This window comes from Accipiter gentilis, chromosome 16, assembly GCF_929443795.1.
Source record: "Accipiter gentilis chromosome 16, bAccGen1.1, whole genome shotgun sequence".
NCBI classification, from domain to species: Eukaryota; Metazoa; Chordata; class Aves; order Accipitriformes; family Accipitridae; genus Astur; species Astur gentilis.
Window position 1 is genome coordinate 20,130,567 of NC_064895.1, and position 144,179 is coordinate 20,274,745.

At 41.5% G+C, this 144,179-nt stretch overlaps 5 protein-coding genes across 9 annotated transcripts; all 5 read right to left on the reverse strand.

Moving 5' to 3' along the window:
• Nucleotides 1-4,574: 4,574 nt before the first annotated feature.
• On the reverse strand, nucleotides 4,575-7,223 carry TTC32 (tetratricopeptide repeat domain 32). Its single transcript, XM_049819091.1, has 3 exons — nucleotides 7,006-7,223; nucleotides 6,758-6,918; nucleotides 4,575-5,773 (listed from the first exon to the last, which is right to left on the reverse strand). The coding sequence occupies exons 1-3, from the start codon at nucleotides 7,146-7,148 to the stop codon at nucleotides 5,646-5,648; spliced, it is 432 nt and encodes a 143-aa protein (XP_049675048.1). The 5' UTR covers nucleotides 7,149-7,223; the 3' UTR covers nucleotides 4,575-5,645.
• A 615-nt stretch (nucleotides 7,224-7,838) lies between these two features.
• Nucleotides 7,839-53,884, reverse strand: WDR35 (WD repeat domain 35). Of its 3 annotated transcripts, XM_049819010.1 has the most exons (28): nucleotides 53,752-53,884; nucleotides 52,898-53,015; nucleotides 52,091-52,162; nucleotides 49,837-49,929; nucleotides 48,225-48,353; nucleotides 47,872-48,005; nucleotides 46,298-46,463; nucleotides 46,057-46,202; nucleotides 43,828-43,953; nucleotides 40,430-40,615; nucleotides 39,827-39,859; nucleotides 37,608-37,668; nucleotides 27,996-28,140; nucleotides 26,713-26,782; nucleotides 25,934-25,987; nucleotides 23,956-24,065; nucleotides 22,170-22,380; nucleotides 21,509-21,589; nucleotides 21,241-21,377; nucleotides 18,335-18,538; nucleotides 16,367-16,513; nucleotides 15,041-15,173; nucleotides 13,959-14,069; nucleotides 12,661-12,825; nucleotides 11,478-11,618; nucleotides 10,545-10,701; nucleotides 9,647-9,887; nucleotides 7,839-8,580 (listed from the first exon to the last, which is right to left on the reverse strand). In XM_049819010.1, the coding sequence occupies exons 1-28, from the start codon at nucleotides 53,773-53,775 to the stop codon at nucleotides 8,433-8,435; spliced, it is 3,543 nt and encodes a 1,180-aa protein (XP_049674967.1). In that variant the 5' UTR covers nucleotides 53,776-53,884; the 3' UTR covers nucleotides 7,839-8,432. The 3 variants fall into 3 exon arrangements, with proteins under 3 accessions (XP_049674967.1, XP_049674968.1, XP_049674969.1); XM_049819011.1 differs by lacking the exon at nucleotides 39,827-39,859; XM_049819012.1 differs by lacking the exons at nucleotides 48,225-48,353; nucleotides 49,837-49,929; nucleotides 52,091-52,162; nucleotides 52,898-53,015; nucleotides 53,752-53,884 and having other exon boundaries at nucleotides 47,847-47,934.
• A 1,138-nt stretch (nucleotides 53,885-55,022) lies between these two features.
• Nucleotides 55,023-74,417, reverse strand: MATN3 (matrilin 3). The gene is given in 10 exon segments (XM_049819272.1): nucleotides 55,023-57,384; nucleotides 59,121-59,228; nucleotides 63,113-63,235; nucleotides 64,064-64,186; nucleotides 66,051-66,173; nucleotides 67,525-67,647; nucleotides 68,139-68,230; nucleotides 68,232-68,247; nucleotides 71,820-72,389; nucleotides 74,227-74,417. Coding segments are annotated over 10 exon segments (1,470 nt in total). The 5' UTR covers nucleotides 74,363-74,417; the 3' UTR covers nucleotides 55,023-57,328.
• A 2,218-nt stretch (nucleotides 74,418-76,635) lies between these two features.
• Nucleotides 76,636-90,609, reverse strand: LAPTM4A (lysosomal protein transmembrane 4 alpha). The gene is made up of 7 exons (XM_049818785.1): nucleotides 90,424-90,609; nucleotides 83,288-83,408; nucleotides 80,993-81,069; nucleotides 80,779-80,901; nucleotides 79,454-79,549; nucleotides 77,960-78,058; nucleotides 76,636-77,423 (listed from the first exon to the last, which is right to left on the reverse strand). The coding sequence occupies exons 1-7, from the start codon at nucleotides 90,520-90,522 to the stop codon at nucleotides 77,349-77,351; spliced, it is 690 nt and encodes a 229-aa protein (XP_049674742.1). The 5' UTR covers nucleotides 90,523-90,609; the 3' UTR covers nucleotides 76,636-77,348.
• A 7,732-nt stretch (nucleotides 90,610-98,341) lies between these two features.
• On the reverse strand, nucleotides 98,342-127,149 carry LOC126046523 (protein LYRIC-like). 3 transcript variants are annotated; one of them, XM_049819029.1, is made up of 11 exons: nucleotides 126,761-127,146; nucleotides 116,767-116,826; nucleotides 115,694-115,784; nucleotides 114,163-114,231; nucleotides 112,106-112,321; nucleotides 110,557-110,631; nucleotides 108,939-109,037; nucleotides 103,279-103,385; nucleotides 102,446-102,565; nucleotides 101,050-101,179; nucleotides 98,342-100,663 (listed from the first exon to the last, which is right to left on the reverse strand). In XM_049819029.1, the coding sequence occupies exons 1-11, from the start codon at nucleotides 127,094-127,096 to the stop codon at nucleotides 100,545-100,547; spliced, it is 1,422 nt and encodes a 473-aa protein (XP_049674986.1). In that variant the 5' UTR covers nucleotides 127,097-127,146; the 3' UTR covers nucleotides 98,342-100,544. The 3 variants fall into 3 exon arrangements, with proteins under 3 accessions (XP_049674986.1, XP_049674987.1, XP_049674988.1); XM_049819030.1 differs by having other exon boundaries at nucleotides 98,342-100,586; nucleotides 126,761-127,140; XM_049819031.1 differs by lacking the exon at nucleotides 98,342-100,663 and having other exon boundaries at nucleotides 101,079-101,202; nucleotides 126,761-127,149.
• Nucleotides 127,150-144,179: the final 17,030 nt, after the last annotated feature.

Genomic DNA, 144,179 nt, shown 5'->3' on the forward strand with positions numbered 1-144,179 from the left:
CAGCAACCATCTGGTCTACCAACATGGGCTTCAAAGAGCCAAGCAATCTGCTACTTGGGGCCTCTTCCACATACAACACAAAGGCATACTTTTTTTTCCCATTAATGCCGATTTTTGTCTAGAACATTGCATTGACCTGAGCATCTCGGAAGCCTGTTAGTTCCTCACTTTCCTCTCACCTGCCCCTGTATGGAAAAGGCTAACTCTACAAAATAGGAAAAGATGGATTCTCGAACATGAGTAAAAAGGACAACTTACCTGGTATTTTTTCTTTCTGTGCCTACAGAGAACATTTTTTTTTTTAATTATTTCCAAGAGATGAAGGACAAACCAGACACACGACCACCTGCGATCTCTCTCAGGATGTGCCTGCACTGCAACTGGAGATGTGCCTGCAGCACACGCAGGTTTTCGACACCAGTGAAGAGGGGGCAACGGCACTGGTGCCGATGCAGGCTAACAGTGCACACGTCTGCCGTCTCCAGTGGGTCTGCACAGCTCGTACAGCCTCTATCTTCACAGGCTGGCTGGTTACGCACACTGATCAGTGCATACACATGGCACGCTTCCCAAAAGCTGCAGTCATGCCTGGGATGAGTGCTGAATAAATGTAGCCTTAAAGCTGTATCTGCTGAAGGACTAAGTTTTGTAACAAGGAATCGGAGGGTACTGGGATCCTAAGACCCCCTTCAGCACCAGCCTGGGAGATGCCTTCCCTCTCTGCTGTATGAGCAGTGCACTCTACTGTCCGGAGCTAACACTGCAGAGTCAAGCAAGCCTACTGCTCCCACACGTTTTCCGAGAGCACACTCCCCATTTTTAATGTTAACAAAACCTCATCAGTTTAGGTTAACTTTCTGTTAATCTAAAAAGCAGTCTTTTTTAAATTTGTGGACTAGGGTGAAGGTTAAATAATGATGACTAAATGCTAGCTCTTCTCTTCCCAGAGCTCACGGGATACTGTCTAGTTCCACGCAGATGACCATCAGGTCTGGTGGTGTGTCACTAAGGCTCGCTTGTCCTGCAGTCTTGCAGAGTAGATTCAGGTAAACTTGTCTGCAGCAAGTGGGATATCCCAGATCTTTCCCTTTTGCCCTAGAAAGCCAGGAAGGGGTCCAGCAGTGTTCCCTACTCATCCACCCACCAGTCAGCAGATGGGAAGACCTTTCTCTTCTGGATACATTGGGAAGGAAAGGGAGAAGGTGAGACAGAACCTGCATTCCCATTTCAACAGGCATTTCAGGTTCCCACATTCTCACAGACAAGCCAGAGAAATTCCACATCCTTGGTTTCTTCCTCCTACCTTGGTTGCTGTTCATGGCAGCTGATATTTTTCACGCTAAATCGTGCAAGTGTGTTAGGATTAGGCATTCATTGTTTAGATCGTGACTTCCCCAGCTATGATTTCAGCCACGCTATTGCATACTGTATTGCTCTGCATCTAGATTCTCCTGGGATTATTCCCTCCTCTCAGGTATTGCAGCCTCAACTTCAGCACCTAACTCATGTCCTAGCTTGCAGTTTTCAGGCTATGGGCTTAAACTCTTTCTTGGATTAGGCTTTCAGGAACCACTCTGGTCACACCACCATGGTTGAACAAGCCTTCACTATTCAGCCAACGTGGAGAAAAGGAATTAGGAAGGTGCGAGAGATACGTTAAATGCACAGATACAGGCACAGAGGAGTCCCCATACAAGCCTGGAAAGCCTTGAACTTTGGATCAGGCTTTTTCCATAGTAATAGGAGTTAGGTTGAAACCTATAGTTGTGATGTCTGTGACAGGGTTGGACTAGCTGTTCCTTGCTGGGAGATCAAGATATCCTTCATGTCCGTTTCACATGCTTACTGTGCAACACAAAGACATGAACGGTGAAAAACCTGATCATCATGGGCTGTAGGAGGCAATGCTGTGGACTGCATCCAATCCCTCCCTACTCATGGACTAAAGGGATCCTACAGGGAAAATCTTGGAAGCAGTTAATATTCAGAAACAGAGTTCAACTGAAATGATCACAACATGCTGCTAGGTAGGCCTCCACCTTGACAAGATCTCACAGCAAGCTTGTTTCATAAAAAGCAACCAGCCATTCCATCATGTGTGAAAGCCACAGGCTGAGGTTGAATCTTTCTACTGATCCAGCTTCCGCCTCTATTAAAAGGATTAGGCAGACTGACAATAACCCACTAACACAAAAGAATATAGGACATTATCCTTCTACTAGCAATCTTCAGTTTTGAACACTGGTTTTGCTTCTTTTTGAACTCTTCCCTTTCTGATAGGGGAGAGCATGACCTGCATAGCTGAGCTTGACTGATACAAAGGCATTCATTCCCCACAAAATTTGAATAGTGCACTTTTCACTACTAATTTACTTTATACCAAGGTTACCTACTAAATGGGACAGTGCATAGTGCAGTCCTCAGTTGTAACAGCCAAAGATTTTCAGGTTTCTAATGCTGAATTACCTCTGTTGTCCACTCAGAGGGAAAGTATGTGGAAGAGGAACATATTCTGGCCACTTGAAGACAACAAGCTGCCAGCCTTCCCTTCAGAATGGCTCTCCTTGTTCCCCACGGTGCATCTCACACCAAATGTATATGAAACACTTCTCCTACTGCTGTGTGCCCTGCTGACCTGGGATTTTGTCATCTTTTCCTACCTTTCTACAAAAGCAAGGGAAAGGCCTTGCAGCACTGCAAGTACCGTGACAACTCCTCCTGTGTTTCAATAGAAGGACAAACAGGGTAGTAGGGAAAAGCACAGGGCGATGATGATACTCTTTGCCTTTTTCTCTGAGCAAGTAAGAACTTGAAGACTGTTGTTCCAGATATTAAAGAAAAAAACCAAAAACATTCTGTAAGGTATTGAGGAAATCATGTATTTTTTTTCTAAGTTTAGAGGTAAATCACCAGGTAGAGAACACTTACTTGTTGCCAAATTAATCCCAGCTATGGGGAACAAACTAAACGGAGGGGCTGCCACTGAAGGCTGTGTGAGGGGAAGAGTCAAGGGCTTTTGGAGAGTAGGTTTATAGGTAGGAAACCTTGGGAAAGCAGCTGTGAATTATTCACGTCTGAAACACTTCTGGCCAGGGTAAAGACACAGTCAACGTACATTAGCAGCAACCGCCTGTTGGACTTACTGGTACAGCGCCATGACTCTGACTAGCAAACCTTTCGCAAGGGCGATGGCGGGGGCAGACAGGGTTGACCCAGACGCTCTACAGAGGTTTATAATTTCCAAGCAAAGACAACCCCTAAAGCCCGGCGAAGGTGTAAAGCCACAGTACCTCTGCATTGCAAAGCATCCAAAGCACACAACCCCTGCTCCTTTTAAAAAGCCGAGAGGTTGTCTGAATTTCATGTGGAAACACTACATAAAAAGGATTTTACTACTCTCCATTAGACTTTTAATTCTTAAAGGATTATGAACAGGAAACCTTGCAGGACAAGGGGAGTTACTAAACATATCTTCAGGTTTTTGTATCAATAACGGGGCTTTATACCCCTTTGAACAGCCCTGAATGAAAGACCACCACACAATGCTATTTCATAATTTCAGACTGAAAACCCCAATTAGTCTTGTGATGTAAAGCCAGAGAACTAAGTGACTCATGGTTGCACGTGAAAGGGGAAAATGTGTGCGAGAACGTTACTGGCCAAAATTACCTTGAAAGAATTCCAAATTATGCTGAAATGCACCACGACAGTTCATGCTTTTGCAGGAGAGACACGGAAATAACTGTGGAGAATCTGTGATAAAATTGCTCCCAGTCCAGTGGAATATTTCTGTGCCAGCAATGAATGCATTGTAAGTAATTGAGTAACGTTCACAAAACAACACAAGCTGGGAAGTATGAGGAATATGATTACTAGCATCTTTGTTCTCTAAAATACTTAGGTGCTGTTAATCTTTTATCTGTATCTTCTCATTTAAAGTGTTCTGTGCAGAACCACATCTGTGATCTCTCAAAGTAAAACTTTGTAAGTCATGTTCAACTGCTCATACTGTCTTTTTAAATTTTCTTGGCATGCTAAGTCAGGAACAGGTTTAGTTCTAGCTCACCTTCTCACCATCAACCAAGAGTTGGTATGATTTCTCAATTTTTGAGACTGAGGTGGCATGAAATGTGACAAATCCTCAAATTATCGATGTTGTTTTGGAGACAGAGCACCAAGATATAAATATGGAAGCAAAGCACGTGCTTAATATATCCAGAAAAGTAAAAAATGAAACCTTTGGGAAAAAATGGTCATTGTTATTCCAAACTGTAAATGGTTACATTCTGCTATCATGCATTGTATTTATTTAACTTCAACATTGCTACTGTCAGGAGCAGGAGAGGTAAATGCAGCATCTTCTCAGCCCTGCACTCCAAATCTGCTCACTGCGGCTGTTGCAGAGTTTCATCCCAAAGCTGAAAGAGAACTCAGCAAGGCTGCTGGGGAAGATGTTCAGAGGCTGAAGTCTGTTCTCGTGACTTACCCCAGAAGGTTCCACCATCTTCCGTGAGCCCTGCCCTTGTGCAGGCTCCAGGATCATCCACGGAGAAACTCACCGTAAGAAGCAGAGCTGTCATTAGCATAATTTATTTTAAAAAAAATAATCCTAATGCGCATGTGGGCAATCAAGAGTATTTCTTTTGTTAGAACTTGTATTGCTATGAACACACAAGGGTGTTTCTTATCGATGATTTATAGACTTCATCAATGGTCCCTCCTACCATGTGAGAAATGAAGCTGCCTAGCTATTCACAGCCAGTTCAATCAGATTTCATGTTGTATTCTTCAATCAATTGACCTTTTACAGTAACAAGGAGAAAGCCACAATTCCTACTGTGAATAGCCCAACTACATTCTCTACAATAAGCTCTTTACAGACAATCACAAGGTTAAAAGTATGTGTCCATTTTTATTCATTCAATTATTAATCTGCCCAATACTTTTGCAATAGGGTTACAAAAAATAGGTATGCCTTGTTCCCACCTGTTTAGGTAATGTAAAACAACCTCTAGGAGCGAACAAATGTACGTAGGACTGAATTCTTATACCACGTTCCTCATGCAAGGTACAGATGATATTTCCTAAAAAGATCTCATTGTTTCTGTTAAATTTGTTTCTTAATACAGAAACACTCTGAAGTGAAAAGAAAATCAGTTACCATAGCATCTCAAGGCCAGCACCTTATAATTAACAACTGCACTTTTAGCTTAGATCAAGTTTACATTTAAATGTGCACAAACACTATCATTATTAAATCACTGTACTTCTCACAAGCTTCAGTCTTAAGTATTTAAATGTTTTATATAGTTTTTCTTCCCCATGAAAGACTGTTTAAAACAATCCCTGAAAGAGTACAGAAACACAGCTTTAATAAGAGAACTACAGACTTCATTTGCTGTTACTGAGCTTCCAACATCTTTATAAAGCACTTCTGTACAAGTAACTGACGTAGATCTAACATTATGCTTTTCCTCAACACTAACAATATCCAAAAATAGTTTATTTTGCAATCAAAATCATAACTTATTTGCCCAAGAACGTTTCTTCAGTAGATCATAACAGATGTAAACGACCTTGTGTTTCATCCATCAATGACAAAAATCACGTGTTTTGCAAACCATTTCACACCACTAGCTGCGTTTTCAATAACCCCGCTTTTGTTTTTCTTCTTTATCAAGAATAGCCTGTTTTAGACTCAATGCAGCATCTTCAAACTGGGGGTTTAACTCTAATACTTTCCTGAAATCTTTCATGGCCTCATCAAAGCATCCTGTCAAAAAAAAAAAAAGAAGGAAAGAAAGAATGAATTATCTCTCTGTAACTGCTCAAACTCACAATTTGCAACCGAAGAATGACTCCCGATACCTTCACTAACAAAAAGCAGCAGCTGTACTTACTAGACCCACTACATTTGGATTCCCCAGAAGCCCAAGCGGGAGTCAAAAGGTCTTCAGAGCAAGAACCCAAGTGCCTATTTCTGAACCTAAAATGGGCTTAAGGCTCAGTTCAGCCAGCTTATTCAAAGAGAAGGAGCCAAAAGGCCCACACTTGGGCAACTAACTAATAGCCAGGCTGCCTTAAACCAGCAACACAGGCACGCTGCTTCCCAGCTGAGGCCCGTGGTCAGCCTCCATTCCCCTTAGTGCCCTCTCTAGTCCCTCAGCCTCTGGGTCTTGACTTTGCAATGGCCAAGCTCCAGCAAAAAGGTCCAGGGGTGCCACTTCCGTGTGGTGTATTCCAAACCGGGGCAGCAAATTCTGCAGAGACGGCTGAGCTCGCTACGGCTGCTCCCGCTTAAGAGATGCTTTACCTCAGGTTAATGGCAACATTTGGAATTGGCTAGTTTTACCCCCTCGTGCAAGTTCTTCCTAAACTGAAACTGCATCCTTCCCCCCGTTTTTCCCCCGAACAGTTATCGTTTCAGATGACACAGCAGCCCATCTAGAGCAGCAGGGCTCTCTGGCTGCACGCACAGGGCAGACCGGCAGCTGAAACATCCGTCCGCACCAAGTATTTCTGGAGTGACGTCCCTCCCCGGCCGGGGCCGGGGCCGGGCAGGACTCTCCGTCCCTACAACGGAGGGAAGCACCCTCCAGCTGCGGGTGAATCTCGGGACAAAGCGGGGCTCCCGGCAGCCCGGGCGGGAGGGGACCCGGGCAGGCGGGAAGCCCCGAGCGGGCCGGGCCGGGGCAGGACCGCCGCTCGGCTCGCCGGCCCGGCGCCGCTGGCGTGACCGACTGCGCCTGGCCCGTACCCAGCCGGTAGAGCACCAGGCCCCGGTTGTAGTAGGGCACCTCGAAGCCGGGCTGGCGCTCGATGGCGGCCGTGTAGTCCTCCACGGCGGCGGCGAACTCCACCCGCAAGTACTTGATCTGGCCGCGGTTGTTGAGGGCCGTGGCCAGGTCGCGGCCGGCGCTGCGCGGGGACAGAGGGAGAGCGGCCGTTACGGCGGGACCCGCGCCCACCGCCCCCCTCCGCCCCCCCCCCGGCCCGGGCACGTACCCTGGGGGGGCGGTGCCGCCGGCGGGCCCCCCGCAGCGGGCGATGAAGCGGCTGTACAGCTCCTCCGCCGCCGACAGCCGCCGCGCCGCCAACTGCGCCTGCGCCGCCGACAGCAGCGCCTCCTCCTCCGCCTCCCGCTCCATGGCGGCGCCTCCGCCGGGCCGCGGGGCGGGAGCGAAGTTACCTCACGGCTACGGCAGCGGCCGGGGCGGCGTCAGAGCGCCTGCGGGAGCCGACGAGAGGGGGGGCGGGGGAGGCGGCGCTCTGCCGGCTACCCGGCCCCCCCTCCCCCCCCCCCGCGCCGCACTGCCGCGGGCGGAGCGCGAACGGCGGTAACCGGCGCAGCCCTCCGACCGACATGGACAGAGAAGCGCCAAAGCAGGCCAGAAAAAGAAAACAAACAAACAAACAAACAAAAAAACCCCAATCCGAACCAGTAATACTTAACGTTTTCCAGACCAAACGGGCTTCGTCCCTACCTGGGCTCCCCTGAGGCGCGGGGCGCCGCCTGCCCCTGAGGACAGCCGTGAGGGGGCTCGCGCTGCCCCCTGCGGGGGCGCGGGGCCGTGTGCAGCGCTGAGAGAGCCCGCCGGGCAACGCAGCGGCGCGGAGCGGGCCTGGGTGAAGCCGCCTCCCTCAGAGCTCCCCGAGTGTCGGGGAGGGCGTTCGGCTCTTGAAAGGTGTTCGACAGACGTCAGCTGCTCTCCTCAAGGTACTTAAAAAAAACAACCTCATGACCAGACTCCGGTGTGAAGGTTCACAGAGGTTTCCTGGACTGGTTGAAGGCACCACAAAGGCCGGCAGGCCAGAGGCAGACTGACGGCACCGATGGCTCCCGTTTGCAAGCCCTTTATTGCTGCGGTGGGTTTAAACACACTTGGCAAAAGAAAGCGGCACAAACGTAGGCCTAAACTGGCACCATCGCTGTAGTAAAACAGCGGTAGTAAAACATACATAGTAATAGTATCACAACTACCGTGGCATTATTTCAGCTCAGGTATTACTTCCTTCAAAAAACCCATGCATTTTGAGAAAACCCAGTAATTTCCTATGGAATTACAAAAACGAAAACCGGAGCTTGCTCAGATTGAAACATATTAAGATGAACCTACATTCAGTTTGCATGGTTTTGAAACCAGGCTAAATTTACCATTAGAAAAGAATGCTTTTTACCTTAAGCCTTTCTAAAAAGAAGTTACAAAAATGCAGCCTAACACAGTTGTTTCTTCACATAAATGGAACCAGTAAAGCTTTCTCTTGTGGGTTTTCTGCATTTTTCTTAAAAAACTTTTCTCTAACAGTGGCGCTATCTGTTGTTACAATAGAGTACCTGAGTTGTATTTTAAAATGTAGTACATTGGTAACATTTTATAGAGTAATTTTAGGAGAATAACAGATAACCAGGATAAACAGTCCTTTATCGTCTGCTATGCTGTACTGTGGCACAGAGGACAGAAGTTGTAATTGCTTGCTTCTTTGGCTTTCATACAGTGCTTACATACACTGCACATCCAGAATCGATACTCCAGGATAGGGTCTCCTGTTGCAACACATATAGGAAGTTTCTCATCTCCACTATTTTAAAAAAAAAAAAAAAAGTTGAAAGAATAAAACCATGGTTTTAAAATAGCAACACTCATTTTGTAGAAATTTGCAAAACAGCATAAATACCTAATTGTGTGCCTACAGCTAGCTACAAAACTTGCAATGCTCATCTGTAAAATACTGCTTCTCTATTCAGCTGTGTGCCACTTTTTGATTAGAAGTTATTAAATCACATTAACACTTCACTGTTAACATAGCCAAGTATGTAAATCTTCACACAAGAGAATGCAAACCCCCAGAACCATACAGTCAACAAATCGGGACCAGCTGATCCAAAAGATTAAGTGAAAAGAAGCAGCAAAGGCCATATAAATGTAAGGTCCAATTAGACACCTGCACTACAATTACATTTATTCCTCTGAAGAGTCAACATGAAAGCCACTAGTGAGATTCTGTACATCTGCACAGTAAAACAAGACAGATTAAAATCCTATTTATTAAGAAGAAAATTGATTCACAGTGAATTCCCATACAAATTCCATGCTGTTAGCAGGAAACATACGTAAAAGACACCATTGTGGGTACAGCCACTCCAAGGACTTACCCCTTAAAGGTGCCCTTCATATTCTAATTCTTTCACTTGATATATTCACCTTCTCACACCATGTAGATTTAGGTAATTCACAAAACACTGGAGACTTATTAGTTAATAATGGTTAAACATTCACTCGTTGACATTTGCATCACACCACAATGGTGATGCAAACAGAAACATTATTACTTTAATGGCACATGACGCCTTTCCAAAGGTCCTAAAACTCCTGTGCTCTGTCCACATGTATTTCAAATTAAGATGAAGGTATATCTTTATGCTGAGTTCCTCGAATGCAGTCAGTGTCTACTCTCCCAAATAAAATAGTGTTGTATTACCCTTTCTGCAAACTGGCTAACACCTGCATCATTCTTGCCCAATATTTGCTTTAAGTAGCAAAACACCTAATTAACTTGGTCACACAAAACCTGCTAAAACCCAAATACAGACAATAGCAGAAAAGAATGCTAGTATTATTACGGTATCATATAAATATAAACCTACCTCTCAAGAACGTAATCCAGATCAGATTTTTTGTTATACTTTGGACAATGTCTCGTGAATATCTCTAGAGCAAGGTCTTCATACTGTTGCCTCTGCTCTGGCCTAAGAGTTTCCAAGGATTCTAGTTTAACAAAGGCTTTAGAACAAATATCAAATGCTCTGTTTGCACATGCGCAGAGTGCCAAAAGGGAATAGATTTCAACTGCAGGTATAATGTCTTCATAATCTCGCAAATGAAGAGCTAAGAAATGGGGAGGGGGGAGAAGGAAATTATTACATGTCTTCTGTGAAGTGCAAGCATCTGTATGAAGCATTTGCTACTATTAGACAGTATTAGTCTTACTAATTGGACACAGTGAACCAAACTCTTTTCATTGACATGACTATGAAGCATGCGTGGTTCAACGCTTTTTAAAAATAAATAAAAATAAGGGGATCTGACTGGGAAATTAAAGTGCCTTTTTGACACACTTTTTTTAAAAAAAAAAAACAACATGTTAGAAGTATTTGAAATGGACCTTCATTACTTGGACAAAGTATAGGGCACTATCTGCTTCTCTGACTCCCACAAGTTTTTTCTGAAGCTCTACAGGGAGGAGCGATGTGAATTCAGGCATGCCTTGTAATTTAAAGAAAGAAATGAAACAGTCAACAGAACATCTACAGATGTCCAGTTTAACCAGGTAATATTTGCTAAGTTAAAATTTGCATTGTCTCCCAAGAAAATAATTTCCAGTTACCTTGACTGCAGCCACATTCAATTCATTATATGGTTGTGTTCTAAATTCCATGCTTCTAGCAAGAATAGAAAAATGTGCCAACTACAAATGAATTTATGTGCTGTGCAGGTCTGCAAAATTCAAACAGTTTCTTTACAGGGTTAAAAATGAAGTCCTACCTGTTTTAAGTGCTGCATCTACAGAACCTTTATAAAGCTGTCTTTGTGCAAGTATGAAAAAATGGTAAGCCTCAGCTCCTCGCCAAGCATTGTCTGCAAAGCGATTAGTTGAAGAAAGAACATCTTCTTCTAGCAAACCAGCCAAAGCTGAAGCAGTCTGAAAACAAAGCAGTATCACAAGTAGTTTTTATACGAAACAGATACAGCAGGAAATGGGGATATATGAAAAGAACTTTTCTGTACTTGGTGATTACACCATCTGTGTTAACTAGGGAAAATATAAATACACGGACCTAAAGTGAACATTGTTAGGCATTTTATACAGTGCATAGGCAGAACATATGGTGCAGATTTTCAAAGATAAATATCATATACATGTGTACAAATATATTCTGTGCACATCTGCAGACTGGTTCATAGTTTGGATTAATACTGCATTTCAACACCAGATCTCTTAAAACTTTGTCTAAACTATTTCATTTGTGCACATGAAGATGAAAGTGTGAGCAAAAAAAAAAATGCTTCCATTTGCTTCTGCCATATCTGGAGCCATCTTCCTGCTAAATGATAGCCAACACAGTTTAATCTAATCACAGATCTCTCTTTGGGATTGATACTTACTCCTAAATGACAGTAACATGAGAGTCTTGCAGAAAAAAAATCTGGAGTTTTTAGTATGATTTTCATTGTTACAGTGAAAACATTAAGACAAACACGTTGAACTTAGGAAGAAAAATATCTATTAATACATATTATTTAAATGTTTTAAAATAATACTTTAAACAATATGTTTTCATGGAAGACTTAACTTTAAGGAAAGCTTTGTTCATAGCAGCGTTATTAAAACTATAATAGCCTCACATGAAGATAGCTTTATTTATTCTGACTAGGTAGGACATACCAGAATTCAGAAAGAAAGAAAAAAGACACTACCTCTGAACTTTTTCCTTTAACTTTCCCCCTTTGTGCATTTTGCATTTGTTCATGGCACTGTTCTATGAGTAAGGCCGATAATACATAAAGCTTTTTAACTCGCAAAGGCTTTGTCCTTTTCTTTGACTCTTCATCTGCAATCTTAAAAAACAAAACCAAGGAATTTAATGTAGATATAAAAAACCAATAACTATGTATATTATATATATATATATTAGAAGAGGCGCTTCATTCTCTTGGACAATTGCATGCTTGTACAAACCTAGGAAATCACGCCAAAGAACGATTCTGCATTTGAATGTAATAATTTGGACTGCAAACAGAACTATAAATTAAAATGTCAAAGTGAAGAATGCACATTATTCTATATTTATTTAGCTAACAAGTATATAAAGCCAGATTCTCGGGAAGGATAAATCAGTGTAACCATGTATAAGTCTATTGACTTAATATAAAAATAAACTAAAAAATAGCGAGTTTTAAACACTGAAGTGTGAGAAATACATAGCTTTCAATAAGGTCTGGTGGTTTTCCCAGAAAAGAAGAATGGCTTTTGAAAGTAACATATATACATATATATTACTATAAATATTTGCTGTAAAAATTATGTATCAGTCTTACAGACTTTATAAGCTATGTACAGAAATCTCTGCAGCCAAACCAAATCTAAGCAACATCTTTATCTTAAAAGCACACCACAGCAGTTTCTAACTGAAGGTACCAATTGAAGAAATACCAGAATTTAACTTCCAGTTAATGACATTACTATTTTTAAAAGTAAAGGAGATAAAACTAATCCAAACAACATATAAAATAACGTGGACATTGCACCCAGGCCGTCTACTATACTCCTTTACAAGGCAATGCAGGGCAACAGGACCTTTATTGAGGTGCAGTTCATCTCATTCTGAAGTGAAAGTCTCAAAATACATCAGATGGCTTGTTTCCTGAAAGCATCCTCTCCACTGGCTACAGAGGACATCCAGGGTAACTAGTGCAGATAGAGGTTAGACCTGAACTTAGGAGCTGGATTAATCTTTGCAGTATCCTGTATAATGACATCTGCTTATTGCCTGGACATTGTTAACACTAAAATAATCCCAAGAAAACAAAAGTAGCATGGAAATAATAAGAGCTAGTCCAAAGCCCCAGTTATTTGACATAAAAATAAAACCTGCAATACCTTGAACATGAGCTTAGCAGCTTCAAAGAAATAATTGGCTTTACGATAGAGTTCTATAGCATCAAGGATTTTATTCTTTTCCAGTAAATGACTTGCATATCTGGCTAACAAGGATCCAATCTCTTTCATATTGTGGTTTTTAGCCAGTTCCACAGCTTTGTTCCACTAGAAATGAAAGCAGACAATTATCAACCTCATTTTTTCAAATACATTCTCAGAACAAGCTGGTTATCCATGAATAGTCTGCAACATTTGTGTGCAATATTTCATCACCATTTAGAGCCAGGCTACTATAAAATTAAAGTAAAAAGCAAGAGAATACAAATGCTAACATCATTGTCAATCGTGTGATACAGCAGGCCTGTGAAACAAATGCTGGACTTCTGTCCAAAACCACATACAAAGCAGTTGCTTCTGCTTTGGTAAAAGCTTTGCAAAATCACTTCATTGCTGCTCTTAGCTGGACATGTGGTTTTCAACACTTCTGATATTATTAAAACGCAGACTGTCAAAAGCATGTCTAAAAGAGGACTTTAGCCCATAAGCTTAAGGCACAAACAGTACCACTTTACTTATCCTTCTATACACCTCATTTTGTCCGTGAATTTTCCTGATCTTCAGCAGTTTGGCTACTGTGTTTGCCCCAGATCAAAAGTTTGGCAGGACTGAGAAACTTAGAGGAATCTCATACCTAATAGCCCTTCAGATCCATAAACTAGGAAATTGTTCACATAAAGCCAGCACTAGCCAGTCCTGCCATTCCCATACATCAAGTTCCTTGTAGCCATTCTCAGTTTCTATCTTATTTGTGTTGACACAAACATTTGCACTGGTAAGTCATGCTGGGGAACAGCTCTAGCTGTAAACATACACATCATTTTTCAGATCAGTTCTTTTCCAGCTACATCCTAAACACAGACACAAATACATTTGCATCTGTGCAAGGAAGGAGGGGTATGTGGAAAAAGAGCAGCCAGAAGCTCTCCAGTCTTCCTCCCATTCCATCAGGAGGCAGCACAGCCTGGCTCTACAAAGGCCACAAATGTCTATATGCTGAGCATATTTACCACACACAGGCACACACACACACAGAAGTAGCACTGCTGCATATAGCTTTGTTCCTCCAATGGTCTAATCCTAATTTCAGATAACTGGCTTAAGCACTGAAGTATGAATTTTCCAGAAATCATGACGAATCATCAGACACTTAACAAGGACTTGTATTTAACTCGGCATTAGGACAGAAATCTCACTGTTAAATTGGTATCAGTAAAGCAGATTATCTACTGCTGTTTTACCTGGTTGAGATGTACACAGGTATCTACTGCATCCTTTGGTCGATTACATTTCAGAAAGGCTGACACCGCTTGTTCACACATCCCCACTCTTACAAACATATAAGCTATATCCTGCAAAAAACATTAGCACTGTGTTAAATTAACTTCCAGATTTTTAGTATGTTGCATACCAACAACAGTACTATTATAATCTTGTTTAATTTAATTTCATTTCAAGAAGGTGGGGAAAAGGGATTGTTTGCTTCACAGATTCTGTGAAGAAAACATGCACCATTGTAAATCTTTAGAACAGCATGATACCTTCATACGCTGTTTCTAAATTTTAAAAAATGCTATTTAAAAATTTTTCTTTCCAATCAAATCGTACCAGAAGGACTGTGTTCTTACTATTTGGAGTATTTCATGAAACTTCACTATTAGAAAGAGGTTGAAAAGAAAGTGCCATGTCTTGCTTTGTTCAAACAACTGAAAATGGCATTAAATGAGTGTGGTTTGCATTTTTCAAGCATTTTGGATTAATCAATCATATCATAGTTTTAAATTAGCTATTACTTACTAGGTCATTTCAGGCTATACCACCTACTTTCCCCCCCCCTTTCAGCAGCATATCTTCAATTTTCATTGTACATTAGCATTCCCACCAGAGCTACTATGTAGGAAGTTAAATGAGGGATAGCAACCAGGAAGAATTTGGGGGAAAAAACCCCCGGTACAGACTAGACGACATAATGAAAGCTAAAGTAAGTGTCCAGCCATGAGGAGTGATTTCTTAGTGAAGCATAGCCATTTTAGAGAGAAATGACACAATTTGGGGAGGGAATCAGTGACCTCACCATGTGGCCATAAAGCATGATGAATAATCTTTCTGGGGAACCTTGACAATAAGGGAAAGGAAGAATGATGGAGTATGAAAACTTATTATTATTATTGGAGATCAATACCAAAGTAACCCCATTATGCTTAAGTGAGTTGGTCATATACTGCATTCTTTCACTCTTTCTTTCTTAACCCTCCCAAGATGGGAAATCTTAAATAAGTAGTTGAGCATAAGACAGTGAAAAATAAAAATGCTTTTTGCTTACAGGGAGCAGCTTATTATTCTCTGGAAGCGAGTTAGCTAGATTCTCCAGTCCTTGGTAGTCCTCTAGCATGTAGTAACATTCAGCTAAACGTTCCTGGTTTCGTCCTTGTACATAATACTGGACAGCATTTAACCTAATAAAAAAAAAATGTGGTGGCTTCTGATATATAAACACAAGTGAAGCTTCTCATTGCATAAGCCCTTTTGAATTAGTAAATTTAAAATGACAATTTTAAATACGTAACTTTACTTGAGAGCACTTTTGTGGCTAGTATTTCACTGTTTTTCTAAAACGCACTAAAAATTCTAATTTTCAGAGATCATTACATTGAAGTAGTAGCAAGATTGATTCTCTGACTAGCATAAGGTTAGGAAGTCAAGGAATCTTAAAACTGCATTCCCACATCTGCACAGATCATGGCTGATAATGGACAACTTACAACTAAACTTTCAGAAAAAGGCTTTACTGTTGTGCCTCCATATTTTAAAACACAAGCACTAAAATCTCCAAGACCATTCTCCAAAGTTACCTAAAGCATCTAAAAATCAACTTTAAAAATCCAATCACAAGTTTTCAACTGCTTTGGGACCCAGGCTCTTTGTGATAATATAGTCTGGGTAATTGCAATACATAGTGGAGCTATGGAACTCTGAGACAGTGTTTTGGACACTAGAAGTTTACATGGGCTTAGAAGGCAACAAGAAAAGTTAATGAAAGAAAATTTCTCTGCAAGTTATTAACTACAAAGAAGTCACTTCTAGCTCAGTAAGTACCTGACTGCAGAATGTGTTCTGGAGAAATACCATTACATGCGTGCACTGTTCTTAAAATCTTCCTTGGGTGCCCAGTTGGGGCAATAGCTGGAGACAGATCCAGGTTAGAGAGAACTCTGGACCTTTTCAAATATTTGTGGCTTTAAGCATTCTAGAAAGCTTGTGATTAGTTTTGAAATTCACTGATGTTTAATAATTCTCTCCTACTTTTAACTTTTTTTTTTTTTTCTTCAATACTTTCTATATCCAGCCTAATACAACTGTATAGGTATTTTTCTTCCCCTCCCCTCCTTTGAAGCAGACACACTTCTGGCAAAACTGAGATCTTTATCACCTTCATTCTTTAGATTGTTGATCAACAGCTCTCTGTTGAAAGGTACATGCAGCAATGGAACCATAAAGATCTGGGCTAAATCTCATCATTCCAAAAATTATCCCGTATCTTGCATCCTGACTTTCCTGACATCTGTGCCTCCTCATAAATTAAGTCTTGTCATCAGTTTTACAATTTCCTTTGCAATTTCCTTCTTACTAGCTCCTCTACAGAACATACCATTTCTGACGGTCTGCAAAATAATCTCCAATAGCATTGTGTGCTTGTTCAAGAAGGGCATCATCTGAATCACCTGAGCCAGTTTTCAGTAGCTGCAACACTCTAAACCAATCTCCCAGTTTTATCCGTAGTCCAATGGCAAGATCTCTAGTATAAACAGAAGATAGCAGGAAAAAGTCAGAGACAATAAAATAGCTAACAAAAATCTTGAGAAAAGTATCCAAAAGTATTTTCATGTTCATAACCTACATCGCAGGTATCAGTGATGCCAGATATCTTGTTTACAATTTAAACAGTATTTCATAAAAGCAAATACTCAGAGAGCTCACAGGTTTTATATGCGATTCCGTATTAGCCATACTCCTGTGTGAGGACTTAAGTGAGCAGCTGGCAAGACAGTTGGGCTGATGCTACTTCAGGTTTCCTCTTATTCTGCAGGTGCATAGAAAAATCAATGGGAGAGATCTATACACGTCTTTTAAAAATGCCCTAAACTTACAAGTAAGTTAAGGATGGCAACAGCAAGTCAGTGCAGTCAGCTAAATAAGAGCATCTGTCTAAAAAATTAAAATTGTATTTGAAAAGTAGATTGATTTCTGCCTGATTTATGGTAGGTCCTTATCAAGATTTTTCTAGGGGTGAGGAGACACATAAGGTCAATACAGAATTCCCACATTCTTGTAGCTGGAAAATAAGATGCTCTACCATTGAAGAAACCAGTTAAAAGAAGTAAGTCTGACTTCTGCAATCCTATAATGGCGAAATTTCTCTTCAGCCACGTGGAAAGGAATATGCCATATCTAAAAATCGGTGCTGCAGTGCAACTGAAGTGCTTATGAGGCAGTCCACCTCTCTGAACCAGCATAATTCCATTGCCTAATCAATTATGTGCAAGAAAGTTTTCCATTACCAGGCTCTAACATCATCTCTCCCCAGCTCCTGCCTCCTGCCCCACTCCTTACTGGAGAAGAGGAAGGTTTCTCATTCTTACAGCATGAAAGAAGAAATAATTTTTTTTCTCCATCATTCCCTACTTTTTTTCATGGCTATGTTAATCAAAGCTTAAAAATTTCACATGTGCATAAGTGATTCATGCTTCTCCATGTTTGACTACCACCTACAGGCTACATTATACAACTGCTGCTTATTATTTCTCATTATCCTTTTTCAGGAAAGGCAGTGCTGTAGCTAATTACTTAGCGTTAATTTATATTTCCCAGTAATACTGTAATTTTGCATTGTTTGTTTTCGTTCCTGAGCAAAAATTCCATTGATTGGTCAATTTCATCCAGAGTCCTTTCTGCCTTTCCAGAGATTACAGTTCATTAAAAACTCTGTTGTTTGTATATGTAATTGGAAAGAATGTACTTGGCTACTAGCTAAGAGCAATAGTACATAAATTAAACATTAGTTAAGACTGTTTGTATTTCTGGAATCCCTGTTGAAATACCGACAAAATACTCGCGAAAAAAACATCTATGAAACACAATGCTACCTAGAGCAGCTGAGGTTTTGCAAACAGTTTGGAACGTGCTGATTTACATACAAAATTGGTTATCTATGGATACAACAAAATTCTCTCCATCTGATCCTTTTCTGTCTTTCCAGAAACTGGTAAAGAGTCTTCAGCGCTAAAACAGCCATTCCTTATTAAGGCAAGCATTTAAACTGAAAGAGAGTAGATTCAGAGTAGATGTAAGTTCGTTCTTCCCTGTGAGGGTGGTGAGGCACTGGAACAGGTTGCCCAGGGAGGTTGTGGATGCCCCATCCCTGGAAGTGTTCAAGGCCAGGTCAGATGGGGCTTTGAGCAACCTGGTGTAGCAGAAGGTGTCCCTACCTATGGCAGGGGGGGTGGAACTAGATGATCTTTAAGGTCCCTTCCAACCCAAACTATTCTATGATTGTACGATAATTTTTTTTTCAATTTTTTTTTTTTTATTTGCTGCTGAGATGACTACATGCAATTACCTTCTGTCCATATCCAGATACATTCTTTCAGCTTCTTCAAATCTGCTAAAATAGGCTGCCACTTCTGCTTGCTTCATTGCCTCACTCTGCAGGTTGCCTAGACGCTTCACAAATTTAATACCTTGATAATCTTTGCAACGTACAAAAGCTTGTTCAGCAGTCTGCAGATCCAGCTTCTGAAGAGCAGCTTCAGCTAGGAGACGCCTGTGTGAAAAACAAACACAATAGGTGGAAAAGCAGCTATAAAGTAAATTAAATGAGGATCCATTTAACTAGTCATTATTTAAAGAAGACATTCAAGTTACTGCAATTGTATTGTTTACTAATCTTAATTCAGTTGTGTGTTTGTCCCCAGTCCGTTCTGTGATCTATCCAGTACTTGCTTAGGGAAAGATGTTCAAATAATTGCTAATATTTTTTTGTCCAACTGTTCAAATGGACACTGGCTTGGGAGGAATGGGCAGGGTTTGAGTATTACAGTTGTCCTGTGTGAAATGTGCATAGGTAGAAATATCTAAATGGAACTGCATTGAGACCAGCAACACATATGATAACTTTAAGCCTTGATGGCAGCCTCCAACTAAATTGGCCATGAAGAATATATTATCCTTCTAATTGATCTGGATGTTCCTTGTCCAGTTAGGACAGCAGTGTGGGAGAACAGGGCAGTTTGGGAAACCTCATACTGGTACTGCCCCATTGGTTAGTTCTGCAAATAGGGAATTTCTACCTTCAGGCCAGCCTACATCCATCAGGTGCTTGAATGAGCTCTAGAATTTTCTGCAAAAATAAGGCTAGGTAAATTTAGACTGGCTAATTGACATTGTGAAACAAAGTGCAGTAGGGCACTGACAAAACCAATAATATTATTGCTGTATTCAGTGACCTAAGCCATGCTTAAGCAGTATCAGCTCAGTATTTTTGAATCAATTTGAGAAGGTTAGTATCACTTCAACTCAAGTGCTCATCATTGACATCAATGAAACCAAGAGAAAAACAGTATGGCAAACTTAATCTGTGACACACATCACCCTGTTTTTAGAATATATTTGCTTTATATCCAGCACTTCTAATCCATCTCTTCTGTATAAATATGTGATGTATCATATGTTTCCTTGCATAATGAAAATTAAATTCATGGCAATTTTGGAGCAAGGTGAACAGCATTTGACATATATTTTGTGATTTTTACAATATAACTCTTTTACTGAGACACAGACTTTATAGTCTAATAATCACTATAGATGACTAATAGTCATTTTATATTAAATAAATAGATGGTACTAGCAAAAAGCATCAATGACTTCAAAACTCCAAAAATCTTCAGCTAGTTCCAAGACATTAGTAAAAATGAAGACTCGCAAAACTAACATTTTACCCTACATACTCAAACTAATAAAATTACAGTACTATTACAGAAACTTTCAACATGCAGCTATCAAATTCTGTTTTTCAGAACATTCTGGAGATGAAAGCACAACTGGACAGGAAGGAACACTTTTGGCGACAAACTTTTAAAGCAAGCTGTCTTGGCCAGTCTTTCCACAATTCTAAATTCCCCTCTGAACTGTTAGAATTAACAAAGAACTCTCAACCCCCTTTGATGCAGCCCAAACATCCAATACTGCAAGAAATCAGTTACCTTCAAAACACAGCCAAAATTACTAAAGAGAGGAACAGACAGAGAAACAATCTCCATAGAGTTAAAGAGAATTGGCATCATTCAACATGTAACTTGTCAATGAAGTTTTAGTTTCTGCTACTGACTTTTCATTAAATTATCTATTGAGGCATTTACTCTTCCAGGCCTTATGACACAGGATATTAAATAGATTTCCAGAACTTCTGTTTTCACAGGTCTACTCTTCCATGTTTGCTGTGCAGGCTTTTCAAGTTTAGCTAAGTCCATGTTTAGTTTAAACATGCCAACATCTCCTTTTCTGCATCATAACATGATTAACATACCTAGCTCTTCTCATTTCTGTCCGTCATGGCTTGTCCAAAACGCTACAAGGTTAGTCAACTGCTCTTATCTTGTTATCATTCTAATGTCTTCCCTTTACTGGGTTTTAAGCTCTTTGTCATCAAGGCTCAATATAATATATATAAATAAATAAATACCCTCTCAATTTATGACCAGTTTGAATTTTAATTTAACCAATTTAAAGTTAGCTCTCTGCCAGCTTTTTCATTTCTTTTAGATTTGCCCCTAAAAGCAGGGAGCACTGGGCTTGGGGGCTCATACAGCATAGAGCAAAAAGGTGTCCTGAGCCTGTACCCTATACCCACTACCATGACACACACAGCATGCCTTCCATTCTAGGTACTACAACATCCATATGGTCATAGAGTTCCAATTTAACAACAGCCCAATTTTGGGGTTTCAAGAACTAGGAGCCTGGGGAAGCACTGGCCCCAAGTTCTTTTTTAAGATGGCTGCTGAGGAGTCTTGAACACTTGTTCAGCATCTCCTGAAACGTGCACTCTCAAATGCTCAGGAACAAAAACATCACTTTCTTCCATTCTGGGAAACCATAAAGCCACACAGCTTGAAACTGCCCAAACACACCAGTTGCAAAAGAGGTGGGAAGCCAGGCTAGCAGGTGACTGCAAGGCTCTCTTTGGACCTTCCCTCAACGCTGTAATACTCCTTTGGAGTTGATTCAGCCCAATGAAGAGATGTTCTCAGTTAGAATAGCAGCCCTTCAGGTTGCAGCTGAGCACTGTTACCTTTTGTTTTGTTTTGGTTTTTTTCTTCTTTTTCTTAAATGATTCTGTTTAAAGTGTATACTGCTTTGGCTGGCGTTGATTTAAGGTTTTGTACTTTAATACTAGATCTGTCTGAACAGGAAAAGAATACAAAAGAACACAAATTTAAACAAAGTTGGCTGATAAAGAGATTTTACCAAAGTCTGGGATGTGGATTGTCTTCTATGAATTGGGAAGATTCCTCAATGCCAACTTTTTCAATCAATGCTCGACTGTCTCGTAATGACCGAATCTCAAAATTGATGATGTAATCTTTGTTAGGATGTTCAGGATTCTAACATAATGGATAAAGAAACATAATTTTATTGCACATCACGTTTATTTTCACCCAACATACTTATCTACTGCTCAAATCATTAGAACAGACACCAACTTTTCCTACAAAATAAAATTAATTATACTTACCTTTAATATTTCATCCAGAAGAACAGATTTGATTTCTAAATCTTCAAAGTTGCAAATATATCCAGAAGTTTGTATAGGTTCCTTAAAGTTAAACAAAGGAATGAACTTGTATTCTGACTGATTAAATCCTAGCCAAATCTGTTAGGTATGCATAAAGAGATTTTCTTCTTCAAACTAGGATTTAATTGCATTTCCAACAGGAAACAAATCCTGAAATCACTAACATTATTGACAATTCCATATACACAGACATAATGAAAAATCCTCATGTTTTCTGTAACTAAATTATGAGAAAGAGCTAAAGGAACACCTGCCAATATTTAGATTCAACTGAACTGTGTTATGCAAATATCTTTACTAAAATTGTGTTTATATTTTCCAAACCATACAAAAAATATGCTCCTGAAAATATCTCATACATTTAAGAAAAATATGACAGCATTTTTATCTTTCCAGGACTGATAGTTCATTTTATTTATTTGTTCCTAAACAACACTCCCACATTAGAGTTGACAAGATTTTGAGATTTCCAGAAGCAAGTTTATATAAATAAACACTTGCCTAATTGAACAGTAAGCACAAGAATACTACTATTCAATATAGAGCCATTAACTTATGAGCAAATTTGTAAAATGAGTAGTTTGCATATGTTAATATTTACCTCTGGATCCAAGTTTCTGAAAACATACATTCTTGTTTTCTCCATCATTGCAAACAAATCTGGGTTATCTTTGGCCCATTTCATATCCCAGACATCTTTGCGTTCCAGTTTCAGTTGCTCACCTATCACTTGCTGTCCTGTACTGTCTACTGCCCGTGTATCCAAGTCAAAGAAAGTCAAAACACCTGAAAGGTCTATGATAGCAACACGACTACAGAGAAACAAAGGAAGAAAAAATAGGACAGCTAAATAATATTATTCAAGGTTCTAAATCTGAAATAGTTCCCTAAACTGGCACACTCAGGCCAAATTTCCCCTCTAATCTAATACCACTATAATTCCATGGATTCAGTGCGATGCATGTGATTTTCATCTACCTGCACAGCAGAGAGAGACCAGAGACATGAAAAGAAGTTTTTCATCTGCTCATAGAGGATCTGACCCTGCAAAGGTTCTGAAATATGCCCATTTTTATTCAGCACTTTGAAGATCCTTAGTACTTCAGATATCAAGTTGAGTAAATAGCAGATTCTGCCCCTCACAAAACTTTTCTTGACAAAGCCTAAAATTAACAACCAGAGTTGTTTTTCTTTATTTACTAGGAGGCAGATTCTTAAATTAAAAAGACAGTGCAATGATGCAGACTATTAATCTCTAAAACAGGATTTCTTGTATTTCTACAAAGGGTATTCTTTAGTTTTTTTCCAGACAATATGACGTATAATCCAATTAATCTTTGAAGTAATTTAAAATATGGGAAAAATACAATTTCTAAAGGGTTACATTTGAAAATTTCCAGTTACATAGGTCTTCAGTGAATCATACTAGCCTATATTTACTACAATGCCATTTTAAAAGCATTTCTAAATATTGAAAGGTATTTAGATACTCTTAATCCCTATTAAAATTTCAAAACCAATTTAGAAAATTAACTTCAAAATGCTTATGGATCTCAGCTTTTGTGCTTTTTCACTAGCACAAAGTCATTTAGGAAGGAAACAGCTTGGGTTCAAAACAAAATTAATGTGGCTCTGACTAGATCACATTGCCTTTTAAGTGAAGCAATCTATTTTTGGTCTATACCTAAAATGGTAAGCGATCTACACACACATTATGAATTTTGTTTGAAATTATAAAGTTATTTTGAAGTGATTAAAATTGTCTTACAAGTCCTCTTTAGTCAGTATATTTTTGCCTTTTCTGCTAAGATTCTCATGCTCTCTCTTGCAAAGAACAGCTGTTAAGTAGAAAGCAACTTCAGTATTGGCACAGCTGAAGCTTAGGAAAACCAGTCCTAGAAGCATTGCCAACAGCTACAGCTTGTAACAATGGAAAATTAATGTGGGATGAACAAAGTTTCCAGGCATTAGAAGGACACAGAAATAGAAAGAAGCCTTAGAGATATAAAATTTCAGGTTATGAATAATTTCATCAATTCATGTCATGATCACAGGGAGCTTATGTTTGGTTCATCTAATAAAGATATTTTCATGTGTATGTTTCCTTAAACTTCCCACACAAACCCTGAAGAGTTTAAAACATAAGAGAGCTTTACTAACACTGTCTCTCAGAGAAATCTGATGACTGGCCAGAGGTAATTAATTAGTAATAAATAAATGGTTAAGCAACCATTAATAACAACTAAAAATTAATAAATAGTTTATAATAAAGTAGAATTAGCATATAATTATTACAGAGTCAGAATTAATAGAATTAGTGTTTTCAGAAATTGTAGTCATTTATTTTAAAATCTGATACCGGTGTTAGAAGCAGATCCATAACTTACCTGGAGTTGCAGTTCAAAGACAGCTGATATGCACGGCAGTTCAGGGTATACTTCTGTACTATACCAACACTAGGAAGACTGTATCTCTGAATAGTGCCAGATTCTCTTCCCTAGAGAAAAGCAGTGCTTGCTTATTGAGAGAATTTTTCCATCAATAAACTCTTTAAAAAGGTTTTATTTATATGCTGTCCTAGACAAAAGAGTTTTTGGATAAGTGACAGAGCAGAAGTGGAAAGAGGGAATGTCTTCACCCTAAAAGTTCCGAATTCTGCTATTTAAACAAGATACTTTAAGATGCTAAAATTTACAGATCTGCTTAAATCGGGTATATTAAAACTAACAGCCATAGTCCACATGCAGCCCACAGAACAGTTTCAGGAGCCCAGCAATTCCTCATGAACCTTCAGACATGGTCTACATAACACAAAAGGAGAACCATGAAAAGATCCCTGTCCCACGCTGGTAAGTCCACTCAAACAGTGCCATATGACAGTACCAGCTCGGGTCTCAAAGCAGTACAGCTGTGTTCATGTAGCACTGTCTGCATGCTAACAAGTCTCACCAATTACTTCAAGACCTGAGCTAGCTTTAAAAGCAAATGCTGTAAAATATACTGGTTATTCAAAGGCTTGAGTAACAGTAAACATAGCTAAGTACCAATGTGGTTTATCTTTATTTTGCTGAATGACACAGCCATGTCCTGTGTCAAGACACTATCAGGCCAACAGTCTAAAATGAGTTTGACATCCCTGGACTGAAATGATCACTGCCACTATTTTCTCATGGTGTTTCTGTAGACTGAACAACATATCCAGCTTATTTTACCTACTGTTTAACCCTTACGCTGGAAATGAGTCAGTATTAAACTTTAAGGTAGTCCAAAGTTTCTTCCTTTCACCCTCACCCCCAAAGCCACCCCTAAGATCCTCAGCATAAAATCTCCTTTCATCTTTGATGTTTTTTACATCTATCTATATGCCCTATAAACTGAAAAGCAGATTTGGGCAGAAGTGTTAGAAAATCCAACCACTGTAATATGCTTTCAGCTTCAGCACGTTTATCCAGATCTGGTCTCAAAGGCATTTCCTTTCATTCTCTTTCCTTCCTTTTAACCAAAGTTACTGATTAATTATTCTCTTAATTTCATTTTCTCACTCTTACTCTTCAAGCACAAACAAAATCCCATAGTCACCTACTAACTGTCACACTTTTTTCATTCATGTTTTTTCCCATGACCCACTGATTTTGTAAAATCCAAAGGATATAACACCAAAAAATAAAATTTAAAAAAAAAAAAAAAAAAAAAAAAAATCACTGGAGTAGGGGCATGGGAAACCATCAAGATCTTTCTTGAGAAGGTGGATAAAATGAAGAAACAGCAATGTTCTTCTATCTTTGTTCTGCTCAGTTTGTTTTAAAGCCCACCCCTATGCCTGTTTATCTAATGAGGTCACTTTTCAGATTGGAAAAAAAATGCACCAGCTGTTTGGCATGATACAATAACTCATAAATAATACATATGTATAATCCATAAATGTATTAATATCTATACAGCATACTACCTACATGTAATATTATGTAACACCACACATTATACCATTAACATGTAAATAGACAAATTTTTTAAATCTTTGTGCATTTACATGCAGCCTAAAAGAGACTTCCCAGAACTCAGATTACAGCATTAAATCCTGACCTGGACTTTCTCAAACCCTGTGTATAAGTACTAACTCAAACAACTAGTCTGTACTTAAACTGTAAGCACTTAGTGAATTAGCCCTCCTAAAGAAAGAGGACAGCTTAATGGAAGAATCCGTTAAAGTTATCTTTGAGGACATCTAGAAAGATATTTCATCTGTATTAAGTTCTAAATTCAGAAATGCTTTGAAACTATGACTGCTTATGAATAAACTGCAGAAGAATCTCCTGCCTACAAGCACAAGAGGTAATTAGGAGTTATTTTGGTCATGTAACTTACCACAAGTAGTATCTTATCAGATGCTGTTATTGCACAAATTGGATCTCTTGTTCCCTGAAAGTATACAAGTGACATCAATACCAGTTTTAATGCAACAGTAAAAATGCACTGCTAAAGAAAGAAGTTTTATTTAAATAGACAACAATCTTGGTAAGTATACACATGAAAAGGGGCTACCAAACCTTGTCAGTATATAGTATATAGATGGTTTATGATATTAGTATGGGAATCATGACAATAATAATATTAACAGCTTCCTTTCTTCTCCTGCTCCTCCTCCAGAAAAATAAGAAACCCAAAAATGTAACAGGTGTTTGACAGAAAACACAAGAAAGCAACTATCCCTGACTTGTGAGGCCTGCAATTCATAAGTACAAAAGTAAGCATGCATGCGCACGCACACACAGTGAAAAAGGCTGAAAATACTAGAAAATATTACAAGGGTTATTAAGTTTCAACAAGCTTATACTTTAAGTAAGGGGAGCTGCTTCTCACCAAGAGGACATCAGGTATCTACATAGTGGACCTCAGAATATACCTTTTCTATGTTCCCTACAGTGTGGTATATATTTCCAGTAATGCATAATGACACAGTTAATGATGCACTAACCAGAGGGAAGAAAAATAACACTTATGTACAAAAGGTAGAAGTAAAAGAAAATTTTAAGCATAACCACTTCTACTAATGAAAATCTATGAAAATAAATAAAGCAACGCTAACTACTTCTCTTTCAAGCTACCAGTGACACCACAATAAACTAGTTAAAAACATCACTCACTTCAATAGCTCTGCTGTAATCAAGGTGTCCATCTGCAGATCCTGAAGGGGTGTCATCAATATGATAAATTCTGTAGAACAGGAAAGTTAGGAGAAAAAGTGAGTCCAAAGAAAGGATCATTTCTGATAGCATATAGATATCATCAATCCTTGGAGAATAAACCATTGCAATTGGAAAAGAGAATAAAAGCTATGCCTGTTCTTATGTTCCAGTAGTATCCCCTTTGAAAACCCTGCTTTGTATTGATAAAATGATATGGTACTTGCTTTCACTTTCACAGCCCCTGATGGTCTGTCTATTCCCATATGATCTATAAACTTTCATTCCACAACAAGAAGTTCCTGCAAACCATCAACCACCCCAACTGTCTCTTCAAATGTTCACTTCCATATTTCCTCAGGTTATTGTCCATACTTATGGAGAGCTTCACCTTCACAGCCACAAAACTTACATATTACTGTATTCAACACTTCATCATAACTTCTCTTTTGCCTTAAAAAGTAGCATCAGGAAAGAATTTAGAATGCTAAAATCATAGTTCATGCTGAATTACAGCTATTTACTTTTTCAATATTTCTGTCAAATTTACAATCTTGCCCAAGGCCAGGACATTCAGGTACTAGAACAATGTAAGTTGTTACAACAGGTACAAATAAATATTGTGACAGGGGATGATAGATTTATAGAAAGATGCTATAGCGTCTCTATGGAAGAAAACATAAAATAACACAAAAGAAAATTGTAAACAACTGTGGAAGTGACAGAAAAGTTAATGCCACTAATGAGCACCTGGGAAGGAAATATCTTGGAGGCAAAATGATGTTGACTTTGGCTTGTTTAGTTTGGGAGGATAAGAGTCCATACAGGATTAGACATCAAAGATATAATCAGACACAAGAACTAGCTGGATATACTACGTCCTTACAGCTACTGACATGCAAGAAGCAGTTAAAGTTATCAGAGGGAAAATAACTGATTACAGCCTAGAAACTAACAGTATGGAAGAGAAAAAGCGGAGGGAGAAAAAAAAAAGCATCAAGACACACAGCTCTGTAAGGGAAGCACGCAGCAAGCAGAGACACTGAACAGGACTAACCCAAAAAAGTCTAAGAGATTTGGATATGAAAACCTATTCTTTAGTATTTAATCTTACAGGCCTGCAAGTCAACAAATCTGAGTAGAAAAATGAGAAGACAACAGTTCACATTTTAGGCATGGGAGAATCCACCTTTATGAATGATACCAGTACAAAGGAAGAAAAATAACAAAGCCTGAAGACAAACCTTTCCCTGCCTTCTTTTCTGGTCCGTGCTACCTGATTAATTTCCATTGCTGTGAGCTTCTTGGCCACACGATACTGCCAGATGTAAAATGCTTCTTTTGAAGCTGCTATCACATGTGTTTTGGTCATTGTGACAAACAATGGTCCTGTTATGAAACCCAAATGGTTGTAAAATTAGAACAGCAAGTATTGGACTAGATGCTAATTTGTAAACTGCTTCCCAGATGGATGAAACCATATCTCCATAGACTAAAAGCAAAAAAACAAAAACAACAACAAAACACAGACAAAAACCACGCCACACACAACCTAGCAGCAGTTTTCATTAATTGCTAAGAAATTTCACTGGGACCTTGTGGCCTTGTTCAGAACAACAGAGAAATTCTTTACAAGTTCGATGTACAAATTAACACTTTTCTCCCTATTATTTCAACAAATTTCCATGTGCTAATGCAGAAGACATTAAATACACAGACAACTTTCCAGGTTAATGACCAGTTCAGGAATATCTCAAATCTCTAACAAGATCTACAAAATACGTCATATCTGACATATTTGTAAATATTCAAATATAAATAAAAGGAAGACTGCTCAAAAGTTGACAATCTAGAAGAGATTCTTTGATTAGCAGACTTAAAAACAGTTAACAAATTTTGAGTTAGACAAGACTTAGAAATGCTGTTAGTATCTTAGTTAATAGCTGGACCAAATAACAATTCTTTATCTGCACGGCAGCATATTAAATATTTAGCAAAGTGTGTGCTTAGTCTTACTTTATTGCATCCAAAGATCACAGTGTAGGAAGAAAGGGCATTTCCTTCACTTTAGCCCTAAGCCCATTTAGAATATGTGGATAAATTGAGTATCTCATTCCTGCCGTCAATGTTCAGTGACTAAAGAGAAAATATATATATATATATATATATATATATGCACTCAAACCATTATTCTTTATAATACACTGTCTTCACTGTATTGCGGCTCTTTTTTTCCCCCCCTTTTACAATCCTTTGTTTCATCTCTCTGAAAACCAGTGAATGCACATAAAAAGACATAGAAAAATGTAGAAACTATTAAGTAAATCCCCCAATGCCTTGAAATTCTACAAGTAAATCTGTATGCTACCAGACAAAACAGGCAAAGTCAAAAGAGTTGTGTAGCCCACCCTGTTAGTGAAACACCGAGTCATACGGATAACATGCTGTGAGCACAAAATCTGATTCTTTTACAGTGAATCTCAACTTTTTTCTGTATTCTAGCACAAATAGAACTCTGGAGGGAGCTATAAGCCTGCCATAAAGAACAGCAGTGCTACGAGAGACAGATGGGGGAAGACTGGTTGAACAGATTTTATTTCTTTAAAACCAAGAGGACTATATAAGCTACCTGATGGCTGCAGAATACTTTTTAGTATAAATGTAAATACTGGATAAGAAGGCTTAGTGATGATGCTTAACATGTGAGCAGTGCAGTTGTTTACATTATATGCAACTCAGTGCATTTCATATACTTAGAACACATTCATTTCAATAGTCACATACAACTGAAGGATACAGTCTCCTCTCTTTCATTAACGGCATTAATAAATTCTATGTATTATTTGCTCTTTCTTTATTACCTTGCAGTTGCACATGCCATAACAACCAATGCTTTTATCCTTTAAAGATGAAACATGAGAATCTCCTGACCTGTGAGGGAATCAGGTTTCCTCTTGCTCAAATCACAAAATTTTAGTACTAAGCCTCATATTTGGACTCAGCTTAGTCTACATTCAAACACTCTACTCCAAGACAATGCTAAACCAAGCAACATCTGAAAACCATGGGCAATACCTCAGACTCACCAGGTGACTCCCCATTTGACCCACAGCTTCCATGGAGCCTAAACTCACTCATTCTTACACACCTCAAAATGCCCCAATCTGGGAAAAAAGGATGTTCGCATAAGGTCTGTTGTGATCCAGAAACAAAATGGCAACACATCTATGCTTTATCCAGAGGAATACAATCAATTAGGCATTTTATGAACATGCCAAAGACTTAAACTGATTGTTGGCGTCAAAAAAAACCCCCACACACCAACCCCTGACACATTTCCCTGCCACTTCTTTGATATCAGCTCTAGCAGCAGCTTGACCACAGAGTAAGTTGGAACAGTTCATTCATATAACTGACCTCAAAATTAAATAAATAAAAGATTAGTTTAAACTGGATTAAAGAGTAAATCACAAATGCTGGAGAGGGCAGGAATGAGCAGCCAGCATGGAGGGCAGGGCCTTCCCTTCTTTGCAACAGCAGGCTAAACAATGATTGGATTTAAGCCCAATGTGAAACCGCAGGGAGAGGGATACACAGCACACAGACACAATCATCAGGATCAGATCCATTCAAAAACACATCTGGAAGAGCAGTATCTATATGTGGGAACCAATGCTTTTACAAAATTGCCTATATAGCTTAAATAATTGCATAAAAGTAGGATATATGTGATTTTTTCTAGAATTGTTTTAGCATTTTATAGTGGACAGTCATTAAAGAAGCGAAAAGAAAAAAAAATACAAACAGAAAAATCTGTGGAAAAAGAAACTAAAATCCGAGTCTAGACTGGATATTAGGAAACACTTCTTTACTGAGAGGGTGGACAAACACTGGAACAGGCTTCCTAGAGAGGTGGCCGATGCCCCAAGCCTGTCAATGTTTAAAAGGCACTTGGACAATGCCCTTAATAAAGTGCTTTAACTTTTGGTCAGCCCTGGAGTGGTCAGGCAGCGGGACTAGATGTCGTTGTAGGCCCCTTCCAACTGAAAGTATTCTATTCTATTTTATTCCCCCTCTCACCTCAGAGCCTTAATCACTGGTCTACATTCTGCTCCTAAAATGTTTTCCTTCTTGGCTGCGTAACAGCATAGATTCAACACAAGGAAAAGGATGCCCCAGCCACTCCAAGTTTGGGCTGTTGGTGGGGCAGAGAAGAAAGGAATGGGATTTGTCCTTTCCTGGGAAAGATGCTTATGCTGAGGAAGATCTAGAATCCCTTTCTAGGCAGCTGGTTTAACTACTTAGTTTCCTTTAGCATAGGGACATATTATCATCTTCTACAGTGGCCTTGATTTTAGCAGCAAGTGCTGCTCACTTGGGCATCAGTGCCCTTCAAAGAATTTGTGCTCTGACTATTAAGCAGACAGAAAAGCCAGCACCTTAAGCCAGAAGCAGGCAAGAGATTTGGACACTCCTCTGCTCAGCATTTCCACTGCGTAGCAGCTTTCCATGCTAAACGTGGACTTCTTAGATTGTCTAGCTCTTCCCACTGATTTTGCAGATAGCTAACTTCAGTATTAATGTCTTAATACTTAGTTTTCAGACCTTGAAAATACGTATGGAAAACATTTAAACAGGTCCCTTACTTTTTAGTGATGAAATACTGCAAAGGGTTAAACACACCATCCCATCAAAACACCAACATGTGAAAAAGCTGCCCTTTAAGTTTTCTCTGGCCCTTCTCTCTCTTCTCACCTCATTTCTCTTCACTGTTCCTTCATAAAACCTCCTCCCTGAAGGAGAGAAACTTTATTTCTTAGACATCCGGGAATCTTAAATAACCTTCTGCAATGTCTGTATTTCATCCACACTCACTCCATCTCACTTCAGAACAGTTAGAAAACACCTGCTTTCATGTCTAATCTTCTTTAAAAAATAGTAGATGGAAACCAAACTTAATGCACGACTATTATTTTGCTGCATGAGAAAGCGGAGACACTTTCTAGTATATGAAATAGGATATAAAAACACAAGAGAGACAAGTAATCCCACCTAAATCTGATGGAAAGGAAGCAATTTGACAGATGCAAGACTAAACTGTTGTTTTCATACAAGCCTGTTACAGGCTGTTCCTGAGAAACTGGGACAAACTTAGTCTGATCAATAACATCTACCTAATTTTAGAGCTTGATTCAAATGTCTCTAGAAGTGTTAGCTCATAAACAGAAGAAAATGTCGGACAGCAGCAGAGCAGGGACAACCAAACTGCACATGGGACAACTCATGAAAGACCACAGTTTACAGAACACAAGGAAATATTAAAAATCAATTATACTTCACTTTAAAATTATCAACTTTAAGTAACAGCAATTCAACTGCTGTTTCACATGTAGTTCAGTCATCCTTGTTAAGGCACGTAGGAGGGAGGCAAGACACCTAGGCATGACACCAGCACTCTGCCTTTAATCCACCTGTACGTCGATCAGGCTGTTGTATTCATTTGACTGGTCAGTAACACACATGTGAAAGATAACGCAACACTTCACTGTATCAGTGCTCCTAAGCACATGTAAGAAGATGATACAATCCAGCCTGAGCGACATTTTCTTAGCAGATACCATCTGTTGTGTTTCCATTAAAGAGATATTACATAACAAGATATTTAACCTTCTGTAGTTTATATTTAGTTATTCACGAAAGGACTTTGACAGAAAGCCTGTGAGCCTGTGAAACAAGCACAGAAGAAACTGTGTTGGGTTAATTTTTGTACCTTAGTAGGATGAAACATAATAATGCTAGACAATGGAGAAAAGACTAATTTATGGGCTAGCAAACACTAGCTATTGTGAAAGACCCTAAAAACAGAGCACAGGAAGCACAGGAAGAAAGATGCCCTTGGACAAAATAAAGGGCAACATGAGGAAGAGCTTTAAGGTATAACCATCCATCAATGTCTAAAGAAAGTTGAAGTGATGGCCTTTCACCAGATAATGACTGATTAATCCTTTTTTGCCATCGTTAGCAGAGGCAAGCATTAGAAAGCTAATGCCATAATTAAAAATTCAACAGAATAAAGGCAATAAGCACTTTTTCTTTTTGAGCCCTTCTTGAACTATTGGTTTAGAGCCCAACAATTTAGATCTCCTGGGGGTGAATCAAACCTTGTGTACTGTCACAATTACTTTGTCATTAGGAGATTAATAGCACTTTGTTGAAACAACTTTATAAAATGTTATAAATTGACAATTTGTACAAATTGTGCCTTAACACACATTCTCAGATGCATTATTCAAATGCTCCATCAGCTACTTTGCATCCCTAGATTGCAATCTTTTTTCTCCACTATAAATTTCCTAGCAGGACAAAGCCCAAGAGACCTGCAGGGCAACCGAAGTCTCAAGGAGGAGCAAGATCTTTATGCTCAGTAGAGCGCCAGGTGACTGCTATTCCAAAGAGGGGCCGTCCAGTAAAAAACACAGATATTGTGTGTTCAATTTGCAGTAATTATAGCCAGCCAAAAAATATAGTTTAGACTCATGGCAGTCAAGAGTGCTCACTTAAGAATAGGCAGGAGCACACAGATAGCGAGTGGTCTGTTGAGGAACATCCTACTACACGAGAAGGCATTTTTTGTAAGCAGTTATGAAAATCAAATAAAACAACCACCTGAGTGTTTATAAACCAGTCTGAAAGATGGCACTTAGAAGCCTCAAACAAGAACAACAGTTCAAAATAAAAATTACCTAGGCAAATTATTTTCTGGACAGAACTCAATGCAACAATTTAGCACTTTACTAAAAGACAATAGCTTGAAAAACTGTTTTGGTAGAAAGAATAGAAAGAAAAAGAATTTCACAGACAGATAATATATTTTTTGTTAAGTCAGTAACACCTCTCCAATTATCTTGAGTAAGAGAGATGTTAATTTTACTTTTATACTGCTTATATCTTAAACTATTAATGACTACTCTCACCTGATAATTGATTTAAAGCTGATTTTTTTTCATTTATAAACAAGACAAAAGGATCATGATTTTGTTAGAAATAATGCGTCAACTGGAATCTTAAAAGAACTTACAGAAAGGTGTTCTGCCTTTAAGGTTTTACAAGGTCTCTGTCTGTTGACCTCAGAAAGGCGAGCCAGCTGCTTAAGTTCAGCACCCTGTCAAACTGGAACAATTATACTTTCTACTGCCAAGAAGTTCCAACTGTGATAAACAGCACGATATTCTGTATATTAAGACCTTGATTGTGTACAAGTGTCTACACCTCACACAGACTGACCTTATGTTATAAATATTTCAACTTGTTCTATAAAGTTGTATCTTCAAAGGTTACAAAAAAGGAAAGCAACTATCATAAAAACAGTGCAATGTGTTCCAGAAGTGTTGCATTTATAGGCGTTTGCTTTTCACTTTCACCTTCAATCCCTTTTATAAGTTTGGTGGGCTAACTTTAAAGGAGTCTTACAGGACACATATTTTTAAAAAAAAAAAAAGGCTAAATCTTTGGCTGTGTTTACTATACAGCAATGAAAGACTTGCTTGTTATGTTTGAACTAACAAGACTAGAGAAGTTTTTCAGGACTCAAAAATGCAAATATTCCCAACCTCAAGTATTTGCCCGTCTATGATTCTGAAGGCTGGAACGCCTAGCATTTTCACAAATGAACTCACACTAGGAAAGAGCATTGTAAATCTATGCACTAAACTGATCCTCTGACACTGGAGGGAACAGAAGCAGACTGCAGAAAGCTTGGTTAAGCAAAGGAAGAGAAGCTTTTTCCAGAATGTTTAATCTCTTCAGTACAATTCAAATACAGTTGTAATGAGAGCAGCAGCATTTTTCAATTAAATAGCATTTCTCTTTAACTGTTTTCAGTCTCTGGAGAAGATTCTTTTCTTGTGTACAGACAGCCGTAGAAGACAGGTCGTAATGGGGGAATCAAAGAAACTGATACCTTTGTTTGTAATGTAAATAAATAAAATTATCACAGATAGATTTAGAAAGCTCACATAAATAGAACACTAGAAAAATGCAAATAAAAGACTCTAAATGCAGAGTTGAGAGGTGTACATGAAAAGCTAATTTTGACCATTTGAGTGGGATTCGACTGACTTATTTTTAGGTATCTCTGGCAGAGATGAGCTGGTTGCCCTGGGCTTCTTTGTACCCAATGGAGAGCAAAAGGACCCCTTTCAGGAATGATTCACTGCACTTATTTTAGATGTCAACTGTAGAAATGAGATAGCTACTCCCTATAAGTCCCCGAATCATACTCCCACCGCCCCAATCCCACCTGTCAAGTAAGTCCAGGAGACTAGTAGGCAAATACAGTGTAGACATCTGATCAGGAGGGGGGATGAGACAGGGGGGACACAACAGAGATGCCACCCACATCACTACCACCCAACATGTCATGTTACTTCAGTGCTCAGGTTTTGAGTTTTTGGGTTGGGTTTTTTTCCACCTCCTTCTATTGTAAAGTTCTTGGTATTGAATTTCCTGGACACTTTATTCCTTAAGATTCTGATGTGCCACCTCTATTGTAAAAGGTGGCAAGAGGGCATCATATTGACATAAACAGAAATTGTAAGACTAAAAAGTACCACAATATTTCATACACATTCCATAGGACAAAGAAGTCAAACTCATTCATCAGAGCAGAATACTCTTCATTTTAATTATGATCTAAAATATGGGGGATGAATTTCAGAATATATATTTGACTCACAGCTGATTTCCTCCTGCTGTCACTGAAAAACTGAACAATGTTAGAAAATTACACTTACAAACTTAGTTAATATATAACAAAAAACTGTTCAGTAGCACTGACTGAGGAAAATAATCACCTTTATGATCTCAACTATTTCTATTCTTTGGTTGAGTTTTTTTCCTACTTATATTCTTCTGTGAATTGTTAAGTTCCTTGTCTTACAGTTCTTCACCTTACTTTCCTCATCTTTTCTATCTTACTAAAATTTTGCTAGACGCTTTTCCCATCTATTTTATCAGACAGAACAGCTCTTTATCATTTAATACTAACACCAAGTATTAGCACTATGGCTTGGAACTAACTTCTCTAATGAGATTAATTTAGACAGAAGAGTTACTTTTTGCAGAAAGGATGAAACAATGGTCCTAGGAGGCAATTTACATCAAAAAAAGTTTATGAGGTTTCTTGTCATAATAGCTACATCTCTTTTCGGCACAGGTAGGGAAAAGATTTTGGTTTGGTTTGTTTAAAAAATAAACCTAATTTCTGCAGAATCAGAGCATGTAAGTTCCACAGCTATAGACACATATTAAGTGGACACCTTCACATTAATAAAATAAGAGGGGAAGAATTCTTCCAGGTTTACCATAAGTAACCTGTTTTTATTCATAACCTGGTCCAATATGGCTATATGTTCCTCTGCTGTATCAACCATGCACAGTTGGGTTTTTTTCTCCCCAAAGTATTTTAGTGTGGTCAGAAAGTGCTATACCACTGAGCACAGCAGTGGTATAGTGATATCCCACTTTTCTAACACAGTAGAATCACGTTGGACGTCTACTGCCAAATACACCTTCTACTTAGTATCATTTTAGCTAAGAGGTTCTAAAAATAAGTATGTACTTTTCATTTAAATAACTATACACTCCTCTCATTCAAAAGCAAATAAATATTTTTGCTAAAACTTCATTACAAATGATTTAGCCTTTCAACAAAACAAAAACGGTAATCAAAGAACAAAGCTTCAAAAAGAAAACTGCAAATTGGTTTCACAGTGTCTATTCTGAATCCAAATTCAGATCTATTTGGATAACAAACCAAAAATAAAGGAAAAAAGAGAGCAAACAAAAGTGGATTAATAATCAAAAAGCTGATTAATTTGTCAGTTTGTCCACGCTTCCCTCATCTCTTTGAAGGGAAAAAAAAAAAATCAATGATCTTTACTCTCTAGCAAAACTCCCAGAAATCTATGTTTTGCAATTACTTGGTGATGTTCTGTACCACACCTGCAGCAAACAAGCAGTAGGAAAACCTGGAATTCAGATCTGTTAAGGATTTGGGGGTATTTTTGTATTTTTGTTATAATCCACTAATTTTTTTATTTATTTGATTTTTAATTTATAATTTGAAATTATTTAGATAAAACAACTGTGAGGCAGATGATAAGGAAAAGTTATTATCAACACTGAAATATGAGAAATTGATCTTTAAGATATTTGGAAAGCAGCAACAAGTTAGAGGCAGATGTGAGGAAAAGTTATTATCAACACTGAAATATGAGAAATTGATCTTTAAGATATTTGGAAAGCAGCAACAAGTTACTTCTAAATGAAAGCCCAGATCAAACTATTTCAATTGCTCTGAGAAACAGGACCCTCTTCAAAAAAGTACATTTTCTTAAAAAGGAGTTGAATTACCACTGTTGTGAAGGAAAATAAGAACCACCAAGAACAGGCATTTAAAAAAAAAGGAAAAGTAATTTCTTTTAAATTCTATTGTAAATAGTTTGTATTAACTGGAAGAATCAATTTAAATTTAGCTAATTTTTACAAGGAATAGGACTGGGTTTATAAGCCACTATTTTTATTAACAGAGTAATTAATAGGTGATTTCCAATACAAATTACAGTTCACAACATGGGAACCCCTGGTTACATGTTTATTACATTTAGGCAGAGTCGAAATAGAAGTGAGAGGCCAATATAAAATCACAGTCACAACCACATATAGAACGGAAGGTCACCTTTGGATGCAAGGGGTGTTACCACACAGTGATTGCTTCACTGTAACAATAGACTTGCACAAGAAATTCATTACAAAGACTAGAAGTCAACAGAATAAGACAATTGCAAGTTGCTTACCAATATCAATATATTTTGGGTCCAAAGGAGTGCCAATAGAATTGCAGAGAACCAGCACATACTGTATGGAAATAAAAGCAAGTGTCATTACTACCACATTTTTTGTAAATTAGTAAGCTGTACAAGGTTTTCTGTGAAGGTGTATCTCACAACCCGCATTTCACACAATCTAATGCTGATCAGCAACAGAAAACAGAGGGACCACAACTGCAGTAAATATAAAGCAGCACAAGGATGGCAGTAATGAGATTATTTGCCAATTAGCACTATAAACAAAGCTAAGCACAAAACAGGAAAATGACCAGCTGTTTTAAGCAAAGGAGCAAATCTACCAGACAAAATAAAATACGTAGGATGTACCACCAGCAGGGTCCACGGAAAACATGTGAGCAAGACAGCCAGTGTCTCACGCCTTGCTCTGTGGGGCACACACTGTACTGCAATTATTTACTAGCATGATACACCAGCAATTTCTCAGTGACTCAACTTTCACCTAGCTGTTCATGCAAAAGATAATCTAATAAACTGCATCAGACCCCCTCGCTAGCTCCCAGAAGTTAGGACCCTTGTTCTATCCTTTGCAGACCTCAATCTCCTTGAACCTCCAAGAGTGCTACAACGTAGGGAGAATTGCGAATACAGCTATCCCTCCACCCTGCAGTATTTCAGATACTACAAAACTGATGAGTTTTTTTAGTTTTGCCCTTCTTGAAATCCTGCTCGGGAAGACTTTGACAGCACAGATACCTCAGATTGGTCTGTTAAACTCAGGATGATGCAAATAAATAAAAATTGACCTAGACACCAATGCTCATTGTTGTTGCTGATGTATTTATTTTTCTAGACCTAAATCAAGGATTAAATAGCTTTATGATGATTGGATAGGAAAATAAGAATTTCTTGAATGGGAAGTGTGGAAATTAAGTAGCAACTTTTACTGTAAAATCTTTAGATTAAAAAAAAAAACAAACAAAAACAACAAACCAAAAAACAGGGCTGCCAAAACTTGAATCACCTAAGCGCTGTTATCCTGACTCTCCAGGAAACGGAAGATAATTAGTTCTTCATAGCTCTTTCACCTCCTGAACAATTCATGTAATTGTGGTAGCAGACTACAGCAACGACACAGCTTACCCCTTTTTAAACTAGCAGATGGATAGCTTATTAATCACATAAGAATGGCAGAATTCAGGTTTTCAGCTATTGTATGAACTTCATTCTTTCAAAGAAAAAGATCTGAACAAAGCTTTCTTTTCATTAAATAATTTATTTTTCTGGTTCTGCCACCAATAAACACCTCTCAAAAATGGTATTTTTACTTCTTTGTTCTTGAGTTAAGCTTTCCACCAGCATTCTCAAATTTATCTTTTCCAAAAATACATTGAGCCTCCACTTCTGAAGGAAACCACACCTGGCTTTTTAAACTACTTATTGTTTGTTTCTGTTATTATTATATTAATTCTTCTCTGGTAAATTATCCCAACATTCACTCTATAACCAATTTCTCTTTTATGCCCTTTTTACTTATCTCTGAGACTCTAGGTCAGTAGGTCAGAGACTGCCAAGGGGTGACGGAGTAACAGTACCCAAGACAGGCTGAATGAGCTACACAGGGTGGCACAAGGAGCAGGGAGTTTTGCACTGTCTGATTTGATCAAAGCAGAAAGCTCAAGCCTTGCTATGGGTTATCAACATTAAGTTCTTCATAACCTACTGACATTCACATCCACTTGCAATACCTTTAAACAGTTCCTGCTGAAATTAGTCTTTTTTTGCCCCATCAGCTATTGTTGTACATTTTGCTGTCTTGAAATCACAATTCTAATGACTGAAGTCTATTGCAAAACAAATCTGTTTTTCAGAAAGCAACTCTAATGAACTGCTACCCAAAGGATAAGCTTGTTCACTTCATTTTCTAAAAGCTGACCCCCCACAGAGTTAATAATTACAGTAGAGCCATTTCGAAAGAATTGAAAGATGCTTGTTATCTGTAAATTTCTGATGCTAAAATGAAATCTCTTCATGTAACTTTCTTGAGCATAAATAAGTCTCTCCACTGTTTGTTTCCGATTTTAAAAATACAAGCCAGAAAAATCTCATTTTATTGCACTCAGTTTCACCAAATGGTTTTAGCCACGTATACCGTATTTTCAATCCATATGACAGTACACCATTTATTGCACAATCAAGCAAAGAAGCATGAAAGCTTTTTTTTTTACCGTCGCACCAATTGACTCCGTCTCGTGCTCCTCCTTTGTAAGCAACATACAAGTGATATAGAAAATAATTCAGAAGTGAATGCAGTAAGAAAAACAGTGTAACAGTTAGCGTCATGCTAACATACATTAATCAAAGGACACATATATCATTTGTCACTACATTTAAAAAACAAACGGAGCAGTTCATAGTAACATGTGATTTGTATCACCTAAAAAATTCCCCTTTTTTTTCCACTTCTGACTGATTAAATATTTGTTACCATTCTGATGCTCTCCTGCTTTTAGCTTGTCTTTGGAGAACTGTTGTAAATAGTTCTAAAGAAACATTATTCTAGAAGGTTGCAGTTTTCATTAAGTTACTAATGGCTACAAGGAGTTAAAATATAGAGGCAGTTAATCAGTTCTGCACATTTTTGCTATTGTTGTTTGTTGGAGTTCTTTGGTTTTAAACACTGAGCCCATTTAAGTGCCATTCTGTCAAATGACAACTGAATGACACAATCTGAGACAGATTCAGAATCTTACCTTTCATCTTATTCTGGCTGTAAAGCACTGACATGTGGAACAGAGCGTTTCAAGTGAAATTTGAAAGAAAGACTTTACCTGAGGTTGATTTTCGTCTGCTTTAGTTGCTAAAACACAGAAGTCTCCATAAGTTGTTATGGAAATCAAGCTCTTGACGTATTTCACATACTTCTCATTGTTTTTTGTGTCCCAAAAGACTACACAGTATTCTGGACGATCAGGTCGGGTATATGCATAAACAACCGTATTGGAGCAGTAACCCCACTGCCAAGAGAGACAATTTTGATAAAACCTGTCAGAAATTATAAGAATTCAGTAATACATTGTGCACAGCTATGAAACAAAGTGTTTATTTCATACACAATCAGTATTCAATATTCTTTACCTCTCAAGCGACGACCTGATTGATTAAAAGTATGTGAACCCAGCTCCGGTAGTAAGTCATTTGCATAATATTAAACTGGCAAAAGAAGCCTTTCCATCACACAGAATAACTTATCACAATCAGAATTGGAGGATCAACCTCAAAATGTGACAAGATCTCACTTCCCTTATTTGTTTCCTGTTCAGCAGGTACACAGAAATACCCACTGTGATGATGATTTTTGCCATGAAAAAGCTTGCTCTATGACTATTGATTTAGAAACCCAAAGTTCATTTCCCAAGGGAAATATAATAAACACCTCAAACAGTGCAATTCCTGAAGCAAACAAAAATAAGCAATTATATTGGAGCACTATAATAAGTCACATCCCCTCTACCATATTAGTAACATGAGAAAAACCCTCCCTTCCCCCCAGAAGAATGTAATTATTCATGTAACAAGTAGGAGAAAGGGCAAAAAGGCAAAAGAAGAAATGGAATATCCAAACACTGTAAAAACCATGAAGATGTATTTTATTGCATTCAACTGATTTAATTTACAGAAATTAATAATGAAAACCCTTTCTAACAAAGCAGAATCAGAAAATACCTCAAAAAGCAGGTGAAGCTGACAGATAAATGAGATATAAAGCAAACCACTTAAGGATGATGATGCAATTGTAGAAAAATCTAATAGAATTCTCTGCAACAGCATTTACTAGAGAGAGAGGAGAAAGCTTGCTACAGAGCTGGCCAGAAGGGTTCCCACGCTACAGGGAATGAAACTGAGATGATAAACTAAAGAATCAACAAAAGAAATTTTGGAATACTTCTATAAACTGAATGGTAATAAATTGTCACAACCCAAGGTTTTCACTCAAGTAGAGTTCTACAGGAATTCAAACACAATGCTGTGGAGTATAGCCAGAGGAACAAGAGTGGGCAGATGTAAAAAGCATTATGATTCTGGGAATCACAAATCAGTAAATCCAGCTTTCACACAAGGTAGAGATGTAAAAAAAAAAAAGAAAAAAGAAAGGTAATATAATAAATAATGGAATTAGATGGATGTGGATAAATACAACGCACTGGACAGTCATCATGTTTTTAGCCCTGGAAGTTGTACCTCATTCATTTATTATTATCTTTTATTATTATTATTATCTTTCAGAGACACAACATGAATGAAGATAACCCAACTGATACGACCTAGTTGGATTTTCAAGAAAATCAAGCTCATTTTGGATACAGGAAATAAAAGGATTGGAATACAGGTAGTTTTTGACAACTGAGAGGACTACCCACAGGATCCTTCCCAGAGATGCAAACTGGAACTTACACTATTCTGAAAATTCAAAATTTATATGGAAGGAGTAAGTTATGATGTAACAAGTCAGTAAACTATAACTCATGTTTGTCAAATCTAAAACTGATTTCAAGAACTGGCAAAGGACCCCAGAATGCTGGATGATGAGGACATAAAGTGAAATCCAATGTCGATTTGAACAAGGTAATATACACCAGAAGAAATGTAACTAGAGCTATAGACTCTAAATTAGTATTACAACTCCAAAAAGATACCATGTAAACTATGACTAGTTTAAAAAAGATCAGCTCAATTCATAGTTTTACTGTAATACTAATTTAGAACCCCCTTTCTCTTATTATGGTAATACTTAAAAAAATGCAGGAATCTGGATTATTCAGGAGGTTGGTCATGTGATACTAACACTTCATTTCCAGGTCATTAATTCCAATCCAGCCTAAACTAATGACAGCTTTGAATCACTACCATGTAGTGACTGTCACCTTTTAGACTATCTAGTTCCTAAAAGGGAGGTACTGATACAATCAGAAAGAACATAGCAGTAGTAATGTGTATTATTTATTGAAGGACAACACATATTCACCATAAAAATATTTAACATTGAAACTGAGTATACAACCAACAGGTTAAGAGTTTAAATTTAAGCACATCTTTTTTCCACTTTAAATATAGAAAAGGGGGGGGGGGGGGGGGAAGAGAGAGCTTGCACATGCAGTTTCTAAAACTAAGGTTTCAAAATATTATTCATCTGCAAACTGTCCCAGATTTTGAAATACACGTGGTCTCTATAGATACTGATGAGTTTAAGAAAAAGCAAAAGGCCAGTGTTCCAGCTGTTACAGATTTCCCAGAATAAACATTAGGTAGCATTTCCTGCAAGACTAATTTCCAGCTCAAATTTCCAAAGTCTTTTCCAGCAGATTTACAACAAACCATCTGAGATTGCTTCCTAGTAGATTTGTGTTTATAACTCCCTGACCAATGATTTTTCACAACTGAGTGGAACAATACATTTCAATACAGCTGCAGAACACTGCATTACACTCTCTTTAATCACAGTGGCTACACACTGATGATTAAAGAATATATCCTGTGCTGGGAAAAAAAAAGTATACAATACTGTATACTGGACAGTAATTGCTATTTTTTGTTAAACTGTAAATTTAAATGAAATAGTCCTAACTCTTAAAAAACCCAAAACAAACAAACAAAAAACCCCACATGGTAGACAAGATAAAACATTAGCTGAAGACACTCTTGTAAAAAGTATATTGGGAATTGAAACATAAGTAGCAAGTACACCTATCAGGTTGTATTCATTTCTACTGTTCAGTGACTGATTACACAGCTCTCCTGGTTTAAACTTGTAATTCACCACCAAAAAAATGACAGTAGAAGTAAGGCTCAAACAATTCCCATTGTATCACTTAGCCCACTCATTTTAACCAAACAGCAATGAAAACACTTTAGCCTTACCTACATTTCAGCCTTAATTACTACTAAATTTAGAATCATGCCCTATTGTGTTAATACTAACGAAGCATACAGTTCCTTATTATGAAAATAAAATCATAAATCTATTATAAAAGCAATGGTTAAGTCATTCCATCACCAAGACAGACACTCACATTCCACCAAAACTTGAAGTCAGTAGTGTTGATCAAGCAGTAATCATAAGTTAAGCATTGATTTATATATTAGAGAAGACTACTTTTTCAACCCATTCAGAAAGTGAATAAATAACAGGAAACTTATTAACACAGTTAAGTGCCACATTGCTACATACCTTGTAATCTGGACGAATGTTTGCAAAATATATGTAAGAATCGACAGCTAGTGCAATTTTCAGTCCACTTCCCTCCCAGGACAAGGCAGATATCTGTTTGCCAGGAACTTTCAGTGTGCGCAAATGCTTGTTTAAAACAAGGAAAGAAGAAGATTCTAAATTTATCATAGGAAAACCACTCTAAAATACTTAAACAACAGTTTTGATAGTTGATGAAAACCAAACATAGATCTTCTTTACAGTACGCCATAATGATTCTCAAATTACAGTACACATGCAAACAAAGAGGGAGATATTTAACATGCATTACCATAAAGTGTTCTTTTGCCTCAATTATTTTTTTTGTCAGAGAGAAAAACAGGACTCAGTGATAGTTCAAACTTACAAAAATAAACAGATGGAGAATAACAGTATAAACATTTTTTCCTTTGGTTGGTAATTTGAATCATCTTTAAAATTTCAGTTGCTACTAAAATAATAGTACCGATACCTGACATGGTTCAGAAGTTTCATTTATGCTGGAAGTGTATTAATCAGTTGATGTAAAACAACCTTAACTACAGCTGATAGTTTAAACAAATAAAAACATAGAGCTAATCTATGTCAAGAGCATACAATGAATTAGCTGCAGATGTACACAAATTTCAGTGAGGCAATGGACGTTTTCCTCTTCCCTATTCCCTTTTAAAAAAAGTCTAAAGAAAGGCAGTTAGATGTCCATTTACAATTTAAGAGCTAGCAAAGAAATACACTTTCCTTTTTTTTTTTTTTATATCTTTATTTTGCTGTTGAATTTGTATGAAGGAAACAACTGAAAAAAATAATGTTTTCAAAAACCATAACCTTAGTCCCAGAGAGCACTTGTTTGTGGGAAGCTTTTTGTTTGCAAATAATATAGATGTATGTAATAAATAATACATTAATCTACTATTTACTGTAAGATTTTGAATAATCTTAGGCTTTAAAAAAAATACAACGTTTTACTGAGCAGAACACTGATACTTATGCTTAGATCTACCTTTCCTTTTGAGGGCATAACTTTGTGCCTAAATAAACTGTTATCAATGAATTTACACAGTTTAGTACAGATTTCATGCCTTTGATCAGATGCAAATACAAAGTCCAAATACTGGTCACACATTATTCACAGAATATACCATCTTCCAAAAAGTTAAGTCCATACCTGAATATCAGAACTAGTACAAAACAATTCTAAAATCTAAATAATTTATTTCTAAACACTAGATACAGAATCTGGAACACCTGTTTCACTTAAGCTGAAGGACATTAGCAACCAGAGACATAACGGTATTTCCAAAACCTTTGGTTCCATTTAATACTTTCAACTAGGGAACACCCTACAAATGATGTTGGATCTTAACTCCTTTCACAGAACAGCTCACAGCAACATACTCACCACAGTTACCCTCAGGCCTGACAAGTACTTCTTCTATATAAGAGACAAACTTCCTCACACTCTCATACGTAACACTAACTTACTGATTTCCAGATATTTTACTAGGAGGGAAAGTGAAATTACCTTGCAAGGCAAGAGTAGCACCATGAACAAAAATATATAGGAAAGTTGTCTCTCAACTGTTGGATGTTTAACATCTTGCAAAAAAGACAGGAAGTACAAAAAACATTTACAAAACAATATCCCCAACAGGCAAATGAAGATTAGAAACAGCTTACCTTTTCTGAGGTTTCTAAGCCATTGTTTTTACTGATACCAGATGCCGTTTTCTCAGTTTTACTGATTCCATAAAAACAGAGGGGAGCATTCACTCCTGTGTTTTAAACTCCTAATCTAGAGATGCCTAGGTCTCTTACACAAGCCAGTGGAGAAAGAGAAGTACTTCCAGATTCGATACAGAGATGTTAAGTTAGCATCTTAACTGCTGCCTAAGCATTCCAAATTGCTTATTGACTATAGCCTGAATTCAGGTATCCGAGTTAGGTGTTCAAAGTTAGACACTGTACATATCCCATCATTTAGTGTTTTACGAGATGCACTCAGATTTTCACGCTGGCCACTAACTTGCTGTTATAAAAAGGTACCAGTCCTGTGTCATCTTTCCAGATCCAGGTGGATATCCTAGATAACTTAGAGCACGTAAAACTCTAAACACCTACATTTTGGCATCCAAATTCCACCAGTAATGACCACATAGACAAAACATATTAAGATAAAATACCATTTAAGTTATATATTAAATATATTTTTACCTCACCAAATGGAGTATAGAACTGCACAATGTTTACATCTTTATCTTGAGAAGTTGCTTTTAGGGAGCCTGCCACCGCCAATACACTTCCACAGTGGTTCCACTGAATACATACTACGTTCATACTAGTGTCAATCAAAACAGGATCTAGTTTTTAAGAAATAAACATTAAGAATATAAACACAAGTAGACATTTTGGGTCAAGAGTAGCTCAGTAATTAGCACCCCACATTTGTACCTACTGTGATCATTCTCATCTCTCATTATCTGGCATCTTCCATTGTCATAACAGACAGCAAGACAAGGACAATCTGGTTCAATGTAGCCTTCTGTACCATGATACCAATGTATTCCAGCAATACTGAACGCTCCAGTTAAGTTCACCAAACAACTCAGTTTCATTTTCACCTAGACAAGAATGGTTAATTATTTAAAGTCATATACAACATCCTATTTAGAAGAACAATTTATATCTTTACTGATACCTCACAAAAGACCAGACGTCTATGCAAAATTTTTCCTGTCCAAAGAAAAACTTTCACATTCTCACAATTTTAAGTGTTTGAAAAACTTCCTTATTCAAAGCCAGATCAGCTATATGAAAACATATATTTTAACTACAGAGAAGTACTTTAATGTTGGCATTTTCATTTTTTGAAAAGTAACTTAAAATCAAAGAAAATAAACAAACAAAAAAACCCCACCACACACGCATAAACACAAGGAACCTCACTGGAACTTCACAAAAAATAAAAATAATTTCAAACCATTCCCGGCCACAAGATTGTTGTGGCCAGGTTAAGAAACCTTTTGTCAGCTTTTTCTTGATAAAAGTCTCTTGATTAATATATAAAAATAATCGGAAAAAATAAGTGTCCAGATCAGAACACCAATTAAGTTTACTTTTGTAATAACTAACCCTGTACATCAGGTAACACAAGTAAGGGCTTTTTCTAAAACATAAGAGTGCACCTGGATCACTTTGAGAAGGGCTACCAGGTAAGTTATGGGAGGGAGAGAGAGCACACAACCATACATATTGTTGCTAAGCGGGGTGGGGGGGGCAGGGGAAGCCACAACAACTTATTTAAAGAATTTCAGGAATTTACAGCACATGCTAGAAACACCATTGATCACACAGGAAGAAATAAAGATACAGTGCAGGGTTTAAAGAAAAGAATATGGGAAGAGTAACAGATACTTTCTTAGGGAAGGGAAGGAAAGAAAAGGAGGAAAAAATTCACCATAATAAGCATCTGAAAGTCAAGAACATGGTTCCAAATACATTACTCCCTTCTGTTTTACTTCTGTTTAGCATTTTGTCATAGTCATATTCCAATACTCCAAATAAGTAGATAAAAATAAATAAGTAAACCACAGTTGTAGGAATGCAGCAATATTATAGTTACTTCCTTTCATTTTTCCACTTATTACCAGGTTTTCTCTGAAGCAGGTAACATTCCTTATGTAATAAAGAATGACAGGAGCAATAGAAAAAACTACTGCCTTATTCTAGTACTTTCAACATGAGTGTCATTTAATTTAATTAGTATCACCATACATATTTTTACATTTTCAATAACTATTGCAAGGCAAAAAGGCGTTAGTTGATGTGATATTCATTTAGCTACCAAGAAATAAATATTTATGTTAAAAAGCTACAGCTGCATGAATCTTGCATAAAAACTTTGTACACAAGACCTTGTCTCAGTACTAAAGTCCACCAACTAAACAAACGAACATGAACTAAATTAAGAGGAAGTAAGTTTTTAAGCCTGTTGAAGTTAATACCTTTATTATACCACCATGAACTTACAATAAAATTTCCCTGATTGTCATAAATGTGAATCTCTCCATTTGCCATTCCAAAGAGTAAAACTTTACTATCAGAGGACCAGGCCACATGGCACAGGTGGGTACCTTTCAAGTCTTTTCCCCAAATGCGATTGCCTGTAACAGAACATTGAATGTACTTAATAAACACACCACAAAATTAAAAATAGGATACAAGTTACCAATATAAAAGCTAAAGCAGCTAAAGAAAGTCAAAGCAGCAATTAGAAAGGAACTATTAATTGCATTTATCTAGAGAAACAGAGCCACTATGTACATAATACTGAAAACAAAAGCTATGTAATACCACAACAATTAGTAGAGCTTAAATTTTACCATCCACTGATCCAACAATCACAGCTCCATCTTCATACACAATACAAATCTTTTGTCCATCAGCATTCCAGCTCATACTTCGAACAACAGATTTATTTCTATTGTTAATCATCTCTTCATACCAAGCACCTATTAGTAGTGAATGAAAAACTGAGTTACACTTCTATTTGATAATGCTTTAGTGGATTCAAGGTACAAGCTAATCACTGAATTCAAAGAGTAAAATTACTCTCAATTAAAAAGATATGAAATAGGATGGTAATGACATTTCTTAGCAATAGGAATTCCTGAAGTTGTTAAAAAAAACCCACAAATATAATACAGACACACAAGAAGTTTATAAAAGTTACCACGCAACTTTTTTTTTTCAGGTGTTCAATGAAATGGAGAAACCTAAGAATGGTCTGCTTATAAGTAAACATGAGATAGTAGGTTACATATGACTCTGCAATGTAATATACACCAAAAAACGACACAAGCAATCAGTTTTGGAAAGGAATTAAAACCAAAGTTGTTCTGCCCTTTCAGTAAAACTCTAGCAAGACTACACTATAGTGTCCCCCAGACTCCACAGACATAATTATTGTGAAGCCCAGTGTGGAGACGTGACCTACTTATTTCCAAAAAGAACCTGACAAACAAGAAATCGGAGAGGGGAGCCAAAGTCCGAGAGGGGCCCTGTAGAAAGACGTTTGTGCTTACATAATTTCAGAACTGACAAGAATACACTAGGAAACATAAATGAAAGGAACAGCCTCCTTTGATAGGAATATGTATTAAGTAATTTACTGGTTCTTTTCCAAAACTAAGAGATGATTTATGTGACAGTAGCCACGTCATATCAGGCAGAATGAGAAGCTGAGATTTGTTTCTATTTCCATTAAACAAAAATCCCCAAGAGAAAAAGAAAAGCCTTTCTTTTCTTTTTCTTTTTCTTTCCCACATGTGTTGGAAAGTTGTTAATTTGACCGAGAGGTCTGCTGGCTTTCAAATTAATTTAAATGTACCAAAGAAGCACATGTATGTGTGAAAAGATCAAGAACAATAAAAGCCAATTAAAGCAGTACATTGGTTAGTCATATTAGTTCATCGCCTTAATTAAACATTTCTAAAGATTGTTTTTAGGAAAGTATTTAAGTGATGTTCCAAGCAGGTTTGCTAAGTTCTTGTAGTTCTACCAATATGTCTGTGCTTGATGCACTTTGCAACACTATTTAAATATTACAATGATACCCAGAACAGAACCTACACAAAGAAGCACTGCTTCTTTTTTTTATTCAATATAGTATTTTCCTCTAAGGGAATAAAGAAACAGAGATAAGAAAATAAGAAATTTAGAGCAGTTTACCAAGCATATGGCTAAAAACTGATATCTTCTCCTAAGGTAGCTCTGCAGGACAAATGCCATTTTATATGTGACTACACTACGAAAAATGCAGACAAGTATTACAATAAAAACTTGGAAATTGTTTAAATCTATTTTGAGCTTTACAGTCTGCAAAATAAAAAGTCTGAAAAAGAATTGTAAAAATTGCTGAACAAAAAAAAAAAAAGAAAAAAGATTTCTCACAACATAGACTATTATCCCATCTAAATCTATCCTGTAGAATACCTTTATACAGCATCCACACAATGATGAGTCCATTTTGATCACTGGTAGTTAGTTTCTGATACTGTTCATTCCATGTCACCACTTGCACAGAACCTAGTAAACAATACGAATTTTTTATTTACACCATTTAAATAAGTTAATAAAACCCACCATATTCAACTTAATCAACCTGGAGCTTTCAAAAACTTTGTACTGCTGACTTTGGTTTAGTTTCAGGCATTCTTCCTTTATCACTCATTTCCTCTTTCAAAGTTCTGCTAAATGGCTCCTTTTGCTTCTGTATTCACCCACCTGAGTAACACCCTCTCCACACTCTGCTCAGAATATTGCTTCAATACACAAAACCCAAATCATAGTTTTGTGGTTTCTGACTGCCTCTAATGTGCTAGTATAGGAAGCTGACAAAACTTTACTGTCCTAGGAAGTTTTGCTTTTTTCTTCCTCTTCATAGTTTTGATCCTCAGTAGTGCTGCACTTTTGAAACAAACTCTCCCTCACAACTACCAAAAAGAGCACTCACTCTACACACAATTCCTTCAGACCCTCAAGTCTCATATGGGATTGTACTCATAAATATTTGACTTGACTTGAAACATCTTCAAACTGCTTCTAAGTGGTATCTTATTTCATCAGGTCAACACTGGATATGAACTTGGCCACTTCAAGCATCACACGCTTTCATGCCCTCTTATCCATTTCTTCTGTATCCTTTCAATTTTTCAGCATTTCAGTCATGGACTTTACCAACAGATGCAATCAAAGATATCCTGAATGTCGGGGATTTTTGAAGTAACAGTAATCTATTTCAGAATTGAAGACATCCATTCAAAATATCCACTAAATCAATTCCTCACAATTCATTTTTTTGATCATATTTAACCAGGCCCCTAAAATAACATGACTGTTGGCAGGTTTCAACTGCAAATCCTCATAAAAAGACCATTTCTTCAAATAATGTAAGGATTTTAGCATTCTCTTCATATCCCATTGTCCACAGATGATGACCATGTAACATTTCTCACAGGAGAATTTAATTCCTCCCTGTCTAATTTCCCTGTATTCACACATTATCCTTCTCCAGCCTGTTCTCTAACCTCACTAAACTTTGTCTGTATACTATACTGCAGTCTACATATATACACATTCTGTAATCTGTCAATAAAGGGAAAATGAAGTTATATTTAAGACAGAGATCAGGTTCACCGAACTAACTTCGATTTCTTCAGAATAAAATTTAAAGCTACTATAACATGTAAGCAAATCTCATGGACACTATTGAAAAAAAAAAAAAAAAACCCAAACACAAAACAAAAAAAACCAACAGGCTTATCCACACACGTTGCTAGAAAAACTGCTTAAGAAGGCTTTTAGTCTCATGTCTGATTTTAGCCTATTGTACAGAGTTTAAAACTTTAATATACAGTGAAAGAGCAAATTGTTCTCTTTTTTTTTTTTTAAACGACAGTAGGACATCATTGTTTCTCTAACTGAGAAATTCCAGCATCAACTGCCCATCAGTTTAGCTTTTCTCTTCTGCTATAAAGCATTCTTTATCTGTCATCTACCAAGGCAGTAAGTGAACTAATCTATGGAAGCAAATGTATCATGATCTTTTATGTAAACACCTAAAAATATATTCCAGTCCCATAAAAATGAGTAGCACTTCCAGATTAACCACACTGAAGTCAGAGATTACAAATACTTTACCAGCAGCGCTGCATGACTAAAAAGAAGTCCCTCTGTAATGGAACACACACAATAGAATCATCCACTTAAACAGAAATCAGTATTTCCTTCTCAGGATAATGAACGGGGACCAAATAATTTGGAAAAAGCAAGGCCTGAGGTAATACAAAACACAAGTTAGGCCATAATGTCAAAGTTCACAGATGTAACCTTGCAAAATCCGTAAGCAAAACTTTAAATCATAACAGGCAGAGCAGAGCTTGTTTTGTGCAGCATATGTCCTGTATCACTCATACAGTATCAGCCAGGAGAACCGAGGTAAGGCTAGATCAGTTTGATTCTCAACCCAGTAATTCACTCGCAGATCATGAACAACTGACTGTAAGTTGTTCATCAGATAACTTGCTAAAAATAGATAGCCAAGCTGTTACATACCTGAGTTGAATACTGATAGTCTTTATTTCAGGCTTATAATAAAAAGTTATAGCAAAATTACTCTATCAACTTCACAAAATCTCGTATTTTTTTATTCTAATCAGTAGTATATTAAATGCCCAAAGAAACTTACCACTATGACCTTCAAGAGTTTGATTCACAGAAAGATTGCTAGGAGCTGCAAGTCCCTTTATTTTTGCTTCATCTAAAAATAACAAAAATAGCTATAAAATAAACCTAATAAAGCATACATATTACCATATCTCTATCAATACTGCAGCTCAATCACTATTTAAACAGATAAAATTATTCACCAAAAAGTATATATATTGTAACTGCAGGATGAATTTTCCACCCCTCAGTTCAATGTGTTTGCTATTCCCATCTGTCATCCAAACTCACATAGTCTTTATGGTCTAGCAGTTTTTCAGGAAAACAACAAAAAAAAACACCGTAACAACTATTGCTATCACATTTTGTTACATTCAGAAAAAGGTTCAAAAGAATTTGAAAATATATTAGATTTTACTCTTCTTGGAACATATTTATTTAAAAAAAAAGACAGACAGCTTTGTCCCCAAAATAACGAAGATGGTAGAGAACATTCAAACAAAATCGAGAAATAATGAAGTAAATTCCAAAATAAACTGGAAGCCTATACAAAAAGAACAAGAATTAAACACATGCCCTGAAAAAGAATCAGCACTGAAGACAACTTCAGCAGATATAAGAGGTAGACAAATTACATGTGCCATGTAAGACAAGCTGGAGGAAAAGTGTTCAAAAGGAAGTGACAGCATGTTCGATATTTATGCAAATACGTAACTATCTATGTATAGATTTAAAATGTATGCAATATTGTCAAGTAACTTGTAGAAGGAGTCATGCTTTGTGAAGTATGGTAGATTTTGTTCTTAAAAAAAACCCAACAAACATTTACCTGTCTGTGTTTCTAATTTTAAAACTTTCAGTAACCCATCCTCTCCACCACAGGCTATAAAACCTTGATCCTTATTCCAGGAAATACATCTTAATCGAACGTTACCAGGAATCGCAATCTGAAAAAGAAATATTTTGTATCTCCACGCAGTTGTAAGAATCATGTTTTATTTTAAAATACTCTTTTTGAGCACCTCAAAGACACTTACGACAGCACACAAGATAAACTTATTTCTATCAACAGATCAGTACACGCAAAAAGAGACAGGCGACAACTGTAATTACAAGCACTAGTTAAACTGTGCAACACAACACTTGATAAAAAGGAAGTCTAACATATGCTGTAAATAATAATAACAGGACGTCTTCAAAGGTGCGCAGAGCAGGCACCATGAGGAACAAAACAGGCGAGAGGGACCACGCAGCACACTGGGCCTTGCCACGAGCTGGTCTCCAGCTGAAGAGCGATGTCGAAAAGTCTCCTGGGGCAGCAGTTGCTTAGGAGACACCCGAAGGCCAAAGAAACCCCAAGCCCCAAACCCAGGCCGGGAGGGAGCCGGCGGGACAGAGCAGGGCAGCACTCCGGGCAGGAACCGGGGCAAAGCCCACGGCCGCAACCACCGGCGCCAAAAGAGCAGCAGCGGCCGCAGGTGGCGGGAGGGAGCCCCGGGAGGGTCCCCTCAGCCCCCCGGGGGGGTCCCCTCAGCGCCCCGAGGCCTCCGCGGTCCCAACCCCCGAGGACTCCGTGGTGGGGAGCGGAGAACTCCGCCTGCCCCCAGGGCTGCCTGCCTGCCTGCCCCTGCCCCCCCCCCCCGCCCCCCGCCGCCTCGGCTTTCCTCCGTGCCCCAGGAGCACCTTCTTGCACAGGTAGATGAACATCCTGGCGGGGCGGGCGAGGGGCGCCGACCCACCCCGCTCCTCACGGCAGCCCCGCAGGGCGTGGCATGGCGGGCCCAGCGCGGCCTCCCTGGTAACCGCGTCACCTTGGCAACCGCCGCCGGAAGTTCCCGCCCCCCCGGGCCCGCGCTCCTCTACTTCCGGGCACGGGAGGAAAGAGGCGTCGTTATGGTGCTGCTGCCGCCTCAGCCTCTCTGAGGCGCCGTCCTGCCCGCCCTTCCTCCCTGACAAACAGCCTGACAGCCGGCAGGGACGGCGGAGGATGGGCCCCTGAGCGGGGAGGTGGGCTGGGGTTTTTGCCCGCCCCGGCACAGCGGTTAACGGTCGTGCTCAGCTTGGATAGGAAGCACGGGTAGTTGATTAATAAAAAGGTCGCTCTGCTTTTACATGGAGGAAGATCCGAAAGCTTGCGAATCTCGCAGTGTTTGCACGCAGTGTTTTTAGTGTAACTGACCTCAGTACGCTCTCCGAGTGGCCCGAGGCGTCGCTGCGAACTGAGGTAACCGGTGGCTGTGGCTGAGGCCGCAGGCGCTGGACGCCATCCTGCTGCTCCCTCAGAAGGTGCTGCCTGCGCCCGCAGCCAGGTCTGGTCAGTCAGTCGCTCACATACACAGATGAATAAATAGTGCCTTGATTCAGGGGGTCGGAGAGGATAGGCAAGCGCCACGGCTGCTGCGACAAAGCTCTCGGACACTGAGCAGTCCAGAGGGAAGGATCAAGCCCGGATTTGTGCCCACAGGAGGTGTGCAAGGGGCTTCAGGAACAGCCTGGCTCTGCAGCACTGACTCCAGGTTAGGTTGGACCCAGCTGCAAAATAAGTATTTTCCATACCAGAGCTGTTTTGCAGCTGATCGACAGAAAAGAGGAAGGTGGGAGATGTACAGAAGACAGTCTGTCCTGTGTCTTCTGCGTTCTGCTCTAAAAACTGGCGTGCTGGTTACGGGAAGAATGGAAGTGCCATGTCTCCCAGGGCATTCACCTTGCTTTCATAGCAGCTAAGCGTTCCACAGTGCATTTATCCACAACACAAACCCCGAAATGTAAGCAATTTGTTCAGTGTCAAAGGAGAATCATGACAAAGCCAAGTTCTCAAAATTGCATCTCCTCAAGTTCAGCATATTCCCCTCTTCTCAGAGAGGCTATCTGGAAATGTGGAGAGATAGAACCGGACACAGGTTATCATCAGATCATTTTATTCAAGTTACATGAACATGCAACAGTGAGGAGCACTGAATCCAACTTTTTGACTGATGCCAACTTGGAAGCACATACGTAAGACAGAACTATAAAGCAAAGCTGGCTGAACCCCAGTAAGCGTTTTAGGTAAGAGAGCTAAAGGTCATTTAGAAAATGCCTGTGGTCAGGCAGTTGGACTACGTCGCTGTAGGTCCCTTCCAACTGAAATATTATTCTATTCCACTCTATTCTATTCAGAATAAAAATAATTTTAAAATAGCATCCAAAAAATCAATTTTAGTTCTTTCCATAACAGTTCTCTGCATTCAAGTTCTACTGCCCCAATAATTATAACAGTGTAACTACTCATTCCATATCAACAAGTACATCTACCTTTAAAATAAAAATGTTCAGTCAGTAGGACATGCTGGTATGTCCTATTTTAAAGAAATCGCTTATATCACCTTGGAATTTTACCTGGTGCTCACAAAGTGAGACAAGATAACTGCTCAGAGAAATTGAACGTAAACACTATCACTTTTAATGTAAAATGGAGTTATGAATACTAACGCGTTAAAGAAAACCTGCCCAGCTGACAACTTGCAAGTCACATCTGGCCTCCAGGATGATTTTCCGCTATCATATAAAATTATACATCTCATCTGACCGCTGGCCTTAGTGTAAATGGTACTGATGTCATCTACTCCCAATTGCCAAGAAGTTGGAAAGTCTTGCATTAGATTTACAACTTGTTTACTCTTACCAATTACGGAGGCCAAGGCATACTTCTGGCCCTGTAAATCCTTGCTTAATTCCCAAGTCTAAACAGAGGACATGAAAGTAAGCAAAGTGCTGGATACAGAACTCCATGACTTACAGAAAAATTATGCACACACAGCACTTTGAGGAAGCAAGTGTAGCATAGCTAGGTTGTCCCATGCTAACTTTAACTGAACTACAGAAAATTAATATTGTGGGGACACATCACAAAATATCAACAACAGACCAATCCAGCAGTCTTGGAGAGTTTATGGTCTCATATTTAGCCCTTGCTGAAACTGTGTCCCATGTTCACCCATGGTATTTAGTATTATATTCTAACTTAACATTACTGGATAGACATACCTGAAGTCTCACTGGCATGTGCAGTGAACATGATAACTGAACTTCTGCCCACCAATTTTCCTTACAATTGTTTGTATCTATTATGTGCAGGGCATGAAGCAAGCACAGATGTTGTTACAATATGCCCTTGACATACCAGCTACTGATACAATATTTTGTGTAATTATATTGCAAAGCTCTACAAAACAGGTTGGATTTTTCAATTCTAGAAAGAAAATAAATAATAATAATAGTTTTGACTTCATCTTCAATTTTTTTTTTAATTTAAATTTTATTTAAATTTAATTTTTTAGTCTCTAAAGCATTTGGATGATTATAAATGCCAAGTGTGCAAAACAAGTGGATTCCTTTAATAATTAATTTTTTAAATTGTTAGCTTTTGTGTTTCATCCTGCAAGCCCAACTGGTATATGTAGTCTCAGTAAAGTCCATGGTATGACCACAGGAATGACTGACTAATAACATAAGTAAATCTTGCAGGATAAAAACCTTAAACTGGAGGACATCTTTCATCCTTCTGAGTGTTAAACAACATTATTAATACCTGAAATTACTGTTAAACCTTTCATCTATATTAACAAGGACTTGCAGGTTTTAAAATTAAATGGTTCTTTTTCGAACTAAGTGACGTGGGGATAGCATCCTGTTTAATTCTGTGCATTTCTTCCATTTGTGCCTCCTTCATCTTTGGGGTTTTGCTACCTTGTTTTTGTTAAACCCTTTATTTCATAACACACATCCTTTAAGTTGTATACAAAAATCTTCCAACATCAGTGTGCTTATCATACTTTATTTTATTAAAATAAGTTACAAGACCCCAACTAACTTTCCCATTTAATGGACAGAAGACATAGGCACATTTTTTACTCGCCTTGCCATTTCACAGTTTTATATAATGTGATATACTGTATCCATTCATTTTTTCTGTATTTACTTTTAAATAAGAGAATAAAAATGCAGTTACTGCAGAAAAGCAGTACCTGCTGTACTACTTGTAGTACAAACTGAAGCACAGCAGGTATAGGTAGCTTTATGGTTATAAAGTGACTGTACATGAAGATCCTCAGGGTCACTGTATTTTCAAGACAGTTGTCTTCCTGAAGTCTTGTTGACATTTGTCAATAATAACAAACCAACTGTTGATTTGTAAGCTGTGCAACAAAATAAAGCTTGCTGAACACAATAAAAAGGACTGCTTCTGAAAGGTTATTTTAAAATTAAGTAGAATGATAGCTCAGACAACCTGCTGTCTGCCTTGATACACCTGCAGCTTCTCAGATACTTCATCTAGTGGACAATTGTTAAGGACAATATAATAGGTGGCTATAAGGTTTGGTTTATTTATAGTCTTTCTCATTGCTGTATTTTCAACAGACAGTCTGCTTTCTAAATGAGGACAATACGTGCTTGAACCAGAGATTTCAAAACATTTTAGAGATCTTGAAAGGACACTAGGGATAGAAATTGCCCACCAAAGAATAACTTTGAAAGAAAGCCTCAGTTCTTAGTAATAAAGAATATTCCTAACTTGAAACCACAGCATTTTCTTGCTTAACATTAGCTCTTTGGGGCAGAAAGATTGTTTTCTGAAGGGTTAGCTACTATTGAGATGACATTATAGGTTTAATTATCTTGGTGTTCAGTTTTAATGACTTAGATTCCCTGGAATTATATATTATAATCCAAGGAAAATCAGTCTTCCCTTCACCTTCCCCAGGCAGATAAACTGAACTCCAAGCACACTGCAAGAAGAGGGATTTGCAGTTAGATCTTATAAAAAAAACTGAATTTATTCAAGAAGTGTGAAAATCTTGTGTCTATGGCAGAAGTTTTCATTTGGCTTTCAGCAACTTTGGCAAACTGAAAAAAATAATTTATCTGTATAAATGATGAGTTCACATATAAAACTTCTAGTTTGCTCTCCTCCTTTGATTAATCCTACATACCCCACTCTTCCTTGATTTTGAAGCCCCAGGGATCAGGATGACAACCACAGACATAGTGCTCCTGTAAATCAATTCGTATTTGAACAAGAGCACCTTTTACAGAAAAAAGCATGCAGTCTCAAAAATTTCCAGTAATGAAAATCTACCACAATCCTTGGTAAATTGTAACAGTCATCAACCACTCTAACTTCTAAAAATTGTGCCTTATGTTGAATCACAGCTTGCCCAAATTTAACTTCCAGTTATTAGTTCCTGCTATGCCATCTGAGGGCATGTATTCCAGCATTCAGGTTTGCTGTGGTACCACAGAGTTGACCGCTTTCTCTTTTTTTTGTTGTTTTTTTTCTCTCCCACATGTTTGTGAAACGTCTCATCGGGGGGCTGACCACATTTCTCTTCACTGCCACAAGCGCTGCACTGCAGCAGATGAAGCTGGCAAATTCCAGCGCAGGACTGCCGGCACCCACCAGCCTGCACCTCAGATGTCCCATGGACCCAAGGCTTGCCTAGTGCCTCCAGCCTTGGCACCCTGCCTCGCAGCTCGCCCATTCTGATATATCCCAGCAGCTGGATATTAATAAGCTAGCACATTTTCACGGAAAAGAAGAAGGTGCATGAAAATTGCTTGGGACAGTGCCAGCCTGCAGGGGTGGGCTGCCTGCAGGGGTGGGATGCAGAGGAATACCCCAGCTAATGGGACTGTTGTCACACTGCCTGTGACGTTGTCTTGAAAATTTTGGGCATAATAGGAGGGCTCAAAACTGAGCATTTGCTGTAACTGTAAATGTCATCTGGAAGAATTATGAATAGAGCAGTGCTTGATGTTCAACACAGCATATATAATCTAGGGGATGTGGGCATATACTTTTTATCTGCATCTTGATACTAAAGCCCTTCAATGAAATGTGAAAACATAGTGGTATTTGCAACAACCTGAGATTTTGCTCCATAACATTTCTAAAATCACCACGAAAATACTTTCTGGTTTTGTATATCCTTCCCTGGCTTATATCAAAACAGCTACCTCTAAAATAGCAGTAAAGAGCTGCATGCAGAAGATCATGGTAAGAAAAAGGATATATTTTGTGGACAGAGCTTCAAGGCGTGAGGTGACTGAGTCCTGCAGGGCAGCTATGGCTTCACACTTACATGACTCTTCAGTTGTAACGAGGCTGCTCGTTATGGCTCCTGAGAGAGAAAACAGCATTTAGAATATTATGACAATTATTGAACATTTAAATCCCAGGAAAACTCTAGATTCTGCAACAGGAGTTGAACTCATGCTGTGAGACTACAGCAAGTACTGCAACCCAGGGCAGCTGGGAAGGAGGGATGGCAGTGAACAGGGGCTGGTGTGTACCCAGAGACATGAGTGTCACAGTCCAGAAATAGGACAGGCAAGAGAGAGCTTGACTCTAACCGAGGAGAAGGCAGAGCAGGGAGTTCCTCGCCTGCCTACCTGGATCCTCTGCACTCTTTAAATTAGAACATTATTGAGCAAAATATAGAAAGAGGCCTGGGTGCAGGGACCAACCAGCCTCCCCCATCAACTGTAATTGCTAGACTAGAGTGAATCGTCCCTTCGCCTGTTATCTTGCCCTCTCATCCAGAATATCCCCCATCCCAAAAGGTAGGGCAACCTGGGAAGTAGAATGAGTGTGTTCAGGTGATGCAGACTGAGAAGAACCTGCAGTCCAGGTCTCCATCTTCTAATTAGTACTTTGACCATCAGACTATCCACACGGGAAGGCCACTGGCATCACTGCAAACAGAACCTATTCAATTAGCTGTATTTAAGGCCATGACTAATTTGTTGGGCTTCTCTTCAGAAGAATGATACAATCATAACATGGTTTGGGTTGGAAGGGACCTTTAAAGGTCATCTAGTCCATCCCCCTGCCATGGGCAGGGACACCTTCCACTGGACCAGGTTGCTCAAAGCCCCATCCAACCTGGCCCTGGACACTGCCAGGGATGGGGCACCCACAACTTTTTTGGGCAACCTGTTCCACTGTCTCACCACCCTCATAGTAAAGGATTTCTTCCTCATATCTAAATGTATATAAACAGAATCTAAATCTATCTATCTATACAAAATCAAGGCTGCTGCCCTGTGAAAGCTGGATTGTAATGGCATTTGGGGTTCAGCTGGGATAGAGTTAATTTTTACAGGAACCTGGGAGGTGGGGGCATAGCGGGGGCAGCTGACCTGAACTAGCCAAGGAGCTATTCCATACCATGTGACATCATGCCCAGTATATAACTGGGGAGCTGGCTGGGGGGAGCACTCTCAACTTTTGGTGGGGGAATCGGGCTCTGGGTGGTGAGCAGTTGCACTGTGCATCACTCCTTTTGTATATTCTTTTATTATTAGCATTGTTGTTGTAACTTCTCCTTTTTTGTGTGTTGTCCCAGTAAACTGCCCTTATCTCAACCCTCGAGGTTCTGTTGGGGGTTTTTTTCCCTTTTCTCTCCTCCGTCTCCCCCCCATCCCACTGGAGGGGGACCGGAGGAGTGAGCGAGCGGCTGCGTGGTCCTTTGTTACTGGCTGGGCTGAAACCATGACAGGCACCCATCCCTCCCAAACACAGCACTTCTGAGAATCTGTTAGTCCAAAGTTAAGCCTCCAGGAGTTTTGCAAGCCAAGTAGGAAGGCACATGATTTTAGACAGATACAGTCAGTCGATGTTAGAAATTGGTCAGTTTGCATCAACTTCTAAGATGTGGGTAGAATTTAGATACCTAAGTCTCAGACTGGGAAAGAATTAGGAGAATTTAATTTACCACTTGGTAAATAATCCAAAATGAAAGCAGGAACACGTGTTAATTTTAAATACTAAGCCATAAAGGTTCAGCTAAGTCATCAATGTGTATCACCCTACAAGTTTGTAATATTGGCAATATGCATGCATAGGGAGTATCATTTTTGATTCAAGAAGTGTGAACACAAGTCCATTCCAATGTCACATGAATATGGATGGAGGGAACAACAACATTCAAATACGCCCAAATGAATTTAAAATCTAGTAGAAAGGCACAGCAATATTAATGGAGGAGCCAGTTAGTATGACAGAGAAGTCATCAGTCTCTTAAGAAAGAGAAAGCAAGCATTGCCATACTCTACAGTGGTTCCATTAAGTCTGTTCCTAGGTCTTGCCCTCAGTCTTCCAGACTTAGAGGGGACCAGTCTCAGCTGTCCTCAAGAATTCCTTTTTCTCCATAATCCACCACAAAACCAGGGATGATCACAAAGGGCTCAGAGAGATGATAATGTCAGTGTTGTATAATAATGTCAGGCATCAGCTGATGGCTCTGAGTTCTTAGCTACATGAAAGACAATTTAACCTCACCTGCTCCATAAAGAAAATAGGAATTAAGGCAAGCTGCACCACTTGTGACAGAATAAGAACAAATATATCAACAGCTACTGAAGCACAGGTACTGTAGTGAGATTACCATCTACATCTGAGACCAGAATAGTAAGTTTCCAAAGGCAGAGCCTTCTTAAAAGAACACCTACAATTACGAAATACCCTTTCAACAAGTTATCAAGAGGTATTACTTGTATGTAATACCTGTCTCTTTATACATGGGGTTTTTTACATTGCTTGCAAAGGCAATGATAGCAGATGATTGAATGATTTTTTCTGTCGATATATAAATGCATAGCTGATGAATGGCAAACAAATCATGTGAGCATTATAACAGTAAAACAACAGAAATATTATACCTGGATACAATTTCTCTTTTTTTTCTGAATTGTTTTGGTTTCTTTTTTTGTTTATCAATCATGCCATTGATATTTCCATTTTGCAGGGAAACTGCAAAATCTATGAACAGATTCATTTCTAGCAGTGTAGAAATTCATTTGCCTTAGAGCCAATATAGAAACTGGTGTCCCCTTGATTCCACTGAACCTGTATTTGTTCAGCTCCCTTCTTTGGAACGTTCCACTGGCTTTATGGTCAATGTACAAAGAAGAGCTGTTCAAGAGTCAGCTGGAGGAAGGCCAGTTCAAAATATCACACCAACATCATTGGTTTCCAACCAACTGCCAGTTAATTTTTTTATGTTTGCATTTAAATTCTCCAATGACAGATACAGATCCTCCTTGGATTATGTCTGTTTTAACAAAATTACTTTTCCAACCAACTTTGGCAACTGCCCAAGGGTACCCTGAAATCTTCTACAGTCCTTCTGTGAAATTTAGAGTCTTCCAGTATTTGATATTCAAAATTCTGGACACTCCCATTGCCACTGAGATGCCCAGCAAGTCATACAAAACATGCTACAGCTGTGTTTTTACATGGCATTTATGTTTAAGTCCAGATCTACAAAAAAATTACTATTTTTGCAGATGGTGTTTGGCTATATCCACCTATTTTATAACTTTGCTCTTACATAGGGTCCTTAGCCACTTGATGTAATGGCAAGTTATTCCTGCTCTGAACCAGAGATCGGACTAGGTACCTCCTGAGGTCCCTTCCAACCCAACTTTACTTATGATCCCATATCAAATGGTGCAGAGGTTCTGCCAACAGCTGATGCCATCATTGCCCATCTGAAGGTAAGACAGTTGGGGAGTTCATGCCTGCCCCTCTTAGCTTGGAGGAATGGACAAGAACATACGGTTTAGCATTGCAGTAGTTCTTCTGACCCTAGTTCTGTTCCCCTCTGGCCTCTACCATCCTCTGAATGCTGGTACACAATTGAGTCCCATGCCCCTGAGACAGATGCCCCAGAACCCTGCCTTGCCAATCCCCCCAGTTATTCCCATTTCATGAGGAAATGCAGATTATAAAAAATTTTTAAAAAATATGGTGAAGTCCTTAAATGTGTGGTGATAGGTAAGAGTCAACTGTCATTTTAAATACAGTTACTGCTATAACTAAACAAGAAGGATGAAACTAGCTCAAAACATTAGTGGAAACAGGCAGAAAAGAATGAAAAGGGATTATACTTTCAGGGAGTTTATGAGTTGTTAGAATGTTTGTCAAACAGATTAAAAGGATTTAACACATTCAAGAGAGGTACTTCAAGAAATATATTTAGAAAAAAACCACATTAATTACTTGAGCATGTCTTCTCATCTGGATTTAAGGTAAAGCCTTCATAGCAGTCACAGGTATACGATCCACCATTAGTCACACAGACCTGCTCACAGTCATGGGTTCCTGGTGCACATACCTCAGGTCCTACAGAATGCATTTTGGAGAAACAGTTATCCAAAAACAAGATAACATTTTTTTAATGCTTCCCAATGGCAATGCTTTTGCATGCTGGGAGCCTATCCTACGTGAATCTTACCAGCAACTACTGAGATGTGTAACGGATCTTGCCTTGGAGCAGTGACATGAACTAACTGCTTTGCTGGGGTCTCCCTCAGTCCTTACTTTGTACACTCTGTGCTCACCCTGACCACAGCTGCCTAACCCCACCAGATGTGAAGTGCCAGATCACCTCCAAAGGCACGCAAGGAAAAGTTTCCAGTATACAGTAACTTCACAATAAGGAGACCGGGAAGGAAAGAAGCACTTCTAATATCATTACATTTTTACTATAACACAAAGTCACTGAGAAGCTAAAGAAACAAACGGCAAAATGAAATTCAGCCTGGAGGGGAGGACATCACCTCAAGCTGTCTCCTGTAGTTTCCACAGTACTGCAAAGTGTGTGACTGTGACTAACCCCAGCTCTTCTCTCTTCAATTATTTCTCAGTTCTGGGTTTGCCGAATGTTGCATAATATTTTAAAATACGGTGAAAGCCTTAGTTATAAGATGATAAAGAAAGACCAAATGGTAAGCAGTTACTAGCATTGTTGCATATAAAGTGCTTTGTATCTCTAAATATTGCTCAAAGTGGAAAAGGCAGAGAGACGTAGAACTGTCTTAAAACACCTGAATGGACATGTAAGTTTCTCAAACAGATCCAAATACATTAACCTCCTAATGAGACCTATTTCAATACATGTACCTAGCTGGGGAAGGTATGGGGGGTTAGGGAACAGCAATCTGCTCTTACTTGAGCAAGTCTTCTTGTCTGGATTCAGGGTGTAGCCTTGGTAGCAGTCGCAGGTATAGAACAGATCATCTCTCACACAGACCTGCTCACAGTCATGCCTTCCAGGTGCACACACGTCGACAGCTGAGGAAGGCATTTGAGAAGAGAATAATATTAGCCAACAGCCAAACTTAAGTTTAGTTGATGGTAGTAATTCCCATTTGCAAACAAATCTTCATTTGCATTCGAAACAGGACGGTTTTATTGCATGTCAGCACGCTATTAGCCATGGTAAGGTACACAGAGCGTGTTTTTATCTGGCTACCAACATCACAAAATTAATATGATTTTTGGAACACTGGCAACACTTTTTTGCAGTTGTAACAGATTGCAAAAGGAACCGAACTAGCAGTGACCCAGTTACAAAATAATTATCCAAAGGAATTTCAGAGAACAAATATCTGGATTTAAAGAGTATTTGGCATTATTTCAGCTGTAATTGAGTGGGATAAGACACTGGTTTATGGAGTGAAAAGACCATAAACAAAGAGTATACATGGCTGCGGAAAAAAAGAGACGTGGCACCCACTGCCAGTTACAAAGTGGGCACTTGACGTGTGAGGCTGATGTTTTCTGCCAAATTTAACACGTCAACTCTGAAAGGCCAAGCTGAGAAGGAGTTTCTATATTTGGATATCTTTGCAGTAAGATGGTTCAGTAAGGCACAAGCAAAGAAAGAAAGAAAAGAAAGAAAAAAGAAAAGACCCCCTCCTGGACCTAGAGTGTTTTTATTATATCACAAAGACCTGGATGGTTGAGAAATCATTAGCAGCCTATTGCAAAATGAGATTCAAAAGAGAAAAAAAGCAAGCATATTAGGGAAATAATCTGAAATTTGACTATGCTGGGGGAGAATCAGTTCTGTGAAAGGAGGTTCAGGGTTCAACTTCCAAAGGGGATTCCCAACTTAATTCACATTCCCTCACAGATGTTTATCGTGTCTATATAATGCCAGGTGAGAGTTAATCTTAAGAACTATATTTACAAAATCAGCTCCTAAACTAGGCAGGAAGAAATATTAAGGCCCCCTGGCTTCACCTCTTTGAGATGCGAGATATATATGATTTAACTGGAGAGATTTGCCTAGGAACCTCCTGGAATTTGAAGCTGAGGCAGCACTTTGTCACACAAAATCTCGTAAGGAAAGGGATTATGATGGAAGTGAAAAAAAAAGGATTTTGCATAAATAAATCATCAGTGAGACATCCAAAGAAATGAAGAGTGAAGATCAAATCCTAATCAAGTGAAAATAATATAGAATACATATTCATTTGTAAGTACTATATACTTATATGTACATCCTTAAGTACCAGCTACATCTATGCTCCTATTGTCCACAAGAGACCAGCACTGGGAAAGAACGTTTCCCTCCATCCTCTAGAGCTCTAAGGCTGTAGTATTTTTTAAAGTTCAAACACATCTACCGAAAAGAGTGATCACACTTGTGATGGTACAGACTGTAATCTCTCTCCCAGCACAGTCCTTGCTCTTCTTTATCTCATTCCCTTGTGCTGCTTTGTTGAAGAGGTTTCTGGCACAGGTAGTGCACATCACATATTCCGCCCAATATATTATCCTTCCCCTCTCTCAGGTGGATATGGCAATTCGTGCCGTGGGTGTGAAAATATTGTGAAGTCCTCAGCGGAATGCCAAATGGCATTTTAATAACAGCAGTTACAAGCTTCACAACTGTAAAAGTGCCACATTTAAAGAAAACGCATTTAAAGAAAAATGCAATTTTACTGTTACTGGAACCAAGGAGAAAGTGTACAGGTGAATTCTCATCTCAAATTATTACTGGACACATGAAGAAATAAAGTTGCATTGTGTTTTCAGGAGCTGCACAGAAACTCTTGGATAATTTATCAGAAAAATAATGTAAATTAACCTGATTTTTAAAAGCCACTTGCTTTTAGCTAAATACAGTATTTCCTTGATCAGGTCTTACCTGAGCAAGTCTTCTTATCTGGATTCAGAGTGTATCCTTCATAGCAGTCACAGCTGTAGGATCCGTCATTACTCAGACAGACTTGTGCACAATCGTGCCTTCCAGGTGCGCACATGTTCATGGCTGTGGTGAACCATGTTTTAGAAAAGAAACCTATTAAACCCTCCCAGACACTCAAGAGTCTTAATGCTTCAACATTTATAAATACAATTTAATTAGGATTCAAATTAGGATTCAATCAGTGCCCTACTATATTATTATATTATGCTGCAGACAACCGAATCCAGTTACTAATTATTTAATGGAGGAGGCAGATACTGGGACAGCAAGACATTACTATACCACATCTTATGCAGTTCTGATTTTCATCAGCAATTCTAACAGCCCTGAATATCCCCAGTAAGGATGAAGCTAAAACACCATACTGAGATGAGCAATAACCTGTCACATGTCAAGGCAGAAGCTGTTTCTTGCAATATTAGCAGTAACTATGGTGAATCCAAATTTAACTTCATACTTTCATCCATGAGCTGAAGGCAGGCACAAAAAACCAGGCATGACATGTAGAAATGCTATTAAATGGCAAAGAGATATAAAAGCTAGTGAGAAGCAAACAAACACAAAAGCAGGAGCACTAGAAGATTATGTTGTCTCTTCAGAAATATGAAGAGTGAAAACTTCAGTGAGAAGAATGCTTATGTGCTCTCAAAGGGAGAGATGCACTTACCAGTTACGAAATAGCTACCCTAAGGCTGGTGCTGCTCAAAATTTCTGAATTTATATTAAAAAAAAAAACCACCAGAGAAGTGTTTGGGGGAAAAAAGTTCTTATATTATGCTAACTTTTCAGGGTGACAATTCAAGAAGCTGCTGCAAGTGTAAGACTGGGGTTGCAGATATTGCAGATATTGCAGATCCCTGCACAGCTTGGAAGCAGAACCAGCAAGCTGTAAAAAAAGAATAAGTTTCGACAAGAGAGATGGAGACGACAGGGGAAAATCATCAGGTTTTAATTTCCCTGTGGACTAGTGGCTCTCACTCTCCAATGGAGACACGGTGCTGGTGGGCACCTCTGGAATATAGGTTCATCCTCTCCCAGGGACTAAGTGATGTTTATGAAGTATTGTGAAGACCATAAAATGGTACTTGAGTGCCAAATTGCATTTCTGTAATAGATTCATAGAACCATTTAGGTTGGAAAAGACCATTAAGACCATTGAGTCCAACCATTAAACTAACACTGCCAAGTCCACCACTAAACCATGTCCCTAAGTGCCACATTTAAAGAAAACGCATTTAAAGAAAAATGCAATTTTACTGTTACTGGAACCAAGGGGAAAGTGTACAGGTGAATTCTCATTTTAAGAGTTGATGTCTGTAAGCAATTTTTCAATCAGAAACAATGCAGGTAACTCACAGAAAACACATCCATGTCTCCATGAGTTTCACATATTAAAGAAGCCTTTAATTCTTACCTGAGCAAGTTTTCTTGTCTGGATTCAGGGTGTAGCCTTCATAGCAGTCACAGACATAGGATCCATTGTTACTCACACAGATCTGATCACACTCATGCCTGCCAGGTGCACACATGTCCACAGCTGCAAGATGCATGTTAGAGAAACAATTCATTGTTAATAAAAAGTAGTTTGGGATGGAGTGCATATTCACATTTTCAAACATATTTCTATTTGGAATCAGCTCAGAAATGGCAATACTAATTGAAGGAATTAGAGTAAGTGGTCAGAGAAAACATCTATACAGTGTCTACATCTGAAGACTTTGTTTTGGCATCTGGCCCTAATGAATGGATCTGTAGGCATAATAAAAGGATGGCGATGGAATGAAACTAATTCTCACCATTACTTGCAGCAGATTTCTATTTATTATTTATTATTAGATTTATGAAACTACTTCTCATCATTACTTGCAGCAGAGTTTTATTTATTATTTATTACTAGATTTATTATTATTGAAGGAGAGACAGATGTTCACTGTTTCAACAGATGTACACAGGTAGCTTCTCAAATCCAATTATGGTGTTAAAAAGTGCATTTTTTCTAGTTGAACACATTTACCGAAGGAGTAATACCTGAGCAGGTTCTCTTATCTGGATTCAGAGTATAGCCTTCATAGCAATCACAAAGGTAGGATCTGTCGTTACTCACACAGACCTGCTCGCAGTGCACACACATTCGCAGCTACAAAAGGCGTTTACAGAAAAGGCATTTCAGTCATGCCAAAGGAAAGAAACAGTCATTAATAATTTGTGCTTACAAAAGTACATCTTGCACTGTTTGCTGGATTAGTAGTAGTAAATGCCAGCACTGTGTCACTGCCACAGAAAGTTACAGGCATCTTTTGCATCATTCTGTAGCCAGAAGAAAGAGGTCATAAATGACACTGGCACAACTGCACTGAAATAACTCACCACCTGAGGTGGCAGAAAGACAAGATGAATTGAAAAGGGTGCAAAAGGGAGAGATTTTAAGCATTTAGTAGCATTACACTGGAAATGAGAACTCGGCAATGAAAAGACCTTCTGGCTTTTTGTATCCGGTCCCTTTCTATTAAAGACAACCAGCTGAAATAATCCCAAAATGTATCAGTCACCGTCTGGCAGTTTACTAACTTCTGCTCACTGGCATACAACCCGATTTATGAATTCCTGCTGCACTGTAAAAAACTCCCATGTAAACTAAAAAGGAACAGAAAGTAAAATAAAATAAAATAAAATAAAATAAACTGCAACAGAAAGAGCATCAAGACCAGGAGGAAGAGAAAAATTACTCAGAGGCACTAGGATAACACACCATCTTCTCAGGGATGAAAAGAGTGTCTGCGTAATGATGGTCCAGATATACCAGCCAGCAAAGAAACCCACCAGTGCAAGACGGGTATGTGAGGGCTGCAGCTGCCTTGATCAATCAGATTTAAAAAGTCAAGACCAAAAGGGGATGTGGAGGAAAGTTTCTACAGTAAGGCATGTGAACCTCTTAATTGAAAGACAGTACAGCAATCATGTCAAAACCTCAGAAGAGACGTTTCAGAGAAGCTGAAACTGCAGATTACAAAATGAGATTGAGTTTTCAGGGACCAGCTAATTCCCCAGCAAACAGTAAGGCTATCTCATCAGACTGAGAAAACAGAAAGCAGTGATACGAAAAGCAGCGTGATGGATGGCAGCTGATAGAAGTGTGCTGCGGTGACAGGGCACACAAAATGACTGTTGTAACGCTGGGCTGTCTCTGCAATGCACTGTGTGTGCTGACAGTCTTTTCCTTCACAGACGGTCTAACTACGCAACTAATTAACTTCTGACTAACTCTTCTTTCTTTTGGATGTGCTATTTCTTTGGTCACCTCAGGATGCCCCTGTTTCTTTCCACAGACTGTAAAGGAAACCTCAATACTCACTTGAACTTACAGGATTTTTAGACGAGGGGGAAAAGGGAAGGGGAGAGAGAAGGGAGGAGAAAAAAAAAGGTTGAGAAAAAAGGGGGAAAGGAAGGAAAGAAAGAAGGAGGAAACAGAAAAGGAGAAAAATGGGAAGACAAGTTCGTTACCACCTGAAATTTGACTTAGATAAGTAGATACAATATGGGTATGGACTACTGGTAAAAATCAAGCTCCAAAGCAATAGTGCTGAGAAAAGAAATGAGAAGCAAGAGTGCTTGAATCTTCTTGTGTACTTCTGAATGCAAGGCAACATTTCCCATTTTCTAAAACATGGAAGATTTAGATGTCCCATAATAAGACCAAGAGAAAGTGTGTCTTGTCTTTCCATTGGTAAAAACAAATCTCAAACCAAGACAGCATCTTTTCATTCTGCTACCCCCTTGGGAAAAAGAGAATTCATCTCCATGACTTATAAACAAAATCTGTGGGTGATATTTTCAAGCATAACTGAGAAGCTCAGACTCAAATGGTCAGATTTTTGTGGCAGGAAAGTCAAGCCTCCACTGACTTGGACACCATTTCAAGGCTAAGATTTTCCATCTCCAGGATGGTCGCATGTTGAATGATGCTCTCAATGCATCAAGAACTTGATCTTAGCCAACTATTTTGCCCCTGAACTTTAGTTTTCCTGTTTTCAGTTCACCCTACAAACAAATTTCCTTGCCTTGGCCAAAGCAAAGAAAATCCTAATTGTCACTGGCAAGTCAGGATTTCTGACCAAAAAGCAGTCTGGAGCTGGCAAAGACCCAGTTTACCCACACTGCCTTACAAGACCCTCTTAGATTCATTCGGTTTGTAGGAACGTTTTTTTAAAACTATTCCCTTTACTTTGTTCTTGTTCATGAATCCCACAGATTCTGGCTAATGGCACGCAGGCAACTCAGAGTTACACTGGAAGTGTGTATGTGTGAGCTCTCTTTGGTTTATCCTCCAGCTTAGTAGGGGCATAATTTCCATGCTTTGGCACAATAAACAGAAAGTTTACTCTTAAGAACAAGAGATTTTTCTTTGGTGCTATGAAAGGACTTGCTTTGGCGAGAACATAGGTGGAAAATCAATGCCATGTCCACAGCACACATACCTGTCCAGCTAGGTGGGCCCTTGTACCCACTTCCAGCTACCAGAGGGAGGATCTGGTCACATCAGCAACACAGCATGATGTCAAGCCAAACCTCAAGGCATCTCCTATGTTAATTACTGGGCAAAGTGTCCTGTCTGCAGATGGTCCTACACGTTTATTTAACACCTAGAAAAAGAGGTCTATTCACTCTAAACGTATTCAAAAAGTATGGTGGTAATTTCTAGTAAGGCTTGGAAATAATGAAGTAACACATTGCCAACCAAGTTCCCAAGGCAATGGCTGTTATTTTAATTCTCTTACAATGTTCTTTATGCCTGATTTTACCCGTTACTTGCCGGAGACTTATTTTACAAGTGATTTCCTTAAAAATTTACTAGAAAAATCTACAAGTTTTTTAATTGTCAAAAAGTTGTCGTTTGATTTGTGAGTAGGGCTGTGTCATAGCTCTCTATAGGCAGTTCTAAATACTCCAGATACATGACCTTTTTTTTCTGTAAATGACAATCGCAACCCACACTGGCCTAGCATTGTTAGTGGAGTTCTAGCCCAAACCAAATATACATCCAACATTTTTCCAAGAAAAGCCCTGAAAGAGCGAGGCTAATTCAACGCAACCCACAGTTCCCTGACTAAATCAAGTTGCAGAGAAACAGAGAAAGGTGTGAGTCCAGCATGCTGAAAAAGCCTAGCAATGCCTGCAGAGTGAAAGCCCATCCTGAGATGACCTGCCGTGGTGTGTGGGCACTTCATCCTGCATCAAATTTCTCAAGCTACGGTGGCAGTTCACCTGCACGCTGATTTTCCTACTCTGAATCTATAAGGAGCCCTTCGGTACTATACTTCCACCCTCCTTGCTCCCCAGCGAGATGGGAAAAGAAATGAGCAGGCTGCACAGCTCTGGTGTGCGCTGTTGGCAAGTCAGTAAATGTACGTAGCCGAATCCCGGCCAGATTGACGTGCTTTCTCTTGCACTAAATCGGACCAACTGCACAAGAAGGTCCACTGAAATCAGGTCTGTTACTTGCATGCTAAAGTCACTATTCAAAATGAAAGGTCATTACTTGGCCTCCACTGAATAAAAGCGTTGGCTTGTTTGCTCAGTGGATGGCAAAGGAAATACTGAAATGTGATACATAACACTTCTCAAAAAGAAAAACTTCTTTCTTAGGGAGCGGAACCACAGCAGGAGCCAAAAGGAGCCAATCACACTACCCTCTTGGACTGACCACCTTACCACAGAAAGTCTCTCGGAATTTGGATGTCAGCTTTTCGATCACACCATAGGTCTCCACATAAAAGACATGTTCATCCAGTGGTTCGCTGGCCATTATCCTCAGGGACTGCATGTCTGCCCGGTCTACCCCAACTGCATAGATCTCAATGCCAGCTGTCCGGGCGCTTGCTGCCACATCTTGAACCTGGTCCTGTGGTCGTCCATCTGTCACGACAATGACCACCTTGGGGATATTGAAGGTTGCCGGCCGGGTGCCCATTTCCTCAGTGAAGACTTCGTCCACGGCAGTTTGGATGGCAAGGCCGGTCATTGTGCCAGCAGACAAGGGCTCAATGTGAGATATAGCCTCCTTCATAGATGCTTTATCAAAGTAGGTCCGGAGGGGAAACTCTACCTTGACAGTGCTAGCATAATTCATGACTGCCACACGGGTTGTTCTTTCACCAACATCCAGAGTATCAATCATTTTTGACAAAAAGATTTTCACTTTCTCAAACTCTTCAGGTCGGACACTACGGGAACTGTCTATGATGAAGACGAGGTCTAGGGGCCGGTTCTTGCAGGCAGAGTCTGTCAAGAAGGAAGGAAAACACAACACTTCAGTCATCTCCTACACAGGACCGGAGCTCTCACCCTAGGGCAGTGGGAGCTGTCATGGCAAACTACTCCTACTAGATAAATGTTGGCACTCTTGATTCTTTAGGAAGAGGCTTAAAATTATAGTGAGCAACATGTTAGAAATTCTTAAATATTAATTTTGACAAGTAATAAATGATTGAACACTTCTAAGCATTAAAAGATAGGTCCACATTTGAGCGCACAAAATGTCTAACTATCCTTGAAACATTGTAGTTCACATGTAACAGCCATCACAGAAGTGTAGCAATGATACATAAACATACTCACTTTTTATTTTTAAAGATAAAGCCTGAATTCCATTTTTGTAAGCTACAGAAATAAAATGGTAGAACAACTGGCTATGTTACATAGTGAACAGATCCTAAGAATATTTTTAGGATAGTAACAATATAGAATGCTGAGTAGGAATCATTTCTTGTTTGTAATTCACAATCCAAAGTACACAAGAAGAAATAAAGGCCAACAGGAAAAAGATGCAGATGATGCTGTGATAAAGGCTTCTTTAGAAGTTGTTACCATTTTAAGGCTTCTAGAGCAGAGAAAAAAAGTAATTTTACATGTAAAAATGAACATTTACACACATATTTCTAGCTTCCAGAGTTCCTCACTGACATATAAATCTAGACAGAAACAGAAAAGCCATAGCTCACATCAGAGACAAGCATCACTTCTAGGAAGACAAAAAATAATCAAGACAGTGACAGCAGGCGACCCAAGCTTACACTCTGTCCCGATATCCTGACCTGACACTAACAATACCATGTACTTAGTTCCATACCTCAAGGTATGGATTTGTGCAGCTGGTTGATGAAAAACAGACAACCCAAAAACAGAGTACTTCTATAAAAGAGACATTCTGGCTCAACACTGCATTAAATAGCAGTTTTAATATGCTCCCTGAGAGCTGTTTTGGGAACCTGACACACCTCTCTCAGTTACTATTGAGTTCGCTATTGTTATTCCATTCCGGCTGAAATAAAAAAAAATCTTCACAGGTCTCTTAAAAGTAGAGGTGAAAACAGCACTTTTTTTCAGTGCATTAGAAACCTTTTTTCTCTTGTGCAAGAGAAAAGGGAGGGAAAAGAAATCAAATTGCACAGATAGATCTTACTTCTACCAGGAAACACGGGAGCAGAGTTGATTTTGCCTTTGGACAGAGCAATGGAATCTAGGATCCCGCCCGGGTATATTTTATGTAATTCTACAAGCATCCCGTAACTGAGTTTTTGCACAAGGACTTAGAAGAGTGGTTTTGTGCCCTTTGGAGAGCTGAGAAAACCTGAAGAAATGTTGCGCGTGCATGGGTAGCTTAAGACGTGAAAGAGATACAGCGTTTGCCCTAAAAAAAAAAAAAAAAAAAAAAAAAAAGGCCAAATCCAAGGTTTGTAGGCAGAAGAATTCTCTCTTCTAGGTAAAAAACCCCTCAACAAGCCACTTCTCCGCAGCCTGATCCTGGCGTGAGGCTGCAGTGGGGCCGCTTCGAGGAACGAACACCGGCAGGTCGGAGTTATTTGGAGAACAGCAAGGCCGGCTCCGCGTACGAAAAGGAGAGCGGCTGGTGCTTGTGCCCACCCGCGGGCCGTCCTCGGACCGCACGACGCCCCTGGGTGGGCCACAACCTCGCCGCGACCCCCGCTCAAACTACGCCCGAGCAAAGCGTGAAGCGACCGAGCAGCGGGGGAGGGAGGGGGGTGGGGGGTGGGGGGTGGGTGGGAAGCGTCGCCTCAGCGAAGGGCCGGGGGTCGCAGCCCCCGCCGGAGTACGGTACCTGCCGCGGCCTGGCTCCCGCGGAGGCCGCCGCCGGGCCGCGGCTGGCGGTGAGGGGAGCCCCGCGCCGCGGGCGGCAGCAGGAGGAGGAGGAGGAGGAGGAGGCAGCAGCCGAGGATGCCGAGCGCCCGCCTCATGGTGCCGCCGCCTGCCCCGCCGCCCGCCGCCCCGCGTTTAAAGCTGCCGGGCGATGGGGGGCGGGCAACCGATGTGACACCGGCTCGCCCCCCCTCATTCCTCCGGCCCAGAGCGGCGGGGGGAAGGCGCGGGAGGGCAGCCCTGGCTGTGGGAGGGAGGGAAGGGCTGCGGGCACTCGCGTGAAGCGTGGGCAGGGTTCACACCTGGGGGTCGGGGGGGCTGGAATACAAGCTCACCCGTTCTCCCGCCCCTGGAATTACTCGATGCAGGTCTGCTAGCTTTGCGCTCCCCAGTCTCAAGGCTTTAGCTCCAGAGACTGGAAAGAACGGGAGAAGAAGCTCACAGCGGGATCACCCAGGCGAAAGAAACTGCCTTCCCTGTTGCCAAACCTAACCTAGGCCATTTTTTCTGGTCCCTAGCACTGCGAATCCTCCCAGCCCCTGTGGGAAGCTGCAGCAAGCTTTAACGGAAAGCACGGTTTAGAGCACAAATCCACTACGACCTCCAGCACGGTCTTTTAGAAGACACCTTTGCCAAACCCCCGGTCAACACGTTGGACTGCAGGACCATCTTTTCTCCCTTCGCCTCGGTAAGGGGAACAGGAACCACCACACCCTCACAACCCACCAACCAGCAGTACAGTCTCAGGCAGGTACTGACTGGCTCCAGCAGGTACTAGCCTGACTGCACAGTGGAAGAGGCCACCATCACGTTCACAAAACCTGCAAACAAAATCGGGAACACCACCCTTTGTGCTGAGGGAAGCCACAGGACAGGGGTCCAGTGGAGAACAACGGCCTTCATCTCCTAGAGGAGGCTGCAGCTCTGAGCAAGCAACAGCACATGCCCGCACACCACCCAAATTTCAAGCAGTGCCTGCTGCTGCCAAATACTGCTCGCCCATATGATTGCCCACCCGCAGTTGGGGAAGTCTCAGCACCCAGCCCTTGGCTGAAGCTCTCTGCCCATATCCTGCCAAATACTGCTCGCCCATATGATTGCCCACCCGCAGTTTGGGAAGTCTCAGCACCCAGCCCTTGGCTGAAGTTCTCTGCCCATATCCAACGCTTCCAAGTTCCTTTGGTGCCCGCTCACGGTCAGACAGCTAACGAAGGAGCAGGTTTTTGGCTTCCTTCTGTAACACACACTGAATCTCCCTCAGTGCAGATGGATGCAGGCCAGAGCATATGCTCTGGGATCAGTACTTGAGTATCACACAACCCCCCAGTAGTTTCTGCTGTGTGTTTCTCAGACCACTCGAATCTCATGTAGTCTTTCAGCCCCACTCCCCACCCCCAGAAATCACATTTAAGCAGTCTCTGCCAGCATCTAAAGATTCCCTGGCTTTGGAGTCTCTTTGTGAGTCCGATCCAATGCAGTTCCTCAGAACTTGGAAATTGAGTGCAGCTGCCGACAGCCCTGGGTGCACAGGGTAACTGGAAGGGCAAGGCACTGCCAGAACAGTGGCACAAGACGTTCTTGCACCGCTGCAGCTTAGGGTACTCTCACAGATGGCACCTTAGGTAAAGGGAAAAACGAATTAAACTATTACTGATAGCACAGTAATGACAGAGGGCATTTTTAAATGTCAGGGGGCCAGGAAGGAGGTACATACTTGAACAGACTAGAATAACCAAGAACCTGTATGCCTTTTTTCCAGAGTTTAATCCCAGGTCCCTTTTATCTTCCAAAATAGAAAGCCATTTTTTCTTCAGATGTATTGGCAGATCATTAAACTATCTTTTACCTCTTACTACAGAGGAGGAACAGTTAAAAAGTTGTTGTTTGTAGTTGGGGGTTTTTTGTTTTGGTTGGTTTTTATTTTTTCTTTAGAAGAACATTTCTGAAGTTATGGCATATGTCCAACAACTTTGGACATTTTCCAATGTAAATAACATTGTAGTCCTACTGGGTGTCTGTCCTGCTCTTAACACCTGAGTTCATCAGATATCAAATTTGCCTTAAAGGCTAGAAGCCTCCAGTACCATTCCCTTTTCCCAGCTTATGTGTAAGTAACAATCAGACAAGTAGAAGACAACCAAGTACTTGAACTGCAAAGGCTGCAATACAAGCTTTTGCATTAAAGGAAATCCACGTTCTCCACTCACAGGAGGACTTTTGCTGAAGAACACAGATCAACCACTAAACAACCTGTAGGAAGCCAGCATTCACTAAGCTGCATATACATGGGACAGTATATGAATATACATGCTGCAGTACACTGAAGCACTTAAAAAACCAAACCGACAAACAGATCAACCAAGGCTACTCGTAAACATTTCGTAAAAGATTTATTTAAGTATCATTTATCACAAAGAGGAAAATACATATAAGATTAGAAGCATGCAACCATCTTCCACATTTCTATTTATTTTTCTTGCGTTCACAGCACATTGTAATAGAACTCCTGTGCCACCCTCGCTTCTTCCTGAAAAATACTGTGTTCCAAGACATAGGATAACCAAAAAAAAAAACCACAATAAAGGTAAGATAACATATGAGAAAAGTGCAAAGTAAAAAAAGTCACATATATACCACATTCAAACCCCCTCCCCGTCCAAAAAAAGGATAAAGGCAAACTGTCATTTTGCTGCACGATCAGATTGTCTTTATGAACTACTTTACAAAAAAATTAATATAAATTAAGGGCACAATCCTGCTGACACTTATAATTGTAGCTAACTTCAATCATAGATTGGCTCAGTTGGTATTATTAAAAGCCATAAGTTAGTCACATGCATAAGTTCTTGCAGTATAAGGCCCTAAGGCAATAAAATGTTTAAGAGCATTAAGGAGAACAAAAATTAAAGCAAACAAAATCACTCCCAGATGTGTTTTGCTTAGTAAGTTTATATCAAACATATTTTAAACAGAACAGTTTGCTCCTAAAGCCCTGAATATTTCTATTACTTAAGCAGTTTTGCAAGATTAAAAGACAAAACCCCCAGGAAGCTGGTACAGATGTTAATTAACATAAAAACTGCTTCAGGCAGGTATGTAGGGAGGTGGAGGCTCCTTCTCAGGCATCTTCACTGCCATTTCATAGGTTGGCAGAACATACTAAAGAGAAGACATTTTGAAGAGATTAATGCAGAAGGTTTAGAGAAAAAAAAACAAACAAAAAACAAACAGAACAAAAACATACATGCCCCATCAGCAACTTAATTCTCTGTTGCAGGCAAATGTTTGGTGTTTTTGTTTTAGTAAGAACTTACTGCTGTTCCTAGTAAGCTAGTGGGGAAGTGAAAGAAGGTACAACAGTAGTTTACTGTGCTGCTGAATCTAACCTGAGGTAATTCATTCCACCCCACTATCTCTTGGTTTTGCAAAGCAGCAAGGAAGGTTGACTGGTACGATCAGAAAGCTTCACTCTACTACATGAAAAACATTCAAAGACTTTTCTCTATAAAGTCTCCAACTTTATGCACTGTAAGAATGAAACTAAGAAACAACCCACCATAACGTTAGCTGAACTTTTTGATCTTTCCAGTCTTTGTTTAGAAAGCTGGACAAGGCTTATAAATGTATATGGATATGGTGGTTTTCTACTTAAAAGGAACCAGCATCGTTTAATTTTGATCTTGAAAATGTTTTACCTGTGGAGGAGCTTCAAAAGCAGGGTACACAGCTATCTCTGGCAAGTTTCTGTTGCTGATGTATTTATAGCAGTTCCATACACAGTTAATTAGATATGCCTGAAAGAAGAGAGATTTCTCTTTAAAGAGGCCTCATATGCATTAGCTGATTCAGAAATTAGATGCTGGATTACATTCATATGACAAAAAGGAGCATAAATCAACGTAGTTGATACATATCTGAGGAATGGTTGCTATTTCACAGATTTAGCCACATACCAATGCTGTTCCCCATTTAGCTTTGCTATCATAGCAACTCAGAGAGGCTAAGCCACACAGGTGGCAAAAGAATTCACAGATCCGTTCAACTAATCTCTCTATCTGCCTCAGCAGAGCTAATCAAATTAATCCCCAACCAGCTTATGCTTCTATGGATCTCAGTCCAAACTTGCCAGGAGGAAGAGGAGAACACCAGGCCAACAGCACAATCCCACTCGTCCCTGAGTTAGCATTACTATTTCTCCAACTACCGGAACGAAGGAGAGGGCACAAACACCCAACCGGGGTGGCAAGGAGAAGATGGTAGCGCAAAGTAGCCTGGACTTTAAGTCAATATTAACTGCTGTAGAAAGACATATTATCATGCTCTGATGAGGATTAGATTTTTTTTAATTATTAATCTGCATGACATTAATCTCTGAATTTTTCATTGGCAAGTTAGCACATGGTTATATACAAGGTACTGAATTTCCCAATCAATACAAAAATATCATCTACTGTATTAGGCTTCCACTCCCCCCAGTTAGACATTCCTCTTGGAGAAAGTATACGAAGTGAGTAAAATTCTTTCATTATTTCATTTTTTTCTTCAATTCAATCTGGATGCAATAAAGGAATATTGTCACAGCCAATGTGTATTGTCAACTCATTTCTCTAATATGCTTTGTCTGCACAAAAGTTTTTGTAATTCAAATGAATGCCTCTGTATTTAGATCTTCAGAAAGAAAATAATTCTTAATATCACCCTTCAGTAGGAAGAAAGATGCAGCTCTGAACTAACCTATGCATTTCCTTCTTCCATCATCTTCCTTCCAAACCATGCACCCTGGTTTGTTAGGCACAGTGAGAGATTTTAGAAGTTTTGTTTAGAAAACTTGTAGGCAGTAACTCAATATTGTTTCACTACAAGCTTAATTACAAATATTATATTTATCTCCACTTATGCAAAAAGATGGTATTTGACATCTTTGTGCATTCCTACTTCCTACTCATGAAGGTCAGAGCTGCATAAACATGCCCCACTGCACACAAATTAGTTGAAGACACCACTACACAAAATGTAAGACTTAAGCCATACCATAACTGAACATCCTAACAATTCTGCTCAAAAAAAGTTCTGAACACAGCATTAAGAAGTCAGCTGAGTTCTTAATTCAGCATTGAGAATTAACTCAGATTGATAGCATCTTAATATAGTAACTCATGAAACAGGCACATGCTTAAGTTTTAACTTACCTTTAAAATGATAAATAAAGCAAAGAACACCAGAACAATAAACAAGAGACAGCTGGAGTCCAAGGCAAGGAGATCATCTTTGTAAGGAAAATCCGGCTAATTAAAAAAAAATAGGGAAGGGAGAGAAAGGGCAGAGATAAGCATTAACACTGCACAGTCACAAATATGACAGGACATCCAAACTTCACACCAAATGAAACAAACTCTTGTGTAAACTACTCCCCCAGAAACAACAAAAAGTTCTGTTTCTCACTAGCTTCTTCTTTATCCTCCCAGAAAGCACAGTATTTATCCTGCCTCTATCCTGCAAGAACAGGTCACTACAGAAATGGGCTACCTATACAGAAGCCTTGTACTATCTATGACCCTAGTCACCACCTCAATCTTTAATAGCATGTATTAGAGACTAATATCATGCAAGACAGATATCCATGAAAATTCGTTTTTAACAGCGGCAGCACAGCATTTATACTTATGGTCCTCTACTTGCTAACTCTTTAATGACTTTGTATTAATTACCTCCTGTCAGTCCAACCAGTAACATACATGTGTGCAGAATAGAAAGTCAGAAGAGACAAAACAAAGAGCTTCTGCAAATTTCAGACTCTTCTCTTTCCCTGATCACAGTAACAAAGCCTCTCTCCAACACCAAACCAGTTTTTTTATCTGTTTTAAAAAGGATTTTTTTTTTTTTTTTAAACATCTAAAACACCAGCCAGGAAGAGCCTGCGATCCCCATTAACTAACAGTGCATTCTATCCATTGAGTCTTTTTGCTGTTAAAACACAGGCAGTCTTAATGAAAACTCCATTAGAGTTTCCTTAGAAGGCATTGCTGCAAAACAAGAAGTTATACAGAATGTAAAAAGGAACCCTCCGAATCTCAGATTCCATCCCATAATGCTGTAAGACCCTATATCATATCAATCCTTACCTATACTCTTCTTCCCCTTCCCCACCAAGTAAGGGTCAAGACATTTTTAATCTGCACTAGCAAGCCTGCCAGAACCACATTGCTTGAAGGGTTACAAACATCTTTGTTTCGAGTGCAAACGTAGCAAATGCAGTTTAAACCAACAACTCCTGTCACATTTCTTCTTTACTCTCCCTGGCTTTCCTTTTAGGGAGCAATGACACCTTTGGCCCTTCCACCTCTGATAAGTTCTCATTCTCATAACCACCCTAACAGTCATCCCCTACAGCTGCTGCAGTCTGAATTCCTTTTTCTTATGCACAGGAAGATAACTATAGCTCAGTCACTTACCCAATTAAACCAAAGTTTAATTTCAAATGTAAAATATCAACTTGAGCTGAAGAAACACTTACCAACTGATCCAGGTAATCCTTGATTCTGGGCAAGTAGGTTAGAGAACTGATGGCAACCAGACAACTGAGCACAAAGTCAAAGAGTTGGTAACAGAAAAATGGGATCAGCCAGCCTACACGATGCTAAGAAAAAGAAAAAAAGCAGCAGCCTGTAAGGTGTTTAGTTAAAAATTGAAGTAGCAAGTTTAAAACCATGGACTATAAATATACTTACAGCAATTGCACCATACACCATCATTGCACTGATTGTGAACATGAGGAGGGAGATAGCAAATAGAACGCAGGCATTTTCTGCATTAAAAGAAAAACAGTATGCATCAGTCATTTCCTGAAGTTGTCAGACTGCAGCTGACATGTACCCAAGCTCTATCCATTACCATGATCTGTTTTCAACTGTTTCATCTGTCAAACTACCAGCAGCAGAATTGAGTAACTCAAATCTCTCCTAATGGAAAAAGACCTGGTTCAACAAAACCAGCAGGCATTTGGAAAAATCCCTCTTCTTTAATCAAAAGCCTGAATGAAGCTCAGACATACCAATTAGAAGCCTGAAAGAGTTTGATAGTAATGCAACATAATGGTGCTGATTTGCAATATATGTCAGTGCTAAAAGAATGTGGGTGATTAACTTTACAACTGGAAAGAATTTTAAGTGAAGCTAGCACAGTATCAACCTTTTACACTTTAAAATTATTTGATTATGTAATTCGGTCATTGGCAGTGGGAGCAGCACTGCTCCTTCAGTAACACTAAGGAAAACAGGAAATCACTGTGTGGAAGGTATCCCATTATTTAGAAGAAAAAGCAGCGGAACAGAAGCCAAACAGTAGCAGAATCCAGGACACTCATGGAAACTGAATGATAAAGATTCTCCTTGTGCATCACAGTTACTGGTGACAGAACCACAGCTGCTTTCCACCAGTTAGATTATACTCATTCTCCTGCAGCAAGCACAGTTTACATTTTTAAACACAGAGAAAGAAACCAGCTTGAGAGTCTATAGATGTGGTAAATTAATGTTTTTAGCAATACTGAGCCAAACTTTTGTAGCTCCCACGCTTGAAAGAGATGATCTGAGAATCATAACTTTCTAGTCTGCAACTGATTGGAAAAGATACACTGTAGAAGCACTTATGTACCCAATTCAGTGCAAGATAATATCTACATACACAGATGGCATCAAGGAGTCGGCCCTCCCATGTCTGAAATGCACTACATTGATCAGAGGGCTTTAAGTACTCAGCAATAACCAACAAGCGTGGTTTTCTTCTGAGGATTCGTTACTCACAATATCCACAGGCACAATCAAAATTGTAATATCCCTTCATGCACACAAAACCCTCTAGCCCATGTCCCAACATAGGAAAAAAGAATCCTTAAGTCAAAAGCATGTGATAGCCATTTTACACTAAAGAGCAGAGAAAGCACCTTCAGCTTCAGAAGCATCTCTCAGTCACATAAGCTTAAGGCTACCAAGTACACCAACATTCATTGCAGAACATACAACATTTTACAGATATCTGCTGTAGTTTTATTTAATATCTTGGCTTTATGAAGTAATTGGTCCTTGTCCCACTCATTTCATTACTAACAAACATGGGTTACAGTCACAGGTCAGAACTGACAGATCCTCAGGTCATGAACAATTAACATGAAGACTGTAAACCAGAACTCTCAAAACACAGATTTGTGCTGTACTATTTATCTTCACTCCAGACTGGATCTGACCCTCCCTGAATTTTAGTGTAATACAGACTGAGACAAGACACATTAGAAGTGCCACACTAAACATATTTCTGCACATATAAAACCAAGAAAAAACAAAGCATGCATCCAAGGTTATATGTCATACTACAGTTAAAAAGCTTGGTCATTACAGACAAAAGTTTGACACCAATTGCACTTGTACGCATCATAGACTTAATCTATAACAATAGTGTGGAAAGGAGGCTTAATTCTGCCCATGATGCTTTCCTTCTATTTCTTCTGCATGTCAAACTTTTTAGATAAATACTGCGGTTTCACTCCAATACTTGGCATCCCAATTCTTCCACTCTTCTTAGAAACATGGCATGGTTTTCCTCTTAGTAAACTCATATACAATAGCTGTTAACTTTTTCCTTAAATCTATAAGGATCGCCAGAAATTCCCCAAAAAGTCTTTAAAAATACTTTTCTACTTTTTGTTTTACTGACACAGCAAAGACAGTAAATGTTCATGGAGAAAGTGAATTAGAGATGTTCCACACGTACTTCGACAGTCCAAGCATTAGAGATTAGAAATCGTATCATTTAAGATGCTTAGGAATAATATGAAGTAAAATAAACATTGTGGGGTTTTTTTTGTTCTTGTAGAACAACTCAATTCCAGAATAATTGAAAGAGAAATTCAGAAAACAAGGCAACCATATTTAAAAGCTGTATGCATATATTACACACTAGTGTAAGGCAAATACACCATGATACTGCATGCTTTATTTTCTAATCAGACAGCAGAGTTAAACACCTACCAGCCATTCTTTCAGAAGCATAGTAATTTCCGATGACTTCATACTGGATATCAACAGTTGGCACTATATTTGGATGAGTCACTTCTACTGTCAACAAGATGCCCATCAGCAAGTTCACCACCTGAGAAAGATTACAGTTACCTAAAGGTTATTTACACTGCAACAGCTATGATCTTTTTAAGGACACACTAATAAATCTTTTATTTCAGTTGGAAATAAACTCTTTGCTTTGCCTATATGCAGAAGAAAAAGAAAAAAACAAACCCCAAAAAACCAACTCAACCTACAATTACATTTCAAGCTGATTTAGTTAAACCGCTACAAAAACAACCAGAAGAGCACTGGACACTTGCAGGTTTTAATGAATCACAACTAAATAACTTCACAAACTAAGAGGATGGATAGGGTTTGTAGGGATTCAAATGACGTAATTAAACTATTGCTGCACGATGCACAGGTCCATAAACCAGAAAACTGGAAACAGTTAAAAGAGGCCAGGAACGAAAAGCTACAATAACAGACACAATGGGAACATTTGGAAAGAGTTTCTGCTTTCTACAACAAATTGAAAGGCAGAATTAATTTAATGCACAAAGAAGGTACTGCACCCTACTTTCAAACAGTGCTGGAGGGGCAAGCAGTATAAGGGTATGTGTAGGCATCACACAGTAAATACCGAGTGTATGAGGGAAAACTTCCACTATAGCTCTAATCCTCAAACATAGCTTTCTTCTTAATTTCTCCCATATTAGTTTTAATACAAGCAGTGGAGAACTGTCATTCTCTCTCCCTTTCCTAGATCATTCATTAAAACCTCATCAGTCCTTATCAAAAAGGCTACACAAACACAGGTGAAGTTAAAAAAAAAAAATCACACAAAGATTGAACCTCAAAATTTGTAAGCATTCAGCACTGGCTACATGCTTACTGGTCCTTCTCTTCATTTACACTGCCATTGAAGACTACTTCTGTTTCCCCATATTGGTACATACCAGAAATGCCTGCAGTAACAGTAAGAGCTCAAAGAGTCAGAAGCAGCTTAAGCATCTGCAAAATTGCCTTCACAGCATTTATAACCTATTCAAGATTTACAGGGGCATAGTTTCTGTTACTAATATCTGGAGAGACATGCCAAAGAAAAAGGTTGCATAACAACAACAACAAAAAGTCATGATGGTATTTTCAAGCTGCAGTCCTTTTCCAATCAGTAGTCAGTACAGTCACCACCAGCAGCAGGATCTTTTACAATTAGCCTCAAACGAAAAAAACAATTTGGTTCACAGTTTGTCACAACTTAAGAATATTTGCCAAGCATTTCTTCTTTTACTGGCCTGGTTTCAGGAGTCAGTGATAGCAATAGTGGCAAGTCTACGCACAATTATTGAAGTTTTCAACAAGGAAAAAAAAGCTTTCGAACATTTAAAAGGAATTTTAGCTTTTAAGGCACACAGTTCCTACAAGTTGGTTTTTGGTTGGGTTTTTTTGTTGTTTTTTTTTTTTTTTTTAAGGGTTTTGTTGGGTTTTTTCTTCTTTTTTTCCTAGGTTTTAGAGATATTGTGATAAGCTTGCTTATACTTTCTGCTAAAAAGAACCCTTTAGTGAAATCAAAGCTCATTATTTTGTAGAAATGCTATCATATCACTATGTACTATACAAACTTACCGGAAATTCCAGCTACTTTCAGCCACTTGTATACTCCATTTTAAGCCTTAGAGTGTAAAATATAAAAACTAGTACAGTTGGCAGTAAAAAAGCAAGTTTAGCCACCAGTATCTTTAGCCTTGAAATGAGCATATTTTCCCCCTCAAAAGACACCTCCTACAGGGCAAACTGTCAAGTTGCTCATCTGCCACTTGTCTAAATCTTTTATTTTGCTTCACCATTGTTCAAATGGATAGAATACTATATTCTCTCACTCTACTGTTTCACCCTTCTCTATTCATGATGTATTTTCAAGCCTTCTATTTCTGCCTCGCTGTGAGTCAGTGGTATCAACCTATACTTTGGAAAATAACTTCCTGCTCTATACTTGTTTTAAAATGCTTATGTCAAGGTTCAGATCTCTAGCAGTTAAACATTAATTTCTACTTCATAAAACACAGAGTGACGGGTTCAATTAAAACTAAATAATTTTTTGTTTATACACAGTCATCATTTTAACTTAATTAGTGATAAACTTCAGGACAAAGACAATACTACTTCAATACTGAGTTTAACCGCCATGATGGCTATCTGCCTCAAGACAAAGAGCAAGCAGCACTTGAATTAATATAAAGTACTGAAGAACTTGAATGCCTTGGAATTGTGAGACTGTGATCCTACATCTGCCACTTTATTTTCATCCTATCCATGGTCCCAATTTAGGATACAGAAGTTCTTCGTAATTCCACTAGTCACTGAGCGCAGTTCAAAGTATTAAAGCTTTATTTTCTCAACCTAAAATGGTGTGCAAGGAAAATAGGAAATTAAAGAGTCATTCAAAACCCAGTCTGCTAGGATCAGTGAGACAGAATAAAAATACTAACTTAAAAAAAAAAAAACAACAAAAAAAACCAACCAAACAACAAACCCAAACCTCTGCCAATTAACACCCCAGGGTTTCCAGTACTCCATTACTGCTATTTGTCAATGATATCACAGCACTGAGCAATTCATCACATTCAACATATGGATTTCAATTAAGAGTTACCAACAACTCCAAATTAGGAGTCCTTCTAAGCACAAAGCCAGAGCCTGTATTTTAACTACTACCATTCTTCTTTCACAGAAGCTTGCTAACAGCAAGACCACAAGGCTTGTTTCAACTTGATAGTCAATGTGACTGGCAGTAAGAGTATGGTTTGGACTGGAAGGCATCATCAGAGCTTAAAAGAATACACTCACTGCGAATAAAATGTATGTTCACAAATGGTCTACGTGGAGAAGTCATCAGAAAAAACATAGCACAGGTAAGCCTCAGTGTAACCTGAAGATTAAAACCACCGCCACCCCAAAAAACCCTGCCAGCCCTGACAAGCCAGCACTCAGTGGATAGTTCACCATTCTGAGGTAACACCTCAGAAACCCCAGCAGTCCCCATCCTCGTCTTTTTTGTTAGGAAGTCAAAAAATAATCATAAAAAAATAAACTACAACATGCATGTTCAAATTCTAATTCAAAAGATTGTTCCATTAAGATGAAAAAAACCTTAATTTAGTTTGTAGTAGTTTAAGAAGTGTATTTTACTCATGCAAGTGGGATAACTGAGCTTAACTGAAGTTTGGTGTAGCTTGTATCAAAATTTAAAAAATCCAATAGCTGGTATTAAAGTAGAAACCCAGCAGTTACTACAAACTGGAACTAGAAGTATTAGCTCCCTATATGATCAGAACTCAAAAGACTGCAGGGCTATAACAAGCATTAGCTTTTTAATTAGGGAGTTTTATCTCCATAGTATACATTTCATGTCTAATCATGCAAGTGCCTCATCTCTCTGGAGGCCTGAACATTAAGTCTAGGTTTCCCCAAGCACTCCGAGTGACTAAAAGTCTTGGACATCAACAAGAATTCCTACTTAGCATTTGCTTATTTCCTTTTATGAGTGGGAAAGAAGAGGGAAATTGCCTTGCACTACTACACTTTCTCATCGTCCTCTCACTTCTCCAGTATTTTTCCTTAAACATGTTCCTGAAGAAACAAACCAAGATGGTTTTGTTTTGTTGTGGTGGGTTTTTTTCTTTATTTAAAATTACTCTTTTTCAGTATAATAAGAGTACTTCAGAGCTTCTAGCACTGTCGAGATTAGGTTGAGACCAGTTACTTTCCTTCATTTCTGGAAATCTCGTTCAGCAAACAAATGACTCCAGAGATCACCCTCATCCTCCTGCTAACCAGTAGCAATTACATCATTTTGACTCTATTGCTGAAGTTTGCTGCCAGAATGAAACAGCCACTCCCTCCAAAACAATGCTATTACTTTTAGAGTGTTTATTGAACTCTGATCTGATTTTTGCCAGTGCAGTGTTTGTGCTTCCGGCTTCTGGAAAGCGCTGTGCCTAGTAAGAAAGTTTACAGGAAGAAACAAACTTCAAAGCCACACATTTGCAATTATGGAGCTAGGAATAGGAGGTTTCTTTTTCCTTCCTACACAGAACAGTAGTGGGTGTTGCAGAGTTAACCAAACTATATTAGTCCTGGAACTTAAGCATGAGTCCACTAGAAATGTTCTGATCTCATCTTTTTGCAAATAGACTTTTACTTATTTAACAGTAACAGTAGCAGCATACAGTCTGAAGCATGCTTAAAAGATGCAGTTTGATCACACAGCCATCAACAGCAGACATTTTAGAAGATACCTTGTTCTCTCTAGACTCAAGAAGTACACAACAAGGACAGCAATGTAACTGTTTTTGTGAGGAGATAAGTTAGATGCAAGACTTAAAAGTATACAAGCAAGGAACAGGAAAATGCCTACTAAAGAATTTGTTACATGAGTAACACACACATATGAAATAGCCCAAACTCTTATCTTACTAAAACATCTGGAGTAGATTGCTACGACACTCCATTTTATGTTCTGTATCAAATTCCTTCAGGACTGCACAGCATGAGAACACAGACTATCCAGTGAAAAATACAGGCCGACCAAGATTTTCAGTAACACAAAGCTATTGTTGAACTAAGCATTCTCCCCCACCAAAAAGCTACCTCCCTCACAAAAAAACCCAAACCAATAAAATAAAAAAAACCACCCCCCGCAGAAACTTATTATTATTTGTCCCACTGTAACTTAAAAGCAGATTATTGAATTTATTTAGAAATACTTATCATAAGCTAGTGTCTGAAACACTAGTTAGTGATATACTTAAACGGTGCATTAATTAACATATCTAAACAATCTGACATACCCTAGGCCATTTAATTTTAAATTTTTTTCCGTTTGTCAGCAGAAAGCTAAGTTTAATTTTCACTGTCCAAATTGTACTTCACCTTCAAGAGGTATGAAAGTTGAATCCTAAGTTAAAGCATTAGGCAAGACCACCTAAGGCTTCATGGTAAGACTTTATTTCAGCTCAAACAGCTTAACAGTTGTCACACTTAAAAGTTATCTCCTTTTCCCAGCTGTAAGCTGGGAAGAACTGGATAAAAATTTTCAATGCATAGTTTAACAAAGTGTCTGACAGTCTATAGAAAAACGTGGCTATTAAGTACTTCACATGTACACTGTTACCCTGAACTCAACTATTCTCCCTCTAGCAGCCTGAATCCATTGCAGTTACACGAGATCAAAGGAACGCTTTGCCTCGCACACCACTACACCTCTGCAGCCATCAGCCTCATCAATGACTGGCATACTTTTCACCGTCCATAAGCACTACAGATATTTGCACAGATTCAGAAAGGAGGAAGAGGTGCTGCATCCAGGCAACGAGGTGAAACAGAAGCACAGCAAGAGAGGTAGAAGCTGGAAGTACTACTGGGTCTGTGGCCAGGGAAAGCACATCCCTGCCCACCACCCCCACCAAGTTCCTGGGTTTCTAGATACTCCTGCGAACAGGAAACCAAAGCGGGGAAGGCAGTAAGGTGCATTTGTTTCGCAACAGGGATGAGTGTCTCCTTACTGTTAACAATTTATGCTTTTACTTCAGGTACCAGAAGCATATTCTTGATCTCTTTCCATCAACACAGGGTAAAACTTCTGGAGGTTTTGCAGGTTTCCAAAACAAGTCCCATGTTCAATACTGCAATGGACCTTACTTTTCTGTTTTACATGAACTAATAGTAGAACTTAATTAACACCAAGACATTTTTTCCAAATTCTTTTGGAAAAAGAAAAAAAACATCTTTCCTAGAGTTTTGGTACACTTCCTACCCCCCTACCTTGCCTCTTCTTCCACTCCTCTCTCCCACCATTTTATTATTTGCCAGTGCATTTTTTTGTCAATGGAAGGACTGAGATAAAAATAAAAAAAAGGCTCTCCCTATACTTGCTGAAGATAAGCAGTAAACTCTCCAAACTTAAATCCCCATGCCTGTAAAAGCAGTTTCTGTGCATGGCTCCTTCACATCAAGGCATAAAAATTCAGCTTTCTCCATTTTTACAATCTGGGGAAGGGTAAAGGAGAATACAGGCTTTGGTTACAGCTTCAGGAGAACAGAAAAGCTATAATGCAATGTTTTTAAAGCTACTCTCACATCTTTACTGCCCATGAGGGGAAGGGGAAGGAAAGATGAGGAAATGGCTTCAATAAAAGGGAACTAAGGGAAGCGAAGGCTCCAGGCGTTAATTTGCTGGTACTGTTTTCACATTGCTGTTTCACTCTAGATCAAAACTACTTCTAGTATTTCAGCTTCACCACCACATCCTTCCCTCAGAGAAAAAGCACCCACCAGTCAGAAACCAAGAGGTGTGAGGTGTTTTGGAAACCAAATACTGTTTGTATTGCTCCTCAGCCACTGTGTTGAGTGAGGATACAGTACCAAGCAAACGGGAACTTCCCTTTCCACAAAGCTCTTCAACAAGCAGAAGCCATGTTCATTTTGAAGACCCTCACCTTCCTCTGAGGTTACACGCTACTCGGGGGAACCACACCTTATCATCGTATTCTCAACATACCCCAAATTCCAGTCTCCCCAAACGTTAGCATCTCCTCTCTTACCAGGGACAGGCACGTTCAGTACTGTCTGAAACTGTTTACAAGTCCCTACTTCTCCAACCCAAGAAAGGGAATAAAAACAGAACCCCTGAGAGACCCAGACTAAAGCGCCCTCAACTTCTGCTTCTTTTTCTAACCACAACAGGGGAGGCCGCCAAGGGACGACTGGGTTTGGCGAGCCCGAAACAAACCCCGGGAGGTTAGAGGGGCCCGAACCACGCCGCCCGACTCCAGCAAACTGGCGCAGCTTCCCCCGCACGCAGCGGCACAGGGGACGATCGCGACGCCGAAGGAGAACAACTCCCCGGGAGAGGAGAGAGGGACCCCGCCGCCATGGCCCCCCTCTGGGGCTGCCCGCCCCGGGCTCACCGTCGGCGCATGCGCGCTGCCCACTCCGCGGCCGGGCTGGGCCCCGGCCGAGCTCCCACGCATGCGCGCTGCGCACAACCCAAATCGCCGCCCCCTCAGCGGCGCCGGCTGCCCCCCGCGCCAGCCTCTCACCATGTACCAGGTGCCCAGGATAATGGTGCCGGTCCGCACATGGCAGCAGCCGCAACAGCGGGTACTGTAGAAGCGGTCCCGGCTCCGCTTGAACGTCATGGCGGCAGCGGCAACGCCGACCTCCCGCCCGCAGGCCCGCCGCTCGCCCTCTCCAGCCGCTTCCCCTCCAGCTGAGGGCCGTAAAACCCCCGCGCGCGCGTCACCGCCGCTCGGGCCAATCGGCCGCCGACAGCGGGGGCGCGGGGGTGTGCCCGCGGGAGGGCGTGCGCGTTGCCGCGGCAACAGGCGATCGGCGGCGCCGCGGGCCAATCACAGCCCCCCTGGGCGCAACGCCCTGTCGTTCACCTGCGGCGGCGGGGCGGGGCTCACCTGAGGCGAGGCGAGCGGGGCGTCGCTCTCTCTGTCCGCCATGTTGGCGTGGAGCCGCTTCCTCCCGCCGCAGCCCCCTCAGCATGGCGGGTTCCGCCGGGGCGGGCTGGCCTGGCGTCGGGGGCACAGCTGGCGGTGCTTCCCCGCGCAGTACCGGTGGGGTTGGCTAGGGCGGGGAGCCGGTGCTTGGCGCCCGAGCAGGCAGCCAAAAGCCGGCGGGGAAGACTCTGTTGTCCAGCGATAACCCTGTTTTCCAAGAAAAACTGGAGTAGTCGTCTCCTCAGGAGAGCCCGAAGCGGCCAGCTTTGAGACACTACCAGCGTCCCGTGGCATTGGCTGAAATTCAGCCAGTACCGTAGAGGGTTTAACTCGCTTAAACCCTCCCGCTATGCTTTTGCGTTAATTCCTTGGATTGAATTATTAATATTGCATGTTACATGTTCAGAGGATACCTGCTAAAAGAGTGAACAGAAGAGCTGAGTTTTCGCCCACAGAGGTGCTTTACTCTTCTGCGAGTCAAAGCCCCCGTTTGTGAGTGGGTCATAGTACTACTTCATTAGTCCCGCTGAAAATTGCAGGTGCTGCCAGATACATGTGTTAAGTAGAAATAATGTGTATAAATGCAAGTGCTGCCATCATAACGTGTATGGGGTAAGAGGTTGCTCTACCACTTGGACGCGAGGTCTGTCCTATAGAGCAGGGCCTATAAACTTCCTCTGACCCAAGGGCAGCCTGTGGGTTTTGCAGACCTGAGCTGTTGATACAGATAGGCACACAGTTTATTTTAACCCTGGTGCAGCTGGAAGTATTTCCTTCTTGGCCACGTACAACCAATCTGAGACACTCATACAACCGTAAATATTTGCTGTGCATATATACACCAAGATGTGTATCACATGTCAGTATTAATACTGGGGTTTTTCACTCTGAACAATGAGAAGGTAATGAGGGGTGACTGTACTTGTCCTTTTGATATATTCCAGATCCTACAATTAACACATTTTATTGTTTTAGCTACTTAGATTATTTTTAAACATGAACTGTTGCTGAGTTGTTTGAAATGATTTACTTAAAGGCTTTAAAACTGACCTTTTTATTTTAAATCCCCTGTGTTCCCTAATGGGTGTTTTTCTTCCTTAGGGCATATTTCATTTTTGAATAAACATGTTGTAAGTGCTGCTAAGACTGCTCTAATGATCCTATTATAAACTATTGTTTGTTTCTTTAGTGCTCCTAATGTTCTCAGCCCTGTGCACAGATGCTTAATTATCAACACTCTGATTTAATGTAGCAAAACTGGACTAATTTTAATCAATATACATGCATGCGTGTAAATAAATGGAAAAGGATTGTGCATTTCGTTGTAATCAGTCATTTAAAAAATCAGTTTTCTCACAGATGGCACGTTGGGAAGCCTAAGCCAACTGTTTCTGTAGCATACACGCCTGAATTGATTACATTGTTCCTGCGGAGTTGAGAGAGGCTCTCCTCCTGTTAGTCTGTCCCTGTGTGAAAGAGGAATTCACAGGACTAGAGTGAGTCAGAAGAGAAAGCAGGAGCCTCTTGCTTGAGTTACAGCATCCACTTGGAAACACCTAGATTCCATTCTCAGTTCAAATGGTTTGTGAGGGCAAGTGTTCCAACTAAGATCTTGCAGTTGGACACTTTGCCTTCACTAGTATCACTGGCAGCTCTCATGTCAGGCTCAGATCTTCAGGGCCAGTTTCATGAGATGAAAGAAATCTTAATTAAGTGTTCATATCTTTGTCAGCCAGGCTCAGAATAAAAATTGATGCAATTCCCTTGAGCTTCACTGCTTATTATACCCTGCAGACAACAAAGATACTGGGAAGAATAATGTGACTGTCATTTAACATCACAAAGCAGCTCTCCACAGCAGGATAGACTGATGTGGAACTATTGAGCGGGCATAAAAAACTTCTCCACTTTCTCCTCCTCGGAAAAAAAAAAAAAAAAAAAAAAGGAAAGAAAGATAAAAAGAGTATTTTGAGAATGATTGCATTGTTTCCTGTACTTGGGGCAAGAGACAATAGGTTAATGATTCTAGTCTGACCCTCTATGAAAGATTCTTCCATGCCGCAAGCAGCCCAGATGACCTCAGGCAAGACACTTCCTTTTCTCTGAGCCTTAATTCTCTCCTTTTTGCTAGTTCAGAGAGGATTTGCGAGGCTAAATGTATTAAAAATTCTGAACGGCTCAGCTTACAGTCATGGCAGCCAGACAAAATCTCAGAGACAGAGAGTACTGGTGATAAACTTTTCTTCCCAGATAGCAAAAAGACCTTGACATTGTGGGAGCAAATCGTCCACTTCCACAACAGTAAGAGCATAAAGCCCTACACATATCTGCAAGTCAGAAGCAGCTGCAAAAGAACGATTCAGATTCCTTTACCAGCACGACGCTTAACTCCTTCCCTCTCAGCAGGTAGGGAGCGAAGGAGTTTTGATATCACAGTGTTCCTCATTAGCCAAACTAGTTAGGTTTTTCAAAATCCATGTCTAGACATGAGATTTGAACTTGTCTTGAGAGGGCCTGGCAATGTTTTACCAAACACAAATTATTTTTGAATAATCATATTTGAAAATAATACATGTGACAGCAGAACAGCTAGGATCAGGTAAATAAGAGGCCAGGCTGCATTCTCCTTCAGCTTCTTCAAAAAACTAAGTTCAACACCTGCAAGATGTCAAAACAATACAGCACTAAGGTTGTTTTATGCTGATTTTTTTAATTCCAGTCTCTCCCTTTTGTGCCATTCTTCAGTCTATCCTTGTGTAAAGGGAACTAGGCCTTAAGCCTCATTGTTTCTAAGACTATTCGTATCAGACATATAACTAATGATTAGAGGTTGCTTTAGATGTGATTAATAGAATGCAGGTGCTTATAAAACAATATGCATGAGCTGCCTATTTGTCCCATGGGTAGCCCTCACCATGGCTGGCTTAAAACCCAGTCAAGCTGAATCAATAGAAGAAGTATCATACATCTTAGACCTAAGACATAGGAGTGAGTGACTAACTTTAGACCAAGATAAATTAATAGAATAGCCTGAGTGATTTTCAGAAATTCAAAGGTGATCTTTGATGTGTAAGAAGATAAGTGATTGTGGTGGCCGGAGACCTTCTGCCTATGACCACTAACTTCAGAAGAACCAGGACACAAGATTTGATGAGATAAGATGATGAATGATAACGACATGGGAACCGAGATCAATTGGAAAATTACAAAGACTTTGGAGTGGGATAATAGGTGGTAAAAAGGTATATTAAGACTGAGAAATTTTTGGAAGGTTGCCATTCACTGTGGTGGTGGCCCAACTCTGAGTTGTTAATAAAGCAAACCTAGAGAAACCCATGACTAAAATTCTTTGACACCTTGGCTAAAAGATGTTGGTTTAGACTTACACTGTAATCATTACTTCTCCTCTGCATGCACTGAACTATTGCCAGGTTGCTTATGAAAGATGAAAGCAAGCTGTTCTGCTTCAGCGTTTGCTCTGTGTGTATGTGAGGGGAAGCCTACAGACCATGAGTGATAATTGTATGTAACCTCCATGGGCACAGTTCATATCACTTTATAATGAAAATATTGTCCAGTTTGGGGTTGAGGAAACTGAAGCACAGTGAGATGAACTGATTTTACCAACAGCACAAAGGCTAGTGAAAGCGATAGGAACATCAAGCAAGTCTCCCACCCACTGCCTTCTTTGCCAGGGAATAAAAAGGTGCAGTAACAAGCTGCTACTATAATTTTTTTCCTATAACTTTACTCTATGCATGTCTCTGCTACTCTACATTATAAAATTTAAAAAAAAGAGGAAAGGTGACTTTGCGTCTGAGACTCGGTTATTTTCCATGCTGAACTACCATTTTTAAGTTAAAAAAAGGTTTTTCAACATCACAGCGAAACTTATGTCTTTACATAGATACTGCTGTATGTAACACTGGATCCCTTCAATAGAATTTAGAAAAATCAATAGAATTGGTGCAGAAGATGTGAAAAATACCTGGGCTGAGAGCACAGATTGGCTTTTTGCTTCCTTAAAAATGATAAGAATGTATTGGAGTAAAAGCAAAGCATTAACATATCAATGAGGGGAAAAAAAAACCCTAAAATAAATTAGTCAGGAGGGGAACTTTCCTGTTGGTGACTCACACAGTGAAATCCTAGATATCCTGAAGTCAGCATTAACAAATTTTACCAGCCTTTTCCTCCAAGATGGATTCTGCTCAAGAAAACATGCTAATTCAGAGAATCAGTGGTTTCTTGTAAACGAGATAAGAAAGCAGTAAGAATGTATGGCAATGAGTTCTGTGGTTATTGGATTTTACTTTTGTTTATTGAATTAATCAACATCACTTTGGGTTTCCTAATGTAATGTTCCAAGCTTCTGTACTTTTTGTTCTAGTTGATTGCTGTTAACAGTATGAATTATCTTTTACCAGCAAGAGTCAATTTAACTCAGTTCCAAACAGTTTAACTCACAACAGATGGATCAGAAAGTCAGGGTTAGAAAAGCAGCTAAAATATCACAGCATGACGTAAAACTTTTATTAGCACAAGACTGTGTTTCTGGGTTACTCGCTGTACGCTCAGGTTTTCTGAATATCAAACACTGAATAAAAATTCTTGTATTCATTTAGAGTATCAAAATCTGCTAAACTAAAAGAGCTGTGGTTCATTTATATCAGCCTTCATACAGCTGAGGAGCTATCAAAATGTCTAAAAATAACATAATCTAAAATGGTACTTGCAATTTTGATATCTCAGTACTTTCACATGACCAAAAGTGAGTGCTGGAAATGGGAAATGTCCTGTATTTAGTGGCAGTCTCCCCCTTCCAGCCCTCAGCCCGGACTGGCCTCTCCATGAATCCTGGCAGGGTGAACGGGAGGAACCTGAGGGAGGACCTGAACACTACCCGCTCAGCGCAGTAGAAAGAGTTACCTTCGTTATTTCTTTTCACATCGGCTCTTCGAATGGGTTTGCAGATTGGGACGTTGGCAAAGATTTCCAGGAGGAACACAGTGGCAGGCAGCTGATGCTGCCAGAAGTGCGCGATAAAGTAAGTTACCACATCTCTGTAACTTGCACTACACAGAACCACTACCAAAGGAAAATAGGGCATGCAAAGAGAAGTCAAAGTTTGACAAGAAGTTTACCAAGTTTCTAATATTCTCTTGATGGGACAATACAAGGGTCAATTCCTTTTACGGTGACTTTTTCCCAAGAAGAAACAGGGAGTTTGTTTCTGAGACCAATGCATTACAGTGTCCTTTCAGTTTGGGAGGACGCACCCTTTGCAGATGAGAACATCTGCGGAGCTGAATGTCAGGGATGGCACATACTGGAAAGTTCAACTGCCTTGAAAAGACCCCCGAGTCTGGTTCAGTACGATCACAGAAGGACAAGATTTCCTGTATCTGATCTTTGTAGCCCATGACTTAAAAATCCTCTCTTCCTGCAAGGAGCCAGCTACCCTTAATGGAGCAGGCCTGTGTTGTTAGCATAGTAAATAAATTCTTTTCTGCCAAGCAATTAGCATTTCTACCTGATACTGGGCTCTTGCAGATATGTTAGCTGTGCCACTGAACTGCAGATTGGGTGGAACCTTGATAATTATAGATAATTACAATGATCAATTACAGATAATTATGGAACAGCAGGCCAAATTCTTCTCCACAGTTGCCCCACTTAACCCTGACAGCTTTACACCATAGTTTGAGTGTGAAGCAAAGCTTCAGCCTCTGCATCTGCATACTGCAGTCTATGAGTAAACACAGCTTTGTAGGTCAGGAGTTCATCAATTACGGCATTAACCACATCTTAATGCCTCAGATACTGTCTCAGGGACCCATCGCTTACGGATACAGCCCTATTATTAGGGATATAGCCATTCTTCCACCTTCAAAAGGCTTCCCACAAGAAAGAGCATCATTACAAAAATAGAGCAGACTGAGTTTAAGAGAAAGTTGAAACTTAAAGCAGTGTATTTCATCATTTGCAGCTGCTGCTGTAACAACTAATTGCTTGCCCCTAACCAGATCATAGATGTTCTCCCAGCCACACTTCATCCTGCCTCCCACGCCGAAGCTGCACCAGAGGCTTGATTTCCAGCGGCTGGGCTGTCTGCAGGCACAGGGAGATCTTTTGGCTGTTCCCGAGGCATGTGCCACTCAAGCAACTAATAAATTGCTTAGGGAAAAGGCAGGGGAGCCAGCTGGATCTGGCCCATGAACTGGCAATTAGACTGAAACTGGGTTGATGAATGAGTAAAGAGAGGCTACTCTAGATTTACCCTTCTAAGGGATAAGTTATGTGGAGGATAAAACCATTCAGCCATAGCAGGAGCAATGCTACAACTTGTTGGAGGGATGTTGAATCTCCTGTCTGAGGACTTATGCTAGTCTCCCGCCAGTAAAGATCAGAGACTAGCAGAATTAGCATATCAAGTGCATTTGTTTAACACTCCCGGTGCCACAAGCAGCATAGCAGGCTGATGATCTGCACAGAATGGTTAATTCTCACAGAAGAGAAGGGGGTACATGTCTTAAAAGCATAGAAACCAGGGAGTAGCCTGAACAAGCAGCGATGAAAGGAAAGGGGAATTTCATAAGGGGCTCAAAGGTCCACTTTTCAAAGGCACTGGCCATCTGCAAAGACCATTTGTTAAGCTGAGTGATGTTTTTTCAGCCCCTGAGGACTAGGAAGTGAAAGAATGGAAGTCAGCAGCAGTTGCCGAGTGCTTTGTGTTTTGGTTTGGTTAGTTTTTTAAACTCGGCCCCTTCGCTGAGGAACCAGGCCCTGAGCACGCTTTCCCATCCCTGGGAGCCGGCGTAGCAGCAGTGCTGGGGGATGCGGCGCAGAAAGGCTCCCGGCACTACCCCGGCCACATCAACCCAACGGTACCGACGTACCCCTCCCAACTACCCGCACCAATGGTACCGGTACAGCAGGTGAATCACACAAACAGCACACAGCCACCGAATCTGCCCAGAAGAGAGCTTTGCAATTATTCAGGAAAGCCTACAATCAACAGTATTTAGTTGTGGGAGTGTATTTTCTTTGCCTACATTAGAACGTGGTATTAAATAATGTGCTGCTATAAAGCATTGAGCCCATCTGTATTACAGTGATGGCTTCCCATCTGTGAAACAGTGGAGGCAGAAGAAAAATACAGCTCTTATCCTGATACCGCTGATGGTAAGAGTCCATCAGTAAGAGCGGACTGATGAATTTGACAGAAAACCTGGGTGATATAATTTGTAGCTGCTTGTCATCAGCACCACAGTCAACTTCTCAGTGTTACAGGTTTGGATTGTTCTTTTATCCCAACAACAGAAGAGCGTCATAATGATTTCCTAAACATAAAGGGGTTCAGATGAAGGAAATCTCTTAAAAAACATTTACAGTACCTCCTTAGAAGCTTGAAAATTAAATATTTTTAGCCAAAACCACGTGCTCTTACTCACATACATACAAACTCATTAAATAAAACTGCTCATGAGGGCTGGGCTTTGGGCAAAAAGTTTTGATTTTTTAATTATAAAAACAATGAACATTTGAAATACTGTAACATGTTGAAAAAAACCATAATTACACAGACATCAAAAAGTTACCAAGCAGATATAGAGAAAAAAGCAGAAACAATCTGGAGTCTACCAATATTGTGAGCTTCTCCATCATCTCTTTCATTCTTCTTTTCTTTTTTTTTTTTTTTTTTTTTTTTGGATGACAGAGGTTATCTTCAATGCTAAACAAAGACCTTAGGCAACATCCTGGCCCCAATGAGGTCAATGAATGTTTTCCATTGGCTTCAGAGATAGCAGAACTTTACTCATTACCCACATACCCATTAACACATCGTCTAAATCCTTGGACTTGCTGTACTCGTTTCGCCAGTGAGGCCATGTATTTTCTTGTTATGCATCTGCTCCAAACCAGTTACTTTCCAGATAAAATCTGGTTGGTCTATTGAGTCCATTCATAAACTGCCTGTATTTCCCCTATACTGAGACACAAACACCAAGATGTGCAGATTCTAGACAATGGGCTGCTAAGTGGTAACAATTAAGATTACCCCTCACCTGTCTGTTTGAAACAATCCTGCTGTGCTAAATTTCAGGGCACACTGTACAGCTAGCTACCCCCAAAATCACAGCACAAGAGAACTGCCCTTTAACATACAGTAGCTAAACTCCAAATACAAATACATTGCTGCAATTAATTGCTTCTCTGAAGGATATAGCTGCTTTGACAGGTATGCAACAGATGAAGGCTATCAGGTAAAAGTATTGAGCTGCAGGTAAAGCTCAGACAAGCCAGCCTCAGGGACTGGGTGGCTGTGATGGCAGAACCACAGAGCTCTCTTCTGGCTCCCTGATGCAAACAGGAGTGCTGCTGTAGAGCTTTAACGCCATTAACAAACATCCCTGGTTACTCAGTGTCCTACGTGAAATGAGTTTCACAGCATCAGCCCAATGTCTACAAACGGTCCGTGCATACGTTTAACATGCATTAATAACAGAATCTTCCCACACAATCTCCAAAGACACAAAGTCGAATGCAGATGGAGATTTGACAATCACTGTCTCATCCTTTGAGGCAGCACTCCTAGGATGGGTCAGGTGGAGGCAGAGTCTCAGGACCATCCGAAGAAACCCTCGCAGCTACCACTAAAGCTGCGGCTCCTCTAGGGATAAAGGGCGTCAGCTTTTAGTGGTGTCAGCTCAGCATTATTTATAAAACACTATTCAATTGCAACACATTCCCTCCTCCATACTATAAGCCCCCTGACAATGAGAAATACAGACTCTTCAATAAATACTAAAACGACATTTTAAAAGATTCTGGCCACAAATTTAGTTTACATTAGAATATTTAAGTAACAAAATGATAAAAACTTCCAAACATCAGATTAAGAAGAATGATTTCAAAAAGTTACTTCAGTCTACTATAAGTACAAATGCAACATGCTTTGGACATACAGACTTTAAACTTCAGCCCACCATGAAATCTGAGGAGAAAAAAAGGGTTTAGACCATCTTTCCAAATAAGTTTAAAACCTCCTTTAGAAATTTTCCCTTGTGGAGCAAGCTAGCCTGACGTGGGTGAAAAGTTTATACTTACATGTCAGGGTATGAGGCAAAAAGCTGACTGTAGCAGCCCACAAGGATTTAAAAGATTTAGGAGGTTTGAGAACGATCCATGTTATTCTCCCTTTGTCTCTGAACAATGCTTCCTTCTGTACATTACTAGCCTGTTGAAGAGCACCTCTGCAAAAATGCCAGAGGAGACCAGACTAGCTGGTGGACCCTCCATGGAAATTAAGTACAATCACGGTCAGGTACGTCCCGACCATTTCTACAATGGCATATAACATTACAAGTTGACAAACAACATGACAGTGAAAAACTGAAAGGACTTAATGCGACCAGTCAAAACCCATTCAACAGCTTTTAATCAAGGGCAGCAGTTTGTAATGAACAGCCACACTAGTTCAATGCCACCTCCTGTGCACAGCGTGCTCATTCTCTCCGTTTTCTCACACACTCACGCTCTCTGGCTCACTGCTCCTCTTCTCTTCCTCTTGCTGGGAGGTCTCCTAGAGCCTCTCTTTCCTTTGGGCTCAGCGCGGCATCGCAGAAAGCAGAATCCTTGCAGCTCATCGGCATGCCTGCCCCATTGGGTTGTCACTCTGGCAGCTGCGCAGCTCCCTCAAGTCTCTTTCTTCATTTTCTTCCTCTTCCTCCTCTCCTTTTTTCCAGGTACATCTGCCACACAAACAACAGGGGCCAGTGCACAAACCTTCCATGTGCAATCACGTCCCTGGGAAGTGCTGGCTTTTCGCCTGAAGAAGGGTATTTTGGGGTTCTTAGATGTGTTTTACAAGAGCCAACTACTTACAAGGGTAATCCAAAGTCATGGGGAGGGCTCTGTATGTTTCTAGTGGGCTCTGACTCACACATACATTTGCTTCCGCTTCACATTTAAAAGTGCTGTGCAAAAATTACTCCCACTAAATGCAATAGCAGTTTTGCTCATTAGCTCTGGCAGGAGCGGGAACAGCTATGTGTCACAGAAAAAAATAGAACAGAGCCTCTCTAAGAATTAACACGTACAGCTAAAGGAGAAGCATTTTGCGTATTCACTTAAAAAATGCATTTGTGAACACTTCTCAGATTACGCATTATTCTGAAACCAAAATTCATCAGATGTGCAAAACCAATCACTTACTGTTATTGGGTGAATTATTAGCAACGTCCAAGGATTTTCTGAAGGAAGCACAGACTGCATCACTGCTATGTTTTGTAGATATCAAGTCCCTTGGGCCTTCTTCCATTCTTGTTTCCAAACCTTGCTGGGGCTTAATTGAAACAATATGCTTCACTAAGCATATGAGTTAAACGAAGCATATGCAAGTACAAAATATGAGAGAAAATGTCATTATTGGAGGGAATTAGAGTATTTAAAGAAACTGCAGGACAAATTAGTTTTTAAATGGTTAGAACATTCTGCCATGTCATCTACCTACCTCCTGTTTATTTGTTTTGGAAAGGATTAAAGTATTGAAATTGCCTTTCACTACCATCTTTCCCCTTGTTTTCCCCCGTGAATAGAAGAACAGCAAGATATATTGAGGTGAAAGTGCTGTAATTGTATAGTAAGACTGAAGACTAAGATGTGCCCAGTGACTGCTAAATGACCACAGCCCACAGCACTATTAAGATTATTTATTAAGGTACATACAAAGCTAAAGCAACTAATTGGATGTGCAAGAGAGAGAGAGAGGCCTGGCAGCACTCTGGTGACTCATGGGCTGTCCTAATGACCATTGGAAGGATTGTGGTCAATGAGTTAGTTAAAAGCTTTTCCCTTAAAATGGAAGCATCAGAAGTTCAGGGAGCACAATTGTCCCAAGGATCAGGAGAGACCACAGTGGGTCTGAGGGGAAGACAAAATAATACTACACAGCTGTATGAGTCCAGAGCAATGTATTGCTAAAAAAACAATTAGGACATTTTGGGGGGTGCTCCCCCCCCTGCCCTTTCCTCATTTCACTGAGCAGCAAGGACATCCCAGCCAAGGACTGGTCCAAAACCCAGTCAACACTCTGTTCCTTTGTACTTCCCATCCCAAATGAGCTGACATTTTCCACAGCCTTTGTCTGTTGCACTCTGAGGCATTTTTCTCTCAATAAGCTTTTCACTGGTATAACATTGGTCTCGCTTTATCTTCACACTGGCTTTTGGGAACCGCCTTTGCATTACTGTTAATATCTCCAGGTGACCTTCTGCCATAGATAAAACACAGCCCCGTTGTACACTAAACTTGGAGTGCATCTGCCTGAGAAAGCATTTTTTCTTCCATGATTAAAGCCATCTGCTCCTCTCTGCATTGCAAAATCAAACTGTTTTGTAAGTATGTTAGGGAATACCGTGTTGCAAAAAACCCACTGGTCACGGTGCTCACCCTTCTTTTATGGGAGGGCAGGGAGAAAAGAAAAGAGAAGAGGAAGCCAGAAGATGGAGAGGAAGAAAAGCCCCCCTTAGGTCACATCATCCTAATGGAGAAGACATCCCCCTCTGCTCTTGGAAAACCAGACGCTACTCTGGGAATACAAAATACTCACATGCCTCAGTCCAGCTCCACCCCTTGCTTCCTTCACTTCAGTTTTTTTCTTCTTCTCCTGTGTTTTGCTTTCGAGTCCGGAAAGGCAGAAATGAATGCCTGCTTTGCCTTTTGGCAAATCCTGAAATCATCAGAGATTTTATAAGAGGAGGTCTGGGACGTCTGATTCCTGTTTTTTTCAGGAAAACTGATTACCTCCAAGAGTGTGTGCTGACAGCATACGAGCAGGGCATTTCTCTGGATAAGGTACACACCTCGGCTTAAGACAGCTGTTTGCAAAAAGCTCAGCGCACTCTTTCCCACTGCTGCCAAGGAGGGACATTTCCCTGGGCTTCTAGAAAGCATTTAAACAGCAAGCCTTCTGCTTCTACCTCTCCACCTAAGCTACGACTGTATGACTGTCAGCAAACCCTCTCACTTAAATAAATGCGTCCCAATCGCCTGGGAAGGTGTGAAGGCTGGTGTCGGCTGTGGACGCTGTACACCTCTTTTAAGTCCCAGGTATTCGGGAAGGTCAGCAGCAGTAGAAAGAGTTCATTCCCGCAGGGTGGCAAACGCCTGATGTTTGCTGCTCAGGACAGCAATGCCGTCCGGATCATGATTTCCCAGAACCAGCCAGCTACCCTAACCCATCTCACATGTCCTGCGAGTGCGTCCCCCAGCTCCAGCTTCTCAGAAAGGTCACTCAGGGGAGTGACCACACTAAGTGCCTCCTCCCAGGGTGAGACAGCCCTCCTGACCGGAGGAGCCCGGCTCTAGGGCTGGGCTGGACACCCCAGTCTGGCTGACCCCAGGGAAGCAGATCTCCCTTGGTCATCAATGCCACTGCCTCACCTTCTCCTTTTCGTCCCCTGTCTGATGCTCCTCATCTCCCGTCCAGTTTCCCCACTCTTCCGTGGGAGCCTTCCAGTCAGAATCTAGGTCAACTGCTGAAGGATCATCTAGTAGGACACACATATGAGTGAGTTATGTTCAAATCCATACTGCTTCCCAGGTTCACACTAGTAACACAAACGCTGCAGAGAGTATCTGTCATCTTCCTGCTTGCCAATGGGATGTCTGGGTGTGCATGTATGCGCATGCGTCTTAAATGTATTTAAAAAAGTGTACGTTGACTGCTAATTCACAATTAGTGACTGCACTCTTCAGGACAGGAGGAAAATTAAAGACGGGCAGAAAAACACATACGGGAACAAAAGCCCTTCCAGCCTGCGCTTCAGGAAAACAAGCCGTACAAAACTAATAGCATGGCTTCTCAAACATTTTCTTTTAATTTCATGGAGAAGGATTCAGGCATATCCAGAAACACTGGCAGACACAGCAGGCTCTTCCACTCACTGCAACACACCATCCTCAGGGCAATTATTTGTATGGAAGAGTAATACTAGCAAAGGATTTGTGCGTTTGTTAATGCTCTCACTGGCATTTTCTTTCCTATAAAAAGTAGAACCAAATGCATTCTGGACTTCATCTTCCTTTTCCATTTTCTTTTCTTGAATGTGAGCCAGAAAGGCACCATCACAGCATAGATTTCCAAAGCTCCCTAACATGCAACTCTAAATATGCATGAAATAGATAACACTCACCCTGCATCAGTTCTGATCAATTCATGGGGGCTAGGCAAAAAAACTTCTGAAAATCTTTTGGGTTTCTGTATCTGCCAGCATCTGGTACCTTTGAAAATCTGGCCGCGAGCCCTCAGCTGCCTCTCCACAAAGCACTGGCAAATGATCCTCAGGCAAGAAGGCAAAACAGACAAGTCTAATTCCTTTGCCCAGACTGAATGAGGTGCAAAATAGCAGATAAATCAGCATAAGATGTTGAAAGGACTACTTGATCATTTTTTAATGGTTTGAATGTAACAATCTTAAGTCTTATCCTAACAGGGAGAAAGACTTTGAAAACACAACATATAATAATAACTCTTAGCTGATCACGTCTCTTAAAATAAAAACAAATACAAAAAAATCCCAAGCTGGATGGAAAAACTTCTCGTTGAAGCAGGGCCAAAACCAAAAGCACGCTGGGGATGATAAAAGAAAACTGTTTCCAAAAAGTTGCTCTGTCCGGTTTGCTGCCAAATGTTATAAACACGATTATAAACATTGCTCAAGTTTCTCAGTTTAAAATCCATGCCCTGTACATAGACACAATTTCTTTCCTTCTTCAAAAGGGATAGGAATAAGTATTTTTGAATGCATTCCCCAACAAAATCCCAGTCTAAGTATTTTAGGCAAATGAATGCATCTAGATTTGAGAGGTGCACAATATACATGAATGAGTTGGATGTCTGAAGAACAGTTTGTGTAAGCTGGAGCATGGGATACCACCGCCAAAAAGCTTCTGCTGCTTCTCCCCAGCTAGGTTACCTGAGGGTCTGGCTCACAAATTCTGGAGGATTCAGCTGTCGCGGTTGCGGGCAATACCAGCCTGCACTCCCCACCCCGTACCTATTGCTATAAGGTGCATCAGGGTGAGGACACAGCAAGTCCCAGCTCCTCAGCCCATGCGGTGCACATTCTGCCTCTGCGCTGATATACCACAAGTGTGCCATGGCAGCAAAAAATAAAGGCAAACCCATGCTGCTGCTGCTAGAGAGGAGGTAAATTCTGGCTACCGGGAAGGTACACAGCATGACGCAGGGACTGGTGAAATGGCACTGAGACTTCAGGAATGACAGTCCCTCCTGAGCTGCACGGCAGCAGCTCTGCCGAGGGATGCTCTCGTGGGTGCGCAAGCAAAATGGACTGTAACTTACGCAATACACACTGGAAACCACGACTGTCATTTTCACTTATTTAACTTCTGTCAAAAAGTACGTTTATGTACTTCTTTTTAAGCATTAAAATAGTTTTAATGGCTAACTTCCTGCAATGGGCTTACATTCACGCTTTGCCCTTGTCACACGGGTAGGTATGAGGCTTGGCCAGGCAGTGGTGACTCTGCCTCAGAATTACCTTTCCTAAAGCATTATGTCCCAGGGGTGTTTAAAATAAACTCAGAGTAAAATTCAGTGCAATATAAGATTCTTTACAATTTGCTGGATTTGATGGGAAAATCGGATTAAATATACTTATCCTAGAGCCCTGGTTTAAAACCTCTCCTTTTGTGTAGCGTATTTCCCTTCGACAGTGACATCTCCTGGAATGGCTTTCAACTTTGAATATTCTCTAATATTTTTAAATCAGCAACTGGTTCTTCTTGGGTCATAAATTCTCGCACAGGCTAAAACCGGCCAGTAATTCCTTCAGCAGGAGAAAACCATGAACACAAAAAAAGGAACGTGCCGTGCAGCAGCAAGTACTCCTGCTCCCCTAGTGGGTTTAGCACTAATGGAGGTGATCTCTCCCAGCGCATCTATAGACCAACATCCTGGTAACACTCGCTGTTCATTTTTACAAAAGCAGTGCTATTAAATGCCATTTTCCAGCCAGGTTCTTGCTTGCAACCCACCTCAGTCCCCCAGCAGCTCCACAACCCTGCAGAACAGGCGAGAAAGGTGCCTGGCAAAACCAAAGCAGTTCCCAGTCTCGAAAATAAAGTGAATTATGCCAGGAGCGGAAGAGATTCACCCCCCTTTCTTTTCTCTTCTTCGCAGGGATGAAAAGTATGCAAACACTAATGAGCAGGGAAAGCCGAAGATGAAAGAAGTTGCCCACTTTGGGGCCCCCTTTCCTCACGGAAGAGTCCTGGCCACCTCAACCTCCTGGTGGGACTGCAGCCATCAGTGCTAACCATGTGGCTTCAGCTCCCAAGACACTGCATACTGCTAGCTAAGGAAGGCTTAGATTGCTAAGGACTAATTGTTTGAATATGCAGAGACAATGACTGATGACAGCATGAGGATTACAGAATCGCTGAGGTTGGAAGGGGCCTCTGGAGATCGCCTGGTCCCACCTCGCTGCTCACAGCAGGCTCAGCTACAGCAGGTTGCTCAGGGATGTAGCCACCCAGGTTTTGAGTATCTCCAAGGGTGGAGACTCTGCAACCTCTCTGGGCAACCTGTTCTGCAGCCTGACCACCCTCACCATAAAAAATAAAGCTTTTTCTTATGTAGAAGTGGAAATTTCCTGTACTTCATACCCGTTGCCTCTTGCCCACTCTCTGGGCAGAGCAGAGGCAACCACCCCATCGGGTGTTCACACACAGGGATGGACTCTGCTGGACCCGCTCCAGTATGCCCATGCCCATCTTGGACTGGCGAGCCCAGAACAGGGCGCAGCGCTCCTGATGTGACAACGATTAAGAGTTAACCACCGGCAACATGTATCATGAATGAACGTCAACCTAGTAGCGTGTTGTTAAACAACAAAACCAGCCTGATTTATCAGTCTTTTAAACACTCCCATATCACAGCAACCACTCAGTTCCCTAACTGCTAACTCCCTCTCTCCCTCTATCTATATATGCTTTCCGTTGCAACAACACTTAAGCCTCAAACCTTTTGTGAGTTAGGCTGTTATTATTACCGCTACTTCACAAAAAGATAACCTGATGCAGAGCGGGGAGCTGGCCAAATCTGCTCCGCGAGCCGATGCAGGAGTCCAGCATCCAGCTCCTTCCTCTGTACCAGCCCAGCACGAAACAAAGAGACTCATTAAATGTACTGATCTGGATTTGATAAAATGACCCCAGCTCATATTCAGGTTATGAATGGCATTTTTTTTTTAGTTCACAGGCCTGCAAGAGCTAACAGGCCTTGTTTAACTGTCAAAGAGCTCATTTTGCCTGCAGCGCAGACCTTAATGCCAACCATTACCTCACCTAAATTCAGGGAATACATGTTCGTGACACTCCCTTCTGCGTCGATATCAAGGCTCATGATTCAAAGGAAAAAAACTACTACTGCTAAGAAGCAAGCTGTTAGGCAGGCAGAAATCCTTCCATTTCTGCTTTCAATCAAAATGCTTCTGCTCCAATGTTTGCAAGAACAAGCTGCTGAATTTGCTCCTATCTGTTCTGCTCTCAGACAGACACGGCACTGAAAAAGCAGAGCTCTGCCTGGCTTTGCAACTGCAGATCAGCGTGCCAAGGGTGACATGTGCTGAATGCAACGCGAGGAAACGCTGCTGAAGAGCTGCCTACGTTTCCTCCCTCCTTCCTGCACCGGCGAGCCTGGGCTCACCAGTTGCAAATGGCCAGGTGCTCACCAGCAGCAGCGTGGGGGTAAAAAAACAGCACTAAGGGAAGGGAGTGCTTGGGGTTGGTTTTTGGGGTTGGCTTTTTTTTTTTTTCTTTAAAGCAAACCATGCTATTTATAAAATCCTCTGATGGCCAAACTGATGCGTCTGCTGCAAAGTCTCAGTTACCGCTGGGCAGAGAAGCGAGACAACCGCAGCCTTTTCTCCTCAATGCATTCAGCCTCTCTGGGCTCTCCTGTAGTTACGGCAATCGGAACAGCTAGAGCAAGAAGGGGTCTGCTTGGCTCGTCAGCCATCATTCCTGCAAGAGCAGGGTAAGGCCTCCCAACAACGGGGGTATAAATAGATACTTCACTCGATCCTGACCATAAAGGTCAAGAGAAAAGGCCACACTGTTCATGCCAAATTATTCCAGCCACTCAGGACCCACGCTGGCCTTTCAAGCAGCCTTTAAAAGTAAAAAAAAAAAACATTACCAGTCATAAAAAGACTGAAATCCCCGATTGCTACAGTCCACTGGAGTTGGATTCTGCGTCTGTGTTCTGGGTATTACAGAGGAAACTTTAAGTTTTGGCAGAGGTACCCCGTGCTCTAGCAGCGCCCAGTCCTCCCTGCGGCTCTTCCCCGGCCACCCCACCGAGCCTGGGCTGGGGGCTGCGGGGAAAGAGGCCCCTCAGCCCCACCTTCCCCACCCAGCGATGGGAGGGAGCGAAACACAATGCTTCAGTTATGACTTTGAATTCGTTTCACAAATTTGGTAATCTGAGATGACTGCTAACACGTGGGGGTTTTTGGAAGCCCAGAGCCCCTGCTGTTCCCTCGGGCTCAGGAAGTCCCTGACCCACTCTGCTGGGTGTGGGGAGGGACACGAGGGGAGGATCGCCCTGTGCTTGCCTTGTTCCTGTGCTTATCTGCCAGCAACAGCTATGTGCAACTGCTGGAGCGAGGACACGGGGCTACCAGAGCCTTCAGACAGCCTCCCTACAGCTGGTCTTGCCGCCCAGAAACTCTAATTACACTTTGCACAGCAGTACGTACGCACCGAACAAGACTGTACCTACCGCGACCCTTTTTTTGTTGCCTTCTAAGTAAATACATAAATAAAATGCACGTTCTCGCCCTTCTCAAGGGTCCCACGCTGGGCACCTGCTGCTCTGACCGAGCTCACAGTAGCTCTGGGCACTGGCACAAAACCAGACCCAAACTGAATTTCTCCCTTACTGTACCAGTCCTGTGCGAATGAGCCACTTGGGAAGTGGACCCTGACTTTTGAGGCTTAGGAAACAGACTGAAAGGGTGTCAGCATTGGTGCGCTTACTTGTCTTTCAATAGAAAAAGAGCAAAGAGACGTACCCTGTCCCTGCCACGCATCGTCTGCGGGGAGGAAAGTCGAGCTGGTGTGCCAACAGCATCTGGAAGGACTGTCCTCAGATGATTTACTCTTCACATTATCTGCATACAGGAAAGCGTCTTTTTTAAAAATGAAAACAACCAAAAACCCCCAACCTAAGAGATAATCACATAGGTATATTCACATTATTAAAACCAATTAAGCATGCCTTTATCTGCTCACTACGTCACGATGCCTGGATGTTATGTAATTTAAGCCACGCATTAATCTATGCTGCTCATCACAGTGGATTTATTAACGAAGGCTGGACGAGGACACTACACGCGTAAGTCGTGAGAAACAACCCACTCAGGAGTGGCTACACTAACAATATTCAGAGATGTAAACTTTTGACACATCTCTGCTGGGGACGTAAGAAGGGAGCTATAGTTCCTGCAGAACAAAAGCTGCATCCAGTGTATCCAGCTCCAACTCCCACTGCCTTCAGTGGGAAGGCTTCTGCTCGTTCTAACAGAAATCCATAATTACCAAATGAATTAGTCTAAGAAAGAGGACATGTGAGAGAGAGCTGCTGGAGGAAAAAGAAGAGTTAAAGGTTTTTTTATGATTATTTTCAACAACTAAAGCGTCCAGTAGGATTCACATGCCTCCCTGAATGAATCCCTTTAGCCCCTTTCTAAGGTCTGTACATAACAGACTAGTGTTTTCTTAATTGCTTTCATACAGCAGGGGTTTTTTCCCATCTCCGATTTTTCCTTTCTTCCTTTCACCAAAATAACTCCTTTGTTTATGCAGTTTTGCTCCGTATCGGCTTGATTTTTTATTGCATAAATGCAGATGTTAACAAATATTTGTCCCTGTTGAGTAACTGTACATTAGGAACTGCTTGAATCCACTGATGCAGTGTTGGAAAATAGATGATAAAATATGGCATGTATTATATTGACTACCATGTCTGGCTTTAGAAGTGTTCTGGCACATGCTGTTTTGTGCACAGATGTCTATCTATATGTATCTATGCTTGCCTTTAGCATCTCTAAAAAATTCAGTGCTCAGAGCCAGGCAGTGAGAAGCACAGACAATTGCAGAGAGGCAAAGTGGAAGCCAGAAACGAGGCTCAAGATTAATGCAAAACCAGAAGATGCTCTATCCTTCTCAAGGCCTTGCATGGAGAGGCTCAAGCCGAAAATCCCTTGCTGTGCCGGAGAGGAAGCTGCTGGCCAGGCAGCCTCTAACAGGGCCTCTCCAACCTGGGCATTTGCTCCCTCCCTCGGTCTGAAATTCTCTGAATTTGTTGGTCATCAGAACACAACAGAAACCTTCTGTGCGAGTAAACCTAACGGAGAAAGAATTTGCTGGGGAGGTAATTTTTTTATTTATTTATTTATTCCATGATGAGACACGAGTTTGGAAAGCGCTCAATAGAACATTCTCATGTCACTCCTTAAAACTCTCGTGCACTGGATTGCAGATGCAAGCAAGATCTATAAGGGAGAGTGACTAATGAAATGTGGCTCCAAGGGAAAAGACCCATATATAAGCAATGAGAGTACTTTTAAGCCAAGCATCTGAGAAAGCGATAGAAGAATTCAGACAGAAGTCCAAAGAGAGGCCACTCACCTAACTCCCTGGACAGCTCTGAGAATGTCCCAAAGGTCACAGGGCAGGATTTTACTTCTGCAATATCCCACGTTCCTGCATTTAAAACGCAAACAAACAGTAACCCAAAATGTGATCTCACATTCACAGCTGGTGACTGCAATTCCTACCTGACGCTCCCAATCTCATTACAGCCCTTCCATGTTCTCTCCATCCCAAGCCTGCAGCCACTGCTGTTGCTGGAGAAGGGTCAAGCAAGGAGAAATTATCTTGTATGGACAGCGAGAGTCCAGCCTAGTCACCTTGTACACCTTCTCAGCCCTTCAAAGTGCACGTCACACCAGCACGGCAATTCTCTGGGCTTAATCAAATCCCTCACTTATCTGAACTGATGTCCCCTTTATGTACAACTGGAAGAAGTTGTCATCGTGTATCAGCTTGGAATTTGGCCTTTTGAAAGCATTAAGTAAAAAATGGTACTAGCATCCTCCCCCCATCAACCCTATACTTTGAAAAAAACCGACTCTAGCAGAGAAAGCAACTCATGTAAGGGCAACCTAAGACCATTTTCTGAATCATCAGAGTACTGGATTACTGCTACTGAAGGTGAGTCATCATATGGCCTTATATACCGATCAATCCAGCCATCAAGCTCGATTAATCAGTGAGATTGCAATGAAAATGAAATCCTTTGAAAATTAACCAAAAACTGGTATTAACCACTTAAACTTTTAACTCATAACTCTCCCACCCCCCCGCAAGAAGTCAGAAGGAGAGATATAAAGGAAGACATAAAGTCCATTTACCACATAGTTATTAATTATTGGTATTTCTCTAGAATCTACAGTATCACCCACAGTAGAAATACAATGTGAGACATAATTTTGCCGTAAAAATTAAACATTGATGGAAACGAAAAGTCATCAAATACCAGTGAGAGAGCTGATATCAGCATCTCCTAATCTTTAGCCTAATGGCCTGGCAGTCCATCCCTTCACTGCTTTAAAGGTGTCTGAGGTTTTAGAGACACAAGTTTCCCACCTCCAGCTTATGTTACACAGAGAATGTCCCAGCAGCACAACGGAGACCCAAAGTAGCTCTAAATGACCTTATCTGAACACAAAGAAGGGGTGAATCAGCTGGAAAGCTGGGCAAACTGTGTAGGTACAGCACAGCACTGACATGAACAGACTACTTCCAACTGTCAAATACCCAAACTGATTTAGGAATACCCTGCCTCATACTGCTTTGAAACACACAGATATACCCTGAAGCCTAACTCTGACCATGTGTGAGCATCCTCGGAAGGAAAGGCTTTGGTTGCAAAGGAACCAAACACACCTGCGGGTAGAAAACAACTTGCACCCAACCGGCAGTCTGCAACACAGAAGAAATTCCTGCCATAAAGATCCCTCTTTTCACATTGCTGGAAAATAAATGACAGCTAGCAGAGCTCAAAGGGGGTGGACAACCCTGTGTGTGTGCAGGACTAATGTCGGTGGGGCTGTACTCTGCCAGATGCGGTAATTCATGAAGCTTTCCCTTTGCAACACTTAACGTCGACACTCACCTACATTGGAGAAAACATCCTCTTCTGACCGGGAGGGTGCCAGTTCTTCCCGTATGGCTCCTGAGGCCTTCAGCACAGCCCCACACTCTGCCTTGGCAACGAAAGCACCTTTTCCACTGCCACCGGTGTCCTCTGTGAGTGGCCACACCGCTCCCTTCTCATCCCAGTCAAAGGCTGGCTCAACCGCCGAGCTACCCAGGGATGCTCTGCTGGGGTCTTCTCGGGAATAAACAATATCACAGGGGTCACAATTATTTTTAATTACAATGAAGAGCTTGTACAGGGGAAACAACACCGCAAAGCCTGATCTAAACCCATCAGACATAATGGCTATACTCCAACTGAAATTATTTTCGGATACAATGACAGTAAAGCAGTGCCCCTGGGATGGGACACTGAAGCAGCAAATGTGAAGGCCATGTGAGAAGGAAGGCACCACACAGTCCAGCAATGAGTCCCACAGGAGATGACGCCAAACCGCAGAGGCCTTGGGCATCCCTCCCTGACTGCAAGGGCGGCTCAGTGCCTCCAGCGTCCAGCTGGGGACCCAGAGCAGTAAAGGGAGAGAAAGAGGACAGCAGGACCTCCAGGGCAAAAGACAGCAAACCTCTTGGATGTTGGTAGTTCAAGGATGCTAGAGAAATCAGCGCCAGGCAAAGGGATCTTATAAATAACAACACGTATTTCCAACGTCTATTGTTCCAAAGGACTCCCAAAGCACTTTAGGACTCAGGGGACCGCTGCTGGCATCAACCCCACCTTAATGCTGCTACTGCTGCTTCTTCCCTGCTAGGAAACAGCAATCGGCGCTCAGCAGGGTTAGGGCTTCTTCCTGGAAGAGCACATTTCACTGCTCTGGAAATGTCCACACTAAACAGGACCACCACGATCACCTGGCTGAGCCCCCTGCACAGCCCAGGCTCCAGGATTGCACCAAGGGCTTCTGGTGCTTCAGCCGTGACTTGGTCTGCCGAGCTCTCCTGCCCTGGGCCAGGGCGTTAGTGTTAAACCACGCGTGGTTAACCTGTGGTTAACCTTCTGCACGTGCAGCTGGCACCACTGATACCAACAGGCCAACTGACACAAATAAAGCCAAATGTGGACCCATGTACTTTGCTGGTGAGCAAGAAGAGACCTCAGCACCTTAAGCCCTTAGAGACTGTCATGCAGATATTTAACTCTTGATAATCCAAACTCTTGATATTTAACTATATAATCCAAATAATAAAGTGGTCCCAAAATGTCTGTATATTTTTAAATTAAAATTTGCTGTTCACTTACCCTGATCTTCAATTTTAGTAGAGCATCTGAGAGCCCTTTAAGACAGTCTTATTGCAGACAGTGCACAAACACCCACATTTTTCCACCTCTGTCTTCCAACTCCAAACTTCTATCTTAGCTTCTAAATTACTCTAATATATTAAACTTACCAGTTTCCCTATTATATTAATCATTTTATCACAGCTAATTAAAACATTTCCGAATGCCTTGATTCCATGACCTGCTTTCCTACAGTGATTATAATAACATAATTAGTAGATATGTATATAGGTGTAAGTGCATGGCAGACACTTTCAAATCCCCGGAGGAAAAACTGTGAAGTGAGCACAAAGCATTGTTTCATTTTATCTCATTAGGATAAGAGTATATCACCCTTTTATAGCCGTTTACTCTGAGAAGGCCTGGATTAAAGAACCTGTTTGGAACTGCGCAAATTAGACAAGTTTTTATATATCCACTGTCAGAAAACTTCATCTATCAAGTCACGCAAAAGTAACTAATCCACATTACACCAAACCTTTAGCAGATCTCAGATCTAACAGACATTTGCTTTCCAAGTCCTATGGGTAATACTATGTGTTTTAATGAAAGCCTGGAGTAAAGGCAAGATCCTGAGTAAGAGCTCCCAAAGCTGTCTTTTCCTAAGTAAACAGCCTAAATAGGTGCAAAGATTTTGCTGCCAAAGGATGAACAGAGCAAACAGAAAGATGCTGGGCAGTGAGAAGGGGTGACAAGCCCAGCCGGATCAGGTGTGTAAACTGAGCCTGCACATTTACCTTTTTGTTTCAGCCTTTCCTTCCTTAAGTGTCTCTTTTCTCGGCTGCTGATCTTGGTCTGCCAAACTCCTACAACAAAGACCACAGTTCAGTTGCAGTTAGCAAGAAACTTCCTTTACTGCCTTTATTGCTTAGCATCAAGGTAAATAGCTATATGATAGTTTCGGATGCTGGCTCTAAAAGTGGCATCAGGGCAGTGACTGCTGCCATGGTCTTGTGCAGCATCTTCCCTCCGTGCAGCCCTTGCTGTCTCTGCAGAAACATGTTAGATAAGAAAATCCCATCGTGAACCTGTCTGTCGTGTGTCCTGACTCATGTAACTGCACATATTCTTCTGTCCTTTGTGTCAGCCTGACGCGACACCCCTTTCCCTCAGGGAATATGTCACAACAGAACATCAACGGCCTTGTAAGTCTGACAGAGAGAGAAATTCCTGAAAATCTTAACCATCAAACAAGGCTTCAGTTTACTGTCTTTCTCTAGCCCTGAGCATACCCTATGACTTATTCCGTGATGTGGAGACCCTCTGCCACGCAGCTGATTTCCACACACATTCATTCACACCGACGGGGCCACGTTCTGCTTCCACCCATGCTCTCCGTGACCCAAGAAATCAGGGGAGGGACTGGCAAAAATGGTTAATAAAGGGAAAAACGCAGTCCCTGGTTCACTAAGACAAACACTTCCTTTCTCGGAAGCATCCCCGAATAACACGCGAAACAGTTCAGCTGGCTCATCTGTTCAAAAAACGAAACACCCGTCTGACGATCTGCTGTTTCCCCTTCTCCTCCAGCAGCCTTGCAGGCGTTCTGCTCCTGACACAAGAGCCCACAGGGAGGACTCTGGTCCAACAGCAGCGAGGGCTTCTCTAGCTCTCACCACCACACTAATCACATTATAATCTTTTAAGCCCAGAAAAGCTTAGAATTTGTTGTTTTCCATATGACCCTTGGTGGGGGGAGGCGGAGAGGGGCTCATGGAATGCAATGTATTTTCCAGTGAAATTCTAGCTGCCTGAGCCCTGCTAGCCTCTGCCAGATTTCTCTGCAGATTTGCTTGCAACCAAAGATCTTGGCTCTGTCCAAGGGTGTGCTGGAAATTGGCTGTATACTACCCCAGCGCCTTTACCAGCCTCAATCATGGGCACAACAAAAACGCTGCCGGGCAAGACCGCAGCTTCAGCTGCGCGTCAGCATGGCAGAGGCTGCAGGATTGAAGTTAGAGCATGAAGACAGGAACCCGCTACCCAGTGGACCTCTGACCACTTCAGAAATGCTTCCTCATCTGCAGATTTGCCACCCCTGTGAATGTGGTAAGGACCTGAGAAGTGTGGCAGGAAAGCACAGGGTCCCTGTCCGTGTAGTTACACGTAGTAAGGAGCAGATGATAGAATTAACTCTCAAAGTGGCAATTCTACCCAATAATGCAGAACACTAGAATAGTAAAGAAGACCTCTCTTTTGAAATATTTCATCCCACGTTATTATTTGGTAATATAAATCAGGTAACAGAAGAACCAGATTTTTTGTTACCTTCTTCCTCTTGTAGTTTATCTTTTTCCACAGAAAGTAAATCCTTTGGCACCTCCTTGTCTGAGCAGTGGGGTTTCCTCTTCTTCTTAGGCTATAGTATACAGGAGATAGATGGCAGAAAGATAAAACAGGTATCTGTTACATTTCATCAAGAAGAAAAAGAGTCAGGGCGATAGTTTTGAAATGGAGACCATAGGGTGGAGCCTTTAAGTAGGTGCAAAAGTCTTCCTGAGCAGACCTTATTGCAAACTCCAAACCAATGAATACTATAGCTTTGGTTTACAAAATTTGACTTATCTGCTAGGTTAGAAAGCTCACCTTTTAATTCAGGCATCTGCTCTATAGTAAGATTTGCATTCATCATTCCTAACACCTAATTTTCTTCCTGTGAAGGAGGAAAACCTAAAATTATTTACCCCCTGTGCAATCAGCAATGCTGAAATCAAGAGTTAGGACCCTGCCTATGCTTAACCAAAAAAACGCTCATGGAACAGCCTATTGTTAATGAAGGTATCTGCAGTTTACACTTATCTGAAAGGGCACAGCAGTGGCTGAGGCCTTTTTCATATGGCTTGATGAAACAGCAGAGCTAACCTTAAGCCTTCTATTTTGAATGTTTTAGTTTTAACATAGCGGTTCTTGACTTTTCCAAGGCAGGATACCCCTGCCAGGAACACGCTTCCCTGCCCAGGCTGGGGGGCTGCTCCTCACTTGCCGTGTGCTGTAAAGCACAGACACTTTCCTCCACACCAGTACAAGTGCTCAATGCCCAAGAGAAAACCCTCGCCCAGACCCAAGGCGAAGTCCTGTGTCAGAGCTGGAACTGAAATACAGGAGATCCCAGCTCCCTCTTCTGGGCTTGGACCACGAGACCATCCCACTTGTGGTGACAGGGACAGGCACCACAGTGTGAGTGTGCCAGAGTTACTCGGTCTCATGTTCCCAAGTCATCTCTTAAGTGCTCCAACAACGGGAACAGCAAATTATCTTTAAAAAGGACTACCAAATAAGGAACACTTTTAAAACAAGTCTCTTGAAAGTTAATATATAAACTCTGAAACTCTCACTGGTACCTTGAGGAGCTTTTTCTCTCTGCTGCTGGCTGATGTTCTAAGCTGGCCATTCACTGGAACCTAGAAGAGGGACGGTAAAAAAAATGCATTATGGAATTTGTATGTTCATGGGTGTGTATGTGTAAATATATATATGCATACAATTCTTTTAATACATTTTTGTAATACATATGATAGGCTGAAAGACACAGCTAAAAAACCTCCAGTACAAATCTGGGCTAGAATTTGTGGCCTTGTTCCAATCTCAGTTAATTTATTCCAAATTAATTAGTGTTAGCTAAGCCTTTATGAATGTAAATCCAGAAACCCCACATAGATTTATTCCAAAGCAGACATATTTGTGGTTTATCCTAAGATTTGTCTAGGATCAAAGTTGTTTTTCAAATAGGGTAAGCCTGTCTTAAAAAAGCAGCATAGACAGGAGAAGGCTTATTTTAATTCTTGTTTACTGGTTGGGGTGGACCTTATGTTCCCCCTCAAGTGTATCTGACCAACTAAATGAATAGCTTTCATCCTACCTAGATCCTGTAAAGTAAACCATGAAAGTTTAAGGACTTTTCAAATTACAGTTTGATTAATGACTCGGCTGTCTCAGAATTCACTGGCAATGGCCAACCTCCAGCTACAGGGGTGGGAGGGTGTAAACCTGCAGCTGAGACAGCGAGGGCCGTGCCAGCAAGGGCCACTGCGTGTTACACAGAGGCAGCAGCATCCAAGAGAAGGCAGACCCCCCCCCCCCAGGTGTCTGCCTCTGTTTCCCCCTGACACACAGCGGGCACCCCCTCCCAAGCTGCTGCTGAAGGAGCTTCAGGTGCCTGCAGTCCTCTTGGGGAAGGGAAGACTGCCGATGCCTTCCACCGATGCTTTCCACGGATGCTTTCCACCGTCTACTCCTCCTCCCCACCCTCACCGGTCATCTCTGTCCCCCAGACACTGTGGCAGAGGTTAACCACACGCACGCTACAGGACGAAACCTGCTCTGACTGAGCGGCAGAGGAGCGGGACCCGCTCTGCGCTCTCACAGATGCTGTCGCAGGGCTGAAGAATAACACCTGCAATTAACGGAGAGATAGAAAACGGCACGCTCTGGGAAGCACTGCACGGTATATCAGGAAAGCTAAAACCTGGTTTGGTTTTTTTTTTTTAAAATGCTCACTGGGTGGCCACATCCCTTTAGGCGGTGGGGACACCACCCCAGATGTGAGAAGCAAAAACGCTCAGAGCCACCTTGCGACGGGCGAGATTACAGCTCTCACACGGACACACGAGGCAACTCTTTTCCACAGAGCAACAAGTCTGTGTGTGTGTTATCCCAAAACATCGTCAGGACTTGAAGCAGCTTCTTCCGAGAGATGAACCAGAGTTATTTCTCAGACACCAAAAAAATAATCTCTGCTGACGTTTGCAATGATTAGTTGCCAGCAAATAAAACCCTGTGGGTGATTGCCCATGCCTGTTCACAGCAAAGCCAGCGGGGCTGCAGTCCTTCAGCCTGTTAATGCTTACTTCTTTGGTATTTTGGAGATTTTAGAGCTATTTTTCACAAGTCTCAGCAAGGTCTGATTTAAAGTGCATGTTAAAGACAGCATGACAGGCACCTGCAAGCTGGCAAACGCTTCGTCCCTGCAGGTGCTTGCTTGGAAACCTGGACCAGTTACCAGCTCGTGGTGAACAAGGGTGTGAGCCTGGACCTAGGCTGGTGTTCAACTGACACACCGCAGTGATTAGGAGGGGAAGCCCCCAAACTGTGCACTTTGCAACATACCACTCTGAACACACAGACAACGCTGATTCTGGGGAGAAAATCCCCAGTCTGCCTGCAGCAGGGAGAGAGGCAGCCTCTCACATAGGATGGGAGACATAAAACACAAAACCCAGGGGAATTCTGGTGAAAATTCGGACCACTTTTAGATATGGCAGTTCTTGCACTTACACTATTCTTTCTTTCTCAGCATGTGCTTCTGTCCAATTAAACGTGTGAAAATACAAATAGATCATGTCTTAGTGAACAACAATTCCTTTGCAATATAAAATGTTGGGGGGGCAGGGGCATGACTTCCCACTATATGACACAGGACTTCAGGAAAACTGAATTTTATGGGATGAATACAAGAAGGGATGATTGGGGGAAGCCACACAACATGCAAGTGCAATATGCCTTTCCAATCTCAACAAACCCTGGTGATTTCCCGGCTTGCGTAACAAAATCTTCACCCCATTTTCTAAAGGCCGTGCAAATGGATCTCCCGAATTCCAGCACTTTCAGCAAGACCTCCACCATCGGGAACAGAAACAGCAGCACCAACTTAGGAGGCAGGGAGAAGGATGCTTTTTTGCCTTCTTTCAGACACACACAGAGGGTAAGAGACATCCCACCTCCTGTTAGCCTCTCTTTACATTAAGATGCTTCTGCAAGCATGAGGGACCACAAACAGAGAGGAGGAGCTGTCAAGATTAAGGACACACAACTGTCTTCCTCCCCCAGGCTGCCATCAGTGAGCAGAGCCCCAGGCTGTACAGAGCCCTCACAGAGGCAGGGAGAACTCCAGAGGGAAAATGTTGAGTGCAACAGAGAATTAGGGAAGATGCAAACTCTTGGCTCTGACAGACTTGTCTCAGCTGGGGCAGGATCACGTTCCTGGACCTTCTCTCCGTATAAATGACAGCAAGCAAGAAGCTGGAAAACCTGCAGCACTTCGTTTTAATGCTTTTGCCAATCTGACTGCTTTTACCAGACAAGCACAACATTTCCTACTTAAATGGTATTTCGTGTGCTAGTCAAACATCCCTCTCTCTCTCTCCATCACTGACTAAGAGGTTAAAAATATACTGTTGACAGTCATTTACTATATCCCAGGGGTCTTCATGATGCCTGACCGGCTATTCAGCCCTAAGTACCCGCCTGGGGCTCCTGAACCTTGTTGCATCCTTCCTAATGAGCAGCTGAGTGCAAGAAAAAGACCAAACCTGAGCACTGACTGATGAACACCAAATAGCCCACCACTCCGGGTGATGCTCTTCTTTCAAACCTGAAATATTTCTTGCTTCTCCACCATCCTTCAGGAATAGAGGCAACTCCCTTCTTTTCATCACCAAGTATTTTTACCGAGTTCAGCTTCTTTTCAGTGGAAAGGTATTATTCTAGCCTGACCTTTTGTATTAAATCCTGCCTTTATCCAGCCCCTTTTCAGGCAGTAAGCCGGCTGTATGGCTCAGGAACCCCACCCTACCCTATTCTTCCCTTTCGAAGCCCTTAGGATACAGGATTAGTCGTGCCTCTTTATCATGCCGTTTGGCCATTCTGAAAAGGCAAAAGGAATTTTCATGATTTTATTGCACTTAATCTAATGGACTCATTAAAGAGAAATGAATTTTGTCAGGGTAATTTTTTTCTTAATGAAAAATGTAGTTTTGCACAGGGAGAACACGTCTAAACCCACCACATTAAGTGACTGTATAAAGTCATCAGTGCAATTCCAAATACATTAAATATATGCTGAGAAACAGAATCAGGACTTTCAGTGGAATCAGACTTAGCATATTAATTTCTACTCACATTCTGTGAAACAATAGAAAGATTATTTTTAGTTCATGGCCATTTGGTTGGTGACCCAGTGGAACAGGATTTCCCCCCCACCCCCTGCCTTTTTTTCCTTCTTATGTAACCTAAGGTTATATTTCTGATGATTGCTCTGAAACCTTTATTCTCTTGAGCTAGCATTTAATTTATTTTACGCTGTTAATATTATTCTACATAAAGTCACAAAGAAAGAAGGCAAAGTAAGTGATAGGTCTTCATATGTTAAAAAACACTGGGTTTAATCATTAATGTATAAACCATGTATTCAAAGCCATAAAACTGTACCCCTAGACACTTACCTTTATGCATTTCAATAGTTTCGTAAAACTAATCATTTTTACAAAACTAAATACCTTTGTAAGCGTCTATCAGATAAGGAAGACTGCTTTCAAATCTCAGTGCCACCAACTGCTTACAGGATTAATTAAAAATTTTGTGAACATTAGCTTCAGGTTCACTAACTGCCCTTCGTCCCACTTGGGGAAGGTGCTTAAAATTGCCTTCCTTAAGAAGGCATGCAAAGGTTTCCCCAGTAGAGGGATACTAGGACAAAATAAACTCAGCGTATGAAACTCAAGGGGAGCTATTATACGCTTCACACATTGGAAATCAGGGAATTCATTTAAGAACATGAATAAAGATTCAGAAAATTGTTTTCAGCTAACACTTTCAGAAAACTCGAATTATGTGGGTTGGACACTGGAAATGAAAGGAAGCAAAAACTACCCCATTCTGGCAGGGGGTCTGTGAACACAAAACCACTTCCAGATTTAAGAAATACTTCAATTAAATTGTTTCCTAGTACTCATTCCCAGCGCAAACCCCAATATTTTTTCACCTTATGTTACACCACAAGATAAATGTGGTGGACTTAGGCCAAAAGGCTATACTGGTACAGCAAAAGCAACACCAGCACGGACTAAATTAAAAAAAAAAAAGGCAGGAGGGAGGAGGGGAGAAAAGAACAAAAAGAAAAGGACTTTCTAACTGGGGCACTAAATAACCTCCCTGAAACACGCTGTGTTACTACTGAACAAGATATCACTGCACTCTTCAGCTTTCTCAGTAGACCTTCAACAAGGTGAAAACTGAGCAGGAGGTCTTCATCTCTCTCAGCATCCTCTGGAAGATCTGGTCTTCGCTTCCTACGCTACGTGCTATGAGTCGGATATTTGCAATACCGCTTGCAGCCCACTGTTTGCTCTCTGAAGATGGGTTCTTCCCTCCTGCACACAGAAGCACAGGCTCAGCCACTGGGTAAGCAAACCAGAGCGCTGCTGCGGCCGGCCAACAGCTTGTATTGCTCCATCAGCAGACAATGAGCAATCGGCGTGACAAACGCGTTGGGAAATAAAGCAGCACACTGAGTTTCATCCGTTCTGAATCAGATTTTCATAAATGGAAGCAGACATGCTGGCCAGTCGGGCTTTGCCACATGGTCCTGTGCCGATGATGGACTTTGGCCTGGGAGATTGACCTCCTAAACCAATAAGAACCAGGTGAATGGGAAAGGACAAGCCTGCGTTTGTCAGAGGAGAAAGGATGGGGTTTAGGCAGAGCAGGACTCCACCAGAGAGACAGGAAGGCACCAGCTTCAAAGAAAATTAATCATTCAGTCCTAACAGCTAAAGAAACGATAACGCAATGGCAGTTTCCGCTAAGGTGACAATGGGAAGCCACAAAAACATACTAAGTGTGTTAGCAAAGCAAACAGGCTCTTCACACATGGCAGAAAAACTTAAAAGGCACTTCTTTGGGCCGTGCCCGCTGGCAACACTACACACACAAACCTGCAAAGGAGAGGGAAAAAAGAGCAGGATCTTGGTTTGTGATCAATATTGTAGAAGTTAATCACCTTATTATTAATAGCTATTATTGAGATGTGTTAATACAAAGTTTTCCCTGACAAAATCACTTCAGACAAATGTGTTCCCAGTAAGAAAGAAGAGTCTGTTGGAAGGGAAAATCATATGGGAAACACACTCAATGAATAGACAGTTATATGGGAAATACGCACAGGGAATATGTGAAATTTTTCCCTTCACTTAAGGGCCCAGCAGAGGAAAGAAAGAGGTGATGTTCCCTTCAAGTGGATGCTCCAAGAACCTTGGGAAAATGACCGGAGCCACCAGCACAGAAAACCTGTTCCTCTGCACATGTTTGCAGGGATGAAGTTGCCCATAGGAACCCCTTGAGCACTAACAGGTAACAAATACAGGCTGATGACAAGTAGCAGGAGCCAGAACTGCAGCTGTAGCCATTCATATCTGAAGGCAATTCCGAGAGAAAAATTAGAGAAGCAGCCCTAAGATGCTGCTGCCTGCGTTATATATCGTCCCGCTGGCCAGCCTTCCCAGGATACGCGAGAAGCCACATACAGCAGCCATAAATACCGGGAGCTGAGGGGTACCTGCCTCAGCTCACCTGCTCTTGCCTTCTGACAAGATGTCTGGGGAAAGACAGAAGAGTTTCCCCAGCGTGAGCGGATTAAAACCACTGTTGCAAAGAGGGATGAAGAAATCAGTTTCCTGGAATTTGCTATTCTAATTAATTAGAGCAGCATTACAACAAGGGATCAAGGCTCCATTTTGTGGAGGCAATTACCAAAGTCCAACACCTTTCCAGGATACTTCTGAACTCAATTCTCATCCGAGACAGCTGTATGAAAATAATTGTGCAGCCCTGCTGCATTGGCATGAACAGTATCGTGTAACCTGAAAAGGTAGGAGAAAAGGTCTATCTGCATACCTCTGGAGCTGAGGGGATTGATCTTTAGTTCTGGTGCTGTTAAGCCACCCCTGCAAGAGGCAAAAAGTATCTCCAGTTTATAAAGACACTTCTGAAAAGCGGAAAGCTTTCTTTTGGGATGTATCAGATAATAAGTATTTTTATAAGTTGCCTAAGGAAGATGGTATCGCTGCATTTGTGCAAAAATCGCTTCTTTTGAACTGACCGGTTTGCAGAACAACCCAAAACCTCTGAATAAACGCCAGCCCCAAAACTCAACAGCAATCTTGTTTGGATCAGTTGGCTTCCAACAAGTCTTGTTAGCAATTTCCTAGAAGACTCTTTATTAGGGAAAAGGCTATCCTGAAAAAGAATAAACACCCTCCAGCATCATTTCTAGAGATTTTTTTGTGCGTGACAACAGCCAGAATATCGCTTGTTATGTGTGATGCATAATGAGATTACATTCAAGATGTGCTTGTATGATTGCGCTGAGGCCATGCATCCATTTGAACAAAGTTTGTTCAACAGACTTAATTTCACATGGGCTGTGACAGCAATGCAGACTGGGTCTTACAGTGCCCAGCCTGCTCTGAGACTAGAAATCACTCCATCCTGTTACTCTGCTACGCGCAAAATTAACACGTAGTGAGATGAAAGGCTTGAAAGCTGACCGCCAGCAGCACCGGCATCGGGAGAGACTAACATAAGTCGTGCACCGTTGCGTTTGAGTGACATGGAGCTGGGAAGGATTTGGATGGAGGTGGCTGGGAGCGCTGGGCTGTGGCTGGGAGCTGCAGCCCGGGCAGGAGCCCCACAGGGAGCCGAGGGCACCCTGGGCAGGCGCTGGCTGCCTCTTGCTGCGGGGGATCGGGGCACGCAGAGGGAAGGAGATCAGTCCGACATCAGAGGGACTGCAGCCCTGCAAGAGCAGATCCCCCGGGAAGGCAGTCTCACAGCCCACCCAGGGGGCAGCGGCTGGGAATCACCGACAAACACACATTTCCAAACTGAAAAAATAATTAAGCACCTAGTTTCTTTTAATTAAGATCTTGACTTATCCACCACTCCAGGATACGCAGATGTTTGGCTGCTGGGATGTATCAACACACCTGAGCACTGGAGGCGATTCGTCTCTTGGCTTCACACCTCAGCAGGCGGCAGAGAGGGGCTCCCACCCTGCAATACCTGTGCACCCCAGCTTATGGCATTGGCCATGTCTATGGACGGAAGACTTTGTTATTAATGATACCTCTCAGGCTGCCTCGGTAGAGATTTTCATATGCAAATTTGGGCATATTAAAGGTGTTCTGCTGTTCTGGCATCCTTGCATCAGCTAAGTGCCGAAGCAGCACGCAGCGTTTTACACTTACGTAAGGAGATAAAGTTTTTGCCTCAAGGATACGATGTTCCAAAGACAGAGATAACATGATGGGAAATGACAAGGAGCAGTGGAGAAAGCAAAAGGGGGAAGGGAAAAGAAAGCAAAAGAGACAAATAGAGAGGAGAAAGGGCAGGGTACTGTCATGTGCCTGAGTTTTTCATTTCAGCATGTAAGACGTTTTCGCTCGGTTATCTTTCTTTAGGATCTTTTAAGTTATTTTTCTTGATCAGCCTCTTCTCATCCTCAACCTCGTTAGGACCATGTTTTGCCTCCTCTGCACTGACAGAATAACCAGTGGGTCTCATATAGAGGATGATGCTACTCTGGTGTAAATGCAACTGCTAAATTCCAGCCCATAAAGAGTAAGAATCTCTCAGTGCAGCAAATGATGAGATTAACGATAGAAACTGCAGATGACTGTAAACAAATTTATCCCTTCAGTTTATCTCTTCTTCGGTTTCTGTTATTCAGGCCTGTGAGGTACAGCATCTCTGACCAGAAAATATCTATTCGAATCAATGTCTTCAGCTTGAACTAATAACCCCACCACCATTACAGCACCGGGTCTGTCTCTGACAACAACGTGGGTGTCTACCCCTTTCTGTCCCACATTGCCTCCAATAATTGGTGTCTCTGCAAAATTTTAATGCATTCTGCAGCCAAGTCACCTAGTATTGATGATTATAAAGCTATAATAGAATTGTTACTGAAATCCCTCTTCATCCCTTGACACAGGCAGTTCTGTTTGGATTGCTTTTTGATTTGATTGTTCTTTACTAATTCTGGGATACCTACGTTGTCGGGCCACGATTCTGCTCTCACTGATGAAAGACAAAATACACTAAAATGGAATAGGCTATTAAAATGTAACTACAATATAACTAAAAGTTAAAACTTCCATGACAGAATAATAAACCCGTGAAAACTAGTGTTATGATGGAAAGCCTGACACATTTGTGTTCATGAAGAACAAAACCACCTATTTTATAGCCCACCTAAAAAAACCCTGCAAATTAATTTTGTTTGTCTTCCTCAGAAGTGAGACCTCGGAGATACTAGAAACAGACAAAAATGTTCAGAAATGCTTGATGTATTAATTCTAAGTACATACTTACTTATGTTCAGTATGTTGTCCTGAGAGCTTTACTTCCCATATTGCAGTACCTTGGCCAAATTGTTTTCTGTAATTTATGCTGAGACTTTCTGCTACAGGCAACTTACAGCAAGTCAGTGACACAATCATGACAATGTCATATGGAAACTTGATCGCAGTGCATCATGCCAAACTCACAACATATACTCAACAAGGTGCTCGCAGCTACAAGAACATATTAATGCGATAATAGTATTAGTAGCTGACATACATATTAGTAGCTCACAGCTACTAGCACATATTAATGCAATAAAAATGAAGCTTCGATTCAGAGGAAATACACATTATTAGCACATCGTATTAACGGCACAGCAGAGATACTATACTCGCGTTGTCCTACTTAATACGATGGACATGAACTGGAGTTTTCTTAATTCCCTGCAAACAGGATCAAGCCCATATAGAGTTACAGTGTTAGACAAAGCAGCAGAAGAAAGGCCAATACCAGCAATCCCAGGCTCTAGCGACCTGCTGCCTTGCACTGCAATCCTGATGCCACCACAGGGCTCAGAGAGGAATGCTGAGCCCCCTAACCCCTACACCACCCAAAGAGGTTTGGGGCGCTGCATCTCTAGGCAAGACAGGCTGCCGAGGTGTGGGAGATGGGATGGGATGGGGTGGGATGGGATGGGATGGGATGGGATGGGATAGGATGAGGTGGGGTGGGATAGGATGAGGTGGGGTGGGATGAGATGGGATGAGATGAGATGGGATGGGATGGGATGGGGTGGGATGAGATGGGATGGGATGGGGCGGGATGAGGTGGGATGAGATGAGATGGGATCGGATGGGGTGGGATGAGATGGGATGGGATGGGATGGGGCAGGATGAGATGGGATGGGATGGGGCAGGATGAGATGGGATGGGATGGGATGGGATGGGGCGGGATGAGATGGCATGAGATGGGATGGGATGGGGCGGGATGAGATGGGATGGGATGGGATGGGGCGGGATGAGATGGGATGAGGTGGGATGGGATGGGATGGCTGTAGCCCTGCGGGGCTGGGAGCAGGGGGTGCACCCCGGGCTGCCCGGCGGGGCTGCAGAAAGCAAGACAGGCAGGAGGAAAAGACGCTGGGGAGGAGGGAGGGAAGGAAGCTGGTCCCCGGGGAGACCCCGGTGCAGCGAGCCGCCCCCCCGCCGCCCTTACCTGCGCCGTGCGCCTTTGTTCCTCCGGCTGCCGCGCCGGCAGCGCCGCGGCCGCATCCTCCTCCTCCTCCTCCTCCTCCTCCTCCTCCTCCTCCTCTTCCTCCTCCTCCTCCTCCTCCTCCTCCTCCTCCTCCCGCGCCTTCCCGGCGGCGCGGCGTCGGCGTCGGCGCCCCCCCTGCTCGGCCCGGCCTCTCCGCAGCCCCCTGAGGACCAGCAGCGCGGCCGCCCCCAGCACCAGCGCCGGCCAGAGCAGCGCCAGCAGCCGCCCCGGCAGCCCCGCGGCCGCCGGCACCAGCTCCCCCGCTCCCAGCGCCAGCCGCACCGCCGGACCCAGCATGGCCGACCCCGGGGCCGCCGCCGGTCCCCCCCACCCCCGCCGGGGGGGAGGCGGGCGGGGGGGAGGGATGCTCCGCTCCGCTCCGCTCCGCTCCGCCGCGCACGGAAAGTTGTCGCCGGCGCCGCGCTGGCTGCCGCAGGGGGGAGCGGGCAGCAGTGCGGCTGCGGGGCCGGGCCGGGCGGAGGAGCCGAGGAGGGGGGGGGGGTCCGGGGAGGGAGGGGGGGGGGGGGGGGGCGAGGACACGTCGGTGCTGACGGGAGTCTCGTTGCGAAGGGTTTGGCCGGGAGGGCGGGGAGGGAGGGGGGGGGGGGGCGGACGGACCCCGGGCGGTGCGTGGGGGGGCTCTTGCGTGGGGAGGGGAGTGTGGGGGGGGAAGGAGTTAATGCGTCGGATGAGGTTGCGCTGTGGAAGGAGGAAAGCGGTGAAGGGAACCGCGGGGCGGTTCAAAGCCGCCGGGCTGCGGGGCACCGGCGTTCGGTTTGGGGGCGGGTGTCTGGGCGAGGGTCGGGAGGCACAGCGGTGCTCGCAAGTGGTGGGTTTGTCCAAAATTCTCCCGTCCAGGCAGAAGACTTTTTAGGAATGTGCTTCTGTTCTCCGGCGCCGTTACGAATATGTCACTATCGAGCAACATCCCTGTGATGATTCCAAGGATTGTCCGTGGAGCGCGGCGCGTGGCGCGGTCTGGTCTAGCGCTGGTCCTCGGGGAAATACCAGGTTGTCACCGCTGGCAGAACGCTAAGCAGAGCGCCCCGAACCACAAACCTCTTCGCTTTGCTGGGTGGAAAATTTCTCCACCCACCTGATGAATAAGGGCAGGTGGTGCTCTCAGAAAGCCTTTTGTCAAAGTCTTAGAGCTTCTTTTAAAGTGACAAGTTGTATTTGATCTTGGCCGCTCTAGAGGGACAACCTCTGAGAAATAAGCAGTGAATAGCAATGGAGGGGAGGAACAAGCCCCTAATTCAGAAATGCGTCTCTCAGCGCGGTCGTGTCTCGCACCTGGCACAAACTCTGTGGGACTCGCCAGGGCGAGGGGGCGTTACTACAAACCAATACAATTGTGTAGCATAAAAAGTCACATTTGTAGTAAACCCAGCGCAGAGAAGGGGTTGGTAAGGGAATGGTCTTTGTCTGGCCCGGCTTTATTTCACACCCGGTGGGGACTGCTGTCTCCTGAGTGCGGATCCAAGCGCTGGAGCTCAAACCCAAACACATACCCCTGCAAGAGACAACGATGGGGAAGGCTCGTTCTCCATCCTTCCGTTGGATTGCCGACTCCTCAGGGATGAAAGATTTATTATTCCCATGTCCTGGGCCTAATTCCAACTCATCCTGAACAAGTCTAGGTTTTGAAAGCACCATGAGGTGTCCTAGCACTCTAGAAATTTCCGGACAAAATACAGGAAGATTGTCGATAAAATGAGGTGCTGAATGGCTTTATAGGGGGAAGCAGGTTTGGGGAGGGAGGGAGAAATGCTTAATACACAGGAGAGTGCCGCGGGGTTATGGTGGTACTTCGCACGCTGTTGGAATGGCAAGCTTCTGTTTAAACATAGATCCCACAAATGATCTGTTTTCTGTCTGCCTGTCTCGTCCTGCCTACCTTCTAAAGTTCAGCACTGACTAATCTTGTGGTCTGAAACCTCAGAAATGTCAGTGTTTCTGTTCCTAGCCCTGATAACTGATTTCTTAGGAGAATATGCCTGTCTTGTACCTATCTGGAGCCCGAAGCTGGTAACTGCGTAGTCATGTGCAAATGTCAGAGACAGGGGGCTTCCCCTGAAGTTAAAAAATGACAGTTATGTGATTAGTTTTATGACATTTTAATTTGATACTTGTCTTCCCCCCCCCCCCCCCCCCCATCTTGATTTCTCTGTTTGTAAAATGAAGATACATCTCTCCAGGTCTGAGCTGTTAAAAAGCATACAATCTATACCTCGGATCATAAATAAATATCACTACTTTCAGCTCATCTAAATTAGTTTGCTTTTCTTTTTCCCAAGGAACCGTAAGCTGAAAGACATTTCAGGAGTCAGCATTGCTTAACTGACTATGAGGTTACTGCTTTGCACCATTCCTTTCTGGTTTGGGTTTTTTTTTCCCCTCCGCAAAATAAAGGCAATTACTGTGGCTGGTCTGTAATAGCATTTATTTTCAAAGATAAGCATCACCATATTAGACTTTTTTCTAGTATTAATACAAGCTAACTTAACAGCATATCACTTACAGTACTGATTGATGAAAATAGCGCAAATTATCATGATGTCATGTTATAAAGGAAAGCCTGAAACTTTATTGCAAGCCTGAGAAGATATTTTCCTATTTCTGTGTGACTCGTTGCAAATGTCTGATAGGCAGTTGTTCTCCATTCAGACACAGAAGAAAAGTCCAATAATCGGGAGCCGGAACCATCTATTTGTTGCAGATCAAAATGCAGTTAACTGTACACTGACAAAACAGTCCAGTCGCTAATGCCTAATGAGCTTTATTTGAACCTGACTGCTTCTGCATGCAGCGTTAGTCATTCGAGGTGCTGAAATGATGAAGGTAGGCTTTGGGAGTTTTTCTGGGGAAAAAATCCAGTCTTATTAATGTTTAAGTGTTTCATGAAAACAGTTTGATTTTGAAAAAAACAGATCACAATTGGGGGAAGAAAAAAAAAAAAAGGCAAAAATCTTTTGGGGGGCAGTTTTCACGGTAAAAGCAAACCAGAGTTTTCTAGCTGAAATGAAAGCATAAACTTTTATTTCAATTTTCTGTTGAACTGTGAAAAGAATGAAATTTTCTGAAAAAGTAGGGAACAAAATAATTGTTTTAATAACATTTCACAGAAATTATAAGGTCCTGACCTGACATGTTAGCAGTAGACTTAAGGAGTCACCCACAGAAGCTAAGAGAAGTACCCTACTCTGACGCTGCTGTGCTTAATCACCAGCAAGAGATGTGATAGAAAAATTAGTGATTTCAAACAAGTCAGAGATGTAAAGAGGAAGCTTTTAAACTAGCTCAGCAAAAACACCTTTCAAGGGGCAGCGAGAAGACCTTTTGGCAGTATTTAATACTCTTTAATCAGCTTCCCTTAACTGGCAGTTCAGAAAACCCTGGCTGAAACGAGGCAGGCGAGTTTTGTTTCTAGGAGCTGCTCAGAAAACCTTGAGTGAGGGGAGAGAACGAGCGGTGTCTTCCCTACTAGAAGCAATCGGTGCTTACTGCGTTGTTCGGAACAGACCATTCTCGTAAAACTACAAGGCTTCATCCTCCCCTCTCTGAGACTATGGGAATTCGGGGTAACTACATGGAAAACAGTGGGGTTTTGCACCGGTCTGAGCGACAGGGAGCAGCTCTCCTTTTGGTAGCTGGTTTCTGAGCCCTCAGTCGGGAGCTGTTTCTGGGGAGCACCGTGCGGACACAGGCGGGACGATGCTCGGACGCGGCCGAGATCAAAGCGCAGGTCTCCGTTTCAGGCATTCGCGGGTAATGAAACGCGGAGCGAGGACGTGTCCCCTGGGCAGCGACTCCTGCCATGGGGCCCAGCTGCCGGCTGTGACCCTCTTGCTGGGCTGTACCAAAGCTAATTGACAGGCTGAGACGATCTCACAACCCGCGGCTTATATACAGGCTCGAAGGGGCATTCGCACCGAATCCCGAGGTCTGTCTGCTGTTGCGCAGCAGATGAATTCTAACGTATTTGTGTAATTCACAGACTTTTCCTGTTTTTTCTCCTGTCCGAAGCCCTGGTGCACTAGTGACTTTCCATGGACACACGTGAAGCTGATGAACTACCCAGCTTGCTTCGCCTATCGATGAGGAAACTGAGGACCGTGCTAGCTGCACGGCTGGCAAAAGTGTGACAATAACCAGTAATGAGAGAGGAGTGCTCCATCTGTTCAGACTATTCAGCTCCTTGCGTGGCTGCCCACGTGGCCAGGTATTTGCCATTAAATAAGATGATTAATTCCTTGACAAGTTGATATCTGGCGTAGCAGTCCGGCATTTCCTTTTGGCATATGTGGCTGCTTTGAGGAATGCAGCTTTATAGATTTTTACTAATTATCTAATAGCTTTTCAATCTCTGGTTTCAGTACGTGGAACTGGTGTTAATTAGTTGCAGATCTTCAGCATACCATTCTTAACTGATTACCCTAGTAAATATGTTTAACACTTGCCTTGGTTTCCTGTACATGATTCATTCAGTTGGTAAGTGATCCATCTTTGTTTGCTGTCAAAGTCTTTGAGTTGGAAGAGGCCTTGAATCATGGTACTTGGCTTTTCTGAATAGGAAGAAGAAACAGAGTCAAATAAGCACGCAGTGGTAATGCAGGCAAAGAAGAACCATGGCCTGGGTTTCTTTCACTAATAAAAAGTTGTGTAAGCTTCAATTTCCCTTTCATTTTCATAAAGAACATACTGGAAACATCTATTTAGCCAAAGACGTGAAATTAAAACAAAGAAACAAAAACATCTTGAAAGGAGGAAAGAAGGCACTTTCCCAGCTTATGTGTTAATTAAGACCAGTCAAAGAAAACTGCTTCAAAAGGAAGGAGGAAGCCAGCGGTAAGCACGGCTGCAACTGCTTTTAATAGGCTCTAGCAATGACATGCATGGCAGACAAAGTCATAGCAGGCATTAATGCCACAATGTCAGTTCAAAGGGTACAGCGAAAAAGTTGGAGGCAAACCTGAAGCTACTGAATAGTAAAATTGTCTCACTAGCAGTTTGTCAGCAACAGCATGGGACAAAGGAACTTGTTTAGCAGAACACGATCATCTTGAGAACTATAAACACTGCTGGTTTAAAGATAAAATCAAAGACCTTGAGAGCAAAGCAGAAGTAGACATAAAAATATGCATAGTTGGCTTTCCTGAAGGCGAAGAGCTTTGCATTGCTGTCAAACAATTCAGAAAGAAGCTGTTAAGTGCCCCAGGTCGCTCTTGCACCCTTAGCACCCGCTCTTCCCCTGGAAGAAAGCCTGTGCAGAGCTGCATGAATATACAGCACCACTGGTAGGTTTTCTGCACGTCCCATCAGCAGTGGAGATCTGGGAATCTGGCAGGAGAATTTATTCCCTTCTCGTCTACAAAAAAGCTGAGTGCAACCTACAACAAACTATTGTAAATATTTTATACAATAGAAAAATAGATTTGTCTATTCAGCAGCAGGAGACAGGACTGTTATTATGTTCTTTACATGCATATTTCTTCCCAGTGCTGTTCAGCCTGTGTCTCTGATCCAGCTGTCTGGGAAACCAGCTGGTAATTTTCTGTTTCTTTTGACAGGCAGCTCAAGCTCTTGCTTTAAAAACTTCCTAGGTCCCTTTATCAGAGATCGGCAGCACGTGTGCATTTTTTCAAGAGGATGATGATGACTACAAGGAGGTCTCCTAAAAATCAAGACAAGTGTCTGTCCTTGCTTTATGCCAAACTGGCGCATGACACAGCGAGCACAGAGTAAATGAGTGATGACACGCAGTTTAGTGCTATCAAAAACAGCATTCAGAGGGACGCAGCTGACACACTGGAGGGAAGCGATCATTGCCCTCAGGGAGGCTTTAGTGTCAAAAACCTACAAATACGTATCCACTGATAAAAGGGTGGCTTATGCTACAGTGTTCAGACCACATCGTATTCTCATGCGATCTAGGTATCAAAGGCCACAAAGTTTTCCCTAGATATGTTCCCATAATCTCTGTATCTGGAGAGGATCTTCCACTTTGATCTGGAGACAAGAAGGTCTGACACATGTACTGCATCCACCACATCCTTCATGGTTTCTTCTCATGTTTAGTCATCCTCCATGTGAAAAAACCTACATCTTGTTGCTAACTTAACGTTATCTAGTTCCAGTTCTCCACCGCTGATTTCTGTGACTTTCTCTGTCAGATAGCCTTCTCGTAGCTGTTGTACTCTTCCTGAGAAAGTGCTTCGGTGTCACAAGTGTGTTACCTCTTCAACTCACTTCTGACAAATAAAAGATATTAAATCTCTTTATAGGTCTCACCAAAAGGCATTTCCACCAGATCTTGTGCTATTTTTGGAGGCTTTTATTTTGCACATCCCCTTGACATCCTTTTTCTGCATCATCATACGGAGAAGTAATATTCAGCCTCTTGAACCTGTTCACTTGTTCCTAGCATATATATTCTGGGATCATTTTAGCTCTATTTTCCTCACCAAGGCATTAGGGGCTCCAGTCGAGCTGCCCGCTCACGTTTTTCCGGCTTCCTAGCCAGATCACTAATTTCAATTCAAAAATATTTATTGGATTACTAGAGTAAATGGCATCCACAAACTAGCAGGACTTGTTGGTTGCCAGCAGGTGACTGCCCCGTGCTTGGTTCCTTCCCCTGCAAAGGAGAAATGATGTTTCTACAGCACTTAGTCTATCTTGTCAGCTCTGACTAATCTCATCACAATGTTGGGAAGAAGAAGGTTAATCTTTTTGTGATTAACAGGGAATCTGGAGCACTTACAGATAGATCTTTCTACAGATACTGAAGAGATTTATGGTTGTTGCATAGGCTGGTAGCCTTGGTCAGTATGATAACATTAGCAGACAAAACCCTGATGCCTTAGTGTGGCTTTCAGACAGTCTGTCCCATCGTATCTGTATGGCAAGTGTGGTCAGTGGATTAAAATTTGCTTCTGCGCTGTTCGCAGTATCACTTTCTGTAGTGAAGGATTATCATAAATGCATTTGATTTCTTATATTCCTGGCATACCTCCTGCAAATAAAAGTAGCTTACGGAGGCTGCATTTTAATGGTGCTCTGTAGGTACGTGCCTATTTGTTCTGGCCACAGTACACATGGAGCTGGTTGCTCAGACCTGGTTTGTGTTCAGTGCTTTCCCTTTGGAGGCAGAGAAATTGTGAGTCTGGCTGTAAAAGACCACAGCAAAGTACCCAGAGCTGGTCCATCACTGGAGCTCGTGTTCCAGAGGAACAGCCAGGGGAGCTGGGGTGAATCGTCTCAGCATGGGGAGTCAGACCTGAGACTTATGGGGCTGCTGCCCCCCAGATGTAACCTGGTCATAGATCATTTATTGCTTTGTCTTCTCTTCCTTTAATCCCAGGTCTCCTTATACCTGAAGGAGATCATCCTTCCTGGGCATTGCTGTTCAGACAAGCCCCAAAAATTCAGACATTGCAGATTGCTGTGGTCTTCCAGATGTGCAGAAGTCAGTGCTCAGTTCATAAGTGTCCTATGAGTGAACCCTGTATGCCCAGGGAGCTTTGCTGGCCTTTGCCTAAGACGAAACGCGTGACCCTGGTTCCTTCAAAGGCAATGTCACAGCAAAGCGCTGAGTCTCTTCCATGGTCGGTAGTTGCCTGGGATGCGCGTGTTCACACAAAGGTTTGTTTTAGTGAAGGCTCTGTCCTGTGAGCAGTCAGGTTGAAGGCCTGGAGTCATCACGAAGAAGCTTCTAGATCTGGCTCTGCAGAAGAAATCTCTATTAGTAACTAAGCACTGAGGTTTTTCAAACAGCTGTTTTATCTAGATCCCAGGCTTGTGCCCCTGAGTTGTGCTCCGAGGATCCAGCCAGTGTCAGAGCATCCTGCAGGATTCGGTGGGGTTGCTGCTCCTCTGCTCACCCTGCCCAAAAAAACGCAGCCTCTTGGGATGAACCCAACCATTTTTGTCTCCTTCCATAACACAGGGAGCCACAATTTCACCATAAGGCATGTGACAGTGCAAGCAATGACAGCAATGATTTCCCATTTTGTAATTGCCATGGCAACTGTATCGTAACTTAGACTGGCAACATTAATTTTATGGGGTTGTCTCTCTTAAAACATGACATAATTTAGCATTCAAAGCCATCCCACCACCCTGTTCTCGCACCACCCTGCCAGCCGTGCCATGCAACAACGTTTTGTTGCAGCAGAGTTTTTGGAGATCCCATGCATAGGGTTACTTGTTCCTCCACGTTTCTTCCCAAATAATGCAGCATTTCAGAAGGGAGGGCTGCGTTTGGTAGGTGTTTTTCAGACGGGAGTATCTTGTAATTTTCCGAGCCTCTGTAGGAGTGCGTGTTTAAGCCAAGCTCAAGTCCTTTAGCTGTTCCCTACACCCCAGGTTCCTTTCACGTAACATTTTCCTAAATTTAGGGTGTTGAGCTTAAATTCACTGTATAAGGCATCTCCTTATGACATGAGATGGCTCTTTTCTCAGCTATCAATAGCTGTGCTGCCCACAGCTTACCGTGCCCTTTAGCTACCATGCAAAACATGCAAATCAACACATGCAAAACAGGGAACTAAGATCTGATTACCCGGCGTGGATCAGAGGCGGTCCTATTTTTAAGCCTAGCTCGGGAATGTGGGTAGCAAAGCGTCTCAGGAGGAGGAGGTGCAGGCTGGAAATGGTGGGCAGCCACAGCAAGGCAGGACAAGCTTTCTGCCTGAGCCGTGCTGCTGCTGGGCAGAGCCGTGGTGGCCTTGGGGCAGGCGGCTCCATGGCCGGTTCCACCCGCTGAAGAGAAATCGGCAGCGACGGCTGGACCCCGAGGCCTCTCTCCGGGAGGAGGTCGCGTCCCATCACGGCTTGCTCCTGCCGAAGCCCTCGCAGTCAAAAAGTCACAGCTCATTCTGCCTCCTGCTTTCAGCCCTCTTGTTTCATTTGTAGTCCTGCCATTGATCCAAGGCCCTCTCCGAAACCTCCTGAAGTCAGGGAAACTGGGAAAGGTCTTCAGCATCACATAGCCTCATAACAGCTCTCCTCTAATTAGCCTCAGGTTACAGGGAGCGTGGAGCGGGGAGAGGCAGCTCCCACAGAAAAAGGGTTTGGAGTGGACAGCATGTCCTGTGGGAAAAGCTCAAATCCTGGAAGGAAATGCTGGCCATCATTATGTCAAGGGTCTCTGCTGACACTTCATCATGTTTCTGTTTGAAAATGAATCATTTGCTGTTACAAGCAAGTTCTAAGATGATTAAATGAAGCGGAGGACGGACAGCAATATTAGCCACATTTTCAGTCAGCAAAAGGGATTTTTTTTTTTAATGTTCTTGATATTTTCCATATTACTTCTCAACTAGAAAACATAACCTTCTGGCTTACGTGCCCCCTGGGGGCCATGTTCACCTCCCGGCTCTGCTGGGTAACTCTGGCCAAGCCATTTCAGCTCAGGAGTTAATGGCTTTGCTTTCACATCCTTCATCTGCTTGTCTCCTCAGATCAGCGTTCCTCAAACTCCACCAGCCCATGGGCTACAAGAGGCAACAAGTTTTCCAGGCAACACCACCCTTTGCTCTCCCTCAGTTTTAACTTCTGAATTTCCTGTGCCTGTGAGTAGCATTGGGGCAGGTTGCCGCAAGCCGTGGGCTAGTGTGGTGATGTTTCAGCGCAGGAGCTGTTGATGGACACCTAAAGCCTTGGAGGAGCACTGGTGTCGTGCCAGCTGTGAGTTTTAATGATGCTTATTGATCTGGGAGTTCTTCATGCTGTAGAGAGAAAAACAAGCCTTAAAAACTGCCTAAATCCTGAAGCAGATGGGATTTAAAGCATATGTCTCTCAGTATTTCTAACCAGCCTGTTTAAACAGTTTCTTGCATGGAGTGCTGGCCTTTTTCCATTTGATGCCTAGGCATATACCTCCCCCTCATTATACAGTCTAGATGCCAAAGATGCCAGGTCCTACAACTCTCAGTAGCAAACCTATTAACTAACTGCTAACATAATTTTGTGTCTAAAACGTAAGACGTTTCCTTTCCTAGTAGTGTCAGTAGATAACATGCTAGTGATGTGAGGCAGTCGGATGTAATTATAACAGGAACCAGGAGTGAGATTAAAAAGTTCCAGGTCAGTTGTGTCTCTTGAATTACGACTTTGTCCCCCTGGGGAACTCACTCATATACCAACTACTTGATTCCCTGAGCTGCCACAGACAGGTACGGAGCACAGTGTTCTGCAGTGACTGCCAGGAAGGTGCCCCTTGTTGAAATTTTTAAATTGAAAATACATTTGGCATGACTTCCCTCACCAGTCCTCCCTGGTGGACCTTTGAGCTCAGAAATGCTCCTGCAGAGGATGTGGGTTGACCTTGTGAGGAATCTGACTACCCAGATGCACAGACGTTTTCAGTTTTCCCGAAATGGTATTGCTTTCATGTTGTCAGATAAGAGATACTTGTGGTTAAGAGTGTAATGCAGTTTCAATAATAAATATCTCTATTGTTCAGTCTAGTTTTCAAAAGCGCTGTGATCCCAGTAGCATGTAAACAATGGGAACTAAAATATAATATAAGGCAGTGGTCGGCATTCAGTCCTTGTTCTTGATCTTCTCATGCTCATCCACAAGCAGCCCCTCTGAGATGCTGATCTACAAATGATGAGAGTCTTCAACGAGCTCCAAGAACAGAAACTAGTACTTTATTCCAATTTTCAGCAGCTAATTTCCAGACTAATTTACCACACTGCTGACCAAACCACCACTGCTGAGTTAGCACTTGGGGGAGGGCACTTGGATGTGGTGGAGATGGCACCAGTCTAAGCCCCAGCTGAGGTAATACTCACCTGAGCAGAGTGTTTATTCCAAAACTGATTGATTCAGAAAACTGATGGCATTTTGAACCTGGTTAGCACTTTTTTTACTGGGAATTCAGCATGCCCTGATGGTCCAATCCTGCTGTGTGCTGGCTGTGTCAAAGCCCTGATAAAAATGCTGCTTCCCAGTGAAGGACATTCAGTTCATATCTCAGCCACGATTCATTGCCACGTTAAAGCTGTCACAGCTTGCTCCAAATGCACAAGTGTGGGGCCTCTACAGGAGGGTGAAGTGCTGTCCTGAAATACTGCCCTGGTACTCCTTACCGTACAACTGTATCAGCTCTGCACAATATATACCCTAATTCACTCTGCCTCCCAACAGGACCAATTAGATTATTTGCAGTACTATGGTGATGTGCCTGTGCTGTTTCCAGATCAAGAAATGCCTTGTCTGGTACTAGTGAGGACGTCTGCACTGGACTGCCCGAAGAAGTACTCTGTGCTATGGGAAGCCACCAGCAGACAGTGCTGCACGTGCCTTAAGGACTGGGCATGGGATGCATTTGATACATGGTCCTGTGTGAACGCACAGATGAAGGGTCAGGACATCACAGGCTCTTAAGATGCCATTGCAAGGGTCTGGAAATAACTCTTTGCAAGATCAGACCTTGAAAGCAGAGCAGCGCCGGCAACCCCAGACCTCATGCCCAGCAGAACCCAAATAACAGCCCTAAGTCAAATGAAAGTTTTGGAGCCCTGAGCACAGGACCGCTGTGTGAGACCTAAGAGAGTCCATCTGTGTGATTAGAAACACAGCTGGAATAACTGTGTTACTAACTCACGTACCGAGACAGCTTCCAGACAAAAGCAGGCAGGGCTAATGCAATCCGGTGGGCCGTATTTTCCTCACCTCGGGAAAACACTTCTGTGAGCAAGTGAATTTCTTGAGTCTCAGGGATGGCAGTAGCCCCATCATGAGGATCAGGCAGGGGCAGTGACAGACTAAGCCATGGGACATCCTAAGAAGTATCTTGGTTTTAAACCACTTTTTGAGACCCAGCATCCCCATGTTGCTGAGGGATGCTCCCCACTGCCCTTGCGAAGCTGTGGTACCCTTTGCTCCTCGTTTTGTGGGGCCAATCTCCAACATATCTCTTCCATTCCTGCTCAGTTCACCTGGAGCTACAGCCTGACTCAACGGCAATTGTAACGGTACCTAGAGTGAGCAAATATGCTGGGAAGCTGAAATTGCCCATTCCTTAGTTGTCTGTGCACTTATCTACTCATGGAACTGAAGAGCAAAAAGGAGGTTCAATTTTCCATTAAAATTTCATAATGCAGAATATGGCCCTGCATCCTGTGTGCGTCATACCACCTTTGATAAAATTACTTCTGAGCGACAGGGACAGAGGGATGCCCTCACATGTCCGTGCCAGAGCAGAGCCCTTCAAAGCAGTGGAATGAACCGTCTTGGGAAGGTTGAAGCCTCTGACGGGGATGGCAGGCAGACTCACCCTACATCTGTGTCCCTCACATGGCAACAAAATCACAGTCGTGCGCGGGCAGACTGTGGGAGCTGGAGGTTGCAGACTGTGCACAACCAGGGAAATTTGCAATTCCAACAGCAGATGGCACAGTCCTAAAACTAAACTCAGCCTGCGAGGCAGCACGGGGAAACATTGCCTGGGCTGCGAATGTGAAAACTCCTGCAAGAGGATCCTGTGGAGTCAGTCTACTGATCTGTCAACATAAGCAAACTGCCTTGAAAATAGTGTATTTTCTCTTCAGGAGAAACCATCTATAAAAGAAACTGCATATATGAGACAATCTGGTAGTGGTGAGTTTACTTTAAGACTCTCAATACAGCTGAGAGCTTAAATGTAATTATAAGGTTTTTGGCATCCATGCCTCATAAAGCACTCTTCTAATTATCCTTGTATGATCTAGAAACAATTCATAGTGGCCACAGATACAAAGAAATTCTATTTACTGGAAGGAAAGTGAAAGTCCACAACAATTTAATTGAACAGTAATGTCTTAAATTTGCTTTCCTATGGACATAATCCTTTTGTGTTTCTTAGCCATCATCTAGAATCTTACAGAAATAGGCATAAAAATCTTGTTCTGTTACATTTGGAATTTTATGAACTAAGTGAGGTTTGAGTATATCAACCCCAAAGCCCCCAGCCCCGTACATATGAGAAAAGCAGTGCAGCAGACTTGGCACTTTGGTTCCATTAGCATCAACAAGATTGTTGGGCAAATACACTTATTTTGGCACTTTTTTTACAAACTTGCAGAATAAAACCTAGAGATCTTCCCTCAATAGGCAGTATGGTAAGCCTGGATGTATAATCCAGGACAACCATTTCATGATGTTTAAGGAATTAAGAAACTAATCCATCCTTTTGATGCACTAAGGAATTGCTAGAGGAATTGTCTAGTGGTTAGATCAGGAAACTGTGAGTCAAGGCGTCTGTTCCCCCCTTTGTCAGTGAATCATTTCCTCTTCTTCGAGTCCCACAAAACACCCAGACAGAATCTGTCCCCAAGTAAAATAAACTGTCTACCAGATTTGGTCCCCATGTAGCTCCCAGGCTACTGCTTATGGTAGAAGCTCTATTGTGTGTTAGAATCTGAAAGCTTTAAATGTCAGAAGAGAAACATGTTTTGTGGTCCTGTGTGTGAATTTTCCCTCTGCAGATTTCACAGAGCCCAGAGCTCTGTTATCAGCTGCCCTGTGATAGCACATAGAATCTTAGCATGGTCCTCATTTTGGTAGATGTCATAGAAGTGCAGAGAAAAAGACTTTTCCAATGCTAAGAAGCATGTAATTTATATTAGTAACATTGAAGGACTGGACTATCCACCTTGGTTAAGGATCTGGTGACTTTCTTGCAGTTAGTCAGGAAGAGGCTGCTGTTTTCAGAAAGAGATTCAACCCACAAATTTTCAATCTTTTCCCTGGGATAGGATGAAATGTTTTCTGGAGCTGTCTGTCTCCACTGTTTATAGAAGGAAATGTCAAGTGATTTTACTCCTAACTGACTGCCTCAGTTCAGTGCTTGAATGGCCATCCTTGACTCCTGCTGTAGGCGTCAGACCACATTAAGCACCAATTCCTTAAGTTTAACAAAAGTGTATTTGCGGCTGTGTTGTGCTTTCAACAACTACAGTTGCTGCTGCTGTTTTTGCAGTTGCCACACATTCCCTGCCCCCCCTCCCCCCCCCCATGGCACACCGAGGACTGCTGTGGCTCTTCTGTTCAGTGGTGTCTGCTCAGGAACCAGCACCTTCCCAGAGGAGGGCAAACAGAGAAACAGCGCGATGCTTTACTGCCCAACACGCTCATCGGTCATCCTCTTCCACTGCTAATCAAGCAAACAAAAATATGTGCTCTCAGAGATAACAAGGATTAAAGGGTTTACAGTTGTTTCCCACAGGGATTCCAGGCATTCCCATATTTGCAGTAATTCCCAGAAGTTTGCATCCCAGTTGCCTACACAAGGAGAGCAGTGGTCTTCAACGATCAGAGAAACATGAGTTCTGAGTCGAATAACCCTGCAGAAATGTCTTGAATGTTTGGGATTCCTCCTCCAGAAATATCTGTCTGACACAAGAGGAGATTGATCTCACCTATCTGCAGCTTTCTAAAAGGCTGGTGAGCAGGAACCCTCGGTAACCAATGGAGGCAGAGGAGCAATTTCAGGCAATGTAAGTATGAAAGAAATAATGCCTTAAACAAGGGAATCACAAATGGTCTGTTCTTTTCTTTTGCTGTTTGTCTTAAAAACAATTAAAACTGTAACTTTCTCACCAAGAAAATAATTTTCAGTTTCATTTATCTATAAAAATTTGGTTTGCATTTGCCTGATACCTTCCAATTGGTATGTTTTTTTCTACTTATCTGTCATCAGAGGTTGTTGTGGTTCAGGTACATGAATGTAGGTACCTGGATTGTAGGTGTTTACAGCTATTTTAAGCTCTGCTTGCAAACACTCCTACTGAATGGTATTTCTCACTCTAAAGTAGAGTAGGCCTAACGATCAGCACTCCAGAAATGCTGATTTCTCCCCATTAATGAGGAGAGCCTGGGGTCACTAGCTCTGCTGTTGATATCCGCACTGCAAACATCTAAAATTAGGTGGGATAAATCTCATTCAACAAGCTTGATACTTTAAGCCCCTGTTCAGCAAAGCACTTACTGACAGTATAAAATGAAGCCTGAGCTTAAATGCTTTCCTGAACTGAAGCCTCAATTACTTAAGGAATGAGAAGACAGTCGTGGGGTTTCATAGCAGTTAGACTTGCACGAGGCTTATGTTGGATTTCCACCACGCAGTCCTACATACTGTTCTATTCCCCTACAGAAAACACTTCTCTTCCTTCAATTTCCTCCTCCAAACACATTTATTTCTGACTCTTCCCGGCGCTCACTATCCCCGGCTGAGTCACACAGGCGGTGTAACCCAAAACTGGGGCAGGCGAGCAAGAGGCACTGCCGGCTTTCGCAGCTTTCGCCCCTGGTTCTATCCTTTTCTCTTTGCTTTGGTGTTTAGCACTAAATTCTTCATCGCTCAGCTGAAAACTTTGCTCAAGAGTGGCAAGACTGCACAAATATGCGGTGGGGGGATGAGTGAACCTCGTGTTCACTTGGTTTGTCAACTTCTGGGGGTAGGTGGCGGAGGCTGAAAGCCCAGCCCCATCGCGTGTGTTTGCACGAGCAAACTCCACACTCGCAGGGCACAGGTCCAAGCACAAGGCACCGGTACCCACGCCGTGGTGTTGGCCTGGGCCACCGTGCCAGCCCGCGCGGCATCTGGGCACATCCAGCCCCCAAACGCCCTCCGCATCCCATCACCTCCTCCGGGCTACCAGGAGAACCTGCCCTGGGAGGAAACCTTGAAGATACGCCAATTATTTTTTATAGTTGTCTTGCACCTTTGAGGCAGAGACCTAATCATCGCTTTTATGCAGAAAGAAGTTACTACAGTCATCTCCTGAGCTTGGCCAAAGCTTTTGGGTGCAAATAATAAATAATGGTACTGATTTATTATTGTTGTGCTTGTGCTGTAAAGATGTTAGAAGAGATGTCAAAATACTCAAATCAAACAGACGTGCTTTGTTTATATGGGCCATCACTGTGCTATATGAGAAGCAGGGAGATGAAATTGCTAAACTGAGATCAGCCATCAGCAAGAATTGCTGCAACCCTGAGGATGTGCAGAGTGCAGACTAAGTGGGAATTAATAACTGTAAAAATACAGGGACGCCAATGTGGTGCTTTTTTTCCCTGTTACACAATTTAGTCTCTGTAGTCCCTGCTGGTCGATAAGACCAATGGAGATGCAATCCCAAATATTGAGCAATACTGGTATTGATAATGACAGACACCTGAACTTCACTCTTAGTTTCACTCAACTGGTTAACTACCTAACAAACTAAATAAGTACATTAAACCAAATAGTAGCAATACAAATGTAATTGAGAATTCAGTTAAATCCAGTAACTGGCTTTGCCGTGGGCAAGGTGATGATGTTAAGGGTCGAGGGAGACTGGGGTCAGCATCACTTGAAATAATCAGCAGTTTTCTGGGCTAAAGTACTTTATGTATCTTTCCATAACTCCTCAGATCTGACTGCCATTTACTTCTGTCAAGTGCTTATGCCATGTTTACAAATGGAAGTATGAGTCATTATCAAATGCATTTTCACTTGTTTTTCTTCTGGTATTTTCTATAAAATGAATAGTTGCAGATGTCTGTGTAAAAAAAAATCAAATCACTGTGTCTTTTACTCCATTGGCACTGAACAGCTTCGGAAGATAATGAGGCATACTTAAATTTCTGTTTTTCCCTCCTGATGATACATTTAGAAGTTAAAATGAGAAAAAAAAATAGCTTTTTCTTCCAATTAATCCATGTGTCAAATTTTTATTATTAGATTTTTATATATTTAGCAATAAATACTATATTTTTTTCTTTCCTCCACCTTTTATTTGCAAGAAAATATGTCAGTATTGTCAGTAAACTGCAGCCCAGAAAATAGATGCACGTGTGTTGTAACTTTCTGAAATGCTCTTTGGTAACATAAATAAATACGTTTGGAGTTTTTCAAAGTGGGAGAACCTTTCTAGTGGAAGTAAAAATGCTGTTACATGTTTGCTGAGAAATGTTTATTTAATCTCTTTGACAAGTTTTCGGGAAGAAATGAGTGAATCAGATTTTTGTTTGTTTGTTTGTTTTTCTCTTTCATTGTATTATGTATGAATTAAAATATGACTGTAAAATAACCTGTACAGATAGGTTTAATTTTCCATTACTCTAAAAGCAGTGTCAAGGACAAATTTACCTGCAGTTCTTATTTCTGATTTTCAAGGGCTCAAGATGTAATGAGTAATTAAAAGCTGCTAGCAGTGCAAAAAAATCTATAAATTCAATAAAAGTAATTAAATTCCCTCCTTGCATAATTCACAAGGTTTCACAATTCTCTAGCATTTCTCTTTTATATAAGACAACAACTGAGTCAGAGACTTCAACATATTTTGTTATAAGCTCATTTGGTGCACAGCCCCTGTTTGCTTTCTGACCGTGGTCATAAGATGAT

Bases quoted from the DNA above. Each gene is read 5' to 3' on its own strand.
- WDR35 (XM_049819010.1), bottom strand. From the start codon at position 53,775: ATGTTCATCTACCTGTGCAAGAAG. The intron at 43,954-46,056 runs GTAAAAATATAT...GTTTTAAACAAG, and splicing joins TCTATACTCCATTTGGTGAG to CATTTGCGCACACTGAAAGT. The intron at 16,514-18,334 runs GTAATTGCATGT...TGTTTATACTAG, and splicing joins TATCTGGATATGGACAGAAG to AGATCTTGCCATTGGACTAC.
- LAPTM4A (XM_049818785.1), bottom strand. From the start codon at position 90,522: ATGACGTTCAAGCGGAGCCGGGACCGCTTCTACAGTACCCGCTGTTGC. The intron at 81,070-83,287 runs GTAGGTGTTTAA...CTTTTAATGCAG, and splicing joins TGCTTCTGAAAGAATGGCTG to AAAATGCCTGCGTTCTATTT. The intron at 78,059-79,453 runs GTAAGTTAAAAC...CTCTTCTTTCAG, and splicing joins CTTTATTTATCATTTTAAAG to GCATATCTAATTAACTGTGT.
- LOC126046523 (XM_049819029.1), bottom strand. From the start codon at position 127,096: ATGCTGGGTCCGGCGGTGCGGCTGGCGCTGGGAGCGGGGGAGCTGGTG. The intron at 103,386-108,938 runs GTACGTCTCTTT...GTGTCCTACTAG, and splicing joins CGATGCGTGGCAGGGACAGG to ATGATCCTTCAGCAGTTGAC. The intron at 102,566-103,278 runs GTGAGGCAGTGG...TGATGATTTCAG, and splicing joins CAGGGGACGAAAAGGAGAAG to GATTTGCCAAAAGGCAAAGC.
- TTC32 (XM_049819091.1), bottom strand. From the start codon at position 7,148: ATGGAGCGGGAGGCGGAGGAGGAGGCGCTGCTGTCGGCGGCGCAGGCG. The intron at 6,919-7,005 runs GTACGTGCCCGG...GTCCCCGCGCAG, and splicing joins GGCGGCACCGCCCCCCCAGG to CGCCGGCCGCGACCTGGCCA. The intron at 5,774-6,757 runs GTACGGGCCAGG...TTTTTTTGACAG, and splicing joins CCTGGTGCTCTACCGGCTGG to GATGCTTTGATGAGGCCATG.